This window comes from Lynx canadensis, chromosome D2 (genome assembly GCF_007474595.2).
Source record: "Lynx canadensis isolate LIC74 chromosome D2, mLynCan4.pri.v2, whole genome shotgun sequence".
Classification (NCBI taxonomy): Eukaryota; Metazoa; Chordata; class Mammalia; order Carnivora; family Felidae; genus Lynx; species Lynx canadensis.
In genome coordinates, this window is record NC_044313.2 from 18111515 (window position 1) to 18242902 (window position 131388).

The window sequence follows — 131388 nt, forward strand, 5'->3', positions numbered from 1 at the left end:
AAGTGGCCTGTGTCCCAGATGCCTGTGCCACACGCTCCCCACCGTGAATGAATATTCCTATTAAGTATTAATGGAAAACTGATGGATTGAAATTTTCCGTGTCTCTGATTTTATTAAGTTTTAGAATTGTTCCTTTTTATTTTTTTTAATGTTTTTTATTTATTTTTGAGACAGCGTAAGCAGGGGAGGGGCAGCGTGAGGGGGACAGAGGATCTGAAGCAAGCTCTGTGCTGACAGCAGCAAGCCTGATGCGGGGCTCGAGCTCACGAACCATAAGATCACGCGTGACCTGAGCCAAAGTCAGACACTCAACCGACTGAGCCACCCAGGTGCCCCTAGAATTTTCTTTTTAAGTAAAGATTAATCCTGGATGCTTTCTTAAAAACACTGGGTTGTTAATTAACCCCATATGACTGCTTGGGCAGCCTTGATATAAAAATTTACGTGTTAGGAAAAAACCTAGAAAGGAATTCACAGAAGCTATGGGGAGATAGTTCCCTGAAACAGATAAAGTATGACAGTGTGCCAAAAACCCCACAATCACACATGTGTAAATGAATGCCCAAACTGGGACATTCCGCCCTGACTCCCCGTAGGGGTTGTCCTAAACCACATTAGCACCTCTCCCAGGTAACAGAATTTGAGAAATAGTGATTTTCTAGCTTGTTAGAAGCATTTAAAAACCATTTTTTCCCTCCAATTATGCTTATAAAGATGGTAAAGGGCGAAAAAGTAACGCATAACTAAAGCTTATTGATTTGGAGTAATAGGACTTATGGGGCTCAGCAATATCATTGCCGTAGATCTATTTCACCTCAATTTTATTTTCTTCCTCAGGTGTTTCAAGGATACGAGGCTGGTTCCCTAGAAACTGTGTGGAGAAGTGTCCCTGTGATGCTGAAACAGATCAAGCCCCAGAGGGAGAGAAGAAAAATAGATAGCTACGGTTACACTAAAATTATTCTTTAAGTCCTCTCCATTACTTGAAAACTGTACAGATTACTAAAGAATTATGCAATGAGCCTACTCTGGTTAAGGTGTTCTTTTCCTCAAAGGTGCCCTAGTGCCATAATCTAAATATTTTTATTACATTTGAAATGGAGAAGCCATTCTGCATATGCCTTTGAATTCTTACCCCTTTTGCCACCTCTTCCTCTCCCCAAAAGGAAAAACACTTCACCCAAGTAAGTCAGTTGCATTTTCTCTAGGACTTTTTTTATGCGCTGCACACTACGGACCTCACCTGCAGATACAGTTCCCCCTTTGCCAGGAGCATCTGCATGTGATGCTTTTATCCTGTTTCCCCCCTCAGTTGACATTTCTTAGTGATATTTCTAGATACTATAGAACATAATATGTAAGATTCAATATAAGCTTAAATTTTATTACCTGTCTTTTAATAATGCAGATTTTGGTCAAATCAAATAAAGATCAATGGATGTTCTGTATAAATCTAGTTTTACTAGTTTCTTTTGGCTGACTAAAAAGGTTTGTCTTAGCTCTTTATGGAAAAACTTCTTTACAACCGTGTGAAAAATTTGCATCTTTGAGCTGTTCGTTCATTAGTGAACCCTATTAATGGCATATTGAGATCACAGCATTCTAGGAAACTTGCAACCTAGTGAGCTCCAGCTGCTCATGTGTGCTTGAATCTATCGAAGCCTGAAGCTTATGTGACTGGTAGGACCTAAGCTGGTGGATTTGGATGCTTAAAGTTGGGCTTGTCTAACACAAGTAGAATTATAGAAGTCACCTACTCTGATACTAATTATTTCTAAGGCAGGGAATTTGAGCTCTGGGGTGGGGATCAGGCATGTAACAGCACTTGGGAAAGGGCACTTGGGGCCTTGGCAGTGAATAAAACATGACTCTGTCCCATTCTAGTGATAGGTGGGGAGGGTGGACAGAGAAGCAAAACGTGCATCACATGGAGCCATTGATTATGAAGAAAGCGGGTAGACGGTCTGATGGAAGGGACCTGAAGCAGTTGAGGGGACATCATGTGCCTCTGGGAGCAGCTTGCATTTCAAGCAGAGGGAATAGCCAGAACAACAGGCGGGGATGTGCCTGGCATGTTTGAGAATGGGAAGGCAGCCAGTGTGGTTTAGTTGGAATCAGTGAGTTGGGAGGAGAAGAGGTCAAGGAGGTAATAGGAGCCAGGCCATGGAGGGACCTGTGAGTTAATTCTTGCCTTCCTTTGTTTCAGATACTCAAGAACAGACATTCAGCTTTTCTGGGCTCAGGGTCTAGAAAGACCATCCAGGAACATTCTTCTTACCTCCAGTTAGAGGACAGAAAGGAACACTGTTCAAGTCTACTTAGAACACACCAAAGATGGTAAAAGATGAAATGATGAATTATGTGCTTGGTTGGAGTTGGGACTCGGCTGGTATTTATTTTATCATTCATAGCTGTGGGATGAGAAGGCCTGGTTCTCTAGACATTGCCTTCAGTAGCCACCAATCCTGGTTGCATACAAGAATCACCTAGGGACCTTTTGAAAATCCCACTGCCCAGGCTGTACCCCAGACCATTTCAGTCAGAATCCTTAGGGAGGCACCCAGCCATTGTTAGTATCTCTTTAAACCCCTCAGGGAATTCTAGTGTGCAGCCCAGTTTGGGAGCCACTAGCTTACTTGACTGTTAAGCGGTCCTTGTCTAAGGCTGATTCTGATTCTCATCACGGTCCGTGAGGAAGCACACCCCACAATGTAAGTGTTTGCAGTGGTTTATTTTAAAGACTTTACAAGTGGAAGCAACATGTGTTGTCTGAGGGTGAGGTACAGCAGGAACTGGAGTCCAGTAAAGATCAGTCAGTTCCTTCCCAGAAGATAAGCCTGTTGTGAAGGCCTCATGCTTGTCCATAGGCCTTTGTTCCCAGTTCAGGAGGCTTTTCCTCAGTGCTAGCTTCATTTACTGGAAAAGTGCACTTGGCATAAGTTTAAACTCCTTCCCCTGTAGCTTCCGGCTCAGCAGCAAACTGTAAAGACAGATTTAGTCACCAGATACTACTGGAGAGAACACTTCATGAACATTCTTTTTGGACAGGTTACAGGCCCACTTTTTTTTAATTCTCCCCAGTCAGAGAAACCGGTAAGTTTACGAAATGTTCAGTATGATCACACTTCCCTTCTGTTGACAGATGTTCGTGTACACAGAAGTACATAGAAGTTTGTCTCTTAATATTAGTTATAAGAAAAGGTTGATTAAAAATTTCAGTGGTTTTGTGGAATCGTTAGAAAACATGAATTACAAACCACTTTTGAGGAGCTTACAGGTCTCTTCATTTGAACCATCGGAAGGCCTAAGTGTTGGGACTGTCAACAGTTAGGCTTACTGTAAAACTATAAGGAAGAAGTCATTTTGGCTCTTGAACTAGTGGTCACTTAGGCTAGAGATCGTGGGGGAGGGACAAAGAATGACAAATGGGCCTTGAATAAGGTATGCTGATAAAAGTAGACCCAAAACTAAATGTCAGCAATATTTAAGATGGAAAGGACAAATTTGTTTAGTTCAGGGCTGAGCTTTACATGATAAGTCTCTCAGTATTTTTTAAAAGCCCAAAACTATGGTGTTTTATTAATTTAGTAGGTAAAATAATAGGGAGGAAAGACAAAAATGAACATAAGATTAGTATTTATCCATAGTCCATACTCCTACAAGGCAGGCTACCACTGAGCCCCGTCCAGCTGCCAAGTACCTTACCCTACTCCTGGATATTTTCATACAGGCTATTGATTTGGGTTTGAAAGTACTTGGCAAGATCTCCGCGCTTTGCTTTCAATGTTGGGGTCAAGAGCCCATTTTCAATGGAAAATGGTTCTGGATGAAGAAAGATGCTTTTGACCTGGAAGAGAGGATACACACACACACGTTTATTAGTAATTCAGACTTTTCTGCAGAGACTTCTGCGTGCTATGTGAAGAACTTTATAAAAGTGGGGTTGATGAAGTAAGGATAAAGACAACAGTAACGCAATGCCCATTCCCAAACTGATAATTTGGGAAACGAGAGGGGAGAACGGATAATTGACAGCAAAAGGACTCTACAAGCAACTATAAAAAGTCACTGCCATTTGTATTAATGCATTAATGGTACAAAATCTCAAATTAATTCCTTGGGAACTACATTAAAACCCGTTATAAATGCAAACTTTAGAACTTTCTAGTATGACTTGAGATAACTAGACAACCTCAGTAGTACATACCTGTTCAAAGGATTTTAGACCACTTTCCTCTCACCCAATTTTCTGCAAGTCTTCTAAATGGCTTTATTTATAACCTAAGAAGAGAAAACAAGCTTAAAGCATGGCTATTTGAAAAAGAGGACCACAAGAAAAGCTAAGCGTGAACCACTCAAAATGCCTACAAAAGGTCATCAGGGTAAAGCAGGATATAGGTGTATGTATGTACAAGCACATTTTATGCTTAATAATGCTCAAAAGACTAATGAGAAGGAAAGGCAATCTAAATGTTAGCAAATTTTCTCTGGATGGTATTTTTTGATTCTCTATTCTCCACATTCATACTTTAAAAAGAATAGAGGGTTTTGCTGTCGTTTGTTTTTAATTCCCCCATCCCATCCTATCCTCCTATCTAATAAAACAGTCAATTTCAGCTACAGCCACCTATCCTAAGTTCAAGAACAGCCAGTCCTTCCAGAGAGGATGGCATCATTGGTGCCTAGTTGGTGGGGCCTTTACTCTCCACGGTGGGCCCTGTGGGTATGCATAGAACTTTCTTAAGCAAGACTTACTTGGTTTTTGCACAGTTCTTCAAGGGAGCCTTTAACCCAAGTTTGGCTACAAAGGAGGGCAGCACTTCTGGGTCAGGAACCACCACTCCCACTAAGGAGGACTGTGAAGGCAACCAGGCACAAGAACACATGAGAGCTAGGATAGCGGTGGTCCCACAGTGGATAGACAACAGCAGGATTATATCTTTGTAATAGATACTTCCCAAGACCTCAGCTCAATATAGTGTCCAACTCTTTTCTCACCATACATTTAAAACCTTCATGGAACTCTGATCCCATTTTCCTACTCAATATCTTTTTACAAAAATGTTCTATTCGATACCGATTACTCAAAAAGAAACAGTGTTGAGCCTGAAGCCTAAAGCATCTCTGGCTTCTTTGCCAACCCTTGCCCACTCCCCAGAAGCTAAGTTTACACACAGTATATATAGTTTGTAGCTCCAGAGGAACTCCCACTGTAGTGGGAACTAAGTGTGACATGGGGCTGTTTCTTATCAAATGACTACCCATTGGTGTAACCATGACAACAGATGCCATCATAGTTAAACCATTTTTGTTTTTTACATTGTATTGCCTTATTTGAGGGTTGAACTGTGGCTTCATTTCTTCGGTTTTATAAACTCAAATCTTTTCATCCTAAACCCATTTATACAGATTTCCTGTAGCTACAAGAACCGGCATGGCCTGTGCCTGAAAATGGCTAATGTTAAAACAGTATATTACCCGTAAGCTATCCCCGTGCACAAAAACTTGCGACACCGGATTACTCCTGATGTAGATATTTTCTATCTTCTCTGGAGCAATGTATTCTCCTTGGGCCAGCTTGAAAATGTTCTTTTTACGGTCAATGATCTTCAGAGTTCCATTCTATACGAAACAGAAAACAGCATCAGTGTTTTTGAGCCCTAGAAACGATGTCAGTGTAGAGGGGGAAGAAGTCACAGGTATTTTCCTTCTACATCTTGACTTCGCTACAGACTTTTGAGCAAGCTTTCATTTCTCTTTTTTGGCTTTGGGGAAAGGGGAGGGGAGCAGCTTCCAGCAATAACCTATAGTGTTATGTCCTTGTGGAGGGTCCACGTGCAACCTCGGAAAACATCCCCAGGACCTGCTGAAGTTGTGTAAATGGTTGCCTCATCTAATGAAGAAGCTTTGCAGCTGTGAGTTTCCAAATAACGTAATTTCCAATTATTCCATTTCCAGAACTCTCAGGAATAGGGAAGGACTTATCTTTTTAAAACGAAATTTTTTTTAATGTTTATTCATTTTCGTGAGAGAGACAGAGCATGAGCAGGGAAGGGGCAGAGAGAGGGAGATACAGAATTTGAAGCAGGCTCCAGGCTCTGAGCTGTCAGTACAGAGCCCAACTCAGGGCTTGAATCCACAAACTGGGAGATCGTGACCTGAGCCAAAGTTGGATGCTTAACCAACTGAGCCACCCAGGCACCCTGTGGGAAGGAGTTATCTTTCTTAAGACTTTTGAATTAGTTAGATCTCCCCCTCCTTGACTCCCTTCCATGTATCCCTCCTGTTAGATCCTGGAGCAGGCTAAGATAGCTTCATGGTGCTAATCAAGTGAATTATTGTGCTTCGTGAGACTGAAGCAGGGCTGGCGAAGGCTCTCTGACCAGCCACCAGAGGTCATGTGCAGCTTCATTTCTCTGAGCTTATTGGCCTGAGGAGCTTAGGGTTTTAGGGATTTAAATTGTAGAACTGGGCAAGTGGCAAATACAATCCACATGATCACACTCTAAGTAGGACAATAGACTGAACCAACCATGGAACCATCAAGGAGGTTGACTCCAGAAATTAGCCATCAAGTCAGCCTAACAGACATCATCTGGAAGTGACTAATAAGGCTCAGCCTTTGGTAGTGTGGGGACTTTCTCAGAATTATATTTTTGGTCCATGGGAGAGCTGGGTCTAGAACAACAGATCTCCCACCTGCCAGCCTAGGTTCTCCAACTGTATTTTCTTCTCTTTATAGTATGAGGATGCCACAAGCCGGGTAGGATTCAGACATAACTCCTCTAACCTGCCTCAGCTGATTAATCTACTCATATCTCTGCCTGTCTTGCTTATAAGCGTTTCTCTCTTCAGTCCAACGACAGAGGCTCCTGGCAATTTTGAAGAAGCACCCACCGGGAGCCAACGACCAATGTCTCCTGTGTGAAGCCAACCGTCCTCATCCAGAACCTCCTTGGTCTTCTCAGGGTCCTTCAGGTATCCTTGGAATACATTGATGCCCTTGATGCAGATCTGCACATAAGACAGCACAAGCTGGTAACAGTGGGAAAGGCTGCAACTCCCAGCAGAGGCACTTCACAAAACGCCTGCTCCCACCTCCAATCATTTGATGGTTTCCACTACAGCGTGAAGACCACCAAATTTTACTCCCTGTTGTAGGGGATAGGAAAGTGAGACTCAGAGATGTCCATTTCCTTGGTCAAGATCTAAGTCAACCCAAGTCTCCTCCTCCTCACAGTTGTGTGCTCTTTTTGACATAAACAGATTTACTATGGATGTCTGGGCATGACTACAGAGCACAACCTACCCACCTCTCCTTCACTGTTCACTGAAAAGTAGTTCATGTCAGGCACATCTTCTAGCTTCACATGATTGCAAGCCAGGGGGACTCCGACGTGGCCTAGAAAACACCACCTTGAATCAGCTGGGAAACCATGAAACAGTGATAATGTCCAGGAATGTTTCTGACTATTTATGGATTGACTCTAAAACAAGAAAACTGAAAAGTCATCCAGTGCCAATGCTGGATAGCCAAGATAGAAAGGTCTGGACTGAAACTTGAGTTTGGCATTTGCCACATTTGTCCAAAGCACTGAGGTTATCTAACTCAAGCCCTAGTTCCTTTAGAACCCTCCTGCCAACAACTGCATATCCCACCCAGTAGATGGAGAACCTACCTGATGTCCAGTCTCCAGTAATAAATGTACAGCCAGGAACATTCTGTTTGGCCATAAGCTTCAAACACCTGGGGAAACCAAAGAAGGGTTTGAGACTTACTCAAGAGAAAGCATGAGGTGGCAATACCCTGTGGAAAGATGAGGAAGGCAAGGTCTCTGAGGCTTGGAAGATACTTGGTGTCCTACACCTTCAATCTGCTGGTCGGGGGCAAACAAGCACATAAGCTACTGCACTGGGGTGGGGTGGGAGGGGGCAGTGAGGGGGCCTGTGATAGGCAGACTTTGTAGAGATGGAGAAGAGGGCATTTCCAGGAAGGTGTGACAATAGGACCTACGTATCTGTTGGTTTTAGGGGCTGAGGGAAATGAAGTCATTAAGAATGGCCAAGAGGGTGCTAATTTGAAAGAGTAGATGACCTCTAGCCTTGGCCATCAATTAGAATCATTTTTGATGGTGGTTATATACAGAAGGGGACACTATGAGGACACAATGTTTCATTCGTGCCATGAATGTTGGTCAGATGGATGAACTAATTAGCTATTTGGGGGAAAAGAGAGAGAGAGAATGTCTACACCCAAGCACTTGTACTAAGTTCCAGATGGAACACAGGCTTAATTAGGAAAAAGTAAAACGATGAGATTATCAGAAAATAGGAATGAAAGCAGTCTTATGAAATACTGGAGTTAGGAAGTCCTATCTAAGCAATTCAAAAACCACAAATAGAAAAGATGAATCAGTTTGATTATGTAAACATTTGAAACTTTCATATAGCAATACACAAGGCAAAAAGATGAGACTAGGAAAAACATTCACAAAAAAACAAATACTACTATATGAACTCTTAGAAGCAATGTGAAAGAGAACTTTATTATCCATTGGCCATTTTTCTAAGAGAAATAATAGAGTACTTCCTGAAAGAAATACAAGTGCCATTAAGTGATAGAAAAGATGTTCAGTGTTAATGAAAGAATAGAACTGCAGTGAGACTTTTCACACATCTGCTTGGCTAAGCTTTAAATGACTGGGAAAGCCTGACAATGGCAAGAATGTGGGGGAAATAAGATCTCGTGCATTATTTACAGGACTGTATAAAAAGACAAGATCTTTCTGGAGGGAAGTGTGATAATCTACATTCACATGTGGGGAAAAAAAAAAAACATATATTTTGACCCAGTAGTCCCTACTTCCAGGCATTTAATACCCTAAATTGGTATTTGCATCAATACTAAAGGATACACAAGTATCCTTATCACTTCATTGATTATAACAGTGAAAAATAGCGACTTAACTGCCCATCCATAGGAGACTAGTTACTTAGGTACATCCAATAAACTAATAACCATTAAAATGATGCTGGTCTTTATTTGACCAGGACCATGTTGATGGGGCACTGTTTAACAAGTATTTTAAAACTGATGCCAGTTTATGTAAAGGTACGTATGTATGTATACAGATGCATAAAGAGAAGGCTATTTTCTCTTGACTTTGAGATTTTTGGTGACACTCTCTTTGGTGCTTTTCAGTTGCGTTTTCGTTTTTTAAAAGAGTGAGCTTTTTGTGTGCACAAGTGAAATAGGCTATTTTCAAAGAAGGTGCTTGGCTTACCGGACATCCTATTGCCGCCCGAGGAACATCAAAACTGGGCTGGAGATGGGGGCAGCTCCAGTGACCATGATGCTAACCCTCCCGCCAAGGCTGTCCTGTTCAGGAGAAACAAAAGAGCTGCTGAAACCTATGCCCTTGGCTTCAGTTCTTCCACTGCAAAATGAGTAACAGCCTACCCAGTGTTTTTATAAGAGTTAAACTAGTTAATTTACAAAGCACTTACACTAGGGCATGCCATTGAGGAAAAGCACTTAAATGTTAGCTTTTATTGTCACTTACATCCTAGCTGAGACTAGACTTGCAAGTTTTTAAAAATTTCCTCAGATGATTTATATTCCCAGATGCTTCACATTACTTATATCTCAACAGACCACCCAAGAGAATAAGACTGTGTGCCAAACTTAAGAAAATCCATTTTCTACTTTTTGACCAATTTCCTTTAATGACAAAGTTGTCCCAGAGAGACCTCACCTCAAAAGGGGAGTAAACCCAGTAAGTGTAAAAGGATATCCCATTAAAGAGACACTCAGCCATCAGAGAAAAAGCAAAGTATGATAAGCTAGCAGGAAGCCCAGATATTTGCCTGGCTCTGTCCTATACCCAACCAACCTACCTGGATCTTTCCAAAGATGAGCTTGTCCCAGAAACTGTCACGCCTGATGATACCCTTTTTTACTTCACTGAATTTACAGGAAACAGCCAGGTTCAACAAGAACTTCTTCAAGGGTGTCTTGGCTTCATTGTGTACCTGGAAAATGATAGTTCCTCTTAGTTGGAAACCTACTGGAGATACTCACCAAAGCCATTCACCAGTGAGCAAAAGATAGTGCCTTCTTGCTTCATACAGAAGTGACTTTCATGTCATGAACTGCATTGCTAAATAATGATTCCAGAGAATTAGGGCCACACTAAGAAATAAGTGCACTGAGTGTATAGGTACAGAATTCCAGCTCCTCCAGATTCCTTGTCCTTGGCAAACAACTTTGACAGCTGAAATAAGCGTGTCCTCAAAATGTTGTCAACATCTGCCTACCAAATCACCTGGGGGTACTAGATAAAAAACAGCTCAATGGGCAACACCTTTAGGGCTTTGATTTAATAGATCAAAGAAAGGCCTAGGAATCTCTCCCTCCTATCTCTCCCTCCCCTTGCCCTATAATGCTTATATACATTAAATATGGAAAAATACCACTCTTCTCTGTAACTAAAGTTTGTTTAACCACACCATACAAAACCCAACAGATTTTTCTATTTATTTATTCCCTTTGGACTTAATTATGGCACCATTTTGCCAGCTCATTATTTCCCTAGACTCCCTTACTCTTGCCTCACTGTGACTAATCTATAAACCATGTACCTGCCAAAGGAGAGCTTCAAGTACAACTCAAAGAAATCCCTTACTTCCAAAATGAAATCCTGAACCCCATATTCTGGCTTTCAGGACTCCATCCTACCAGAAGTCAGATTCAAGGAAATCAAAGTTCTTTTCCAGTTCAAAATTGGAAAAGAACTCTCTAGCCATCTTCCATATTTACACTTCCATTTCTAAGCCTTTAGCTAAATTGAGCTATTCATCCTTAGCCCCTAATGCCAACTGTGCTCTAGGTTCTAGGCATCTACTTATGCCTGTACCATCATTTTGTCAATATCTAACCAACTCTCTCCGAGATCTACGCTCAAATGTTGCCAGCATCCTGTCATTCCTGATACCTCTTTCAACCTTAAGAGATTTATCTTCATCATTCACAAGGCAACTTCCTCCTAATATATCACTGACAGAGGCTGGAATTTGTAGTCACAGTAATAAAGCCCTTCATTTTTAAAATAAGTTGTAGAGTAAGCTGTGTGTTTAGTATTAACATATCATTAAAAAAACTATCAAAAGTCAAAATGTCTAATAACATGAACCAAACCATACAGCCGCCAAATCTAATAATTCCGTAGCATGCCGACAGCTGTTAGGGTTGTTAACAATTCTGTTAAAACTAGCACTTTCAATATTCAGGGGTCATCTGTGTGCTAGAATGCTGCCTGCCCTATCACCAAAGCCCCAAGATAGTACTGAGATTCACAAGTGTGAAGGGGAATGCTAGAATCTCAGGGTGGAGTCCAAAGCATGTGCAGAGTGGCCATGTGTATTTCCTCGGGATCCCATGTCTATGGAATTGTGAGATGATCAAATATCTGATTAAGAGCGTGGACTCTATTACTATATTGCCTGGGTTCAAATCCAGTTCCAAGGACTCCCTGGAAAAGCTAGACATCCAAGACTTGGGTGAGAAACACAAAAGATAAGCTTGGGACATGTTATGGGGGAGTTATGTCAAAGGACACATGAAGAACTTGATTGGGCTCCCAACTTCGATGGTGGGACAATTTGAACATCAGAAAGAATGACTGAAATGGATTAAGCATACAACTATGCAAATCACGAGTTCAGAATATTACAAATGAAAAATCTTGGTCATTTCTGAAGATCTCTGGGGGCACCAATTCATTATTCTAAAGACTGATAAATAAAGGGAAAGAACACTTGTCACATCTTTCTAGAAGAATCTCAGCTGATGAATGCAGGAGAAATGATTAAATTGAATTAGAAAAATCACCGTGTTGTAAAGTCTAATGAAAAATAGAGCAGCGATCAATGACAACTAACTACTATGTGACAGTTTGATTCTGGCCCAAACCCTTATTGGTTAGGATTCTGGCAGGTTTTTTTTTTTTTCTTTTCTTTCTTCCTCCTCTCCTCGCCCCAAGGCTCAGTCTCCTCAGCTGGAAGTTGGAAATAGTAAGTGTGGATGGGATTTCCTGTGTTTTTGCAAGGATTAGATAGTGGAATGCATATGAAATTTGCCCATGGCCTGGTACCTCAGCAAGAAACTCAAGAGCCTGTAGGCATTATGAAACCAGAGTAACAACTCCTCATAAGTCAGCTTAATTTTGAGGGGCTTCCCTAAGTCCCTGACTTGAGCTCTTTCTCCGGATCTGGTCCAAACGATCTTATCCACATGAAAGGAGTTTCATTTATTGTGGTTTTTCACAGTTGCATTTGTGAATGTGGCTATTAGGTGGATGCTCATGCGGAGTAGGGGGCGTATGTGGAAAAGCTTTCTTAGCAACGTAAAGTCCCTAAAAACCTTAGTCAGGCCTAAGCCCCAGACCGTTCCTTCATCTCCAGGGCAAGCCCCGCAGAAGCAAGGTTGGCACCTTATCGTAGATTCTGTTGAGTAGTCGAGGCACAGAAGGAAACACTGTGGGCTTCAGAGTTTTCATGTCGTCAGGAAGCAACCGAATATCTCCTTGGAAGAAACCGACTTTGGCACCACAAGAGTACATGACAGTCTAAAAGCAAACCAAAGAGCAGAGCTCAGAGCCAAAGGCCCACTTCATGGTGGCGGGAGGGGGGCTGTCTTGGGCAGAATTGAGGAACTAGGTTGCCATCCACAGGCACTTTTCTCTGTACAGCACCCTCCCCACAAATTTCAGATACCCAGAACTCTGAAAGCCTGTGCCCAAGACAGGTTGGAAACTCATTTCTACTGAGGTGGCAGGACAGGGAAGACAGACCGTGAGATGGAGGGCCCACCCTATTCCACCTGTAGCTCTGAGTGACAGTTCGAGACACTGTCCTTTGTAAGAGACCGTCCATCATGTAGCACTAAGAAAAACCCTGCCACTGAAACCAGAACATGCCTACAGTTGGAAGACTATCTCAATGTCGGAGGTGTTAGAATGTGAAAAAGTATGCTTATTAGAGTTCATATTTTATTAATCAGATGCCAATACTTTAGCCCAAGGAACTGAATTGCTCATTTGGCATTTCATGCATCAACAGATAAACTGGTTGAAGAGGTATTTAAGTGAGTAGCAGGGAGGGGATTTTCCATCCATACTACTGCATGTGTTTTGGGAAGGCCAGCACTATTTTCCATTCTCAAATCAGCCCCAGAATTGCCTGACAAGCCTGGAGTCCACTGACAGAAGGCAGCTCTCTGGCATTCATATGATCCTACCTGGCTCTACCTTGACACAACTGAACATCTACCCGGATCAAATGTTTCTTCTCTGCACCTTTGTGGGAAACTTCCTTTCTCTAACCCTGGTCTTTTTTTTTTTTTTTTAATTTTTAATGTTTATTTATTTTTGAGAGAGAGAGAGAGAGAGAGAGACATAGAGCATGAGTGGGGGAGGGGCAGAGAGAGAGAGACACACACACACAGAATCCAAAGCAGGCTCCAGGTTCTGAGCTGTCAGCACAGAGCCCGATGCGGGGTTCACCCCCACAAACCGTGAGATCACGACCTGAGCCGAAGTCGAACACTCAACTGACTGAGCCACCCAGGTGCCCCTAACCCTAGATCTTTTAAAAAAATTCTAACCAAAATAAATGTAAAGGAAGAAACAATATTCCTATCTCAAAATAGAATTGAGAGCAGATAGTAAGCTCCTGGCTATGACGTCACTGGACTCACAGGCCCCTGGGTAAAGGCAGGAGCAACCATTAATTCTGCTGGACATACATAGACACAACTAGAAAGGCTTGCAGCAAGTGAAGTGTAAATGCCAGGGTTAGGACTCAACTGCACCAGCTCCCTGTGTGCTTCTTTCCGATTAGAGAAAGGACCACAAATGTTGTGTAGCTGCCTTTGAAATAAACATGGAACTACTAATCAAGACTGCCTTTTCACATACGTGGTAGGAACATAGGTCACTCACCTGTACAATCCTCTCAAACATATGAGCCAAGGGGAGGTAGGAAATGGACACATCCTCAGTGGTGGCTTGAAAATACACTATAGATCAGAACAAGAAAGAGACACCATTGGATTAGTGCTAACTTTCTATTCTAAAGGAGATTTAAAAGCAGCTCCTATTAACTACAGTTATAATACTGTGTTGCAGATTTGAAGTTGTTAAGTGAGTAGATCTGAAAAGTTCTCATCACAAGAAAAAAATATTTGTAGCTATGTGTGTTGATGGACTTGGAATTTATCACAGGGACCATTTTGCAGTACATACATATATGGAATCACGTTGTACACCTGAAATTAATACGTCAATATATATCAACAAAATTTTTTCTTTAATTTTAAAGAAATGCCAGGATTGCCACACATAGTTGCACAGGTTTTGCACTGTATGACTGAAGTTAAGGTGCTCCTTAACTTCACTGAGTGTAGATACATGCAGTGATTCTAAGAGACCAAGGCTGGAAAATGCACAGTCCTCAGGACAAAGATGCACCAGTATTTGTCCACACTGATTCATTGTCAGGCCTTTAACGTGGCTTTTGGTTTTGTTTTGTTTCTTGTCTCTGCCTCCTCTAACATCAAGATTAAAATCTTATGACGGATTTACATTTTAATGACTACCTCTTTTTAAATTGACCACTGACCTCCACACATTTGAGAAAAGCAGAACTGTTTGCAACAATATTTTCATGGGTCAACATAGCTCCTTTAGGGTCACCTGTAGGAAATAGGACATGGAAAAAAAGACTCTTTAAATAACTAATAGGTAGCCTTTGGTTGTGAAATAAGAAGCTGCATTCAAATGGTTCTGTTCCAGAGAGTCAAGGGCTTCTCTGGTCACTCTGTCTTTTTATGAATGGTATAGGACTCCGTTTATGAATGATTAATGCACCCAGAGACACTACTGCTGACAACATTGCTAGACTTCTACTACCACAGAGGGTACAGCCACAATCTCACATTGCAACAGTCGAAAATAAAACTCCAAGTGACCCCCCACCCCCCAACCTTGCACTCTTTTCATGTTTAAGACTTCAGACCTAACTATATTTCCTAGCTATCACATTATAAACTGGCACATGGGGCCATATCTAAATCTATTCAGAGTTATAACAGATAAGTAGCTTCAGGGGTAGGGATGGGCACACACTGATCTGTGTAGAACTGTCCCTGAGTCACCTTGATTGAAACCATTCTGGTGGTGTCAAGTTGAGAGAGTGGTGGTTGGGGAAGAAAATTGACTGTGATGTCATCTGTATGGCTCCTGAAGTCCATAGCATGGAAAAACCTCCCCGTGTGTTCCATGAAGTTTACTTGCTTATACTTACATTTTTCCATGTGGGCATCCATACTCAAAACTTAGGTTGTATGACCCTAAGGATAGGGTATATTTACCAGACCAGTGGTGACTCACACTATGTTTTTGGCTGAGCAGAGGCCTCTGGGACAGCTTCATGGGCACTGACCTGTGGTCCCACTGGTGAAGCAGATGATACTCAGGTCTTTTGGTCTAGGGGGCTAGAGGAGGAAGCACAAAGGATTAATCTACCAAGAGCTTTGGGAGTTGAATATGGCAAGACTCAATTTTGGGCAGAAGAAAACTTACCATAGGTTTTCTGAAGTTCTCTTTGCCTAGATTCTACGTGAACAGAAAGCCAAGAAAGGAAGTCATTGGTTAAGATGGACAGACTTATGACAAACACAGCCCTCTCTTTCCTTTTCCATGTAAACACCTCCCTTTTCTGTGGGAATCAAAGCAATGCTCTAACCCAGGTCAGGCCTAGAAGCCAATATTCAGGCAGGGAAGAACATAAGCTTTCCCTAGAATACCAGCCTCAAGTGGGCAGATTTCAGATGTCCAAACTTCCCATTGTATTCTTGAGGTCCAGTCATCTAGGACCATTACTAAATCTTTCTGAATAATAGGAATAGTGACATTTCAGGGCTCACTATATACCAGTCGCTGTCCTGAACACTTTATATAGATTGACTCATTTAACACTTTACAACTCCTCTGTGAATTAGGGACTATTTCATCCTTATTTTACAGAGGGGAAAAGGGAGATGTGGAGAAACTTGCCTAAGGTCACCTGACTAATAGATGTGGAGCTGGAATATGAACCCTGTAACCTGACTCCAGGACCCTCATCCTTAGCTACCACTGACCTCAGTATTCATAAATCCTCCACTTAGAAGACTGTGCCCATTGACCACAGACCTTTCTTCTCCTCTGGCATGGCTTCTGAATTGTTTTAGAGAAATAATCCTCAAACTTCACGGCATGAGTCTCATTTACTCCTCTTAAAGCTATTATTTGAATTTAAAGCCCATACCTCAGCATCAAACAGCAATAAGATCTCAACTCCATTTTTCTCTCCTCTTTCCTTTAGGTCATCCTCAAAGGGATCCATGAGGATGATCAATTTCAGGCCTGGGGTGAGGCCCTTCTTCACATTCTCTATCAGGAGAGATGCCTTTTGGGGAGTGTCACAGATCACCGCAGAGATATTAGCTGGAAGCAGAAACAGAGCCAGAGGTCACCTTCATGCCCTGCTAGGTACCTGATTGCCTTGCAACAGGAAGAGATTTTTGAAAATTTCAAAGCTAGTGGGTACCCAAAGGAGATTATGTCTGCAAATCAGATTTATAATGCAGAAAACCTGAAGCATTCCATCGATAATAAATGAGTTTAATTGAAACAGAAGCACATAGTTTTCATGCATGCTACCAACACAGTTTGCAGTTTCTAGAGTCATGTAATTCTTCTGCTTAAGAATACAGACAACAAACATGATCACTTAGGTGTGGTCCTGTCACTGTGTTTTATTTTGGGGAGGGAAGTAGGGAGTAGAAGAGAAAAGGGACAAATGGGATTTTAGCAGACAAACATTTTATGATTCTAAATGTTAGCATTTGCTGTGATAGTTGTTTGTAAAAATAAAAAAAAAAAACAACAACTGCTGATTATGTTTATAGTTTAAATGGTTCTACTCACTCAACCTACTAGTTCTGGGACAGAAGGTAAGATCTTGGATATGTGAAAGAGCTGTTACTTGACCTTTGAGCTTGTACTTATTTCTCTAACCATGGTAATTTTTTTCTACAAATTCACCATGGACATTGGTGCATGCTGGCTAACTGTACTGACTTGGATTTACAATGATAGGAAATGAAATCAGAAGTTCCATAGTGATTTAGTCAATTAAATGACTCAGTCACTCACTCGATGACCTTTTATCCAGTGTGGCCAAAGTAAGGCATCTTATCTCTAAACTATACTGTCACACCGTGCCACCTTGAACATTTTATTGAACTTTCTATCTGTATGTATCCCTGCTTGTGCTTTTGGTAACTTCCTTGTAAATTATATCCTCGGTACTACAGGACAGGAAAGACTTGAGCAAATTCTGGCCATAGCATTCCAAGTCTGTTAACCAAAGCAGATATTGAGGAATCACTCAGCATGAACACAGAATCAAGTTATAATTTAATAGCAAAGCTTTACCCTTGTTGACAATGTATATGATGGCGTCTGCTCCCAAGGTATCATACAGGGGGACGGCTACCATGGAGTATGTGTAACAAGCCAACTCAGAGATGATCCACTGTATGGAGAAAAGCTCCAGTAAGAACTAGAGAATGCTTTGAAAGGGAAGAGTATTACTTCAGTCATTCAGCCCACAAATGCTTGTTTGAGGCCTTCGTGTTAAAAGAAATCACGTGGGGCCCTAGAGACTTCCATTGCTAATGCTGTAGAGTACAGCTAAATAAAGGAGATAAGCTAGGCATAGAGACGACTACTACACAAAGGACCAAAATCCAAAGGTGGAAGTGCAGTAAGTTCTATCCATAAGAGGTACAGAAAGCATTCGTTTTAAGGAATTTAAAGGAAGGAGGGATCACTTTTGGGGTGGGGTAAAGGCCATCTGGGACTACTTTGGGGAAAGTGATGGAAATGGGGCAGGGCTTTGAAGGACTGGTAAGATTTGACTATGGAGGTGGAGGCAGAGCAGGCATTCAGGGAAGAAGGAAGTGGATGAACAAAGGATAGCACAACATCACTGTATATACATCAAGAAGCGTGAAGGTTAATACAAAATGAATTGGAAAGGTGGGTCAGCATCTGCGAGTGGTGGGCCTTAAATGTCAGTCTAGGTGTTACGGACTGAGTTGTGTCCACCCCCAACCCCCCTGAAAATCATGCTGAAACCCTAACACCCAATGTGACTGCTTTGGAAGATAGGGCCTTTCAAGAGGTAATAAATAAGGTCCTAAGGGTGGAACTCTGATCCAATATGACTGGTGTCCTTATAAGAAGAGGAAGAGGCACCAAGGATAACAGAAGAGGCCACGTGAGGACTCATTTTGAAGGCAGCCATCTGCAAGCCAAGAAGAGAAGCCTCAGTAGAAACCAAACATGCTGACACCTTGATCTTGGACTTTCAGCCTCCAGAACCATGAGAAAATAAAGTTCTATTGTTAAGCCACCCAGTCTGTGATATTTTGTTGTGGTTGCACAAGCGGACTAATATACCAGGTTTGGCATTAAGTTCCTAAATTAGAGTCAAGGATATCCCTTCCTATTGAGGCTGGGTGTAACAAAGTGGAGTGTGTAGATTCGCCCAAAAGTACAGCCAGTGCCCTCTCAGCTTTTAGGTTAAGCAACTGGCTCTAGTAAGCATAGGACTTCCAACTATTCTGAAGCATACAAAGGCTTTCTCTGAGGATACTGGCCTAATGACTTAACTAAAGCTTGAGTCCAATCATCTTAATGTCTACATCTTCTTTCAACTCACTATATAAAGATGGTTATAGCCACTCTCAGTAGCAATGGGTACCTTGTTTGACAAGTTCAAGTACAACATGAATGTTCCAATTCTAATACAAACACCTCCCCTCCTTTCTACAATGTCCACAAGCTCTTATTTGCCAGCTCCCCACAGCGTCCTTACTTTCTCCTCATTTGGCAGAGACTGACTTAAAGTGAATCATAATGGGCTAGGAAATAAGAGAAATCCAGTTACCAACTTAGATCATTAGACATTCAACCAGGGATTAAGGAGGCTCTGAGGTGTAACTCTTTACACTGGAACAATATTTAAAGAGTAGGAGGTCTTTAAATAGTTTTGGTAAGTCATCAGCAAGTATAACAGTATTGGTTTCAGGGTGGGGTTTAAGTCTTTAGACCTAGCCCTGACTCATTTCTGGAGTTAACTTCAACATGGTTACCTCTGGCCTATTCTGAGCAAAGATGCCAATGAAATGGTCTGTTGATGACCCATATCCTTTATGCAAGAGACAGGAGCCCAGGTATTCTGCTCGATCAGACACCTACAAGACGGGGGTGGGGGTGGGGGCAAAAAAAAAAAAAAAAAAAGAAAAGCAGTCAAGAGACCAAAGTAGCTCAGAATACCACAGTAAGAATCTATCCAATACCATGGGCATGACTTACCTGCTTGTAAGACAGCCATCTGTAGGGCTGGTTTGGTTTTCTATATCCCAAGCAAGGCCCATTATCTAAAAACATAACATTAAAAGAAAATCAGCTCCATCTGCAAATCCTTTGGACCATAGAAGATAGCAGGAGATTCGGAAGAGACAAGACACAAAGGAGGAGAAATCCAGTAAGAATGTGAGCTACTCTTATGAACAAAATTCGAAGGCAGTAAGTACTCAGTTCTCAAAGGCAGAAAGAGTTTTTACAAACTACATTAGAAATATTTAGGAAGTACATTTGGAACTACATTTGAAACATTTAGGAAATGTTTTCAAACATTCAGGGTGTTTCGGTGTTGGAATATGTGACCCTTATTGGAACAGACATTTGAAGAAAACCGGCAGGATGGACAACCCATATGATGTGAATAAGTAAAATCCCACAAGAAACACAAAGAACCTATATTGGATAATCTTGGATTGAGCTTCCTTATAATAAGAGAAATGTATGCTCATAAAAAATATGTAAAAAATCAAAATATGAGCTGTCAATGATTCCATCACCTAAACACCATTATCATTATCAAATATCAAATTATCAAACACAAATATCATTAACACTGATCTTTATTTTCATAGTTCCTTTGTATAATTTTACAGGGTTATGTTCATTCCACATATACACTTTGGATCCTGCTTCCTTCTCCCATCTGATTTAAAAATTCCCATGTTGTCAGGTCTTCTCTACAGAGATTTCAGTGGCCTTTTATGACCATCCGATGAAGGGTTCTACTGCAGTTGAATTTATCTCAGTATGAGTATTTAGGTTGTTTCCAAATTTGACACCTTAAATAATGCTATAATAAATACTCTCAAATCCTAATTTCAAGTTTAGGACATTTTCTTGGAGTCTCTGAAATGAAACAACTTGGCTGGGGAGGGCTTGGGGGTTGTGGCGGTCAGTGGAGCTCTGCTGCACGAAGCAGTTGTGACAATTGGCTTTTCTCCCACCAGCGACATTTCAAGTAGTAGACACTAAATAGTATCTTTTTATCATACCTTCTGGTTTGATACACTTAAAAAGTACTTCCGTCTAAGTTTCTTTAACAGCTATTCAGGTGGGACCCTTTCCCCTCGTTTCATTTACTCTCTTGAATCACCTGTTGATGTACTTAGCCTGTTTATAGAATGTCTTCTGAGATACTGAGGCTCATAAGGAACCAGAGTGACATATGTGCACTCGTGCACACACAGTTGCACACCTGTACACACGCACACATACGTTCACCTTCGATATTTTTACAACTGTGGCGTACATTTGGCAAGAGAAGAATGAAGCTTCCTAATTGCTGAAGGTTGGGAGCTCCACTTGCTAGAAACAAACAGTAAACGCGGCTTTGAAAGTCACGGAAGTGGTGTTGTCCAGCTAGGGAGCAACGCTAACTAACGGAGAAGCCCCCTCATCCAAGCCAGAAATAGACAGAGTTATAAATAGAAAAGTGGAAGTGAAGGAAATTTTACCCAGAGGATCTAGCCAAATTGCTGGAGGAATTAGGATCTTGCCAAAAGGAAGCATTCTGAGACAGAATTACTAAGAATTCAGAGGTAAATAAGTGAACTTCCAGCCTAAGTGACAGAAGGAAAGAGAAAGAAAGCCAGGAAGAGAGAGCCACTCTGATTAAAGACATAATAAAAAAATGAATGAGGAGACTGTCCACGGGAAACGTTGCTACTTTTTCCTTCTGCTGAAACAGCTGCACGAATGTGCAAGAAGTCAAGACTGACACTAACTTTCCCGGAAGCCCGGCACGTGCTGGTCTGCAAGCTGCTCCCAGCCACTTCTCCATCCCGGAGAACGCACCTCCCGTGGCCTACTGCTGGGATCCCTTGTATTAAAATCCTCACTAGTGATAGCTAGCACCAATGGCATGTGACTCCGGGCACATGGGTAACTATTGTTACCCCTAAGGCACGAAGCATCATGAAGGACTGGGGCAGTTTCTTCAAGCCCACTCAGTAAGAGAATGGTGATAAATGTGGAAATACCATTCTGCATCCCATCACTTCCCTAATGATGAACATTCTAGCAGAGGCCAACGGCCAAGGAACAAGTCAAATAATTGGCCCAAAGGGGCACCAACTGAAGCCTCATTAAACTCGGTGCCCTAATCGGCTTCAGCCTGATTAGCCAAAGTCCTGACCGGGCAACAGCCTCGCCTTTGATTAGCTTCGTCCCTCTGTTCTAAGGTGAGGCCATCTACAAAGAGCCCACCGGTGAACAATTTCTTGGCCAAATTGCTGCCCTCAGCTAAATAGGGTGGAAACTCTGGCTCCCAGAGCCCCTGGGAAGCTTTGTCAAAGATTCAGATTCTTGGGTCTCACTGTGTGGAATTCTGATCTGCTGCAACAGGGCAGAACTAGAGGAGAGTTCTAGAGGGAAGAACTGGTTTTAAATTCAAGTCTGTCTGACACTGGTTCTCGCCCCCCGTTCTGATGCTATGTCCCCTGCATTTTGTATGTCAGCATTCTACTCAGACTACCATTGGGTTTAAGAAGGGAGACAGGGGAGAAGAGGTATATAACAAGACCACACGTTGGTCTTCTTGCAGTCAAGATTAGACTTCCAGGCCTACCAGACACCGCAAGTCCTCTTTGGAAAACTTCATACAGCGTCCTGGCATCTGAGAAGTAGTAATGTGAGTCATTGTCCTTCTGGCCAGCACCCTTCCGTGCTCCTCCCTAAAATACAAGACCAAGTTTAGGCCAAGCCTGAGTGTCTCCTACCCTTTCCAAACCACTAGGGATTGAATTCTTCAATTCAACCATACATTATATATTCAACCATGTATACTGAACATTGAGGTCGCAGGAATGGCCCCTTTATTATTGAATGAAGTTTTAAATCTCAAAATTGTAGTATCTCCATACTATAGAAACCCAGTGAATGTCACAGTTACATTTTTGGCACTCTCCTCCAACCCATCTAGACACACACACACACACACACACACACACACACACACACACAGGAGACATAATACTATAATTTTATATTTAAAAAAAATCACACCAAGTTTAAACATCTGTCAAATGCATACTATGTTCCAGCCCTGTGCAAATACTGCAGATGCAAAGTGAGTTAAGACAAAGTCACTATCCATCAGCATCTCATAAATGAGAGTCTACGGAGTGGAGGTGAAAAGGGAAAACATGCGACTACAATACTGTGATGTGCACACTGTAATACCAATGTACATTCTGGGAGATGAATAATGCTACCCACTCTGGGTTAAGTAGAAAGGTTGCAAAGAAATAATACTTAATAGAGACTTTGAAGATAAGTAAGCATTTACCAAAAAGTTTTTTTAATGTAATTTTATTCTTAGGGATTAGGTGTTTCTGAAAATTTTTTGTAATGTCTATTTATTTTTGAGAGAGAGAGAGACAGAGTGTGAGCAGGGGAGGGGCAGAGAGAGAGGGAGACACAGAATCCGAAGCAGGCTCCAGGCTCTGAGCTGTCAGCACAGAGACCAGTGCGGGGCTCAGATTCATGAGCCGTGAGATCATGATCTGAGCTGAAGTTGGAGGCCCAGCAAACTAAGCCACCCAGATGCCCCTACCAAAAAGTTATAGTTTGGTAACTTTGGTAGAGGGGAGGAAAAGGAGAACAATTCAGAGTGAAGAAACGGTCTGGATAAAGACGCAGAGGTGAGAAGACACATTGCCAAGCCTGGTGGATAGCTAGAGAGCAAGGTGTTAAAGAGGGATGGTATTGTGGCTGGGGATATGCCTAAAAATGTAAGTTACTGCCGAGAAAAGGGCCAAAAAGTACAGGGGATAACACATGAGGTTATAACAAGAGATCTAACTTAGTCTAGAGCATCAGGGAAGATTTCCAGGAGATGTCACATTAACTCAAGACGTCAACGACAAAGTTCCCTGTCTAGCAAAGGAAGATAGGGTCTTAACTCTTTGTTTATAAGGAAGAAGGAAGAAGGAAAGATGATTCAGACTCAACTTTTGGTAACTGGATGAGAAGAGATGCACTTAACTGAGAGCAGAAGGGGAAACAGGAAAATGTGTGTGTGTGTGCATAAGGGAGAAGCTATGAAATATAGAGATTTGCTGAATTTGAGTGTCACTGAGATGGACTGGAACTGGGGAGATTTCAGAACTAGAAAGTTAGATTCAGGTGTCAAAACCTTTTAGGTACAGGGGCGCCTGGGTGGCTCAGTCGGTTAAGCGCCTGACTTTGGCTCAGGTCACGATCTCACAGTCTGTGAGTTTGAGCCCCGCGTCGGGCTCTGTGCTGACAGCTGGGAGCCTGGAGCCTGCTTCGGATTCTGTGTCTCCCTCTCTCTCTCTCTCTGCCCCTCCCCTGCTCATGCTCTGTCTCTGTCTCAAAAATAAATAAAAACATTTTTAAAAAATTTTAAAAAGTAACCTTTTATGTACAAGTTCAAGTCGTGAACGAGGGATTTCCTCAGCTGGGATTGGCAGACTATAATCTGGGGCCGTATCTGGCTTGTCATCTGGTTTTACAAAAAAGGCTTATTGGAACACAACATGCTCATTCATTTACATGCTGTCTGGTGATTTCATGTTACAGCAGCAGAGCTGAGTAGTTGTAACAGAGTCCGTGTGGCCTGCAGAGCCTAAACTACTCACCGTCCGTCCTTATAGAGCGTGTTCACCAACCCTTGTGTTAGAGAAATCAAGAGATGGTGAGATGGAAACTCTAGACGAGGGGGAGGAAAGAAGCTAAGTAAAAAACACTGTCTTGCAATTAGGAAGAGATCTCACTGAAGGATATTATGAAAGACAAAAAGAGAAGTTTTAAGAAAGATGAATTCTCAAGTCAAGTGAGAGGAAGGCTGAAGGAGAAATCATTGAATGTTGAAGTTAGGTTATACGTGAGCCAGAGGAGTTTGGGGAAATGGTAGTAACACAGGTGAGATCTCAGCGGGTCAATGGTCAGAAAAGGACATCGACAGGCTATTCTTAAAGAACTCTGGTGGAAAATGGGAGGATTGAAAGGAGGTGGTGATCTGAAGCCGCAGGATGAGCAGCATAGGAAGATGTTAACGAAGAATGTGCAAACATCCCAGGATGAAAGTGGGGGTGGTGGAGAGTGGAGGCAGCTTGGAGGAGATTCTCGAGTAGAGGAAAGAAGTTCCTGAAACGATCAGAAGAGGTTAGCCTTATAAAGGAACAAAAATGCTTTCTTCTCTGAAAAGGAATGGATGTGAAAAATGAGGAAGAGAACATTCTGGGAGCTCTGCCTTTGCTCAGAGAGGTAGGAAGCTGTGTGACTTGCTGAAAGTTGGGGAATTGAGGTGAAAAGCCCTCTTCAGCTTCTGCCAGTTTCAAGAATGAATATGGACCCAAAGCCAGAATTTAACTTCAGGAAATAACCTCTTTACCATTCTCAGGTATTGGGTATCTCAATGACGGCTTTCTCCTGCCACCAACACTGGCTCTATCACCTAGATAACAGGTCAGCAAAATTTTCCCATAGAGGGCTACATAGTAAAAACTTGGGGCTTCGTGGTGCACATCTCTTTTTATTTGGTTAACATCTCTTAAAAGATGTAAAAACCATTCTTAGCTGGCTAGTTGCTCACATAAAGGTGGATTCTGCCCACGGGCTGTAGTTGACCAACCCTGATCCAGATTATTAGCATCCTAAAACCTAGCTGTGGTTTTATGGCTGTTAAAAAGAAAGTACGCCAGTAATAGAAGTTGAAATTTGTAGATTTTTCTGGCGATGATGGTTAACCTAAAATGCTTCCTTTCCAATGCTATACCTGATTCTCCTCCTGAGTTATGCCAAGGACTTGGATTACATTTTGCGCTTGATCAAACTACAAAGAGGATTGGTCAGTTACCTTGATTCCCACCGACTGGTTGTTCAAATCCACAGGAGGGAGGACTGGCTGCGGTCTGTTGATCAGCCACAGGAAGATGGCAGTTCCTAAGGTCAGGATGCAGATGAGTGCCGGAGTTGGAAGTGGAGAAAACAAGAAGTTAAAGATAAAAAGCATCTTTGTGAATAGCAGCAGGAAATTCAGGCCTTAAAAAAAAAAGAAAAGAAAGAAGAAAGAAAAAGTTAGAGGAAACGGCCATATATGTATTTTTTTACTCGACAGTCGTGTTTACAAAAGGACGCACACACATACACGCATGCACTCGCGCATATCTAATCCTCCAACAAACCAGGGTTGGACCTCTCTCGGGACAGAATTTCTCTGTTTACTTTAGCAAAGTTGAAAATAATACAATGCATTCTCTACCCGCCCCCCACCCCGCCTGGCCACAACTTGACTGTCCTCCCACAAGGCAGAAATGATTAAAGGAAACAGGTTAGTCATTTCCTAGACAATTTTGCAAAATGATTGCCTTTTTGTTTTTTGGCCCAACAGGGCCTAGAAGAAGCCTTTCTGGATCCAAACTAAGCTGGTTGTCAGAGGAGGGCACTCTGGAGAGCTTCTCCTGCCCAGCCAGACCGAGGGTCAGGAAGGACTCTTCTGGCTGGATTTTTCTAGTATAAAACAAACAGAACAGGGAACCTCTGTAGAGGTGACAGAGCAGATTTTAAAAATCAAGCTTTCTGCATGAATGACATTTCCTGCTGACCAGTTACACCTTGCTCGTTGCTTTCTTTCTTGAAGCATCGGGAGAGTCTCAGGGATCAACAGCATCTCAGCTTGCTGTGTCCAATGTCCTTTCCTCCAGGGAGCCTTGGAGAAACCATTTTTACTGGAGGCAATGTCAGCCAGGTACATGGAAAGGGTGCTGGAAAATGCACCTGATGCATGGTAGCAAGTGAGCACTGAAGATTGAGGCCAGGAGGAGATCTCAGGGAACTGAAAGCAGCAAAGCTTTTTCTCCAACCCAGCTTTTCTTGTAGCTTCTAGCGATGTCTGGCTTCAAACTGCTCTAGTAAAAGGAACTAGTGTTTGGGCAAGTCCTAGGAATTTACTCTGGCTAAGGCCATCTCTTCCATCTCTTGCCTCACAGTTTTCAGACTGGATTGTTTGCGAAAATCATGGAATTTAATCCAACCAATGTCATGACATAGTATTTTACAGATAAGCAAATCAGAGCTCCCAAGGGTCAAGTGACTTGTCCAAGTTCACTCAGCATTTCCTGCTGCCGCTTCCCCATAAAAATCTGCAAAACCCCTCTTTCATCCCGAGTCTAGCTTTGGGGTTCAAAGAGACTGAATCTGGCTGGAACCGTAGAGGTGACGGCAAAGGAACATCTGAGTGTTCTCAAGAACACAAATTCTGAATTGCCTTTACTGTCACCTCTAAGATTCAACAGATAAAGAAGATGTGGTTTATATATACAATGGAATACTACTTGGCAATGAGAAAGAATGAAATCATGCCATTGCAGCAACGTGGATGGAACTAGAAGGTATCATGCTGAGTGAAATAAGTCCGTCAGAGAAGGACAGATTTCATATGTTTTCACTCATATGTGGATCTTGAGAAACTTAACAGAAGACCACGGGGGAAGGGAAAGGGAAAAAATAGTTACAAACAGAGAGGGAGGCAAACCATGAAAGACTCTTAAATACAGAGAACAAACTGAGGGTTGACAGTGGGGGGTGTGGAAGAGAGGGGAAAGTGGGTGATGGGCATTGAGGAGGGTACTTGTTGGGATGAGCACTGGGTGTTGTATGTAAGCCAATTTGACAATAAATTCTATTAAAAAAAAAAAGTTTACTGCAGGGCCCTATGGAATAGTATCTCAGAGATGAGACCAAACATTCCCACTTTAAAATTGAGAGAACAAAGCAAGCCTGAGAGAACAAGTTTCATCAGATAAAGATCATAGTTGCCCTGAGAACTCTGAGAACTTTGGGGCTGTTGCCATTAGCTGGCGTCTGGAACTTTCTCCCTCCACCCCAGCAAAGGCTAACCGAGCTCAGGAATTGTGTGTGGGAGCAGGCATGGTCACAAGAATGCTTCAGCCATCTTAGCATTTTTCTGCTCCCTGATTGGCTATTACCTGAATTTGGAGCCATTTTATGGAGGAAAACTGACCTTCCAGAGACTGGGATGACTGTCCCCAACTCCTTGGTGTCTTCCACATTGTGTTTAGGGGAAGAAAAAGACGACAAAATAAAAACAAAGGCAAGGCCCCACAGGTGCTAGGTCACATAAGGACTGGTGGTGCTACCTACTGTGACCGCCTGCCAGGATTGTGAGAGCTGGGATTTTTAGAATCCAGCCTGTCCTGGACTTGTGAAGTGGCACTCGGGGCGACAGAATGTGTTCAAGAGCCAGCCACCCCAGGCGGGGAGGCGGGGCCGCCCCAGGGAAAATTATGAAATTGACAAAGCAGGTAGCAGAGCTGAAGCGAGGAGAGACCTGCTCTGTGCTCACCCATCCTGCCACCGCCAGCCTGGTTCCTGAGCTTGGGGACACTGCCACAAGCTAATAGCTTCTGATCTGGGATTCTCTCTGTCCTAATCTCACCTTCAAATTAAGATATTCTTACCTTCACTCTCCTTCTCACCTATGAGAACAGCCTGTCACACTGAGGACTTTTGCTCCCTTCTTGCAGACGGCAGATTTACATTTTAACAAGAGATTTTGCAAATGTTGTCTTCAAAAGAAGGGCTAGAGGTGAAATTTCTGTGGCAGGTGGCAGCCAGGGATGCGGGGAGGAGAGTGGTCGAAGAGTTGGGCAGACAGCACAGAGAGAGGCAAGGAGAGAGACAGAACCCATGACCAGAGCAAAGTCAGCACCTGCTGTCGACCCGGGCTGGTTGTTACCACACGGTAATGTGAACCCACGATCACGAGATCATCAGATTTTGTTCTCCCTAGATAACCTAGCACACTGGATTTTTATGAATCCTCAGTTTTAACTACAGGCCCAAGCAGTAAGAGTCTGGTATGGGATGAACAAAAAGACATCTGGATTAATCTGGACCATGGTCTGTCAATTCTGAAGCCTTCCTTTCAGACATACTGAAGTTATACAGCCCACAGATGTGATGAGACTGGCCACTTGGATACAAACAAGGGAGATACTTATGAAAGCCAAGCCCACAGCTTCAGGAGAGTGAAGTACCTTGCTTGCATTGGCAAAGGATTTTATTTGCAGAAGACACTGAGAGATATATCTATTTGTCAAGTGAAATAGCTTACTCACTTTGTTTGCTATTGTAAATCAGATATTGAACTCAAATAGGACATGTGCAGAATATCAGACAGCTCCTCTCTGCCTCTCCACATTGTTAAAAGTTTATTTATTTTGAGAGCAGTTGGTGGGGGGGGAGGAGCAGAAAGAGAGGGAGGCAGAGAATCCCAAGCAGGCTTCATGCTGTCAGCCCCTCACAAACTGAACTGTGAGATCATGACCTGAGCTGAAACCAAGAGTCGGACGCTTAACCGACTAAACACCCAGGCACCCAGTCGTTTTAAAATGTACAATTCAGGGGCGCCTGGGTGGCTTGGTCGGTTAAGCGTCCGACTTCGGCTCAGGTCATGATCTCACGGTCCGTGAGTTCGAGCCCCGCATTGGGCTCTGGGCTGACAGCTCAGATCCTGGAGCCTGTTTCAGATTCTGTGTCTCCCTCTCTCTCTGCCCCTCCCCTGTTCATGCTCTGTCTCTCTCTGTCTCAAAACTAAATGAATGTTAAAAAAAAAAAACTTTTTTTTTAAATAAAATGTACAATTCAGCAGCATTTAGTACATTCATGATGTTGTACAACTATCACGTCTAGTTAGGTCCAAAACATTTTTTTTTTTTTTTTTTTTTTTTTTAATTTTTTTTTTCAACGTTTATTTATTTTTGGGACAGAGAGAGACAGAGCATGAATGGGGGAGGGGCAGAGAGAGAGGGAGACACAGAACCGGAAACAGGCTCCAGGCTCTGAGCCATCAGCCCAGAGCCCGACGCGGGGCTCGAACTCACGGACCGCAAGATCGTGACCTGGCTGAAGTCGGACGCTTAACCGACTGCGCCACCCAGGCGCCCCAGGTCCAAAACATTTTCATCACGCAAAAAAAAAAACCCAAGTGCCTCTTAAGCAGTTAGTCCCCCTCTCCCCTTCCTCCTCAGCCCCTGGCAACCACTGATGTACTTTGTTTCTATGGACTTACAAATTCTTAATATTTCACATAAATGAATCGTCTATATGGGACTCTCTGTGTCTGACATTTCTCAGCATATTTACAAGGTTTATCCACGTTATAGCATATAGTAATACTTCATTTCTTATGGCTGAATAACATTCCATTGTGTAGACAGACATTTTACGGATTCATTCATCAGCTGGTAGATATCGGGGTTGTTCCTACATCTTGGCAATGGTGACCAGTGCTATGAACATTTGTATGCAGATTTTGCTTGAATACCTATTTTCAGTTCTTTACGGTAAATTTCTAGAAATGGAATTACTGGGTCACATGGTAATTTTACATTTAAACCTTTTGAAGAATCACCAAAATGTCTTCCACAATGGCTGTGCCATTTTACATTCCAAACAGCAAAAGACAGTTCTGATTTCTTTATATCCTCACCAACACTTACTATTTTCTGGGGGGTTTTGATAATAGCCATCCCACTAGTTATGAAATACCATTTCCCTAATGACTAATGATGTTGAACATCTTTTCATATGCTTGTTGACTATTTGTATTTCTTCTGTGAAGGAAGATCTATTACAGTCCTTCGCTCATTTTTAAATTGGGTGGTTTGTCTTTTTGTTGTTGAGTTGTAAGAGTGCTTTACATATTCTGGATACTAGACCCTTATCAGATATATGATTTGCCAATATTTTCTCCCATTCTTTCTTTCTTTTTTTTTTTTTTAAGTAGGCTCTAAGCCCAGTGTGGGCCTTAACTCGTGACCCTGAGATCGAGTCAGATGCTCTATCAACTGAGCGACCCAGGTTCCCCTGCTCCCATTCAGTAGTCTGGATAGCCTTCTTAAGACATATACATATTTTTAACCTTATGATGCTAGTGCCAGAGAGGATTTGCAACTATATCACGTAACTCTCTCATTGTTCAGTTGGGAGAAGCTGAGAGCCCAAGAGATGGTAAAACCTTTGGGCTACACCACTACTGAACTGGGAAGCTCTGGTTATCATCCCAACCTTTAGAATGAATCCATTACAATTTCCAGATGCGTTCAAGTAAATGAGGAGAAAATCTACTGTCTCTTTTGTCACGTGTCCTTTGTCACTCAAATTACAATTCTGGTTCAGTCATTCCGTGGAACCCTCCACAAGGAGTTGATGTGGCGGCATTTCCTTCTCTCTTTATATCACTATTTGGGAAGGAATGGAGGAGGGGAAAGTGTGACGGTGGCAAAGAGGAAAGAGAGCTGTGTTACACCGTACGTTAGGAGTGCCTGTTCCAGGTCATCTACAGATTGTTGAGCAAGCCATACTACACATTAAAATGGTTAGGATGGCCCCAGGTGGAAAGCTTCCTTCACTTTTTGACGTGGTGATAGTGACATGCTGTAGTCCCTTACACCAGCATGTCCATTTGTCCCCAGTCCTCCCCTTGGCTCCCTCCAGGGTCTTCCCTCCTCTGTGGTATGAAGTCACTCGTCTCCTGGCTCCTGACACATTTAGTTCCCAAGCTAGCTGAAGGATACCTTCCACCTTTATACCTGCTTGCAAGCTCCCAGGACCAGCCCCCGTGTCTGGGTTATAACTACCCCATATTCAGCTCAGAGTTTTGCTCCTTTGAGGATTTAGGCCACCATTTCTTCATGAAGTCTCATTTTCTGTGAATGAAGTCCCCAAATGGACCCTTCTACTATTCTAGTTTTTGGTCAATTATGTTTATTGCCATGAAGCTTTCAGGGTATCTTTGACTTACAAATATTGTTTTGTAGTCCCTTTTCTTTGATTTTTTTTTTCAACATTTATTTATTTTTTGGGACAGAGAGAGACAGAGCATGAACGGGGGAGGGGCAGAGAGAGAGGGAGACACAGAATCGGAAACAGGCTCCAGGCTCTGAGCCATCAGCCCAGAGCCCGATGCGGGGCTCAAACTCACGGACCGCGAGATCGTGACCTGGCTGAAGTCGGACGCCTAACCGACTGCGCCACCCAGGCGCCCCCTTTTTTTTTTAAAATTTTTTTTTTCAACGTTTATTTATTTTTTGGGACAGAGAGAGAGCATGAACGGGGGAGGGGCAGAGAGAGAGGGAGACACAGAATCGGAAACAAATAGTCCCTTTTCTTTGAAAGATCTTATTTTTCCTACATGAATTCAGGTTTCCACCCATATGTCAATTCCCTTCAAGCTTCTGTATTTGCTCTTCCCTTTGCCTGAAACACTATTCCCCGGATCTGAAACAGTGTGTAATACTTATAGGCTGGGCCTCAACTCAAATGTCACCTCCTCAGAGACTGACTGTCTCTGATCACCCTACTTAATATTGCCTTTTCCACTCCAGTCACTACCACAGAACCTTGCTTTCTCTTCTCCATGATACTGTTCACTATCTGAAATAGTCCTAGTCCCTTATCATCCGTTGTCCCTACTGAACTGATGTTCTAACTAGAACAGAGATTTTTGTTTTGTGCACTATTGTATCTCCAATGCCTCCACCATTTCTGGCACATAGTTAGCTTTTGATGAGTGGTTCTTGAATAAATGGCCAGTTTTCTGGTTTAGAACCGTCTGCTTTAAATCCTCTGTTAGACCACGTTTCCCTTCCTAAAACTCAAACTCCCAAATCTTAGATCATCAAAAGTCACTCTGGCCAATATTGAGATAGGTACTCCCATATCAGTATTTGGCACAGTATTGGGTTAGGAATGGTAGGGGGTGAAAAGGAGGCATTTCTAACACATACCCAGGACTACTCAGGATGAGTATATACCTCTGAGCTTGAAAGACTCTACAAGATGAATCTTATCAAATGATGTCATCTACAGTAGTAAGTGAGCAGGAAATCCAGCCTAGAAAAAATAATTGTGTCAAAGAACAATAAGGCAAATTATCTTTGCTTCTAGGCCTGAAGAACTAACTATTTTCTGTGTGGTAACGAAATATAAATTGCAATCATAAGCTTTTGGGGAAAAAAAAATCTACCTTCTAGAATAGTATACTAATTTGGATTTAATTGGTTTCTCTGTTCCCCTACATGTATGGACTCATTTTGTGGTGACAGAGAGCTCATTAAAAGGGAGACCAGAGTCCCCAGGTTCTTATTCCCAATTAGTTAACACATTCTTCTGTACTGAATCACTTAGTTTCTTCTAGGGACTAGGTCACAAGCCTTTACGACTCATAATGACTCCAGAGGGGCCTGTGTGTTATTTAGGAGGCTGTATATGAAAGTTATGCTTTCTTAGTTGGGCTTTAAATCACCTGCCCAGGCTCCATTGTTAGTTTCCCCAAATCCCTGCCTCCCCCTCCAATGTAGGAAGCTTCCACCTCAGTTCTTAACCACATAGTTAATATTTCTAGACAAATTCCAAAGTAATGGCAAAAGGTCAACAGAGCATTACAAACATACAAATAGCTTCATGAAAATAACTTTTCCTTAATATGCAGTGAACATGAAGCAGATGTGCATTCTATTTCAAGACCCTTCACCCAGTATCTTCAGAGGTCTGGAGCTAAGGGTTTTCCACCTTTTCTTACATCAGTTTACTCTTCTGCATCAAATATAGTTTTCTGCTTTTGAGAAATGAAAGATATGATACTGTTTCTTAAAACTTAAACAGTCAGAAAACCCTGATATTGGAAAAGCATTGACTTCAAAAGAGGTCAATCTCAGCTACTCATACTATTTAAAATGATGTAAAGGTCAGAAGGGCCAACATTCGGTTATATCTGAGATAAAATTTGTTGTCATATTTCCCAATTAAAAAAAAAACAGCTGGGAGGGGAGTCCTAAAAACTCTCTAAGGAAATAAGAGGCAATTAGAAGCCATGAAATAATTCAATAACGTGGCTAGTTACCAAATTGGTAGCTAGAAACTCAATAGCTTTCCTTCATTTCATGCAAATAGCTGATTCAAAAGTAATGGGGTAAAAGTCATTCACAATAGCATATATAAGAGTAAATGTGTAGGGGCGCCTGGGTGGCTCAGTCGGTTAAGCGTCTGACTTCGGCTGAGGTCATGATCTTGTGGTCCACGGGTTTGAGCCCTGCATTGGGCTCCTTGCTAACAGCTTGGACCCTGGAGCCTGCTTCAGATTCTATGTCTCCCTCTCTCTCTGCCCCTTCTCCACTCACCATCTCTCTCTTTCTCTCTCTTAAAAATAAACATTTTTTTTAAAAAAGAATAAATGTGTAAAGCCTCTATTTAAAAAGTTTAGATCTGAGGGACATAAGAAAGGCTTGAAAACTGGAAACGCATGCTTGAGATAGTCAAGAGGACCCCATATTCCTAAATGTATCTATACATTTAATGTAACTTTAATAAGAACCAACAGAATTACTTGGGAAATAAAAAGTTGATTCTAAAGTTCAGCCAGAGGGGTGCCTGGGTGGCTCAGTCTGTTAAGCCTCCCATTTTGGCTCAGGTCATGATCTCATGGTTCATGAGTTCAAGTCCCATAGCAGGCTCTGTGCTGACAGTTCAGAGCCTGGAGCCTGCTTTGGATTCTGTGCCTCCCTCTCTCTCTGCTCCTCCCCAACTCATACTCTGTCTCTCGCTCTCAAAAATAAACATTTAAAAAATTAAAAAAAATAAAGTCCACCCAGAAAAATAAAGCTTATTAATAAAAGTCAGAATTTTTTTTTAGAGTTTATTTATTTAATTTGAGAACAGACAAGCACTAGCAGAGGTAGGGCAGAGAGAGGGTGACGGAGATCCCAAGCAGGCTCCACACTGTCAGCACGGAGCTTGATGCCTGGCTCAAACCCACCAACTGTGGGATCATGACCTGACCCAAAAGCAAGAGTCAGAGGCTCAACCGACTGAATCACCCAGGTGCCCCAAGAATCAGAAAAGTTTTGAAAACCAACAGGAATTGGGGCTAGGGGGGGACCAGAGAGTTCAACATTACCACATTTGCTTCTGATAGAGCTAGAGAAGTTTTCTATTGATCGTGAATACACGAAACTCTGTAACAAAATGATCCTGAAACTCCCAGGGGATATATTCACATATACTAAATTGCATTTCAAATAAAGATAGATTTTTTTTCACTTAAAAGTATCAAGACAACTGGCTAGCCATTCAGAGAAAAGACATCAAGCTGATCACTGTCTTACCCTCCCAACAAAAATTAGCTCAAGATGGATCAAAGACTTAAATATGAAACAATGACAACCGTAAGAGTATTTGGGGATAAAAAGTATGAGAGAATGTTTTCTTTTTATAATTCTGGTAGGAGGAAGACGTGAGATAGACACAAAGCCTAGAAGCTGTAAATGAAAATGTTGGCAAGCTTACATAAAATTTTTAAAAATATTTGCCTTGCAGGAAAGATACCAGAGACAAAGATAAACTGGGAAAAGTATCAAATACTTTGCCTATCTAAAGAGCTCATTTCCTCAATAAGGAATGCTTAGAAGTCAACAAAAAACAAAACACAACAAACACAATAAAACACAAAGCAAAGGTCACAACCAGAATGTTCACAGCAAAACATTATTTATGAGAAAGACATTCATCTTCGCTTATCATTTAATAAATGCAAATTTAAATGAAATGTCTTTTTCCCCACCCATAAGAGTAGCAAAGATGAAATAGTGTAAAATGCACTATTAGGGAAACGTAAATTAGGTGCAGTCTCCTTAAAGACGTGCTCATTGCCTTCTAACACAATTTAAAACGTGTGCCCTTTGCACTAATGACCCTACTAGTGACTCATCCTGTAGAAAGACATCAGTTCTATAAAATATATTACAAATGGCTGTTCAAGGTACTGGTTAGGAATGTGGTCTCCTACCCTAGATAACCTCTGTGTGGTTTCTTTAAAAAAAAAAAAATTTTTTTTTAATCTTTATTTTTGACAGAGAGACAGACAGAGACAGAGTGCAAACTGGGGAGGGGCAGAGAGAGACAGAGAGGGAGACACAGAATCTGAAGCAGACTCTGGGCTCTGAGCTGTCAGCACAGAGTCTGACACGGGGCTCGAACTCACAAACAGCAAGATCATGACCCCCAGCTGAAGTTGGATGCTCAACCGACTGAGCCACCCAGGTGGCCCTGTGTGGTTTCTCATCTGTAAAATGGCAATGAAAATATCTTCTTCGTGATTAAAGGAGTTAATGTACCTGTAAAGTACTTAGAACAGTGCCTGGTGTATAGAATCAAGTGTCAGCTATTCTGTTCACTATTGTTACATCTACAGGATTTTTTTTTTTTTTTATAATGCGGGAGACCAGGAAAGCCTACCTTGATAGGAGAGCAACCAAATAAATCAGAGCACTGTCACACAGTGTGCTCTGGGCAGGTATTATAAAGAATAAAGCAGATCTGTATGTACTGATGTGGAAAGGGCTCTATGATACATTACTGAGTAGAAAGAAAAAAAAATCCACACTTGGACAAATGCCTATGTGTTTGTGTTTCTGAAAGTATATTCCTCATATGAAAAGATGTATGGAAGAAGAGGAATCATGAGTGGATTTTCCCTGAAAATTTCAAGTATTCAATCCTTCAGCCAAGAGATATTTAAGGGCTTGACTGTATATTGGTGTCATTCCAGGTGCTGGGGACATGGCAGTGAAAACCCTGCCCTTGTGGGGTTGTATTTTCTCGGGGAGTTTGACAAGTCTGACCAATGACTAGATTGCATAGTATATGGAATTAAAAAAAAATAGAATCAGGGAAGAGGATTGTGGACAGCAGGGGTTAAGTTTTCAAGCAAGTCTCATCAAGAAGGTAACTTGAGAGCAGGCGCTGTTTAACGTGAAATACGCGTGCTTTACTGCTTTAAAAAAAGACGAGCAAAAACCCAAGAACAAACAAGAGCTCCAAATGACCCCACCTCGGCCTGAGGCAGCTGATCGAGAAAGTTCCACCACCTCGGTTGTTGACATTTCATGTGCATGTGCCTGAGAACGTGGCCTCAGCTTCATTTCTGCAAGTGCAGCCTTCCCACCACCAAAGCCACACTGAACGCGGCCGTTCTGAGCGCTCGCGTTGTGTGCAATCCTCTTAGCCACAGAGTGAGCCGGTTCGGACAGCAGCGCTGGGGGTGGAAACGTTTTTCATCCATTTCTTTAGCAGATAAAGAGAGCAAAGGTGAAGTTTGAGTCACAGGGCCAAAAGGGGCCCTGAAAGGGCACCTTTCAACATTCACTGCAAGGAGCCGAGAAGAGGCTGGCGTAAGATCCTGACCTAGGAGTTGGCAGTTGACTTTCCAGCCAGTCACCGCTGCCCAGGTGCTCAGGCCACCACTCGCGCCAGCCTTCTCCAGCAAGCAGTTCCAGGTCGCCGGACACAGACCGCTCTCTCCATCTGGGGCCTGGCACCCAGTGTGCTCGGAGGCACACACACCAGGCAATGTCCCCAGGCAGACGGCAGAGGGCCGCCTCCTCTCCACGGGGTCAGGCAGGACAGAGCAGGGAGACTGTATTCCCAAAGGGGACCCCTATGAAGTCCCGGGGGGTGACTGAGCGGTCATTTCCACAGCATGGAAATATTCTGTGAGTGTTTAATTAAAACAGGAAAGCGATATCAAGGTCACACGCCTTGCCCTTCCCCGCCCAAATGCTAGGCCATAGCCAACAACTCCAATTTGTAAGGCAGCTGGCAGGGAGACGGGGAGGGTTAGGCTTGAAATGGTTTTCCTGGCCTGCGAGCAAGCACGCTATAAATAAATCAGGATGTTTTTAATGCATATCCATGGGTAATATCTTTGCTGCTGAATCACACAGGGAAAGCTCCAGGAACCAGAGCTCAGGAGGCTTGTACGAATCGGAGGCGGCTCCGTTCTATCCTGAGGTTTGGGCCTCGGGAAAGCTTCCTGTGACTCAGTGGACGCCTTGGCTGTGAGTGTTCCCAGGCAGTAGCTGTCTGAGCCTTCAGGGTCTACTACACCCTGCACAGAGCCTGAGGTCCAGCAGGAACCCTCTAGGTCCCAGCGAGTCACTTGTTCCTTTTGCTTACCAATGGCACAAGTTCAGAGGAGAGAACGAGGGAGGAACATCTGTTGAAGGAAACAGGTTGCAGTATTCAGTCCTACAAGGACCCAATGTGCTCCTACACACACAGATGGGGCAGGGGTGGCTGAGCCCTCTTCCGAAACGCCACAGCCAGGGGCCACATGCCATGACATTGACCACACCAAGCAGCTTGACCCGAAGGAGCTCAAGGGTCACTCATTCTACAAGCGTTTGAATATTTGAGCACCTACTATGTGCCAGGCAGTGTGTTCGGCGTGCGGAAAGCATGCTGGGACTTCACGGTCAAGGAGGAGATAAAACCAATTCCCCAGGCAGTAAACAAATGCTTAATGGCATATACACCAGTCTTGGCAGAATCTGGTGGACTGGAGAGGTCCATGTGGCAAGAGAGAGATTTACTCTCTATATCTTATGTATAAAATTACATATTTCATTTTAAAAAGGAAAACAAAAGGTCTTGGACCAACTGTGTGCCCAGCACTTTGCCATGTGCAGAGAAACACTTACAGAAGGATTCTACACATGTGCAGAGAGCCTATTGAACACACTTACAGAAGGATTCAGTGTGGGAGACGCAAGTGTAGACAGGACTAGCTGTGTGGAGACTAGTCTCTCAAGGATGTGTGGCTCTCGATCTCCTAGGTTTATGGCCAATGGTGTCATTTCCAGGGTCAATCAAGGAGGATGACCCCACCAATTAGGCCAATGGCTAATAAGTCCCCAACTAGGATTCTAACCATGATTCTGTCACCAAACCATCTTTCTCAACTGTCATCTCTGTCTCTCTGGTTTTTTTTCCACAGAGAAGGGAGGGGAGGGGAACACCCATATGTGGGGGCAGAGGTAGAGTACAACTAAAGGCGCTGATGTGGGATAAGCATGATACCTGGGGAAGGGAAATAGTGAAGGGGTGTTTCTGATGCAGTAGAGGATCCATCTTGAGTTGAAAGGAAGGTGGGGGAGAAAAAGCCTCCAAGAAGACTGAAGGTGACAATATCTGGTGCCTGGTGGAGACACTACAACTCAACTAGAGCCATTTCAGTTCATAAATACCAGAGAGCCCTAGGGTGCCAGGCCTTGCCCTGTTGAGTAGGATTTAACAAAAAAGCCCTCATTACATTAAACACCACAAGCCTCTTAACTCGGTCCATGAAGACACCATAGGATGGTTGAGCCACCCATAGGCTGACCCCCAATCTGGGTCTCAGATTGACACAGTCAACCTTAATCTACCAACAAACCACAGCCCGGCAGCCCTACCCTGAGGAAACCTTGTCTCAACAAACACCCCTCAAGGCTTCCCAAGTGTGTTGCTCATTATGAGAACGGGGGTCAGGAGGATCAGCACCAGAACTTCACGGGACTGGATAAGAGAGCCTGTAAAAAGATAGTCTGGACAAAGTGCTAGGCCCCCATCACCCATGCAGGAGAAAAACAGTGAGTTGAAACTTTGTGAAAGGGGCCTTCCTGCCAGAGCTCCTGCAGAGTCAGCCCTCAAATCACCTGGTTGGCCGCCGGTCATAGGTCACCGGATTCAAAGTGCAAACAACAAGCTTTATGGCCAACAGTCTCATTTACAGCAACAAACTTTCAAGGCCATTGCCCTTCCAGGTGCCAGAGCAACAGCCCTGCCCCTCGCGTGGCTCTGGGGATAGCTACATAAAGTCAATGGCGTCAGTGTCCCTCAGCTGCACGCAAAAGGGGACAGGTAACCGTTCCTACTTAAAAGGGGTACTGTATACGGAGCCCTCTAGGCACTGCTGGTCATGAGAGGTCCTCAGGAAGCCGGGATCTCTTTCCCACTTCCGCTTCCCTCCGTTCCGGACTCCTGGCCAAGTACCAGGTGTCCTACCCGGAGGCTTCCTGAAGGAGAAGAAACCAAGACCTTCATATTGTCACTGCCCTCCACCTTGTGAGCCAAGGTCTTAGCAACTCCTCGTTTCTATTTAAACGAAGGATTTCTCGTTGCAGAGGGCATGATGCACCTCTGAATTCTGACCCAGCTATCTCCTCCGAGCCTACCCCACCCCTGCATCCTCTTCCACAGCTACCCACCACTTCACACATCCTAGAGGAGACTGACCCACGGAGACCCAGAGTTTGGCTACCAGCTCCCCCAAAGAGGGTCAATACTATGGCCTGACCACAGAAGTACAGGGGCTGCTTTGCCTTCCAAACTCCAGATCTCATGTGTTTATTGAGACATCATGGATTAAGAGCCTAGGAACTATCAGGCCCTGTGTCCTGGGGAAGAGTGAGTGAGAGAGCCCTTTTTCGATGCAGAGGCATGGTTGCTTAAAAGAGATAAAGACCTGGACGTATTTACAGCAGGTGTGCTGAGAACAATGACGGCTGACTCAGGGCTGCTGGGGACAGGTCCCCCTTGCAGGGTGCTGCCACGCACGAGAACCACCTCAGACTGCACCCCAGCCGAGGGTCCATGCATCTACTGGCCAAAAATAGGAAACAGACAGGAACAGAAACTTCATTCCTGGTTAGTAAACAATTGCCAAATCCTGGTTTGGTAAGTCACCTTCCCAGAGGCAAGAGGATTGTTTTTTCTTTTCCCAGGTGCAGTTCACATACCATCAACCATTTAAAGTGAGTAATTTCGGGGAGAGGGGACGCCTGGGTGGCTCGGTCAGTTAAACGTCCGACTTCGGCTCAGGTCCTGATCTCACGGTTCGTGGGTTCGAGCCTCGAGTTGGGCTCTGTGCTGACAGCTCAGAGCCTGGAGCCTGCTTCGGATTCTGGCTCTCCCCCTCTCTCTGCCCCTCCACCTCACCTACTTGCATTCTGTCTCTCTCTCTCCAAAATAAAAATACATCAAAAAACAATTTCTTTTAAATAAAGTGAATTATTCCGTGGCATTTAGTACATTCACAGTTTTGTGGAATCAACCACTTCTATCTAGTTCCAAAATACTTTCATCACCCCTAAAGGAAACCCTGGGCCCATTAAGCAGGTACTCCCGATTCCTTTCCCGGTCCCTGGCACCACCCACCAATCTGCTTTCTTTGTCTACGGATTTGAATGGGAAGGATTTTCAAAAGAGAGATTTCTCCCAGTTTCTAGTTCTTTCATCACTAAACTCGACCAGGCTCACTGGAACAGAGGAACAGACTCACTGGAACAAACTGGAACAGTTTGCCCTTCGGTACTACACGAGCCAGGATTCAAATCCCAGTTTCTACCTTCCCTTAAGTGTGTCCAGTTTCTGTACTTGTAAGCCTCAGTTTCCCCATCTGCGAAATAATCCACCTGCCTCCCAGGACCGTTTCGAAGATTAAAAGATAACCCCGCCAGGACTAAGCCCAGCCCTGCCCCATAGGAAACAGTCAACGAACGGTAGCTGTAACATTGGCAGTTCTAGAAAAATGTCAACCTGAGAAGCATTAATAAGTATGTCAAGTCAAGATCTGCCCAGGTCACCACACAGGAAAACCTTTTCACGAATGCAATTTTCTAAGAGATCTGAACAAAGGCTAACTCTGCACCTGACTGGTTGGACCATGGTTTTTCATGTCACACAGACAGCTTTGATCTCTGATGTTGGAAAAGCTACTTATTTCCCTGAGCCAATTCTCTCAGATGGTGAAACCATCCAGGTCATAAGGTTGCCTTAATGAAATGTTAAGAGCAGCTATTATGAGCTGGTGCTTAACTCTAACTGGCCTCATCTTCCTCTTCTCCATTCATTCTCGGACCCCGAGCCTCTCTATAGAATCTGTGGCCCTCACTGCATGTTTAGCATGGAGGCATTCGATCATATACTAATATTATAGTAGGTGTTTTTGCCCTGAAGTGTTAGAATATAGCCTGAGAGAGAAGACTATGTTAAGTAAGGACCTAGCCAAATACCTGGCTGAAATATTCTGTTTGGCCTTAGCTGTGTGTTGTTGTTTTATTTTTTTTTATTTTTTTTTCAACGTTTTTATTTATTTTTGGGACAGAGAGAGACAGAGCATGAACGGGGGAGGGGCAGAGAGAGAGGGAGACACAGAATCGGAAACAGGCTCCAGGCTCTGAGCCATCAGCCCAGAGCCCGACGTGGGGCTCGAACTCACGGACCGCGAGATCGTGACCTGACTGAAGTCGGACGCTTAACTGACTGCGCCACCCAGGTGCCCCTGTTGTTGTTTTAAATTAAGTTGGAATGTGTTTCTATCTGGGGGCACATCTACCTTGCATTTTGCTAGAGACCCCACCATCTGCATTTTCTTACCTACCATCTATTTAACTCTATGATCCGCCTGTTCTATAAATATCTGTGGCCCTTGTTCTAATTTTTTGTTCCTTTTATTGTGTCAAGCCCACAAGTGACGCCCACAAGAATTTAGACCATGCCTCTTCTAAGAGGATTCTGTGTTCATCTCAAATACTCATCAATTGGAGGGGACCACTACAGAGTAACGCCCATGCTGCAGTAGAAAGGGAGCGTTCAAGTGAAACCAATTATTCTGTTTTTAGTTTTTACTAAATAAACCTTTTTTTTTTAAGTTTATTTATTTTGGAGAGAGAGAGAGGGAACACACAAGCAGGGGAGGGACCGAGAGAGAAAGAGAGGGAGACACAGAATCCAAAGCAGGCTCCAGGCTCTGAGCTGTCAGCACGGAGCCTGACGTGGAGCTTGAACCCACAAACCGTGAAATCATCGTCTGAGCCGAAGAAAGATGCTTAGCTGACTGAGCCACCCAGGTGTCCCTAAATCAATCTTTTTAAAATCAAATGACATTTTATTATTATTTTAAGTTTATATATTTTAAGAGAGAGCATTCATGCAAGTGGAGGAGGGGCAGAGAGAGGAGGAGAGACAGAGTCTTGAGCAGGCCCGACACGGGGCTCGACACCACAGTTGTGAGATCATGTTGTGAGCCAACATCAAGACTCGGATGCTCAACTGACTGAGCCACCCAGGTGCCCCTAAATTGTCTTATTTTTTAGGACTCTGCTGCTGTTAGAGAATACCAATCATCTACAAATTGGAGCGATAGATCGACAGATTCAATCTTACCTGTCAAACCACCAAAGAAGATTAATACCCACAGAAGGTAGCAATCCCCAACCATGGAGTCCCTTCCCAAAGCTCACTCTTTTTTTTTTTTTTTTAAAGTTGACTTATTTTGAGAGAGAGAGAGTTATCAGAGAGGGAGATAGAGAATCCACACCGTCAGCACGGAGCCTGACACGGGGCTCAAACTGGTGAATCGTGAGATCATGACCTGAGCAGAAACCGAGAGTCAGATGCTTAACTGACTGACCCACACAGGCCCCCCCCCCCCCGCCAAGTCCTTGAAGTTCACCTTAGATTCAACATGTGGCCCTACCCCTTAAAACTGATCTAAGTCCGTTCAGAAACCATCCATCCCTCCCTCACCCATTAGCTCTCACCATAGGAAGGAGTCAAATTTCACAATGAAAACTGAAGAGGTCTCGGTTCTGGTCCATCTCCTCCAAGAGAGACAGGTGAAAGAAAATCCAGTCCACATGCCCCACATTCCCCCTTCCCTTCACCCCTCCTGATAAGGACAGTTTAAAAGTGTCCATTAGAGAGCTGGGAGAGAGAGAGAGAGTGCTGACACGTGCCAGGCACACAGCAGGCTCTAGACTGGCTGAAGCTGGGGGTTGGGGCGGCCCCTCGCCTCTGCCCAATGCTCACAAGACCCCTTGCTAAATACTCCCTCAGGAAGGTCCCCTTACCCTGTGAAGGGGTCGCATCTGTTGGCGCTTCCTGCAAATGGGGTCTCCTGGCTCCGGGTTCCTCCTGGCACAGAATCCTTGTCCCTCTTCCCTCACCCCCAGTTCCTCCAAGGATGGGTTGGCTCCAGATCATCCATGCAGAGGGATGGCTCGGCTCCCAGCGTCCCCAGTTGTGCCCTGTGTGAGCTGTCCCGAGTCAGGCCATGGCCAGGCTTTCTAACGTGCTCCGGGACTTCACTTCCTGGTTTTTCTTTCACAACTGAAAGTGGAAGCGTTCTGAGCAGGAGGAGAAAAGCCGCCAAGCTGCCTGGCTCCTTTTCAAAGCCCTTAACCCCAGCTCCTAAAGGCTGAAACAAAAGCCAGCCCGAATCGCACCATTCACCCTTCGCTCCTGTGACTGACTACCTTGAAATGAAGATCAAAACAAAACTGGACTGACTTGAGGTGCCCGGAGCAGAGCACCAATGCCAGAAAGGGGACACCGCTCCCCGCCTCGACTCCCAGGACAGGAAGGTCCAGCCCGCTGTTGCATCCCTCCCGATGGTGGGGCACCTGGCACAGTGTCACCCTCCTCCAACCTCCGTCCTCCCTCCACCTGCCTCAGTCCCCCAGCGCTTCTGATAAAGCCAGTGGAACCAGCAATGACGACAGTGACCCAGACGGAGAGCTTTTGTTCTTTTCCTCTGACACAATCAGCTGCCCATCCTTTTCACACCTTGAAATCTAAATTAAAAAATCGATTGTGCTGCCCCCTTCACCTCCAATTAAAGCTGGGAACTTTTGAAACCACAGGAAGGCAACGAGTACGTATGTCCTTAGCTGTCCAGTTGATCTCGTATCTTGCAGCTTCTGGAAAACCCACTGTACGTGCATGAGCCAGTTGACAGGAAAAGGCAAGTCACTTCTCAGTGTTACTGGAAAAATTGTTCCGAATGTGCGGACCCCTAAAAGGGTCCTGGAGATTGGTCTGCAGGATGTCAGAACCTATAGTAGCTTCAGAGGATTCACCTCGGGCTGTGGCCACAAAAGGGCGCAGGAGCTCCCATTCTCGGATTCAGAGGCAGAAATCGTGAGTTCTCCGGCTTCTTCCTCCTCACCCCCCACCTTACCTCCCAGATGCCCAGTGGTCCCTTCAGGAAGGCTCATGGTAAGTGTGACACAAGCCTGACCCTTTACCAGAGCTAGATGAGGGTTCATTTTGCTCTACAGAGAAGAGATCCTAAAAGCCTCCAAGCTAAAAAGCAGCCAGGGCGAGCCAGGTCAATCTCAGAGAATGGCACCTGATCCCTGGGCCTCACAGGAGCCCCACTTTAGACGTAGAAGAAAGACCAAGTACAGGAAGAGGAGGTTAGCCACCCTGTCAGTCTAGCTTATTGGTCATTTCGTGGCTGGAGGGACACTTGGCATTGCTTAGTTTCAGGAGCTCATTCCTTTGAGAAGTAGCTCCGTCCAGCAGAGGTCAGAGAATGGCAGAATGGATGTTAAGTCTCAGCTATTCTTTTTTTTTTTTTAATTTTTTTTAACATTTATTCATTTTTGAGAGTGAAAGAGACAGAGCATGAGTGGGGGAGGGGCAGAGAGAGAGGGAGACACAGAACCCAAAGCAGGCTCCAGGCTCTGAGCTGTCAGCACAGAGCCCGATGCGGGGCTTGAACCCACAAACCGTGAGATCATGACCTGAGCTGAAGTCGGACGCTTTACCGACCGAGCCACCCAGACGCCCCCTCAGCTATTCTAATACCCTGAGTGCTGGCTTCTTTTACCAGCTGAATGGAGAGCGCTCAGGGCCAAATGAGCTTTTCCTTTTATTATTATTATTAATTAATTAATTTACTTTTTACTATTTTCCTCCAGGTGCGGGCACTCAAGTTGAGAAGTGCCTCGATCATTTACAAATTCTAGCAGAGTGGCATTCCCATTCGATCGTATGCACACGTCAATAACACTCCCAAGATTTCAGGAAATAACCAGAGGTTTTGACAACACAAGAATTCTGTATTCTATAGCAGCAGCCTAGAGCGACAGGACTGGTCAGAAGTCTAGTCTTAGCCACACAACCTTCGAACTAGGTAGCCCAGGCCAAGTTGTTGAACAGCCCAGAGACACTTTATTCATCTATGAAATGGGAACAATACCACTTACCTTCTAGAAGGTGGTGAGCAGATGAGGTAACACAGGTCACACACCTAGTACAGACCTCAGCACCCAAGGGAACGTCTGTTGAGGACTCTCTCCCCCCAGTCCCTTCCAAATGGGAATCCCTGCCATCAGCAGCTGGCAAATAGCCCTTGTAACCATCCTGACACAGAAATTTTTGAATGGAAGTTGAAGGAGACATACATCTTGGTTTTGTAACTCTTAAAATGTTTGTCTATTTTAGTTGGATTCAGTGAAATTAACAACTTTCTCTCCCAAATCCACCTCCTGCCAGCATTCACATAGCCTTGATGTCTCCACGCCTTTCCACTTGGTTTCTGCTTTGCCTCCCCACAAGTCAGCTGAGATTACTACTAAACCAAATATAATTTTATATAGTAAAAGATCTCCAAGGCTGAGGAGAGACATGTGTCTTCCCTCCCCACCCCTGCCCTTGCCATCCTGTCGGTGTAGAAACCAGAGAGTAGATAGTGTTATTGCAGCTTACCTTGTAGGAATAGGCTCACTTCCCGGGGCCAGGAAATGAACCCCTGACAGCCGGCTGCACTGGTTCAGCACCACATTCAGACACCTCTGTCCTTTCCTCAGCTCCTGCGATGAGGCCACATCTAAAGCCAATGCGTGCTGCCCTGAGAGTGACCAAAGACTCTCCTGGAACCTTTGTACCTGTTGCAACAGAGGTTCAAAGGTAGAAGTTACCTGTTCCAACACTTGAACTAACATCCAACAGCGAGAAGCATAGAATTTGGCAAAAGGTTAAAACAGAGATGGTTATGCAAGGGCTTAAGAGGAAGGAGAAGAAAAAAGACAGCCCTCTGCTCAGAAAGCTAACATGCAACAAGAAAAACCTTTATAAAGCCCATACCTCAGGGGAAAGAAAGTGGACAGACAGGGCTTGGCATCTGCCTTTGGGACAGAGTCCCTGAGACCGTGATAGCAAGAGGGAGGTCTAGAGCACAAGAGGGAAAACTCGTTCCTTGAGTTGTGGTTGAGCAAAACATGAGAAGCCACGTTAATTGGCTCAAGCTAGGACTTTACGGATCAGATAAGAGAGGTCTGCATTTCGAGATCGGCCTTTTTCTAGAAGAGGCCAGCGACCCCTCCAGAATTAGAACATCTCCAAGACAATGCGATAAGGCAAGTGACTCTAGACCGAGGGACAAACCTACCTGGGTCATATTTAGAACGCAGAATCATGGATACAGGCTGCACCTCCCATGGATTTCTTGTGTGCCGGGCCAGCAGAAACTCGTGGAAATGCTGCACTAGGTTTCTTCTCATTGGATTCAGTCAAGCAGCCAGTAATATCAAAATCAGAAGCCAGTACCGCTTCCTGTTGACTACTGTGTGAAGCAGTGGCCGCCACATTACCAGTGAGGTCTTATTAGGTCACATTCTCATCCAGGTCCTAGGTGCATTAATTCTTGAAAGTCACTTCTTTGCACACAGCCCTAGTCCTGCCTTAGTACCTGAAAGAAAGGGGCTTTCTCAGAAGTGACTAAAGGAGATACAATTCAACTAGAACTGAGGCCATAAGTCCCACCTGATTGGATTCATGCCAAGTTGTGTTAACTAGCAGCCTACTGACGGCATACCTGCTGGAGAGCGAGATACTCCAAGCCGGTGGTTCTCAGACGGCAGCGAACATCACGACCCCCTGGAGAGCCTGTTACAACACAGCTGGTGTTGGAGCTTCTGATTCAGTAGGCCTGGGTTAGGGCCTGCGAATCTGCATTTCTAATAATTCCAGGTGATGTGGATGTTGCTGGTCTGGGAACGACGCTAGGAACACACTCGGAGCCACTCTGCCTTCAATGAGATGTTGAGATGTCAAGAGGGACTGTGTTTGGGGTAGTCTTGGTTATGGTGACCCTGCAGTTGGGGGGTGGGGCGGGCCATTTGGCACAGAGTAGAACTCACCGTGTGCTCCAGAAGAGAGGTGTTACTCAAGGTCAGTAGGCAGACCAGTCCCAGAGTAGCTCTTTGGCAATAACAGGACGTATTGCCATTCCCTGCCCCACTCCTCATGTAAATATATATCAAAGCCACACAGCATGACAACTAGACAGGCCATGTGGGTATGAGCACAGGCATATAGGGGGCATCACTTGATCCAACAAACTTAGCTTTATTCTTAGGGTACCTGAGACAGTAAAAATGAGAAACAGCTGAGGCATGGACTTTAGTAGGACAGGGGAGTCCAGAAGCCAGTTCTCCAGTGCCCCATCTCTTGATAAATCATTATTTCCCATAGCATCTCACTTCACAAAAACACGTGTGAGCTAAGGCTTCTATACCACATCCTCTATTTCTCCCCCCACTTCCCACAGCCATATGCATTTAGAATTCAATACAAGCAAACTCCTTCTGGGTTTGAGCTCCCGTAACCCTGACAAAGTGCAAACCTTAGTTATTGTTTTAGGTCATTTATAGGCAATGTGCTCAAGATGTGAAGAGTCTGACCCAACAGCTACAGTTCGGACACACTCACACATGGTGCTCTGGTCAGTGTGTTTACATGCCCTCCCCTTTGGTAGGGACAAAGAAATGACAAATCGCCTACACAACAGTTCTAGAAGACCAGGAGCCAATACTCTAGGGTTTTGTAATACAGCCTTGAAAAATCCAAGATACATCTCAGGATAGGGGCTGACAGCTCCTTAGAAGCAGAACCCAGGTTTTCCCCATTTTTGAAAGCAGGGAAAGACAGACCTTATAAGCAGGTCAACTTCTTAAGTAGCCCCACAGTGCATTGATGAAGCTCCTCCCAGTTTGTAAAACTTTCCCAATCTATCTTTTAACAAACCTGTGAGGTATAAACGGAGACGCTGCCCTCAGCATCCAAACCTTCGGTGGCTATTGGGGCCCGTGACAAGGGCAGTTACGATTCGTGGCTTAAAGAACACTTATTTAGGAAGGACTTTTGCCTGTTCTAACAGCTAATGCAAGTCTTTAGAAGTAGGGCAACATGACCCAAGAAGAAAGAGAAGAGTTCTAGACCTATCAACTGAATCTACTCATGTTAACTTAATACTGATGGCTCAGAAAGAAAGGTGAGATGTTCCTCTCTAGAAGTGGCGGAATAGGAAAGACATTGTGGTGGCACAGAGTGGGGGACTGTGAGGGACTGACCTTTAGCTTCCCACATGGCAGAGCTGACTTTGAAGTTTACCCTTCTACTGAGATGTGAAAAGGAAGGGGCAAAGTTCCTTAAACTCCTACCAAGGGTGCCTTAATCAGCCATTCCAGTTATCAGAACTCCATACCCACCCTTTCCCTGGTTATCTGATGTTTCAAAAGGCTTATGGCATTCAAAGTACACCTTGCCAGGTAGCAACCTAAGGTTTTCATGCCAGTTCCTTTCTGAAGGCATTCGAGATGTTCATGAACATTACTGCGCACCTCCCGTGGGATAGCGCTGTTCTAAGAACTTCATCTGCATTATCGTATTTAATCTCACTGCATCTCCACGAAGAAGTTGTTATTTTGCAGAAGAAAAGCTGAGAGGCCAATTAACTTCCCCAAGGCATGTGGCTAATAGCGGACAGAGTCTCAGAGTCAGATATTGAATTGAAGTAGCCTGGAGTCCAGAGTTCAAGGGTGTATCTATGAGTATGATCCATTCGATGAACCCTATGCAATCTTGTGTATATATAACTACACACACACACACACACACACACACACACACACACACACTTATCTTGGGAACTTTCATTGGTCTCCCAAAGAAAATTAAGAACCATGGTCCTAGAGGAAGCAGGACACAATGCCAGCCATATGGTTCTGATGCCAAGGATGAAACAACAGCTACCTTTTCCCTCCTCAGAAGGGCTTTTTATCTGCCTGGATATCCTTCCTGCCACTGAGCTCATTTCCCACACACGGCCTCACTTCACACAACTAGAGGGGCCAATACACTATACATCCAGCTGCACAAACCTCAGGTTGTTCTGCTCAGTTGTCACAGCTCCATGCTGGGCCCTGCTATCAATCCTGTACCATGGGGCATCACTGTACACATGGGAGAAGCTGGCCCCCAGCTCGTTTTCATCAACCTGGGTCATGGACAGCTTGGGCACCCAGGCTCTTGAGGCCCACTTGCTCATTCTTTGTGGGAAGGAAGTGTTACTCAAGCACAAGCACTTGGTTGACGAGAATGATGTTTGCACAGATTGCAATAAGAAGTTTTCCCTAACCCCAGATAGGCCACCCCCCCCCCCCCAAAGAACACACACAGCAAATTGCCTCATAGACTTATTCTCAGGTTCATGATGTCAACAAGGTTGGAACACAGTGACACAGGCAACTTTCTCTTTTGTTAGCAAGAGCTTTCCAAGAGCGTTTCAGAATCAGACAGAAAGTGGAGAGATCCCCGGGAGAGGGGTCAGCTCTAAATTCCCAGAGCCCGCAACAACCCCATAAAAATCATCGCTGTTTCCTGGCAGGTTAGAAAGGTAGCTCAGAGGGAAAATGGAGATCTGTGTGGTCCAATACGGTAACCAGGGGCTGCATATGGCTGCTGAGCACTTGAAATGAGTCAAGTCTACGTTTAGAGGTGTACAAAACACACACCGCATTTTGCAGACTTAGTTTGAAGAAAGTAGCATAACATCCCCGATTTTAAAATGCTGATTACATGTTGAAGTGGTAATATTTAGGATGCACTAGACAAGTAATTCTACCTGTTCCTTTACCTCTTGTAATTATGCCTGCTGAAAAATTTAAAATTAGGTATGTGGCTCGCACTGTATTTTCCTTCAACAACACCGATTAGGCCCATAAGTCCTCGGCCTGATGCCTACGGAATATAAACAAAAGGTGGCATCACCCAGCGGCAGCAGCAAATGTGTTATAACTGCTCTGGATGAACTTAAAGGCAGCAGGATCTTCTACCTGTACCCCTGGTTTACACATCCAACAGAGTTTATGACCTTGACTGAATCAACAGTCCCTTATTATAAAACTGCTAGCATTCCTATCATTCCCTAAGTGTTGTTCCATGCCAGACACCGTGCTGTGTGTCCTACACCTAGGACTCCATCTAATCCTCATGTGAGCTCATCAGGATAACTACAAATAAGGAAACCAAGGTTTAGACACTGCATAACTTGTCCAAATGAGCTCAAGTCTCCTTCCAAACCTGTGCTCCCAACCAACTCACTACACTGCGTCCTCCAGGAGAGTGGGTGACAAACAGTAGATGGGGGACATCAATACTCAGGGGGGTATGCCAACACCTCCTTCACCATGCCTTCAAGGACATGGTCCTCTGCTCTGCAGTCTTGGTTCACTGGGCTCTCTGCATGAGAGAACAATCCTGAGTGTGCGGCTAGAGAGCCATTTGGGAACTTTTCACATGAGTGGTTCAGGAATATCAGGAAGTGGGAGGGGTTCTGGTCTCTCCAGACAAGAAGCCAAAGAGGGTGGAGGAGTCAGAAGGGACATCCTGCCTTGCTTCACATGATTACATACCAGAGAGAGGCTGCCCAGATGACCAGCCGGCCCCTTATTGGATGGAGAAGCATATCGTGCTTAGGAGTTAAGTGTATGCTCACCAGAGAAAGATGTATTAAGGCAGGGGCAGGCTCTTTATTTGCTCAGTGTTTGGGACACTGTGGCACAAAGGTGTTCTCGGAAAACTTACAATTTGATTGAAACTGGCTTGGGAAGTAATTGTATCACTGTTAATCATTTAGGATCTTTGATTACTGAGCAGACAGCTGCCCTCCCCCCCTCCCCCACCCCGTCTGAATGTTTTGGCTCTTCATGCTAAGGCTTTACTGGGGGGGTCAGGAGCCGTCATCTGGGAGATAGGATTGAAGACCACAAAATAAATATTCAGATCAGAAATATGGCATTTAGGCTGGACCCACCTGCTAAACTTCAGGTTATCCCTGTAGCCAGAAGAAAATTTGAAAGTATTGATCAGAATCCCTAGAAGGTGGGGGCACCTGGGTGGCGCAGTCGGTTAAGCGTCCGACTTCAGCCAGGTCACGATCTCGCGGTCCGTGAGTTCGAGCCCCGCGTCAGGCTCTGGGCTGATGGCTCGGAGCCTGGAGCCTGTTTCCGAGTCTGTGTCTCCCTCTCTCTCTGCCCCTCCCCTGTTCATGCTCTGTCTCTCTCTGTCCCAAAAATAAATAAACGTTGGGAAAAAAAAATTAAAAAAAAAAAAAAAAAGAATCCCTAGAAGGTGAAAAGCACTGGCCAGGTGTCAAAGACACGTTCCTGGTGGAAACAGGTGTGAGAAAGAACACCACATCACAGGTCAGAAGAAGTCTTTTAGCAGCACAGAATAAATATCAGGTGGTTGAGGTATGTAAGAGGTCACGTCCCTGTGAAAGAGGAATCTTTGCCCCTCGGGTAAACATTTTCAGACACACGACTGGCATGTCTCCCTCAGAAAGCCAAGGTCAGTGGCCCATCCTTGGCCTGGTAGGAGAAGCGTGCTCATGGTTAACTAAAGGAATGGCTTTGGAACCAAGGAATCTGCCTTGTTTCAGTTTTGAGAAACACAAGTTTAACCTTTTCTCCCCTTTCCTATGCCTCGTCGAACACTTACTTACTAGAAGCTTCGTATTAACTGCATCACAACTATTTACAAGAGCTGAGAACACAACGAGGAAGTTGAAAGTTCACACTGAAGAGGTTAATAGCTACCTTTTCCTCGCTCTTACTTCCAGGATGGCTAGTATAAGGTGTGCTAGATCTCCAGGAATGCTTCATTTAGGAACCTGTAAGCAGGACCTGGAACGAAACTTGCTGCCATCATCAAGCACGGAGCACTTGGTTCGCTAGAAATCTACCAGAGTCCTAGGGTTTTAGGACAAGAAGCTCGTAAGGTCAAAGGGCTCTGGCCCCTGTCATTTTCCTACTTCACCAATAAGAAAACGGAGGCTCAGATCCAGTCTTATTTACTTGGCAAAACCTGAGGTCGATGCCTTTGCTGAGAACACACAACGAGATGCGAGAGAGTGTGGGAGAACGGGGGTGACGGTTGCCTCTCCTTCGGTCTTTCCCTCAAGGTGATTACAGGCTCATCTTGTTGTATTCCAACACCTTCTTCTGCTTCTGGACAAATTCAGATGCGCACATTCCAAACCTTTACTTCTTCTCTACACGCGATTAGGCCACATATTTATAAATTGAAAGGAGACGGTGGGGGCTGGGGGGAGCAGGCGGGGAGGGAGGGCCGCTAGAAAAAAAGCCAGAGGTCTTACTAAAACTCTACCACCCTGGACGCAGCTAATCTCACCTGATCATGGATATTGAACAGCTGGCTCTGAATCTGGCTCATGGCCCAGGCTGGTCAGCATTGAGGAACCCATAAGTCAGGCTAAAAGAACCCTCCCTCTGCAATAATCTCTTTAGGAAACAGAGATGGGATAAAGTAATTAGGAATCAAAGCACTACCCCACTGACATAGAGAACCAAACTCTGTACCTCTGCTGGCCATGCACAGTCTACCTTTGTTTTAAACCATCATCAGGTGGAACAATGTAGCTGCCCCAATCCACCACCGTGGCACTGGTAACTTGCCGGCATGAGAATCTCCTAGAGTGGAGGAGGGCTGGAGAAGCAAAGTGGAGAACCGCGTGCCCCCTCCCTGACACCACAGTGCCTATCCGGCCCCTTAATCTGCTTTTAACCTCAGGCCTTCCCACTCCAGCCAGTCAAATGCTTCACACAAAGTGGGTGGGCCCGTAACCATGGCCACCTTTCCACATGCCGATTGCCATACCTGGGCCGTTGCGTCTGTTTCTCTCCCACTCTGAGGGCAACGGGGAAATGGAAGGGACTGAGCTCAGCAGAGAATGATTAGAGCCTACGGAGGTAAGCCAGGTGCCTAGAGGTGTGTAGACTAAGGCCTCTGTGAGGTTCTTCTGGCCTGAGAATACAGATACCGTGAGTTAGAGCCCATGCTTTTCCTCCCCAAATCCAAGTCTGTAGGGTTTAGTTTTTATTTGTCCCCCCCCCCCCCCATCTCCCAGGGAGAGAAAGAGCATGCATGAATGGTAGAGGGAGAGAGAGAATCTCAGGCAGGCTCTACTCCCAGCGCAGAGCCTGACAAAGGGCTCGATCCTACAACACTGAGATCGTGACCGGAGCTGAAGTCGAGTCTGGATGCTTCATTGACTCAAGCCACCCAGAGGCCCCTGGAGGGTTTATTACTCATCAAAACTTTCACTTTTCTTTCTCATTGCAGACATGAAGACAAAAAACATGAGAAGGAAAGTAAAGAGGAGAAAAAAACACCCATATAATTTCCCTCATCCAGAGAGAGCAACTTACAGTGATTTGGTGTATGCAATCTTTGCTATACAACCTTGTGTGCCTGCTTTAAGAAAATAAAAATGGGGGCACCTGGGTGGCGCAGTCGGTTAAGCGTCCGACTTCAGCCAGGTCACGATCTCCCGGTCCGGGAGTTCGAGCCCCGCGTCAGGCTCTGGGCTGATGGCTCGGAGCCTGGAGCCTGTTTCCGATTCTGTGTCTCCCTCTCTCTCTGCCCCTCCCCCATTCATGCTCTGTCTCTCTCTGTCCCAAAAATAAATAAACATTAAAAAAAAAAAAAAAAAGAAAAAGAAAATAAAAATGGAATACGGTACATCCCACTTTTCTAGTGTGCTTCCTCACTTAATACGATCTAAGTCAATAAATGTACATTTAAAATATCATTTTCAATGGCTGCATGATCCTCGATCACATGGGTTTGCTCCATGTTACTGATCCAGGCCCCTACTGTTAGACATAAAACTTGTGTCTAATTTAAAACAAGTTTTTTTGTTAACGTTTATTTATTTTTGAGAGAAGAAGAGAGCGCGAGTGGGGCAGGGGCAGAGAGAGGGAGACACAGAATCCAAAACAGCCTCCAGGTTGTGGGCTGTCGGCACAGAGCCTGACTCGGGGCTCGAACCCACAAACCGCGAGATCATGATCTGAGCCGAAGTCGGACGCTTAACCGACTGAGCCATCCGGGCGCCCCGTCTCTAATTTTTTAGATTAAAATTTTACTTTTAATTCCAGTTTAGTTACCATACAGTGTTATATTAGTTTCAGGTATACAATGCCATTGTTACGTTTTATCGTATGATCTTATTCTTTAGGACGGATCCCCAAAAGTGGAATTTCTGAGTCAAAAATGCATATATCCTAAGGCTTTTGGATGCATGTTGAAAAACTGCTACCAACTAACATTTCTATAAGCAGCGTATGTCTGTTCATCAGACCCTCACCAACACTGAACCTCACTGGTATCTTCTGGTTTTGACCATACCCACTTGTGAGCACTTACAAATACAAAACGTATTTATACTTATTATGATTAATATTAATTTGCATGTTTAAAGGCCCAACACTGTGTTGGATCTGAGGATCCAAAAGGGGACACATACAGTCATCTTGGCTTCACAGTTTCTCAGAAAAAGACACTCTGTAAATGTGAAGAATCTAAAATTATCTAGAGTGGGATTATGAGCTTTAACACGTTTGTATATGGGAGGGGGAGACGGGATGCAGTGTATGTAATAAGACATATCCAGACTCCTAGCTTTGACATTATGACTGGTGCAATGATACATCCATCAGGGATGTTCCTTTTTTGAGTTCCTACTAAATGCAGAGCACTGTGCTGAGGAATTAGGTAATCTCACAATATCTTTACAACATCCTTCTGTAAGGGGTGTTATCGTGTTCTTCTGAAATTGAAGAAACTAAGGCACAGATGTAACTGACTTTCCCAGGACCACATACATCTGGTAAGCATAGGAGTAAAAAAGGTTCGTGGAATTCTAACTATGGTCAGAGCACGGGAGTCCACACTTGATTTTTTGGCCAATTGACACAGAGCTGTCCTAGCAGAAGAGAGAGAGAATCTGTAACTTGGTGAAGAACCAGTTATGATGAGTTTGGTTTGGAGAAAAGCAACCCCTCTAATGCACAGGTTTGAAAATGGACCTCTGAGGTAGGCTAGACCTAAGGCTCAGTAGTCCCATCCTGGGTGCTTGATACTGAAGGAAGGTAAATAGATAATGAATAGTGATTGGCTATCCTTTCCTTCCCCTCACCTCAGACTGTCTCAAAGTCTCTCAAACCTTAGCGTACCTGGGGATATGTGAGGATCTGTTAAATGCAGATTCCAAGGATAAACCCAAGACATTATGGTTCAGAGGGTCTGCACTGGGAGCCTGGAATCTATACATCTGACCATCAGGAGAGACTGAGGTAGGTGGTCCTTAGATCAAGCTTTAAGAATCACAACAAGGGGCGCCCGGGTGGCTCAGTCAGTTAAGCGTCCGACTTCGGCTCAGGTCATGATCTCACGGTCTGTGGGTTCGAGCCCCGCGTCGGGCTCTGTGCTGACAGCTCAGAGCCTGGAGCCTGTTTCAGATTCTATGTCTCCCTCTTCCTCTGACCCTCCCCTGTTCATGCTCTCTCTCTCTGTGTCTCAAAAATAAATAAATGTTAAAAAAAAATTAAAAAAAAAAAAGAATCACAACAAGCCTACAGTGCCAAAATACATAATCCCGAGGTGAGTTGGAGATGCCAGCCTCTTCTCTGCCAGTGGGATCTAGAAGAAAGCTGATGGTAGATGGGGACTGAACCATTTATACTTATGAGCATTTGCCCAGCTGGTGGCTGGGTCATCGTACCTGGGGATAGCGATGGCTCCCCAAGGGGCCTGCCATCCCTGCAATGTAAAGCAAAATTTCTCTGTAAAATATTATACATGTAATATATCACATGTAATTCATCAACAAAGAGCTGTCCTCAGCTCTGCCCTGAGCTGCGCAGTGGGAGAGTTCGTGTTCATCCATCAGTAATATCTCCCTGGTGCCCTAGGCCTGGGTGAGGGATACAGACTATACCAGCTGTTGGTAATCCCACTCACAGCCATCACTTCACTTAATCTAGAAGAATTTCCTGGAAGATAGGTTCAGCAGGTGATAATAATCATTGTGATAATGATATCAACATCATCAATCAGCACCATCATCTAACATTGACGAAATGGCTCTTTGCCCAGATATTATGTTGGGCACTCGATCACTTTTAATCCTTACCATGTCACTTTGGTGAGGATCCCTTTGCAATCTTACCCCCATTTTATGGATCAGGAAATGAAGGCATAGAGACGGGAAGTAACATGTCCTAGGTCACACAATATATGGTGAAATCAGAATTCCAGCCCGGGGCATCTGTCCACACTTGAGTGGTTCTCGTGATTTTTATTTTACTAGCAAAAGGCTAGTGGAGATGGAGTGGGAGTTACGTGACCTTCCCAGGACCATGAATTTTGTCAGAGGTGTCACTGGACCCATTACCAGGGTTTTGATGACTCCTTGCCCCAGTTTCTTTTTTCAACACTGCTGCTTCTAGAGGTGTTAGGACAGACTCTGAAAAGGGAAGGTTTTGGTTAATTAATGCCACTGACTGGAAAGCAAGCTGCGGTCCTCAGGGAACTCTGCACAATCATTTAAACTCCTGGCTTGGGGCGCCTGGGTGGTGCAGTAGGTTAAGCGTCCGACTTCAGCCAGGTCACGATCTCGCGGTCCGTGAGTTCGAGCCCCGTGTCAGGCTCTGGGCTGATGGCTCGGAGCCTGGAGCCTGTTTCCGATTCTGTGTCTCCCTCTCTCTCTGCCCCTCCCCCATTCATGCTCTGTCTCTCTCTGTCCCAAAAATAAATAAACGTTGAAAAAAAAAAAATTAAAAAAAAAAAAATAAACTCCTGGCTTGAGTGCTCAGGAGGCTCCTGCTGTGATACAGGTGTTAGCTGTCATCCATGGCTCCCAGGGTAGGTGCGGAGGCCTCACTCGGATCTGAGCTCCGTTGGGGGATTGAATGTCATGTTGCCCACCCAACACTAGTTCTGACACTCTTGGTCAGCATGCTGGTGACTTGGCTTGAGGCTGCTAAACTCACCGTGGGCTTCCAGGCCCCCTGGAACATCTCTCACCCATTGAGCGTGCAAAAGCTGGGTGCGGGCCTCCAGATTGCCATGGACAAGATCAACTCAGAGACAGCGGACCTTGGAAACTTCAGCTGGGAGTTCACTTATACCAACTCAACCTGTAGCACCACATAGTCTCTTGTTGTTTTCACCAACCAGGGCCAGAGAGAACGGATTCCTGCCCTGTTCGGACCAGCATGCCCAGAAGCAGCAGAGGTAGAGTATAGCCCTTCAGAAACTTTGGCTGAGTGTCCGTTGGAAGGGATGGTTTTTAAAATGATGGCACAGGGGCACCTGGGCGGCTCAGTTGGTTAAGCAGCCGACTTTGGCTCAGGTCACAATCTCACAGTTCGTGAGTTCGAGTCCTGCGTCGGGCCCTGTGCTGATGGTTCAGAGCCCAGAGCCTGCTTCAGATTCTGTGTCTCCCCCTCTCTCTGCCCCCTCTCCAGCTCACACTCTGTCTCTTTTCTCTCAAAAAGAAAGAAACGTTAAAAAAATTAAAATGATAGTACCGACTGGAATAATCTCTTGGCAAGGGTGACATTATACATACTAACTATGTAGGTCTTGAGTACCATTTCTTTGAGATGTAATGAGACCATGTAATCATAACAGTTAACATTCTCTTTAAGGAAAGCCTTTCAAATCACTAATTATTAGTTCACTCCCTAACTTGTTGATTGTTTAGACTTGGTGCTATTGTACGAAGACCCTTCTTATTCACTCTAATGCTGTCAGCCACATGGCTCACAAAGAGTAAGTGGAAAGTGGATGCTTCGTTTCAAACAGAAAAATATCATTTGCTTGTGTAGATTTCCCTTTGGTGTGTGTAATAAATTATTCAGCGATGGTAAAAGTAAACGGCAAAGAGTGAAGTATGACAGATTGCAGTAAGCCAGAGCAAGCAAAGTAGACACATGACTTGTAGCTGTTTAGTTGATGAGATTAGCTTTGTGGAAGTCCTTGGCATCCCGTCTCTGACAGGTGTTAATGCAAAGCTGACTAGGAAGGAACATCACAGTCCTCACTCTCAAACATACCGGGGAGCTATCAGTACTGGGTGCTAACAAATGAAGTTCACATTTGAACTTGGATCTTGATCTCTTCCGGAATTTTTCCTTTGACATATTTCTAGCTTTCCAGAGCCATCCAATTTCCAAAGGCAAATTCAAAGGCTGTGGAGTGTGTCTTCATTCCTCCACCCTGACCCTTCACATCCCCAATTCCCAAATCAGAAGTAATTTCTTACTTAACTCCTATAAATCTATAGCCGATAAGTATTGAATGGTATACTTAACTCTAAACTGTTTTTATATGCCTTAGCTCCTGAAAGAGTTGATCATAAGCTCCTTTAAGAGCAAGATCTCCACAGTTCCTTGTAAATAGTAGGACCCTAATGAAAAGTATTGAGAAATAAATAAGGAACAAATCGATCAATAAATGCTCGCTATCGTTATTCTTGTCCTTTGAGGTTTTGCATCCTGAAGATGGATCCAAGACATTATCATCAATATTCCAAAAGAGAGGATTCAGTCTGACCCATAGACTCACTGAATCCAAAGTTTACGCAGACACCTTCCAACGGGGTTTGAGTGTAGCCTAAACCGAGTTATGGAAAGGCATCCTTTTGGTTTCTTTCAAGGTTATTGGCTTGTTGGCCTCAGAGTGGAACATCCCTGTGTTGGACTTTGTTGGACAAACTGCAAAACTGGAGGACAACTTATATGACATGTATGTGAAACTTGTGCCGCCCATGCACAAAATTGGTGATGTGCTCCAGAAAAGTCTCCGGTACTTGGGCTGGAAACACATTGGGATGTTTGGAGTTCACTCTGGGACTTCCTCCTGGGACAGAGTGGATGAATTATGGAAGGTTGTAGAGAACAGACTCAAATCCCATTTCACCATCACTGCCAGTGTGAAATACATCAACAGCCATCCAGCCTTCCTTCGAGAGAATCTTAGAAGCGTGCCATTGATTGTCAGAAGTAAGTAGGAAAGAGTCTTCCATTGTTTATGTTTGTAGAGACAAATAGGAAAGCAGATGGTTTGGAAAAAACTAAGAACTCTTCATTTTTCTATGGATGTAAAAAGCAGAAGGAAATGGTGCAAAATTAATGATACATAAAAGCACCACCAAGAACAAAGTTATTTTTTTCTTTAATGTAAAGTGAAATCCCTGATGCTATAGTGTTATGATGCACAGAGCCAGTTCTGGAAGCATCTTCCAGATGGGCTGGGTCTTTGCATTTGGGTTATCATTTAGAGCATGGGCTGTGGAGATAGAAAGCTCTAGGTTTGAAACCAGCCTCTGACACTTTCTAGCTGTGTGCTCTTGAGGGAGTACATTAATCTCTCTGTGCCTCTGGTAAGACGGAGACAATTATCTTAGCTACCTCACAGAATGGTGAGGATTAAATGAAGTCATGCCTGTGAAGTGCTGAACACAATAACTGGTCAGCATGCGATAGCAATTATTTTTGTCATGGTACTTATGAGGCTCTGCTTTCTAGCATGAATTAGTAACTGACTCCTTTCTGTTCTTCCAATAAACTAAGCCCTTATGGCCTTTACGGTCTTGGGACTTGGGGACGTGCTGATCCCTTGGCCTGGAGTGCTACCTGCAATCCCACCCCACCCCACCCGGCCCTCTTTCTGTGGATACATAGCTTCCTCTTCTTCCAGACTCAGCCCAGAGCCCACTTGCTCCAAGGAGCCTTTTCGGACTACCTGACCTGGAGCAGTCCCCCCTCCCACCACCACCTCACCCACATCAGTAGGAGAGCACCCTTCCTCCCTCACGAATTAGAATCTTAAATGCTCTCCGTAATCTCTTCACTTGCATGCCTTGTGGCTGTCAGCTCCCTGAAGGCAGGGGCCTTCTCTCTTGCTCACTGCTGTATCCTTTCTGTAGTACAGTGCCTGACGCACAACTGGGACTCAAATAAGCAGATTATCATTTGCCTCCTTTGAAAAAATAAGTCACTACTTCATTTGGGTGTTAAAATGCATGCTGATGTGTTTGGACGGAATAAAAGCACCGTGACCTCTGCTTCCTGTCTCCCCCCTCCCCCCCGCCCCCCGCCCATCCAAAGTCAGAAGGTCTGAATGCTCCTGGTTCTGGGTCTTCTGTGAACTCCTCCTAATTGCTGTGTGGCTGATGAGTCACAAGCCAGATCTGTTGCTGAGTGAATTACGTGAAGAAACGAGAGCCCAGAAAGTGGTCACAACTTTCTTTTGGCTTGTACTTTGGGAGAGAGCGCAGTGAGGACTTTTGTGACACCAGCTTATGTACTGCTGGTGTGGTTCCAGAAGTGTACATGCTGGGAATAGTCTGGGCTTTCCTATTTCCTAAAGCATGCTCAAGGAAAGAAAAAGTCCACGTCTCATTGGCTCATTTGGAGTGGCTTCAAGCTGGACTTTACAAAGTGTGTGTGTGTGTGTGTGTGTGTGTGCGTGTGTGTGTGTAGTGTGGGCACATGTGCATGTGAACATGTACAACTGGCCGACTTTGTTTTCTCTTCTTAGTCATCATCTTAATCGGCAGCTCAGAGGATGCAAAAATTATGCTGCTGGCTGCAGAGAACCTGGGACTCAACACAGGAGAATTTGTCTTCATTGCTTTGCAGCAGTTGGAAGTGGTTCTCATGAGCCCTCTATGGTTCCCACAGTAAGAAGTAGCAAGCAAGGAGCACTTGCTATGCACCAGATGCATCAGCTCACTGAGTACTCACTGCTATCCCATGAGGCGGGTGCCCTCGTGTTCTCATTGTAGGATCAGGACCCTGAAACTGAGCTGAAAGAATTTACCCAGAGTTCTGCACAGTAGGTGAGAGGTCTCTGGTGGAGCCCTAGGAAAAGCCTCAAAAGGCCAACATACTGGTCCCATTAGACAATTCTTAGGTGGTTTGGTTCATTCGGTAATGGTCAGGATGGCTAAAACGTATCATGTACCTCCTCTAAGTACCAAGGTACACATATCACTTGCCTCATGGCTCTCAATACTCCCAAGGGTCCCGTGAGACAGCTATTCCATGCATAATTTACACGCATCATGGCTCTCTTATTTCCAACAGTCTCGTAAGGTGGATGTCACTAGCATTCCAGACCAAAAAAAACAGAGGCTGAGCTAACTAAGATACCCTACCCAAGAGCTCAGAGCTCTTGAGGGGAATAGCTGGTCTTCCAAATTGGGTCTTGTGGACATTGGGACTGAGCTCTTTGCCCCGATAGCTCTGCCTTATGGAGTGTTTACTGGATGCCAGACCCCACCATGAGTACTTGACATACTAAAACCCATTTCAGCTCACACCACCCCATGGAGGGCTACTTTTTATGGGTCCTCTGTGGACTCATAGATGAGGACTCATAGAACTTGTAGACGAGGAAACTGAGATCCTGAAAGCTGAAATAACTTACCAGAGGCCACATGACTGGTAGGAGAGAGACCTAGTATTTAAATATTTTTTAACGTTTATTTATTTTTGAGACAGACAGAGACAGAGCATGAACAGGGGAGGGGCAGAGAGAGAGGGAGATACAGAATCTGAAATGGGCTCCATGCTCTGAGCTGTCAGCACAGAGCCCGACGCAGGGCTCGAGCTCACAGACCGTGAGATCATGACCTGAGCCGAAGTCAGTCGCTTAACCGACTGAGCCACCCAGGCGCCCTGAGAGCTAGTATTTAAAGCCAGTGGGCTGTACATTTAATCACCACACCACACTAGCAGGCCACTTGCACTTAGCTATGGACACACTGTATAATTTTTATAGCAGTTTTATCTTTCTAAAATGAGCTTGTTTTATACAATCATGAGCTGAAATAGGGCAAAAGGGAGTAAAGAAAAACGTAAAATAATGTTCCAGATTTCTTTTATCTTTTTATCAAGAGTATTTTCGATTGCCCAAAGTGTCTCAGATCTCTCTGGGCAGCCAGTTGGAATTCTACACATATGCCAGACTTCTCAGAACATCCTCCCACCTTCCCTTGTCACTGCTGGCCACCCCTTTCTCTTCATTTCTGTCCCCTCTGCCTTCAGACAGATGAGGAGATGCTGGGCCAGGTCTCGGTATGGACAGAGAAGCCCTTCAACACCCTTGCTGCTTTTTCCCCAAACCTTGATGATCACATTCCAGCTGGCTTGTAGTGGCAGAAATCATATAGAAGTAAAAACATACCACACAACGTCCATGCAGTTGAATTCATGCTGCTCTAAAAAAAAACAGAAGAGCATAAATCCATTCTAGAAAAAGATTCCCAATGTAGGCTTAGTGGGGGACAAATCAAGGTGCAGAACAGCATTATAGTGTGATACTACTTAATTAAAATACACACGCATGTGGAACTGACAGGAGGGAGCCATAGGGGAATCGGGGAAGATTTTGTGGTCTTTCATGTATATACAGGCAATGGGTGGGCATTCATTTCATAATAGTAATAATATAGATAATAATGATCATAACAAACCACCTAAACCATAAGAAGAAAATTGAGAATCAATAGTCCTGATGAATGGATAACGAAGAGGTGATATATATATATCACCTCTTCATATATATATATATATATGCACACAATGGAATGCTTCTCGGCGATGAAAAAGAATGAAATCTTGCCATTTGCAACAACGTGGATGGAGCTGGAGGGCATTACGCTAAGTGAAATGAGTCAGACAGAGAAAGACAGATATCATATGTTTTCACTCATATGTGGAATTTGAGAAACTTAACAGAAGATGGGGGAAGGGAAGGAAAAAAAAAGTTACAAACAGAGAGAGAAGCAAACCATAAGAGACTCTTAAATACAGAGAATAAACTGAGGGTTGATGGGGGTGGGGGGCCAGGGGTTGGGGAAAATGAGTGATGGGCATTCAGGAGGGCACTTGTTGGGACGAGCGCTGGGTGTTGTATGTAAGCAATGAATCATGGGAATCTACCCCCGAAGCCAAGAGCACACTATATACACTATATGTTAGCTAACTTGACAACAAATTATATACCTATCTGTATCTATATCTATATCTATATCATCTATATCTATCTATCTAAAGAAGTAAAAATCATATTACAAAAAAAAATCAGCAGTCCTAAATTTTTCAAGTTTTTTGCTACCCATTGCTAGAAGGTAAGGTTTCTGCATCTTAAGGTCTTGACACCCCAGGTAAGTTATTATTATTTATTTATTATTTTTTTGGCTTACTTCCCACTCTTTCAATGCTAGCTTGAAAATGGGCTCCCAGGCCCCCTGGAATATCTCCCATCCATTTAGTGTGCAAAGGCTGGGTGCAGGCCACATACAGTAATAACAGCCAGCATTGACTGAGGGCTTAACTTACACCAAGCTGGGCGCCAGGAGCTTCCGTGGACTATCTCGTTTAATCCTCACGCAACCCACAAGGCAGTGCTATCGCTGTCTATATTATATTAGATAGGTGAGTAAAACCAGGGCAGGAAGGCTGTATACCTGTCCAAGGTGGCAGTCATTAGCTGGTGGAGCCAGAAGTCATAGTAAGGCCTGCCTTTCTCCAGGCCTCAGGTTCTTATTGCTGTGTAACACTGAGATGTAATTAAGCAAAAGTTAAGAGCTTTGCACGTAGTGTGTGCTCATTAAATGCTAGCTGTTTATGTTTTCTTTGGCTTATCCCTCGCTTAATAAATTAGAGCCTAAACTTTGTCCTGAAAGTTGTGTTTCTAAGGATCACAGTGAAGAGATTCAAATTTGACGTTGACTTTTTGCGGTTCCGTTGAACAGGAGTATTTCGTACAGAATGACTATGTTTATTTCATTGTGTTTCAGGACAGTTTTTGGAAGGAGGTATTGACAAATCAGAAGGCGATGCACTCCTCCACGGTCTATGAGTCAGTGTTTCTCATAGCCTTTGGCTCCTATGGAGAAGGCCCTGGAGGTGAAGACTTCCAAAAACAAGTCTACCAAAGGCTGAGAGGGCCACCCTTCCACAGCTCCATATTCACAGACGAGCAGCTCTGATGTGGGGCCTTCCTGCACAGGCCCCTGCCCCCTTCTTGAAGGATGTTTGTGTTTGGCTCTGAGAGTCTCCCTCTTATCTCCCCTCTGCTTGCCTCACTCCCCTAACACACACACACAGACACACGCACGCAAACGCGTCTGTGCACACACACAGCCACACACTTTCTCATCTTCAACAGTCCAAAATATACAGTAGCCTGATGCTGTCTTGTGAAATCTGCACCCCAGGACCATAAAGGAGGACAGAGGTTACGAGATGAGAGGTCAGTGGCCTTTGGAATCAGAGACCTAGGCTCCTATCCCAATTCTGTTATTTACTAACTGTGGGCCTTGAGGTGAATTGCTTAATCTTCTACACATCTGTGTCTCCCCCCGAAAAATGGGACTCATAACGACATCTGCCTCTGGGGTGTGGTTTTGAGTATCTAATAATACAGAACATGGAATTAGCAGAACTGATACCAGTGGGACCTCAAACCTCAACAATTTCCTTTCCCGGCAGGATGCCAGGAGCAGGAACCAGAATGGAGGGATCAGAGATGTGGAGCTAGGACAGGTCAAGGCAAGTAGGTGGTCTGGAACAGGGAGAAGAAGGTCGGGAGAGAGATTAGCAGCCAGTGGTGGTCTCTGTATGTGTGGGATGATGGGGGAAAGTGTCTCATTCCCACAGAGAATTCTTTACAGAGACACCATTGGCCAGAGCTGGAACCACTTCCAGGGTGGGGCTGAGCTGACCTTGAAGGTGGTGATGGGTCACTGATGACAGGCGTTCCATTAGGAACAAGGTGGCCTGTTGTGGATCCTCACACAAAAGAAAAGATGATCAACTCACAAATATTGGGGGAGTCGTTTACTAAGTGTCAGCTCTGTACCAGGTTCTCCAGGGAGAACCTGCCTGGCCTCTAGTCAGCACTTAAATTTTTGTTGACCAAATGGATAGAAGAGAACATGTATTGAAGACCTACTATGTTCCAGGTAGTGAGAATGGGAGTATACCTATTCTACCTCATTTAACTATCCTTATCATTACCGTGACAGCAGCCTTCTCATTTTGTAAATTGGTGAGGTGAGATTCAGAGAGATTCAGAGAGGTTATGGAACTTACCCCAAGACTCACAGCCAGTAAAGCAGCAGGGCCAGCCTGGCTCTGAAATCTGCCCTCTTTCCATTAAACCATACTCCCTCCCACCCGTGGCCTAAAGAGCCGTGCCTGACCTGCAGGATCACGTGATCTCCCGGGGCCCAGGAGGCCCCAGGAGGCCAAGTGTGGTCCGTGCTATGGGATTTGATGGCACAGGCCTGGGCACGTGGAGGGCCCTCCTCTCCCTGGGGGACAGCGGGGACCACGGGTGTGTTCCAAGGTGAAGAGGACAGAGAGAGAGAGAGTCCTCCCTGCGTTTGCCTCCCTCCCTGAAGGTGAGCCCTTACACTGCCCACCTTTGCGACGCAGTGCTACTCTATGCCCAGACGGTGAGGGAGCTGGTGGTGGCCGGGCGAGATTTCCGAGACGGGGGGCAGCTGGTGGGCACCCTGAGTGACTCCCATCGCGCTGCTGGGTTTCCTCGACTGGGGCCTGCTGCTGCTTCCATGGGCAGGGCCCGGAGAAGCCGGGCTGTGGCTGGAGGCTTGCCTCCCTGAGTCACAGGGTCCCTCTTTCTTAGGGAGATTCTTCTTCAAGGGCTGGTTGAGGTTCAACCTCCCGGCTTCCACGGGCCACTCTTCCAGGTCTATCCAGAAGGCTGCCCGGACCAGGGGAGGGGGCCTCGGGGTCACATCAGCCCCCCCCCGCCCCCGGTCCCCGGCTGCCACCACCGCGCAAAGTCTCTCCCGCCAGCTCCTTTTGAGCCGAATCTGTCTAGAATGAAACTCAAAGTCTGTGAGGACTGCCTCATGGGCTTGCTTCCACAATGCTTCCCATCCTGTGCCCTCTCTGACCGGGGTGCTGGGCCTGATTCCCGAGAATGACCTCTAATGATGGGACTGCCCGGTCTGGCTCTGCTCTCAGGGGTGAGGATAGGCTGGGAAGCAAATCACCCTGGGTACTCAACAATGGCTACCTCCTTTCAGTGCACTCCAGTTTCTCATTCCTAAGACAGGGATAATACCCCCTGATCGGACTGGCCCTGGACAGAATCAGGATATTTGTCTCTGCTTCTTGTATTCGTTTCTGCCACACAGTGGCGGGACCACAGCCACAGAACTAGTGAGTGCCAGGGGCCTTCACACCAATCGAAAAGAGGCTCTTGGCCAAGGAGGTCAAATTAGGAGATGAATCCCCGTCGCCTTGTTGCGCCATAAACAAAGTACATGCTGAAGGCAGCAATTCGGGTTGTTGCATTTGTGCCAGCTCTCTGTGCAAACCTCAGCAGGGAGCTGGGCTTGGCCCTCACACTCGGGATGCCAGCACGTGTTCGCACGGCCCGGCAGCGCGGGGTCCTGGGGAGAACACGGCACTTGGAGCCTAACAGGCCTGCCTCTTCCTGGCCCTGGAAACTCAGGGGAGTCTGCCTCCAGCCTCTGCTTGTTAAGGAGTGGTGCCTCCCCGGAAGGGTCCGCTGGGGCTAGTCGTGTGAAATCACCATGACCTGCGGTGCTGGGCACACAGCAGGTGCTCAATAAATGGTCATTTTGTGTCCTCTCCCCGGTGGGAACGAAGCTGCGATAAGTCCTATGTCAGACCATACGTCCTAGTCGCTGGTATGGAAGAGCCGTATTTTGCTGCCCTGGGATCTCTAACATGTCCTTTGTGCGTCGGGTTGAGCATATCCTGGGCCAGGACGGGGCACCATGTCGACACCAAGCACAAACCAAAACTAAGAGGGAAGAGGCTCGCTAAGAACAAACTTTGCAAACTCATGCCCTGGGGCCTGGCAGGCCATCTGCCCCCTTTTGTCACATCTGATTGTGGGTTGTTTGGTTTTTTTTAATGCTGGATGGGCTCCCCAGCATAGGCCTAACAACACACATCTGCCTGCCCAAATGCCCTGCCCCACCAGGGGACCACTCTGAACCACCTTTCCTTTTTCACGCTCCTCCTTGACCCTGTCTCAGATTTCCTGAAAGGACAAGAACCTCACTGCTGGCTTTTGGTGGCTGCTGGGCGGGGCTTCTGCTCATCTGAGCTGACAGACTGGCATTTCCAGCCACATGCTCCCCTCTGTCCCCCTCATCGTAAGCATCTTCTCTCTTCCCAGGAATCACTGGCCCCGTGTTTGTGGACTCCCAGGGAGAAAGGCACATGGATTACTCAATCTATGCTCTACAGAAATCTAGAAACGGGTCCCGCTTTCTTCCTTTTCTTCAATATGACAGCGATCAGAAAGTAATCAGGTACTGGCGGGATCTTTATGTTTAGATCGTGCTACAGGAAGGGACCTGGGAGGGGGCGGGGGCTGGGGGTCCTGCCGGGAGGCCGGTTTGGGATCCAGCTCCTAGAATGCACCACACAGGTTGTCTGTTGCTCCTGAACTCAGGCGAAGGTCTCCTCTGGGCCTTTAAAATAATCTTGCCCTTGCTTGTGGGTGTGGCTCAGCCACTTCAGATCCTAGTTTAGAACACAGCACCCCCCAAGTGCACCTCCACGGGGACCTAGGCCTCCTCTTGCAGCCAGGCAGGTCCCACAGCCCACGGTCTCAGGGACAGGCCCTGCCCTAGGGGTGGGGGAACACAGCACCCCCTGCAGGGTCGAGTCCCCAGCCAGCCAAACCTACTCAACCCAGGCGGCCTGATTCCCAAACAGACAGCTTTGTGGACACCAGGACCTGGGTGCCATCCCGGCTTCCTGTACCCAGGAATCCCTGGGGGGGTAAAATCTGTTTTTGTTCTCTCGGCTATAAATCAATGAGAAAACTAAAAGGAAACCTAAAGCTTAATTGAATTGCTACTTGTCCCCACCATCACCACCCCCAATCCAGATTTGACTTGACACTTTTCTCCCTCCCTACCCTTATGGAATTTTCATGTGCCAAAGCAAACTGGCCCAGGAAATGAAATAATCATAATCCTCAGTAACAAACAGATCCTCGGTATCGTAGGAACAGGCATTCTCCACGAAGGGGGCGGTGTTTTGGTGTGTGCAATGTCAAGGTGCTGTGTAACAAGATTTGTCTGCATCACACACGGGAGAAAATCCCAGCAACACCGGAGCATTGACACATCACTTTTAAATCAAAAGTGACAGGGTTCCAATCAAAAGATTAAGTCAGCTCTTCTCCGCAACAGAATGATAGTGCCCATCCATGAATTAGATGATCTGCAGGTGAGTTTGAAGAGTCTAGGTGAGGTGTGAAAACTGGATGGGTCACCAAATGTTTGAATTAAGAGACCAAGGCCTGCTTCTTGCAAATGACGCGCATGTTTCAGTTGCTTCTGCTCTGCCTAAGGTAGTGACAAAGTAGAATAAATGCAGTGGGCACTGACTTACAATTGTCTTTTTTTTTTTTTTTTTTTTTATAAGACGCGAGAAATCTCTCCACTCTTCCTTGGCCCCAGGGCTCACTTCCTGAAGACAGACCCAGCTGTGGATTTGACAATGAGCTCTATGGAAAGGCGCCTGCTTCTACAGGTCAGTGCGGGCGCTCAGAGAAGGCGGTAGGTAGGGATTCTCCCCAGGAGGGTATCTCAACAGCGGTGGCACTGTTGGTGTTTGGGGCAGGCTACTCTTTGTGTGCGGACGTGTCCTGTGCACTGAATAGCTGCATCCCAGGCCTCTACCTGCTACAGGCTAGCCACGCTCTCTAGTTGCAGCCACCCAAAAAATCTCCAACATCACCTGCCTCCCCTGTAGAGAACCTCAGCTCCAGGGAAACCTGGCCCCCGGGATGTGAGTCTCAGGGACTTCATTTCTAAGGAGTTAGAGTCCGAACAAGGGAGTATTGCCTGGTGCTCCTGGAATTAGATGGATCATAACAGAGAACAACTCTAAGAACTCATAGTGAGCGTTCAGTAACAGTGGTGGTGGTACTAGAAGTCATCCCCATTGTCTACAGTGGAAGTTTCTATCCACAGCGGGAGGTGGGTGCAGTTGCCATGGGAACCAGAGGGGAGGTCAGAAAAGAATTCTTGGGAGAGACAAGTCTGAGTGGACCCAGGACATCCTAGCTTGGACCCATGCCTGGATAGCCTTTGAGGCATCTGTGTGGCATGACCAGGCTGGGGCCAGGACGTGCTCTCTTCTGTTCTTCAGCAGGCTGTAGTGATGACATGTCCCTGTCCTCCAGGCGTGACTGCTGTGATCCTCGCTATGACCCCCTTGATTACTGTCTTGGGAGCTGTCATCATAGGTCTTTGGTTAAGGATTCAGAGGGGAAAATTGCAAAGGCGAAAGGAAGACATTTGGTGGCAAATCAATTATGATGACATCACCATTCTGCCCCCAAACAAGGTGAGGCCACAGCCGGCCCAGATAGCCACTTCCTGCTCACGGCTAGTGATTTGTGGAAGGGACCTCATCTAGGAGTTTCTGAAAGCCAAGGCTGACTCATTTATAAAGTGGGTGCTTAACGGAGCCTTTAGCCCCACATTCTGGCTCTGGGCCTCCCACTTCCTTGATGAATATCCCTGGGAATGTCATTTCTGGGCCTTAGCTTCTGAATCCTTATAAATGATCAGATGGTCTCGAAGATTCCCTTCAGCTCTATTACCCTGTGGGTGTAAGGACTCATATATCCTGCTCAAATATCAAAGCTGTCTCCCCGGCAGCATTTCGTTATTTTTAAAACCACATGAACTCCTTTAACCGGCTGATGACGAATATAGTAAGAATCATTTGCTCAACGACCTCTTCTGAGGGAGGCGAGCCCCACGGAGGTGTCTATAAGGTGAGACAGAAGCCCCATAAATGGAGTGAGTAAATGTCTCAGCCGCATCTTCAGAAAGCAGGTGACATTTGGGAAGAGGGATTTGCTAGAGATGACCAGGAGAGAAGTAACGCAGGGTGAGCCAGGATTTATATATTTATAAATATATTAAATATTGATTTAATATACATTAAATAAATAAATGTATATTTATTACATTTAATAAACATAACATTGTTTGATAAGGGTGTAACATTTACATAATTTCAAAAACTACTACCATGACTGTATCTTATGACTCAGTGTATTTTAGCTTGAAATTTTGAAGTGTCTTTTCTTTCTTTTTTCTTTTTTTTGTTATTGATATTAAACAGGGCAATCTTTGCAAGCATACGTTGATTATTTGGGAGGATTTATTGCCCTACCGGAAATGTTAGTAAGAAATGTTCTTTAGATTAGAAAGACGGATTCAAGTTTCTATAGGTTTTTTTAAACAATTTTTTAAGTTTATTTATTTTGAGACAGAGAGAGAGAGAGAGAGATCACAGGGGAAGGACAGAGAGAGACAGGGAGAGAGAGTGAATCCCAATCAGGCTCCACACTGTTAGCGCAGAGCCTGAGGCAGGGCCCGAACCTACGAACTGGGAGACGATGACTGAGCTGAAATCAAGAGTTGGGACGCCCTGCCGACTGAGCCACCCGGGCACCCGAGTTCCTGCAGTTTAAGAAGAGCTCTCTGTTCCTGGGAAGAGGGAGAGGGAGGGAGTAAATTTTGCTTTCATCTCAATTTATTAAAAACCTACAACTGAAATGAATTTTAAAGATCAGTAATTTTAGAATTTCAGAAAGTACTTGCTCAGGAGTACATGCTACTCAAGATATCAAGAGAATAACAAGAATCTACGTATTTGACCAGATTTATGAGTCTTAAATATCTCAAAGCAAAAGAAAAGTGTTCTAGAATGTTGGTGCTTGTTAAAAAAAAAGCACTAAAGTGAGACCAAAGTATATAGGTTTGTTCTCACGGACATTTAGATTAACTGTGAAGATAAGGAATGCATTATGGGTCAAAATCAAACATTTCTCTCATGTTATGTATGCGTTGTTCCTGTTATATTGGCTTTCTTTTCAAAATTGTAGTTTGTATTATTCATTTCTTTTTAGTGGTATTCTTGAATGTACTATTCATTCACTAAATGAGTTGTGACTTTCAAAAAATAAAGGTGACTTAGAGGAGCTCCAGGAAGCTCCAACACGTTAGGACCAGATCAGACTTCACTAGCAAATCGTTTCCAAAGTCCCTGGGGGTTCTGGGGCTCACTGGTCTGGTCCTGGGGTGAATGACAGATTGGGGGTGGAGAGTGTGATGGAGAAGAATACTCAGCCTTCTTCCCTCTTCAACCAAATCAGCTCTGCTCTGTCCTGCCCGGTTTCTACATTAGGGTTCCAGGTAAGACTCTGCTTGAAAAACAGCATTCCTCTGTCTTAAATACATTCTCTAGGTGTTAGGGAGGCACTGGGGTTATTAAACAGAGAGGTAATGTGGTTAGGTGCTCATTTCAGAAGAGGATTCTGGCATCGGGAGACACATCGAATTAAGCGCCAGAGCCAGAACTTGAATTTGGGCCGTCTGACCCCAGAGCCTTATCCATGACAACTGTCTGTGGTGGTATAGACACAAGAGTGACTCATGCAGTAGCCAAGCATTTACACTTTGGGTCAGAGGGATCAGGACTCAAGGCCTGACTTTCCCCACTTATTAACCGCGTGACCTTGGTGCCCATTTTCCTGAACTATAAAAGGCACACTCTCTTCGGTACTTGGTCGTGCTACGGAGAGCAATCGGGTTGCGTTGTGTTTTACAGCCATCCCAGAGATGCACGCCCGTGTCGAGAGGAAGCAACAGTAACTCATCTAGTGTGATGATTTCTGGGGATGCCAGTTCCCTTGTTAAGAGCCAGCAGGTGGAAGAGGCCTTTTATGCCCCTGTAGGGCCTTACCAGGTACTATTGAGGGCAAAGTGACTGCATGCACGTTGTAGTGTGTGTCTCTGTCCACTGTCCTTTCTGCCAGGCATGGCATTGTGAATAGGGGAACACACTCCAAGTAAAAGCCAGGGTGTTCTTGTGGCTCCAGAGTGGTGCGTCTCAACCCTAGACCGTTATGGCTGCCTGTGCTTAGCACTCCTCTAGAAGTTCAAGTCCTCTGGGTGAAAAATATGTGATAAAAAAAATCTCATATATAGTGTTTGAAATATACAAAAAAAAATATTATCTGGGAGGTCCCGGAGAGCAGGGGCCAAAAGCTCCAAGCAAGGAAAATTTTGTTCCTTGCTCTAAATTGGGTTTCATGAAGATTGGAACCAAAGCATTCCTCATGCAACTGAACTTATTTTTCTAAATGTTTACTTGGGTTTTCGAACTACAAAAAAAACTGTCTTGAATATTATCGTCCATAAAACCCTGAGCACCTTTATTCATACAAAACTGTGTATAATGGTCCAGTAGCCATTTAGAGATGGCAACCAGGAAGCCACAGAATATCTCTATTGATTAATCTTCCTGAAATATTTGCTCTCTTCTCCCTCAAATACCATCACTGGGGTCCCCAGGTCTTTATAGTAGTGTCCAAACTCTTTAACAAGGGTTCAAGGCTGTCTACTGCCTAGTCCCAGCCTACTTTCAGAAAAATTGTTTTTCGTGGCTGAAATCCTATACTATCCAGTCGGTCTTACTGCTTAAGCCATGTGTGTTTTTCACCTTCGACGATGCCATGACTACTGCCCCTACCCCACCCCCTCTGGAACCTTCTTGCCCTTCAGAGTTCGGCCTTAGCATTACCTCTTCCAAGAACCCTCTCCTCTATCCCATGGGGTGCCTTCCTCCTTGGGAACCCCCATCATAGACCAGAGTCTTTTGCAATTAACCCCATACTAAAAGTGGGAGATCTTGGGTTGGCATTTAAATTGTGCTGAGGCTTGTGTGTCCCGATTCTATCTTTTTTTCTGTGCAGATTTCCCCAGGTTGTCAGATGATTTGTGGCAATTTATTGACTCTCTTAAAGCAAACTTAATAGATAATGGCAATGAGATATGCCACTTCCTGAAAGCCTGATATGTGCCAAGCTTTGAGTTAACAGTGTTACGTATTTTAACTGATTTAACCGTTGTAAGAACTCTATGAGATAAGTTTCCTTTTTAATCTCCATGGTACAGATGAGGAAATGGAAGCTTGGAGAAGTTAAATCCCTTGTTCAAAGTTAGTAAGCTGTAAGCAGTAAGAGGTAAGCAGAAGTAAGGTAAGAGCAGTAAGGTCGTAAGCAGTAGAAATGGCCTTGACCCAGGTATCTGACTCCAGGCTTACTCTTAAGACCTCAGCTCACCATCCCTTTGAATGAAAATGGGACATTACTGTGTAATAGAGTGTAATCTTGGAGTCAGATATTCAAATTCTGGCTGTATTACCTACAAATGTGTGACCTTGGACAAGTTACTGAACCTTAGTGATCCCACCCGGAAACATGCCCATCTTGCAGGGCTATGATACGTGGGAAAATGAGATCTTATGTGTTAAGAAGCTAGCTGAGCACCTACACATAGCACAGTGCCACCCTGGCCTGATCTGGACTCTGATGTCCCTTTTGTAGGTGGATTTCTTGCTGGTTTTCCTGCTTCCCTTCCTAGACTTTTCTGAGTAGAGCTTTTCTGGATCATCCTGGATTAAGAGCATTCCACTTTGTCTCTGGTTCCAGGGAAACCATGTGGCCATCTGCTACGTGGGTGACCAAGCAAAAGCCTCAGTCAGGAAGCCGTCTGTGCTGCAGGAAATCCAACTGGTGAGGCTCCTCCCCCCTCTCCCTGGGAGAGAGAAAGTGGCGCTGATCTCTGGCTCTCTGCTGCCAGCTCCCTCTTCCCATCTGGGAACACCCCAGTCCAAAGGATCAATGATGGGAAGCTTCTTCCCTTACCTTGGCCCACTACCCCCATCCCCTGACAGCCCAGACGTTAGGCTTAAGACCCTTTAGGCACCTGAAATCTGGGACCCCTTCCAGCCTTGCCCTTTTCCCTTAAATTCCCCCTGGCCTTCATTCCACCTCTCCATCCTCTGTGTCTGTGAGGATTGTTCACCTCTCTTGAAACTTTTCCTTGGATGGAGTCAGATTCATGCGGTTTGACTTCTTGCTCGAAATCTATGACCTGTCATGGCCCAGACACCATGGCATTGACAGCCATGAACACCAGGAAGCAGGGCCAGGTCTGTTACTGTGATGTGGTTTTAGTTAATCCCCATGGCTAAGGTTAGACTTGGATCATTCCTCTGGTTTATTTGCTAGAGGCAGACTGCCTGGATTTACCTCCCAGCTCTGCCACTAATAAGTTGTACGATCTTCAACACATTATTTTACTGTTGAGCATCAGTTTCCTCATCTGTAAATGGGAACAGTCAGAGTTCCTTTCTCACAGGGTCTTTGTGAGAATTAAGTGTATGTAAAGCACACAGCAGAGTTCCCAGCACAGAAGACGTACTACGATCATAAGCTATTATTATTATTTTCAGGTATATGAATTAGGGCATGAAAACATTGTCCCCTTCTTTGGCATTTGCACAGAACCACCCAATGTCTGCATTGTCACCCAGTATTGCAAAAAAGGGAGTCTTACGGTAAGCGAACTAGTAAACCTTACTTCAGGTTAGATTAATAGCAGCTAATAAAGAACCCGTCAATGTTTTGCCCTTTATCCAAGAACAGTCCCTCTCTGGTTTAATTGCAAGACCTGCATTATCTTGTTGGGCCGCCTACAGGGGATACAATTAGCAGTGGAATTGCCAACAGTCAATTTTTCTTTGCTCTGGGTGGAGATTGCCTGAGCCTGTTTTTGTTGCCTAAGACACTATTGCTACTTCTGAATTGTGTTTCTGGACCCCCTCCTACCCATAGTATGTGACCATCAGCTTTATGTCTGGAAAAAGGAAGCATTTATAAGACTCCAGACTTAACAATGAGTCAGGTTACAATATCTCCTGGGAAATTTCGAGTATTGGCTGTAGATTACTCTGCCTCAGGTGGCTATATTGGTTCTGGTCAAAATGATCCAACATATTAGAATCAAAACCATTCAGCACACAAAACTCCCTGTGCTTCAGGTTGAGTCAATGGTGATAATCTGAGTAACTGTCTTTCAGGATGTTTTGAGAAACTCAGATAATGAGATGGATTGGATATTCAAACTCTTGTTTGCATATGACATTGTCAAGGTGAGTATGGCATAAAACTTAAGGAACAAATACCATAGCGTTTTTGAGTTGTTCCGTGTTTTTGGTGAAGTTGAACTGTAATCTTTCCTGAAAACTCTGATCTTGCTCAGATCTCCTCAAAGTGATTGCACTTAAAACTCACCACTTCAGTCAGGTTTTCCATTCTTTTCACCCTCCTTAATTTCAAGTAGGCACACTAAAGTTGAAAGGGATGCTAGGTTTATCCAGTACCCAAAGAGCAGAGTATTTACATTTCAGGGTAGAACTTTTTACCCCGAAGAAAATCTAATTACTAGGCCATGAAGCAAGCTGGGGAGGAAGATTCCCAATACCCCTTCTTTCTGCCTAGTTTTTGATTCCTTTCCCCAGAAAATGGGAATTGGTGCCACAATTGCCTCAAAGCTCTTGACCTGAGAGGTGGGCTATGGATGCAGATCTGGAAGCTGTAAAAGCGGGCAACAGAGTCTTTCCTTTGGGCAAAGAGGGCTGTGGTGTTTGGGAAAAAAAAAAAAAGTAATAATAGTAGCAATCGCAGTACTTGTGGCCTTGTAGCTAAAGTATATTTAGTGATTATTTTTGCCCGCTTTCTACCACTTTGTGTATTAACTTATTTAATTCTCACAACAAAATATGAGGTAGATCTATCATAGCTCCATTTCACAGATGGAAGGGGAGTATGGGGAGCAGCACGTCAGTGTGGACCAGCTAAGTCTATCCTCCTCACCCCGGGCTAAAATCCAGCCTCATTTTGTAAACTTGCCCTGCCTGCTTTCACCATCAGAGGGGACTATGCCCACAACCTGGGAGTGGGTCTTGGTGAGGAAGTCCCTCAGTCTGACACATGGGCAGCAGGACAGGGCTGGCCATCATCTGTCAATCAACAGTCCATTCATCAACCAACAGACTCCTTTAGGTTGAGACTTGGCCTGGGTGTTGTGAGGAACACAGGGTGAAATATAAGCTCTGCCCTCCTGCAGTAGTGACTGGTGAGTGACTTTGGAAAGTCATTTCCCCTCTCTGGACCTCAGCTTCCATGTGCGTTCAATAGATGAGGTTGGCCCGACTAATATCAAAGAGGTTTTTTCTTTTTTCTCTAGGATTTGATTGCTCCTTATTTCGGAGAAGCTGAATCTTACTGGCCTTGTGAAACTTCGGTTTCCTGGGCTTTAGTGGAAACCGGAAGATTGTAATTACCAAGAAAGGTAGACAAACTGAAATCGCCTATGACTGGGTCCTCCCGGACAACCTTGGGCCACCACTGTCATTATTTTAGTAAAACTGTATGGAACATCTGTTAAGGGTTGGCCTTACTCTGGGAACTGTCATAAGAAGACAAGGACTTGTTTTCATCACTAGATGGAATAAAATCTAGGTACAGAAAAAAAAAGTTAGGAAATATACATATAAAATTAAATGGTGGGATAGTTATAAATAGGATCTGATGTGGCATCCTTTTCTACCCTGGACTCCTCTCTCCTTCCCTTCACCCACATTCTCTTCCCTTCCTACCAAGCCCAGAGAAGTATTCTAGACTCCAGGGATCTGTCTCCTGCCCCAGCCAAAACAGATGACATCATGTATATTTGTTATGAAGAGAAAACGAGTAAGTTAGCTGTCCCCAGGTAAGATACGAATAACTAATAGATTTAGCTTTTTCCATCGGCATTTGGTTTTTGAGAGGAGTTAACCCAAAAGTTTGTCTGGAGAAATGCTAGGGTAGGTGATAATGGCACTCTGAAAGGAAAGTCTCCCTGGTATTAATCAGTCCTTTCAGGTCACTGAGTCTCTATCCCCTGCTCCATGCCAGGGGAACCAAAGACAGCTGGACACCTTGTTTTAGAAGGATTGCTGTCTTCTGAAATGGAGCGTGCGCATTATGGGACAGTGTAAGGAAGTCATAATGAGTTCAGTCAAGGTACATTTAGGCGCTTCAAGGTCAATTACTCTGCCAGAATTCCTTCGAAAGGGACTAGTAGTAACATAAAATTCACGAAAGCTTCTCAGAGATTTCCCATTGGTGACCCAGGCACTGGGCCAAGCTCTGTGCGTCAGATTGAGCTTCTGGCCATCACATATCAACCATAAAAACAATTCCTCTCCTGATGTTTATTTGACCAGAACACTCTCGATGCCAGGTACCAGAGAAATTCCGAGATGCCACAGACTTTTCAAGTCAACCGACATATATTGACTGAGCACCTAATTTGACTGAGACCCAATTCTGGGCATGGAGGGCACAGAAGAATTGGCTCATTGTCTTGTTCCTGAAGAGTTCAACCCAGTGGAGCCAGCCTGGGAAGGAGCTTTGGAGATTATAATAATCTTCTCGAGTGAGGGATGGGACTTCAATTTCTAAGTAAGAGAAGTCTTAATGGATTAAGAGGATGAGAGCAGTTGGCATTGAAGTTGTCTTGGGTGTTTGAACCCTGGCTTTCCACTACTGACCAGGTGACCTTACCTACCTTGAGCCTCGGTGTCCCTGTGTATAAAATAAAGATAACAACAGTCCCCATCTCGTAGAGTTGTTGAGAGAACTAAGATATGCTCAGCACTGTGCTTACCCGTTAATAGGTATATACCAAATATCATTTGTTAGGTGAAGCAATAGTGTTGCTATTATCACAGATAACTCCATCACTAGTACTAAAAAAATGTACAGTCAAAAAATTTATTCCCCCAACAGTCCTATGGGATGAATTAGCACTGTCCAAAAAATACCAGCGGCATGGGACTACTAACCACTGGTAACGTAGGTAGCTCCAACTGAAGTGTGCGGTAAGTGTAAAATTCACACCAGGTTCAAAGAATTAGTAAAAATATCTCACTATTTCTACATTGATTACATGTTGAAATAAGTTTTTTAAATACATTGGGCTAAATAAAATATATCATTAAAAGTAATTTTACCTATTTAACTGAACAAGTGAAAATTATACACGTAGCTTGCACTGTGTTTCTATTGGACAGTGTTCTTAATAATCAGCAATTCATGCCACTATTCGTTCACTTTTAACTCCAATATTAATAAAATTAATAGTTACTCCATTTTTAAGAGGAAATAAAATGAGGCTTAGTGAAGGTGAAGTAACCACCCAATTGGTAAGAGGGAGGTTGGGATTTGCAACCAGTCTGTCTCCAAAGGCTGAGTTTTTCCTTCCATGTTCTGCTTCTTGCCTGTATAAAGTACAAGAGACCCCAAATGTGGGATGCAACAATGAGAGCACTGGGGGTACCCCCCACTCAACTTTCCAGGAGGGGAGTAAATGTAACTAGCAGACAGGTCGGTAATAGAATTGCAAAAAGTGCATGAGATCTGGCACGTAAATCATAAACCTCTCAGTTCTACTTGGCCTGTGACAATACACATAAAATCATACTTTTCCACCACAACAGGAAAAGAAAAAGAACTGAAGAGATGTGTGGTGTCTCTTAAAGAGGACTCCATTTCTAGGATTTCCACTGTATCCCAAACATCTCCTAATGGAATGTGCTCTGTTAATAAACCTGGACCTCAGAAGTGATCAGTGGTGACCAGATGTAAAATGTCTCCTGCCTAGGGTGGGCCTGGCTCTAGCAAGGCCAGGGACAGTTGTGAGTGTCAGGGACAGTCCTGCTGCATGGGGAGGTCTCCATGAGGTGAGAGAGAATTCTTGATTGGACAGAGGTCTCCCCAGATTGCATGCCCAGACCTTGGCTTGTTGAGCCTCACTGGAGAATTCCAGAGATGGCCCCAGACAGCCCCCTCCAGGTTCAAGTGAGGGAGTTGCAGTCCCAAAATGTGATTGAACTCTATCATCTCAAAAAACAAACAAGCCTCCTGAATTTGGGGGTGGGAGTAGGAGTGGTGTATCCACTGCCCTGGGGGTTTCCTCACTGCTTTCTGCACTAGCCTGTATTTCTTTTTTTTTTTTTAAGTTTATTTATTTATTTTGAGAGAGAGAGAGAATGAGTAGGGGCGGGCAGAGAGAGAGAGGGAGAGAGAATCCGAAGCAGGCTCATACTGTGAGCACGGAGCCTGATGTGGGGCTCGAACTCACGAACTGTGAGGTCACGATCTGAGCTGAAACCAAGAGTCAGACACTTATCTGACTGAGCCACCCAGGCACCCCAGACTGTATTTCTAATGCATTATTGGCTCAGGAGTTTTACTAAAGCAGGATGGTGACTCAGACTATGATCACTGCTGGAGGGAGAGTGAGTCCCTGAGCTGGTGACCAAGAGGCCCAAGGACCCCATCTCTGGGTGCAATAGTCCACTCAGGGCCTCCTCACATTCATCTTTTCTGGAACATTGAGTGCTATGTACCACACCCATGGGTGACATCACCCCCCTTCTCAGCTGGGCTTGAGAGTCATTTGAACCTCCTATCGTGGTGTTAGGAGAATAGGTGTGCTTTGACCACCCTGCCGCCCCGGCCTCCTGGACAATCACCAGGACACCGGAAACAATAAAAGCTAATGATTTAGAAGTGGCTGTACTTCGAAGGCAACCCAACCTGGGTTTATATTCCAGCTTTGCCCTCACTCTTCAGGAGCAGTTTAAAACTGTGAGTTTCCTCACTGGGAAACAGAGAATGGGAATATTAATCTATCTCCAGAAAGACCAAATGTGATAACATGCATAAAGCACCCTGCACAATGCATAGTACAAAGTGCTCAAAGAAAGGTTTATTGATATTTATTTGTTCATCACAGGTCCACATCACAGTGAGAATCTCCATGGACCCTGGTGGCTTCAATGCAATGCTCAGTCACTCCTCACTCTCTGCCCTTCAGAGCTTTCTTTCTTCAGTCGAGGACATTTGTGCAGTTGGTCAAGGGCAGGGACTTGGGACTCGGACTGTACTTATTCCCAGTCCTGCTCCACTGCGGGCCAACGATGTGACCTGGGGCAGGTTAACTTCTTCATTTCTCCCTTTCCCTATTTGTAAAATGAGGTCAATGACAATACCACCTGACTCTACAAGGTCACTACGGGAATTACACGAGCTAGTTTAAATAAGGGACTTAGAATGGATGTCACATAAGGTTAGCATGATAACCTTAAAAAAAAGTATCCAGTAAGACCCTTGAGAAAGACATTGTCATTTTCACTCTTGCTCTGAAACCTCTTGGGTGAGGCAGGTGTGAGGAGATCCGTGCTACTCAGGCTAATGCAATTAAAATGGCTCTGTGACAGCCCCATACCTGTGACATACTCAGGTTGCTGGCTCTCTACTAGCTCCCACGCTAAGTATTTTGAAAATGAATGGTTCAGAGATTCAGATCAAAGATCTAAAGAAACTTTATGTCGGTATTTCAACTCCAAGAGACAGGAAATGTTGAATAAATATTACAGAAATGTCTTATTGTGAAGCCATCAAGGAAGGTAAGGAAACAAAGACCCCAGGATCATAAACAGTGGGTCCCCCTATCCCCCTGCACTGTTACAGTTACTTCCAAAACATAGTCAGCCCGTCCCCTTAGCCTTCGTTTCATTGCTTCTAGGTCTGCCCTTGGAAATTTCAGAGAAATACAAACATCCATCAATCAGATCCTGCTTCAAATGTGACCGTTCTCATTTTCAAATTCATCTCTTCTCTATCTAGCCTCCCCAGATACCTGTTTCCCTCCTCAATCCCAGGTCTTTCTTTAAAGCCCTTCCCTGCCTATGGAAAGATCTGTGCACTCTGCCCTCGTCTCCTTGCCAAATGAGTGTGCCCTTTGCCTTCATGACTCACCTCCTTTAGCAAACTCTTCCTGTTGGCACACTTTCCCCATTCTGATTAGTCTCTTTGGGTTCTTTCGCATCCAGCTTGGCTTGTGCCACACACAATCCATAGTTAATGTAGGCTCTTCTGTTCAGGTCCAACCATTGGTCTTTTCTTTTTAAGCTCCCCAGGTGATTTTAATGGGCGGCCAAGATGTGAAACAGTAGAGGAGGCCAGCTGTTCTCAGACTGTGTGCACATGAATCTCCTGGGGATTGGGTTACAATGCACAGTCTGATTCGGTACATCTGGGCAGGGCCTGAGACTCTGCATTTCTGCCAAGCTCCCAGGTGCTGTTGGTGCTGCTGGTCCCAAGGCCATGTTTCAAGTGGTGGGGATCTAGACAGTCCTATCTTGTAGATGGTGAAATTGAGGCCCAGCGAGGTGAAGTGTCTTGCTTGAAGAGACTGAGCGGTGAAGTGGAGATGTGATGTATGCCTTCTGACTCTGGTGTTCTTTCTGGGCCTTTCATAAATAATGGTACTTTATTATTGCATAATAATAATAAATATAAACGTTTAATAACATGGCAGATGACATGAGAATTTTCCAACATTCCTCATTTTATTGCTTTTCCCCGCAAAGTGTTCAAACAGGACCCTAAAGTGCATATAATATAATATAATATTATTATAGAATCATTACATGTAGGTAGGAGTAGAATATAACTTGCAACATGTAGGTAATAAAAGAATATTCTTAATTACATAGTGTTGTTTCCAAGTTGATTTTTTTTTATCATTTTTATACACGTTTTTCATGATAATTTTTGGTGGGTGTTTACTTTGGGTCATGCACCATGTCTGGTGTCTCATACGCATTATTGCATTTAATCTCCACAGCCTCCCTCTGAGGTAGAGATCGTCACGTCCATTTTGATGAGAAAAATGAGGCTTATGGGGTCAAGTAACTTGCTCTCTGCTAAGTGTTAGAGCTGGGATTTCAAGTCAGGAGTCTGACCACTTAGTCAGACTCTATTTTGTTTAGCTTATTGGAGCTTATTTATTTGAGGCTGGCCTTGCCTTCATGGCTGCACACTGGGGAGCCAGAAATAGTTTCCCCTACTTGGGTGACACTATCCAGGTTGACTCAAGGGCAAGGGGCTGTTAGTGGTTCTTGAACAGATGAACATAGAGATGGGTGGTTCACCTCCTCCGGGTCGTGTTTCTTCCCATCTGTTTCTGTCTGTGTCTTCCAGCAGGTTCCATTGGCCCCTACGCTAATTCATTTGCTTTTTTTCACTCTTCCAGGGCATGCTGTTCCTCCACAGGAGCCCCCTGGGGTCCCACGGCAACCTGAAGCCTTCCAACTACCTGGTGGACGGTCGGATGCAGGTGAAACTGACAGGCTTTGGGCTGTGGGAGTTCAAGTACGGCCGGATGTACAGAGCATACAACGAGGAACCGACAGACCACTCGGGTAACCACTGACAGATCGTGCACCCACTAGCCCACATGGTAACGGGGCACCTGACCCCACCCTATTTCCTGAAGCTCACTCACAGGTGCCAGCAGGGGGCCTTCCTCTGGAGCTGACAGTGCATGGTTGTTCTATTCACCCAAGGGAGCAGGAAAAAATAGCCTCCAGGGTGGTGAGTCCGTGGTGTGACATCTGAGTTAGAAGGTTAGGGCTCATCCTGGCCAGGCCGGGTGGCCCGAAGCAAGTCACCGGTCTTCTCCTTAGCCCCCCTATACCCCACTACACTTCACCTGTGTTCTCAGCACACCATCTGCAGGCCCTTCAAAGACCATGGGTTCAGCGGTCCTACATCCTCTCGCTGCTCTGGTATCACTTGAGAAGCTTTACAAAATATGTGGGTGGCTGGGTCTCACCCCAGATATCTGAAGATGAAATCTGGGCATCAGCACTGTTTTTTAAAAACTCTCGGGGCACCTGGGTGGCTCAGTCGGTTAAACATCCGTCTTTGATTTCGGCTCAGGTCGCGATCTCACAGTTCCTGAGTTCACGCCCCACGTTGAGCTCTGTGCTGATGGCACGGAGCCTGTTTGGGATTCTCTCTCTCAAAAATAAATAAATAAACCTTTCAAGTAAAATAAAATTAAATAGAAACAAAAACTCTCAAGTGATTCTGATGCGCATCTCAGGGCAAGACCTTCTGCCTGGAGTCAAACCCTCCTTTGCATATGAACAAACTGAAGCTCGGACTCTTCCTTGTCCAAAGCTAGTGAGCAGTCTTGAGTCTTACCTCGCATGTATCCCAGCCGTCTGAACTCCTCTCCCTGGGGCAGCACATTGCCAACAGCTTTGCTGCGCGCATGCGAGGAGGTTCTGTAACACGGGATGAGGCCTTACAGAAAGACAAAGGGGGAAATTCTGAAAACCTGCTTGTAGTCACCCTACTTCCCCATCCCCCAGTATATTTCCTTTTAATGATTGTAACCTACAATGAAATAAACCCATCAACCTCACACCAACAAATAAATGTAGGTATATAAAATATCAGGAACATAGAAATCTGTAAAGACAGAATGTGGACTGGTGCTTGCTGGGGGCCAGGGGTACAGGAAACAGGGAGAAACTGCTTAATGGCTGCAGGATTTTACTTTGAGGCCCTGGAAACGTTTTGGAAGTAGATAGGGTGGTTTGTTGTACAATCTTGCAAAGGGGCTAAATAACTAACACTGAATTGTTTGCTTTAAAAGGGTTCATTTTATGTTCTATGAATCGTACCTCTATATAAGTTAGTTTTTTAAATGTAGACAATACAGGGGCGCCTGGGTAGCTCAGTTGGGTAAGGGTCTGACTTCGGCTCAGGTCATGATCTCGTGGTTCATGAGTTCAAGCCCTGCATCGGGCTCCGTGCTGATAGCTCAGAGCCTGGCGCCTGCTTCAGATTCTCCTGCTCTCTCTGTCCCTCCTCCACTCACGCTCTCTCTCTGTCTCTCAAAAATGAATAAATGTTAAAAAAAAAAAACAACATTTTAATGTAGACAATCACAGAAAGGGGAAGGAAAATGAAAACTTCTTGTAACTGCACAATCAGGTGTTAACCACAGTTAAGAAGTTAGTGCTTGTTCTTCTTGATTGTTCTGTCTGCATTCACGTACCCACAGACCCCTTTTTGCTCTACAAGTCAGGCACCATTAGGGCAGAATTTTCGGGGGCTGGGTACTTTCAGTTCTGTGTTTTCCTGAGAAAGAGGGGTGACTTTTCCGGTTCTGCCTGTCCCTCTCCCACTCCATGCTTCCCTCATGACACCCGTTGCTTTGCAGAGCTCTACTGGACGGCCCCAGAGCTGCTGCGGCTTCCAGAGGCACCCCGGTCAGGCACCCCAAAGGGAGATGTTTACAGCTTTGCCATCCTGATGACGGAGCTGATCCACCACCAGAACCACGGACATTTGCTGACCTCAACGAGATGCCAGACGGTAAAGCTGAAAGTCTCTTTGGCAGGCTTTGGTCACGTGGGCTAGCTTTTATTTCTTATATTTGCAGGGGGCGGGGGGGGGGGAGCAGTGGCACGCTAGCTTTTAAATGATTGTTTTTTATGAAGTGTTCATCAACTTATTATTTATTCCATTGTTTTTCTGTCTTAAAGTTTCTTTTTTTTTTTTTCTTTTTTTATTTTTGGGACAGAGAGAGACAGGGCATGAACGGGGGAGGGGCAGAGAGAGAGGGAGACACAGAATCGGAAACAGGCCCCAGGCTCCGAGCCGTCAGCCCAGAGCCCGACGCGGGGCTCGAACTCCCGGACCGCGAGACCGTGACCTGGCTGAAGTCGGACGCTTAACCGACTGCGCCACCCAGGCGCCCCTCTTTTTTTTTAATTAAAAAAAGTAGTTGCCGTTTGCTTACAAAAACAATCAAAGAGCTCAGAACTACATACTTTATTATAGCAGAGTGATCCTGTTGGAAAATGAGTCAGGTCATGTCACTTCTGGTCACAACATCCTCCCCTGGCTTCCCATTTGGGGAATGAAGACTAAGCCCTTACAGTGGCCGACAGGACCACCAAAGGCCTCTGACCTGGCCTCTGACATTCTTTATTAGGGTCTTATGGCTGTCATTCTAAGTTAACCACATACCTGCTGGGTGTAGTGGACAGAAATGTATTTTCTTACAGTTGTATAAGGCAGAAGTTCAAAATCAAGGTTTGGCAGGGCTGTGCTCCCTCTAGAAGCTTTAGGGAAGATCGGTTCTCTGCTTTGTCCAGCTTTTGGGGGTTGGTCCAGATTTCATGGGCTTGTGGTCACATTTCTCCAATCTCTGCCTTCACTTTGACGTTGCCTCCTCCTCTGTATATGTCCCTTTTGTCTGTGTCTTATAAGGACATTTGTCATTGGATTAGGGTCCACTTGGAAATCTGAAATGACCTCCTCAACCCAAGATAATTAACTATACCTGCAAAGACCTTTTTTTTTCCAAATAAGGTCACGTTCGCAGGTTCTGGACGTTAGGACATGGACATATTCTTTGAGAAACAAAGTTCACCTCAATACACCTTTCTAATTCCATCTCCTATGGTTTGCTCATTTCAGTCATGCCGGCCACCTTCATGTGCCTCCAACATGCCAGACACATTCCTACCCCAGAACCTTTGCACACACTGTTCCCTCTGCCTGGATATCTTTCATCTCACATGTGTATACACAAATTTACCTCAATCTTTCTTAAGGACTACAGAATTTTCATTGTAAGGATAGGCTGTGTATTATTGATTGATGCACAGTTTGGTTGTTTTCCATTTTTCTTGCTATTACAGTTGATGCAGTGAGCAGCCTTGTATCTTTGTGGGCTTGAGATTGAAGAGATAAATGTATTTTAAGTATATTTAATTTTTTAAATAAATGCTGCCCAGTTGTCTTTATAGGATATATTTAGGCTCATGTTTTTGCTGAGTTGTCTGTTAACACACATCCCGTCATGGAATTAAGGGCAGAAGCTGGGGAGATAAAGCAAAATTTGATCAAGAATGATAAACAAACAAAAAAAAAAGTATAGTAGGTGTAACCCCCCAGCACTGTTATCTTCCACCTTGGCTGTGCCCTGGAATTACCTGGGGAACTTTAAAAACTACTGATGCCTGGATCTCGGCCTAGGAGGTGCTGATGCTATCGATCTGGGTGGCTGCCTGGGCATCAGCATTTGCAGGTGATTCCAACATGCAGCTCATGTTGAGAACCACTGTCTGAGAACAAGCATAGGGAGGTGTGCGTGTATCAGTAGCTAAATCAACTCAGCCCACCTTTCCCTCCTGGTTTTTCTTCTTTATCACCATGCCTACTTTTTCTAGTCCATTCCCAATGGCCACCCTCAAGTTTCATTGTTAGATCATGCATTCCCTGGAGCATTTCAAGTCAGGATCCTTTCTCAATGTATATAGTTACTTTAAAAATGGATTCCACTTTCTAATTTATGGCCAAGTGAAAAAGAGGGGAGACTAATCCAAAAAGGGTCATTCAAATCCAAGGGCAACTGACTTTAGAACCAAGAAGCCACTCAGATATTCCGAGAGTGAGCCCAGGAAGGATCCCAGCCACACTCACTAAGCTCAGCTGCCATCCGGTTGCACCAGGTGGGGTGGGGGCGGGGGTGGGAAGACTGTACCCAATTGGTATATTTGCCCCTCATTGTAGTCTTATGCCCACAAAGTTCAATGAAAGCTGGCCATATGGGACTATGTATACACAGGACTGCAATCAGGGAAAGTACAAGGTGCAACTAATTTGTGGCCAAACACGCTTCTCCCATTAACATCTCATACTTCCCTACAAACAGTCCTGGTGCTGGGGACTGAATAGATATTGATGTCCTGTGCACACTAGACCAGTGGTTTTCAAATGTTAGTTGGTGTCAGAATTACCTGTAGGACTTGTTAAAAAAAAAAAAGAATTGCTGGGTCCCACCCTCAGGGTCTCAGACTCAGTAAGTCTGGGGCAAGGCCTGAGAATTTGCATTTTTCTCAAGTTCCCAGATGATGTTGAAGATCCACAGTTTTGAGAAGCCTAGTGCAACCCTAGACTAGCAGCTTCAGCATCGCCTGGGCACTTATTAGAAAAGCAAATTTTCAGGCCCGGCTCCAGGCCTTTGGAATTGGAAACTTTGGGGATAGGCCCAGAAGCTGTGCTTTAAGAAGCCCCCCACCCCTGATTCTGATGCACACCGAAGAAGAAGAACAATGACAATAGAGTGACTGGTGACTGGTGGATTATGGGATGGCTGCATGTTACTAGCTCATAAACACATGTTCTGAGGTGCAGGCCCATGATGTGAATTTGAACCCATGGTTCAAAGTTTTTTTATCATTTTATTGATTCTCTCATGATATTTCTTAGAGCTGAGGATAAGAAAGCAGAAGATGCAACAATAGTAATTCTTCAGTGACTTCTTTTAAAACCATTGTTGTCCCATGTCTCAAATTACACTTAATTTGGGATGTAAAACACAATTACCCATAGAACTTTCTTATGTATAGTCCTTCAGATTATTTTTAGGCATTGAAAGTGTGCATTTAAACACAAGCATGTAGGGGTGCCTGGGTGGCTCAGTCGGTTGAGCATCTGACTTAGCTCACGCCATGATCTCGCGGTCCATGAGTTTGAGCCCCGCGTCGGGCTCTGTGCTGACAGCTCAGAGCCTGGAGCCTGTTTTGGTTTCTGTGTCTCCCTCTCTCATTGACCCTCCCCCATTCATGCTCTGTCTCTCTGTCTCAAAAATAAATAAACGTTAACAAAAAAAGAATTTAAACACAAGCATGTACATTTACAAAAAAACAAGATCATATTTTACACAGTGTTATAACTTGCATTTATTCTTATTCTTTTTTTCTTTTTTTTTTAATCTTTATTTATTTTTGAGAGAGAGAGACAGAGTGTGAGCGGGGGAGGAACAGAGACAGAGGGAGACACAGAATCTGATGCAGGCTCCAGGCTCTGAGCTGTCAGCACAGAGCCTGACATTATTTCTCCTCCTCCTCCTCCTCCTTCTCCTCCTCCTTCTTCTTCTTAAGCAAAGGCCATACTCTTTTAGATTCCCTTAGTTTTCAACCCAATGTCCTCTTCTGCCCCAGCATCCCATCCAGGACGTCATGCTGCATTTAGCCATCATGTCTGTCTAAGCTCTTCAAGAATGTTCCTTAAACTATAATTCTAATGACATTGTACTTTCGAGGAGTACTGGCCAGGTATTTTGTAGAATATTTCTCACTTGGGATTTGTCTCATTATTTTTCTTCCTTATGATGAGACTGGACTTATATGTCTTGAGAGGAAGGCTACAGGGGTAAATTGTCATGTTCGTCACATCATGTCAAGGGTACATACGACCAACATGACTATCTGTTGACTATCATGTTGACCAACATGACTGTTGATATTGACCTGGCTGAGGCTTGTCAGGTTTCTCCACCGTAGAGTTCCCATTGGTTCCCCTCTTCCTATACTGTCCCCCGAAGAAAGAAGTCACTATGTGAAGTCCACACTTAAGGAGTGGGGTGTTGCACTCTACTACCCTGCGTGCAGACTATCTATGTAAACTATTTTGGATTTTTCTCCACAGGAGGTTTGTCTCTTCTCTCCCACTTATGTATTTATTCAATTATTGGTATTATATTGTATTGTATTATATTATTATTCATATCTATATTATAACATATGTGTACATTTTATATTATATATTATACTATATCTTTATTTTATCCTCTGAATTGTAATCTAATTATACTATATCTTTATTTTATCCTCTGAATTGTAATCTACTTTATTTTACTGCTCCAGTTGTTTCATCTTCGGCCATTCCATTTCAATTGACTTCTGTGTACCTTTGATATAAACCCATTGCTGTGTTTTGATTTGGTTTGTTTAGTACCGCCTTGCTTCCTGGTGGCATGAGAGGCTTCAGCCTCCTCTTGTATTTCCCTGCCTCAGTCCTAGAATCAGCCATTTCTTCAAGGACACTGGTTCTTTTTTATTGGAGGATGATATTAGAAACCAAGACCTGGATGCTGACTGTGCTCATTGCAACCGGGGTGTTGTTGCTTCTAGCCCCTCTCAGTGGACAGAGTAAGGAAAAGCATGTGCACACTAGCCTCAGTGTATACACATTCTCATATCTGCGTCTACCCATCTGTATCTATACTAAGCTAAGCATGAGTTCATATTAACATCTCCAACACCATTACCACCACATAGTTCATTTATTCCAGTGTCCCCCCTGCCTCTATCCATAGCCTCCCTTTCCAACAGTGAGATCCTGGCTCCCACCATCTGCCATCCAGTATATGTGACTAGTACTTGCAAAGTTTTTCTTCTGTCCTGGCTCCCACCATCTGCCAATCCCAGTATATGTGTCTAGTACTTGCAAAGTTTTTCTTCTGTCCCCAATCTTGCCGTCTACAATACAGCGATTGTGAATGGGTCCTTTGTTTAGTCTTAATGGTCTTGAGTCATTTCAGAAGTGCCTAAGTCAGCCAGTGATGTCATATAGTTATAATACATCCCCTTCAGCAAGGCAATGTCATACAGTTATAATACAGTTAGATTCTTTTTCACAGTTTGCCTCTATCTTGGAGTTGTCCAACCTCCCAACTGATATTGTTAAAAATTTGTGTTCTTTGGGGTTTACTCTCTGTGCAGTAAAGTTCTACGGGTTTTGGCAAATACACAGTGTCATGTACCTTATAGACAGTCTCATCACCTTAAATAAATCCCTGGTGACTTACATGTTCAGCACCTTCTCCTCCCCAAGCTCCTAACAGTATCTCACCTGTTTTCTGTCTCTATAATTTTGCCTTTTCTAGAATGTCATATAAACAGAATCACACAGCGTGTAGCCTTTTCAGACTACCCTTTTATACTTAGTAAAATGCCCTTAAGATTCATCCATGTTGTTACACCCACAGTATTTTTACACAAAAACATGTATACGTTGTTCTCAAATTATTATTTCCTCTGAAAAACCTGGTATAGCAGAATGTTTAATAAATGTCAGTAGAAGCCAATGCAGAAGTGAAAGAAAACAGGTTTACAAAGTTGGACACCGAGGCAGCACATGATGGTGACATTTATTATTTGTTAAAATAACTTTTATGTGACATTTTATATGGAATGCAAATTGCAAAAGGTGTGCTTTGGGGGTTTCCCATCCCAGATGCTTATACACTCCTGAAGTCACATAGAGATATGCTTTACTTCAAGAAAAGTTCCATTGGAAGAAAAACAACTTAATCTAAAAACAGATTCATTAGAAGGTGCTGATGTGTTTTACAGTAGGATTCTTCATTTTCCACGAGGATCTCAAATATTTCTCGTAAAATGTTCAGGTTTCTCTGAAATTCCAATCTATTCAATATACTTATACATTCAATTCACAAATTTAAGAGCACATATGTTTAAAGTGAAGTGTACTACATGGCCCAAAGCTCAGACATTTTCCTATTTAAACCCCAAATGAATTTCAGAAATCATCAGCCGTATCAAAGACCCCACGGCCTCAGTTCCACTCCGACCTTCCCTGTCAGAGGAGAAGGGCAATGAAAAGATTGTGGCCATGGCGAGAGCATGTTGGGATGAATCTCCAGAGAAAAGGCCCACTTTCTCTTCCATCAAGAAAATTTTACGAGAATCCAGTTCCAAAGGGTGAGTTAGATGTGTGACGTTTTCTCCCAATCATTTAACCATTAGAATTTTATTTTTTTATAAAATATCTTTAATGTTTATTTTATTTATTTTGAGAGAGAGAGCACAAGCAGGGGAGGAGCAGAGAGCGAGGGAGAGAGAGATAATTCCACACAGGCTCTGCACCGTCAGTGCAGAGCCGGACGTGGGGCTCAGTCTCCCGAACAGCAAGATGGTGACCTGAGCAGAAATCAAGAGTCGGATTCTTAACAGACTGAGCCACCCAGGTGCCCCTAACTATTAGAATTTTAAAACTACATGGCTGTGACTGGTTCTGTGTGGCCCACCCCATTCATTCATTCCTCCACTCATTCAGTTATTTATCCATTCATTCATTTATTCATCATATACCCACTCAATGCCTGTCACATGCAAAGCACCGTGTTACATGCTGGCTAGAGTTGGGTGATAAATTCTCCCTTTATTTCATTAATGACACAAAAATGTATCAGACACCAGCACATCCATTGTCCTCCTTTGTCCATTCCAGATATCTCTAATCAATCAAGGCTCTCTTTCCCAGGGAATTTTGACATGACCTCAGAATGTTTTCCAAACCAGCATTCCAAAGGTCATGGCTCATCAGTTGGGGCTGGACTATAGTATAAGAAACTATTCACCAACCTTAGAGTAAGTCATCAGCTTGAATTATTCATGCCTCTCAAACAACCTCCTCAACAGTAGCTTGTTTCACATTAGGATAGTTGTATCATCTTTTGGCGCATTGAACATAGGCAGACATAGCCATGATAGAAGTAGCCTGAGTTTATAGAAGGACCCTGGGCCAGGATTCTGGCATCTACTCCTAACTTGGCCAGTCTGCTATGCATTCTTAACACAACAGCCCTGTATTCTGTATTTTCCACATCAAAATTGTTTTGAATGGTATGTCTTGGGTCAATCATGACTTTTACTTAAAAAAATCTGGTCCCCGATGTTAAAGCAAGTCTATTTCCTATGTGAGCCTCAGTTTCCTCATCTGAAAAATGGGGTATTTAAATGATTTTTCTGAAGACCCTTCTAAAACAAGAGCCTACAGGGTCTAGAAGTGCCCCCTTACATATGTCATCCAAAAGGAAAATAGTTGGTATTATTCAGGGGGAAAAAAGACCCATCCTGAAATGTGCATTGCTGACTGACCATGATGATAATATGGAGCATATTGGGAAATGGGGGAGTGCCAGTGAAGGCCACCATTTGCTGAGTACCTGCTGAGTGCCAGAAACAGCTGTAGGCACTGTGTACCCATCATCTCCCTGGATCCTCAGAAAAGCCCTATGAGGTATGCATTATTATCCTCATTTTCCAGATGAAGAAACTGAGGCTTGGAGAAATGAAGGGTGTAGAACAAGATCACAGAGCTGGTAAAGGGCAGTCTCTGTCCCACCCCATGGCTTCACTGCCATTGTCATTCCACTGCTGTCCATTGGCAGCCCTTAGGTAGGAAACCTTCAGGGTGATACATGTTTTCTTGGAACGTATAGCTGGATGTTGTGCTCTACTGTGACCCTAATGTTCTTGGAAAAAAAGATGTTCATTTTGGGTTCTTTTAAAGCCGTGTGAACATCCTAGACAGTATGGTGAGCAAGCTGGAGGTGTATGCCAATCACCTGGAGGACGTGGTGGAAGAGAGGACCAACCAGCTGATGGTGGAGAAGAGGAAGGTGGATAGGCTTCTGTCCACAATGCTGCCAAGGTACTCCAAAGCACTGGGGGCCTTGACAAAGGACCCAGAAAGCAATAGTATCACTATCTAAGGGGCCCCATGTACAGAGTACTTTTTTGTTCTTTTCCTAAGAGGAACTCAGGTTCTTCTAAATGAGTCAAGCATTCTGCAGGCAATTTGGTACACCCTGTAAACGGAGATAGAGGCAAAGGCCCTGCCTGAAATCTTGAATTCACAGGAGTAGAGAATGTCTCTTAACAGGGAAGATGGCGGATGCAGCTATGGGAGACACACCACTAGATGGCGCTTTAGTTTCATGAGTCTGATTAATAGCTAGTTTCTCAGTACTTCAGATCGTGCTCCAAAGACTTTGCACAGTACAATATGCACCCATGACTCCAGATTCAAAACTTGCTTCATTTTTGGCTCTGCTTGCACCTTTACACTGTCTAAAAACTTGGCAGAAGCGTCGGCTACTAAAACTTCTGCACCCTTCTTGCGTGTCTTGACAGAGATGGAGTTAGGGATTTGAAGGTGTTAATGTGAGATTGGTTGATTGAAGCAAACGCATTGGCTTGTGGATTGATGGATGCTTCCTTTTGCTTCACATCTGCAAATTGCATTTTTACACTCAAACTCTATAGCCAATAGAGAAAAATGGGATGCCTTCCGGGAGAAAAATCCTTACTGCAAAGGCATTTCTGTGATGTGCCCCCCGCCTCCAGTTTATACCCACCAATCAAAATATCTCTTTAGAGAAAATGCAAGTAGAAAAATGGGTGTCAAAAGAATCCCTTTAGATGATGGATTTTGTTGACCGAAAATCTAATCCACTGAAGCAAAAGGACCTATCGGAAAGATTTTGCAGGGGTTTGTAGGAGGCAAGATGAATAAGAGTCCGTTCAAAACCAATCTCTATTCTTTGGTTTCGGCTTCACCGGAGAACAGCTCATAGCTGGAAGGTCCGTGGCACCAGAACATTTTGAGTCTGTGATAATCTTTTTCTCCGACATTGTTGGATTCACAAAACTGTGTTCTCTCAGCTCCCCCTTGCAAGTGGTAAAGCTGCTTAATGACCTGTACAGCTTATTTGATCACATCATTAAAACATATGATGTGTATAAGGTGAGACATACCCCGGGGCTGTGAGGGAACACGCTCCTTGTCCACCGACTCTAGGGCGTAAGGATGGACCCGGCCCTAGATGTGAGCCAGGAGGAAGGCTCTATTTCAGGCTAGCAGTCCATCTCAACTCATGGCAGAAACTCAATATTTTATTCCTGTTTGTTTTCTTGGAAAAGGGCTTGATTAATCACAGATGAATGTGCTTGTCAATAATCCCCAGTTGCTTCTTGTTTCTTTCCATTATTTTATCTGGCTGTTAACACATTTCTAAAGAGGCACTGCCCTTCTACTGGCTAATTCCTCCAGTTCCCTCCAGAATATATTTCCTTCAGATTCAGAGAGGCTCACCTTTAAAGTGGACCTTGTGTGAGTCTCACTGCTGTTACCGTGATCCTTAGCAATGCAGGTGAAGACAGACTCCTGAGTTTAGATGATCAGAATTGTGGCTGAAATGAGAACGTCTGACTAGTGCTACTTGGGGGTATGTATGAATATGGTCACCCGGAGTAAAAACTGATTTTTCAGGGAAGGATAGCAACAACGAATAATTTCGCTTCATTTAAGTGGTGAGGATGATGGTTGCTTCAGGTGTTTTCTGAGTTTTCTGATGGGGCCACATCATGACTGCGGGGTTCCCAAGCTCACATGTGCCTGGGGCAAGTCACAGGTGCACCAGCTCCCATCCGTGATTGCAGGGCTTTACCTGTGGCCTGGGGGCTGGGGAGATTTGGGGGATAGTGTGGTCATGTCCCCCAGTGACATGCCTTTAATAGTGATCCATAATGTTCCCCCCACAGATATTGCCTCTGTTTAAGGGTGAAAGAAAAGGTGTGTGGATAATCTCCAAGAGCAGATCACACATACCTCAAAACAAAAGCTACTCTGCTTAGGAGGACTTCCTCTGGGATTTCTTCTTGGCATTGTTTTCTGGGTTATGTTTTGCATGAGTTAATACTAAATCAGTTTCAATGTCCAAAGGATGTACCCATGGTGGGGAGAGGTAGCCTAGAAGCAATCTGACTTGTATATGGGTTGATTTTGTGTAATTCTGGGGTGACCAGTAGACAGAGGTATTTTCACTGCCTGGCTAATGCCTGAAATTCCACCTTTACCACATCATCTTTGGATTCTGCTAAAATGCAAATGTATCTGGAAAGGGCTGTATCTTTAATTTTTTTTAACGTTTATTTATTTTTGAGAGACAGAGAGAGACAAAGCAGGAGCGGGGGAGGGGCAGAGAGGGAGACACAGAATTCAAAGCACGCTCCAGGCTCTGAGCTGTCAGCACTGAGCCCAACGCGGGACTCAAACCCATGAACTGTGAGATCATGACCTGAGCTGAAGTCGGAGGCTTAACTGACTAAGCCACCCAGGCGCCCCAGGGCTGTATCTTTAAAGTTGACACTGGTCATTGGTTCTCTAATGAGAATAAGGAATCTGAAAGCTAATTTTATTAGGATTTATTAGGGGAGAGAAGAGGACAGATCAGGTAGATACATGCATTTATACATAAGTGTATATATTGTGTATAATGTATAGATATGTATAAATGTATTGAAGAGCCATTGTATGGGGTGAAGACATTTCTGGTTGGGTAAGATGAATTCCACTTGATGGATGCATGTGATCCCTCAAGATTTACCCTATTCCCACACTACTGTCTAACTGGTTTTAAACTTGAGTTGAGGAAATATGGTCACCACCACTATCAAATTTCAGAGGACAAAACAGTGACTGTGCATAGGAGGGCTCAGGGAAGAAAGGCTTTGTGGAAGAACCAGGACAAGAGCAGAAACGTGAGGAAATGCTGGGGCATGGATGGAGTGGAGGTCGGGGAGTGTGACTCTCCAAAGTGCAGGGAATGCAGGGCTCAGTAACGAAGGGCCTTGGTCTCTGACCCCACCACTACTCCAGCCTTTTTCTTGGAGAACACAAGGCCACTCTGTTGCTTTATTTTCAGGTTGAAACCATTGGAGATGCATACATGGGTGCTAGCGGACTTCCTATCCGCAATGGAATCCAGCATGTGGATGAGATTGCCACGATGTCCTTACGTTTCCTCAGTGCCACTGTCCACTTCCAGATTGGGCACATGCCTGAGGAGAAGCTCAGGATCAGGAATGGCATCCACACAGGTAGCCAGCCCTGATGGCAGGTGGCCTTGTGGTCCAGGTACAGCAGCAGGTGGTTCTGGATTCAAGTCTTAAGTCTGACGTTTTTAGGACCTGGAAATTGAATGGTAGCATCTTTTGAGGGAAACAAAAGTTCACATTGTCTTTGCACACGTATTTCCAGTTAGCCGGATTACTTGGTAACAGCAAAGATACCCAGAGACTCCAAGGTGTTAAACCAAAAGTTAGGAGGAGACCAAAAAGTAGGACAGATATACCAGGCTACTTTCCCCCCATGCCTCTGCATCAAATGCCCTTTGATCTGGTCTGGTTTTTGTCAAACTCATGGGCAGGTGACCTGTGCAAAAGTGACCAGCACTTGGCTTAATGCTCTTCTGTCTCAATTTCTTAGTTATTAATATAATAATATTATAATATTAATTTTCTCAATTTCTTAATAATTTTTGAATGGGGCGTCCCTTATTTTTATTTTAGACTGGGCCCTGCAAACTATGTAGCTAGCCCTGCTCCTACCTGTCCTCCAGCGCTTGACTAAAATAAAACCTGACCCCTAATCAGCATTAGTGCCCCAGTTGTTTTGTTTCCATCTCTAGTGCGTGAATAACACTGTCATTAATTTCTGCCTTAGCTTGGTTGTCATAACAAAATACCACAGACTAAGTGACTTAAACAACAGATATTTATTTTCTCACAGTTCTAGAGGCTGGGAAGTCCAAGATCAGGGTTCCAGCATGGTCAGGGTCTGGTCAGAATCCTCTTCCTATCTTGCCAAAGCCTGCCGTCTGATTATGTCTTCATATAGCGGAGAGAGAGAGCCTTGCGGTCTCCTTCTCTTCTCGTAAGGGCACTAATCCCACCATGAGGGCCCTACCCTCATAACCTCATCTAAACCTAATTATCTCCCAAAGGCCCTACTTTCTAATACCATCATATTGAGGGTTAGGGCTTTAATATGTGAATGAGGGAGGGGGTTACAAACATTCAGTTAATTATAATGGGGCACCTGAGTGGTTCAGTCGGTTGAGCGTCCGACTTTGGCTTGGATCTTGATCTCATGGTTCATGGGTTCGAGCCCCACATCGGGCTCTGTGCTGATGGCTCAGAGCCTGGAGCCTGCTTCGCATTCTGTCTCTCTCTCTCTGCTCCTCCCCTGCTCACACGTTCTCTCTCTCTCTGACTCTCAAAAATAAGTAAGGATTAAAAAAAATTTATAATTGATTATGTCGTTTTCCACCAAGAGTCTGTGGGTTCTGTAGGTTGCCTCTATGCAGACCCTAAGATCTATTGCCAACCTCTGCCTAGGCACTTGAGTATTTGTTGAATTGCCTTTGTTGACTTAATGTGTATCACAAGTCCAGCCCTCGGGAAATGCAGGTTGGCTATGCCCTTCTGTTCTTCTCTTCGTAGGTCCTGTAGTGGCTGGTGTGGTGGGAATCACCATGCCCAGGTACTGTCTGTTCGGAGACACTGTGAACATGGCATCTAGAATGGAAAGCAGCAGTTTGCGTGGGTACTGTTTGCAGAACTTTGCAAATACAAGATCACTGTCCCTCTAGTCTCCTATCTTTAACCAGAGGGTGTTTTTAGAAGACCCATTTTCATTTTGTCTACTATTTTCTGTTTGGAGGATAAGATCATCACCTCAGACAACATTGATCACAAACTTTGTAGGCAGGGTTTTGCATAGTGCTTGCTATGAGAACACATATGACTTCCTTCCAAGATTTTCAATTCTAAACAGTCAAGGACACATATAATAAGATCATTTAAAGGAAGAGCAGAAGTTGGCAAGCTTTTCCCATACAGGGCCAGACAGTAACTATTTTAGGTTTTATGGGCCATAGTCTCTGTTACTTAACTACTGTTGTAGTGTGAAAGCAGCCATTCATAACATACGAATGATGGGTAAGGCCATATTCCAATAAAACTTTATTTGTAAACACAAGTGGTGGGCTGGATTTGGCTGGAGGGTGGTGATTTTCCCATCCCTGATGTAGAATATGGTTTTGGTGGTGCAGAATTATCTATGGTCAGGAACTCCAGGGGATATCATATTATTTTGCTATTGCTAGACAATATATGGTATTTATGAGCTGTTTATCAGCTAGAAAAAATAATTACTTAGGGATTTAAGTTTCACAATGTTTAGGTTAACATTGTTTTGAATTTGTAAATTTTCCACAATATGTAAAAACATACAAAAATATTTTCTCTTCTGATTACTTCATTGTTTAAGCTAATCAGCCAAGTCTCAAACACTGGTTTAAACCTCTCCTTGAACTTGTAAGTCAAGATTTTAAGAGTAAATGTTGAAAGTGGGAGCCCCAAATGTAGGCTCCAAGCCTGATTCTGGTTGCAGGGCTGGTTGTGAACAATGTTTTCAGTGATGTGTCCCAGCTCTGGTACCACCAACTCTGGTATCCTCAGGAACCTGAGGAGCCCAGTGGACCTCCATCCATGGGGAGTACCAGCTTGCATATGGAGTCAGTTCTGCCTACTGTTTCTAAACTGAACCTGTTAAAGCTTGAGCAACACTAACAATGTCTGAACAATGTCTGCAATGTTTGGGGGTGTCCCACCGCAAGACTCCCAGACTTCAGAGAGGTTGTCTGTGACTTGCTTTCCTAAGAGGTACTAGCAGCCTAAGAGCATGAGCAATGCAGCATTCCCTCTCCAAAGCAGCCCTGCCCCCTGACCCCCAGATGGAAGCCACAACCAAGGTAATAACTAGGCAATAACTGGTTTATGGCAGCTCTCCGGATTCATGTCTCTCAGAGCACTGCATCCAGCCTGCTGGCATTGGGAGGGTACGATTTGCAAAAGAGAGGCACCATCCCAGTCAAGGTAAGACCAACCTAGTGCACCCTGCCTGCCCCATTTGTGTCGGTGATGGAAATGTTGAGAAAGTTGATGGGATGAGTGTGTCTTTTCATTGTGGTGTGTGGAGACTGCCAAGGTCTATGTGGAGGCTCTTGTGACTGCCAGGTCTTAGTCCCTCAGATAAGACTGGATGCTTCTCTCAAATGGTCAAACATGGAATCTAAGACAGAAAACACCTTAGCTCCTACCTAGACCAATCCCCTAGGGGATGCCTCCTTTCTCTTGGCCACAAATGGTCTCCTGGCTTCTGCTTGAATACACCAATCTATTCTTTCACAAAGCAACAGCAAGGATGAGCTCAGAAATTATCATGCCCACATTGCCTCCTATGTCCCTTCTGATTCAAAAGGGCCCAGATAGAGGAGACAGAGGCCCATTGGTTTGGGGGCACCAGGACCTCCTCTCAATCCATTTAAATACCTTTTCCCTTCCCCTCTGCCTTCTCCTCTGTCCGGTCTGTCTGAAATACACCATGATGCATCTCAACTTTCCCTATAACACCGGCCTTTGGTGGGGTGGGAAACGGATGCTCCTCTTGAGATGTTCTGAAGAACATCTTGGAGATGTTCCTGGTGGAAGTGGTGGGTGGTTACTATGATGTTAGGTGTTTGGGTGGGTATGGGGGTTCCTGGGAAGAAGTGAAAGGGAAGAGGATGGCAGCAATTCCCCAGTTTGCTGAGCCTGAACCTCACACGCTGTACTTGATCAATAGACTTCAGGTAAGAGGCAGATTTTTCTAGAAGGCGGCAGTATAGACCTCCCTTTGAGTTGTGTCCTACTATTCACTGGTTGTCTGATTTGTGGGCTTGATTTTATTGCCAGTCAAATGCAAATGGTGACAAAGTTGTCCTCAAAGGGGAGAGGCGGGGGTTAAATGTGGACACGTATATGATATGCTTCACCTGGTGCTCTGCTGATCATCAGAGCTCAATAGATTTTATTGTTATTTTATTATTTTTTTATTTTTTATTTTTTTAATTTTATTATTGTTTTTAAAAGATTTTCAGGGAAATTCAGCCTTGACTGGCCCTCACCTCCTAGAGCATTGCTGACTATCCCTTTAGGCTTATCGGCAAAGCCCAAGGAAATCAAGGTTTCATCTATAAAGAGGCCTTTCCTTCACTGAGGCAGCTCCTGTCTACATGCAGTTTTGGCTAAGAACAACATTTTCAGTAAATAAGCAAGGGACACCAAGTTGTCTGCCCAGAGCCCACACTTCACAGGCAGCCTTTCCACCTGAGTGACTCACCAGCACTCTCTTCTGCCTCCCACAGGGAAAAGGAGAACAAACAACTTTCTGGTTGAAAGGCAAGGAAGGCTTTACTATTCCACTCCCTCGATTTATGGAAGAGGAAGCTAAAGTCCCAGAGATCTTCTGAGCTATTTTCTTTAAAGATGTTTATGGGGTCCCATGAAAGTCTGAGGACCATTCTGTGAGATGCATTGAATATCCCATTCAGGAGGTGTAGATCTGGGGGAGCCGGTAGGGGGAGCCATCTAGCTGGCCTCCCCTTCCTGCCCTAGAGTTCTGTGACCTAGACCAAATGAGGAGTTCGAAGAGCTGGATATAGTGAACTCATTTTCTGGGCGACCAGGGCTGGGCTGTTGCTCCCAGACCTGCCAGTGAACTTGTCCTGGCTGCCAGATATTTCTGGCCTATTAGCTTGTGAATTTGCAGTGAACCCAATTTCATTCGGAGAGAGAGGAAAGCTAGAACAAAACCTGGGGCTGTTGGCCCCACCCTGTGCTGCCTTCCTATGCAAGGGGTTGATCTCTAACCCTTGGTTATCAGAAGGCATCTCAGGAATGTTTTGGGGGGGATAAAGCTCTAGCTAAGGTGCAAACAACCACTGAAATCCAACAGGATCAGGCCATTCCAGGTACGCCAGATCTTGGCGGTCAGTCCCTGGAAAGCCTGGTCCTGAGCTCTGATTTTCTGTGAGCACAGCAGCTTTCAAATGGAAATGTCCCATTCTCAATTTATTGCTTAATTTCTTTCCTATCCAAAGCGAAGGAGTAAAGATAGGCTTTTCTTCCAATCAAGGCTTGAATTTTAAGTGGAATTTTTCATTCACTTATGAATTGCTATTTTTTTTTCAATCTCTGATAGACGAAGATGAACCCATCCATTCTGCAATACACATTTTCCCCTTTACATAAAGAACAGGATTTCATCATGCCTGTCAAGTGGTTTCTTGTAGTAGACTTACTGAACCACTAATGAACTTACAGTTCTTTTTTTTTTTTATCCCTTGCAACTCCTCACATCCAGTTTTTCTTCCTTGTGGCTGCTCTTAAATATGGGAGAGTGCTTCAGATGATATATTGTGTTTGAGACCTTTTCCTGGTGAATTTCTCATGACTGGAAAAGTGAGAATCAATGAGACTGGGAATGTTTTCTTTTGTACGTGACCTGTAAGCTGCCTTTGTAGGGATATTTTTGACCTCTGTATAGGAAAATAAGCTACTTTTTGGTGAGTTTAGAGCCGTTAATAACACATTTTACAAAAAGTTTGGTGGAATTCTTGCCTTTTTTAGGAAGAGAGACACTAAATAGGGGCCAAGGGAAATGCTTTACAAACAGTCCCATCTTCATGGAACTACTCTGTGCTTCCATTGGCAGGACTTTGCTTCTGCCCAGAGAGAGGCGACTGAGCTCTAGGACTTTCACAGATTCCATTCTCTCTAACATGATCCCATTTTTTATTGTGGTGAGATCTGCTCCTCTCTCTAGGCCTTTCATCCAAGATTAAAAGTATTAGTCAAAAGAAGGCATTTATCTGAAAGTGACAGGAGAGCTTCCCTTGCTACCTCAGCATAGCGACAATGGACCAATATTTGTCTTCTCATCCTTCAGGACTTCTTCCCTTATTTGGGAGCAGGGCTTCTGGATTCCAAACGCTTTGTTCTACCATGGAAGGGAATAGAACAACCTCTGCTATGAGGTCTTTCAGAGAAATAGCCCATTCCCCATCCATCCATCCATCTATCCATCTATCCATCAATATGACATTTCATTTATTCAAAGAGCATTTTTATAGCACTTACTTTTTGCCAGGTACCATATGGTGGCTGGAGTGGGGTGAGGGGGTGGAGGGGAGATGAGGATATGACACTTTCCTTGATCTTTAGCTCTCAGTTTAGTTGAAGAGAGGTGACACAAGTTTTAGTACTGTTATATTAAGGACTAATACAGGTATATACCAAAGTATAGGGAACTAAGAAGTCCAATGTTGTTGCATTTAAAAAGCATTAGAAAATGATGGGGCGCCTGGGTGGCGCAGTCGGTTAAGCGTCCGACTTCAGCCAGGTCACGATCTCGCGGTCCGTGAGTTCGAGCCCCGCGTCAGGCTCTGGGCTGATGGCTCGGAGCCTGGAGCCTGTTTCCGATTCTGTGTCTCCCTCTCTCTCTGCCCCTCCCCCGTTCATGCTCTGTCTCTCTCTGTCCCAAAAATAAATAAACGTTAAAAAAAAAAAAAATAAAAAAAAAAAAAAAAAAAGAAAATGATACACAGATGTAGGGGTAGGGTGGGACATAAGGATTGTCTAATATTATCCCAGCTTTATATTTGTATGTAGTGTGTGTGTTTGTTCCCTTCCAGCTCTAGCCCACGTGCTGACCCAAGTAATGTTTATACAATAAAGACTTTGCTACTTCTGTCTTTTCATGGAACATTATAAACATTTGGCATCTACGCTCATACAAACACATAATACATATATCTACACATGTGCATCCACATACATTCACATGTGCACACACATGTACATGTATACACACATGAATGTCTGTCTAAATCTGTCTCTTTTGGTTGATCAATAGGTAAAGATTCATGTGTGTATATTCAGTATATATGTGTATATGTATATATGCATGTCTGTCTATTTTTTCTTTATATTACTCAAGCTTTGAGAGAGAAGGAGAGTCTTTAAGGATCATAAGCAGGAATTTGATAAGATTAATTTCCTAAAATCTACATCCAATGTTTTTTCTATGTCAACCAAGGATACCTAAGGGAAAATATACTCTTTATTTGTTCTATAAATATATCTTATGTTTGACACTCACAAGAATTTATAACAGATTGAGTGTTTTCTCTTAATTCCTTGATAGAGAAGTTAGAAGACATGAAGGACTTTAGTTAACCTGAGATTGAAACATTTTTGGTTGTTGGTGATTGACGTTAGGGCATTAGAGACGTGGAGAGCATACAGATGGCTTTGCCTCCTTGCATCAGAAACTGAATGCTGGAAGTTTTGGAAAGTAAATATAGGGTAGAATGATGGAAAGTCAGTGGTATGTATGTGAATCTAATAAGTTCTAGTTGTAGGAACCTCTGGGAGGGTCGAGGAGTTGGCTATCAATATGACATATTAACACTGTAAGCTGTAGCCATAGTTTAATTATTTTAAGGCATTTTATTTATTCCATAGCACCAGGTGGAGATACAAGATCATTAAACAATATGATAAAATAAAGCAAAACTAATACAGCATTGTTTTACTCTGACGGCCAAAGATATATGATAATGTCTCTATGCTATTTAAGAGTTTTTGAGTAGAACCAAAAAAATATGTCTTTTGTCCTTGCTGACTATAAAAATTCTGAGTTTACAAGAAGAAGAGATCCCAAACTAGTTGGAACTCCAGCTTTGAGACCAGTTCAAGCTTCCTTGAGTCACTTGAATCTAGTCTGTTGCTAAATAAACACATACTCCCTGTGATCAGAAATTTGGGAACTAGCTGAATTTCTCAGTTTCTTAACACAGTTGTAAAAGCCCCAACAAACTACAGATCTCAAAACTTCTCAAATACATTAAACATGGAGATACAAACTGATGTGTTTTCAAATTATAAGGCCACTAATTAAGTCTGTACAAGATGAAGGAAGAAAAAGTAGAGCTCTGGCTTTTTCTAGCACATTCTAGCTTCTAAGGATTTGCCAGTTCTCTATGAGGATTGGTTCATTTACTTTTCTTATCGTGTTGACCATGTGCATCATTAAAATCAACGTCTTCTGGATCACTGGGGTGGCAGTATTATCAGGGTGCAGCACCACATGATTCCACGGGCTGTTTTTGCATGTGTGTTTCTGACTTTTGTGTGTGTGTGTGTGTGTGTGTTCCATTCTAATGATCAGAAGTTAATGAGACAAAGACAGATACCTGCTTCACTGTTAAAGTAAAGGCTAAATGAAGTCAGTCCATTTGGTACTGATGATTTCTTAAATCAAGTAGAAAACAAATAGTGAGAGCATCAAGCATCACAAGGTATACGGTAGGATTGGGAACTCCAGAGACCTTGTCACCGATGTCACTCCAGAGTCATGTTGCCAGCAGCAGGTTTCATTTAGGCAGTGCCACAGTAGGAGGTTAATTTATGTTGATGTGAGTTTTATTCTTTTTGTAGCTTTATTCCTTTTTCATCTGTAATTTCTTTGATTTTAGAAATCAACCAAATATAAAAAGAGTCAGTTAATACCTCTATAATGTTTATACATATTGAAGAAACACTATAATAAAAACGAATTAGGTTAGCACTGGGGGCCTCTCAGGAATTATTTTCTTTTATAATACTCAGGTTTAAGCAAAATTATTATATTCCACTCTGATTCCCACATATCATCATTTGAAAGATTGGAACCCCCTGCCTGGTGGCTCAGCCCTGGTTCTTAAATAAGCATTGCACAACATCAGGGACAAAGGCCCCCTCTTGGCAAAATTGGCTATTCCTGTGCATTCTGTACTTAGCACTGACTTGGTGGTTATGCCCTACATTCTCGTCAAAATGTTCAGCTGCACTTGGTTGGGTGTGCTAGTGTTTTAAAATTAGAATGGCTTTCAAAGGAGTCCACTGCAGCCCTGACTTGAGCCTGGGGAAAGGAGACTTCTCGGCCAGCTGCCGGAGAGGGACTGTAGGATCTCAGAGCCACAGGAAGTCACAAAGAGGAAGTAGGGCACCAAAGACAATCACCGAAAGGCGCAAAAATCATTGGAACACGTAATTGGCAAAGCGCTATTCTCCGCTCCTCAACGGTATGTTCTTCTGTTTGTTCTTGTTGGCAGCACAATAAATGGGAGTTTGTCATCGACACAGGAGATGATGTTGGGTGGAGGAGATGCCACTGCCTGCCTGGCGATCCCCTACAACACGGCACAAATCCCCAGCATCACGATGAGGTGATAGAGGACGTCTGGGAACCAGATAGGAAAGCAGACACAAACAGTTTACATGGAGCAAGGACAGTGGCAACAAAGAGTTAACTCAACAGAAGAGGCAACTCGGGGGCATTAAGTAGGTTTACATAGACCGCTGCACATTTTATACAAAATCAGTTTTGTTTATCTTTTGGGGTTTCCGGAGCTTGGTTTTGTCAGTGCAAGGAGCCCGGCAGATTGACCTGGGTAACGGACCTCTGACAGATGGGACTCTGAACATGGATAACAACACAGTGACAGCACATTTCACCATAGGGCTTCACTGTAGAACTTCCTCAAAAATGAGGATCTGGAATTAGAGTCTCAAAAAGTTGGTTTACATGATTTCCGGTAATCGTGAGAGCAAAGTCTACATCTGTGAGTTTGTTAATAATAGAACCGTCTTACCCCATCTCCTCACATAGTTGTTCTCCTTCTCATCATTCGGGTGAGATCTTGGATCTTAGCTGAAACGTTTCTTCTTCTGAGATGCTTCCCTGGCTGCTATCTAAATCACTCCTCTACCCCCACCCCGACGCTTCCCACTAGTGGGAAGGGCAGGGGCTTTGCCCATCTCTCTCTGCAGGAGCACCACTGCCTGGAGGAGTAATCACGGCTGATCTTTACTGGATGTTTGCCGTATGCTGGGCACTGTTTGGTGCCCGTAGCTGTAACATTTAATCCACACAGCAGCTATGTATGATAGGAGCAATTGTTAGCCCAACTTCAAAGAGGAAAATGGGGAGGGGAAGGGTGACTTCATTGCCCACGGTCATTCAGTTAATGAGGGGCAGAGTCATAGCAGGGACTCAGAAATATTTGTGCAAAAAACAGATCATTGAAAACCACCTTCTCTAAATGCAGGAACCCAAGCAAAGCCCCTGGTGATGTTGTGCTGAGAAGCGGGGTCCAATTCTGCCTCGTCCGGTTTAGCCCCAGCCCCACCCTGCCTGCAGAGCTCTGGGGCCGGCTGGAGAGACATCTACCTCCATCCCCCTCTGTCCCATTCAGGTGTGTTTTAAACAGCAAGTTTCAAGTCCTGAAGGTTTTGTTGGGGCCAAAGGTGAGCCTCTTTTAAAACACACGTCTACGTTGTAAAGGCATTACCCATGACGTTTCCCAGAAGTGCCTCTTTTCCTTACCTGAGAAGCTATAGAGACTGGGGAATCCCCTGCCTGTAATGAGTAAAGAGAGAGATACTGAAGGTTTAAGGAAAGGTCATAGAAGGAGCCTCAGAGCGATGCTTCTTAAGTACAAACCTGACCACATCTCCCCCTGATTAAACCAGCAGACTCCCATTGCCTTTAGGACAAAGTTTATAGTGGGTTTCATAAAAGCTTCTTTGAAAGAAGAAGAAAATCATTTTCTCCTTGGCTTTCTCAGGCAGGAGTTGATGAACTTTCTGGAAGGGACCAGAGAGTAAATATTCCAGCTATGCGCCGTATGAACCCTATTGCAACCACCTGATGCTGCCGTTAGAGCATGAAAGCACCTGGAGACAATACCGATATGAACCCACGTGGCTGTGTTCCCATAAAACTTGATAGAAAACTGAAATTTGATTTTTTTGTCATGTATACATGACACGAAACGTCATTCTTTTGATTTGTTTCCAACCCTATAAGAAGGCCATGCCTCGTAGGCCCTAAAACATCAGGCAGCAGCCTGGATTGGGTCCCCGGCCGTAGTTTAGCAACTGTCCTCCAAGGTATGCAGCTACTAGAGGCCCCAGCCTTCCCACAGGCCCTGCTCACCATTCACGTCATACCACTCTTCAGGTTGTCCTGAAGGATTACTGACGGAGGTCTTCCCCCAGCCCTGGATGGGGGTGAATCCCCTTGCTGTGAACTCCCATGGCACCCTGCCTCATCCAGCCCCATTGACAGTCATCTGCCTTTCCCTTGGCATTTAGCAACTCTCTCCTTGCTAGATGTAAGTCCTTGAAGACAAGGGCCATGTGGGTCTCCTTTAATTCTGAAACCCCGGCGCCCAGCCCTGCCCAGGGTCAGCACTGACTGCTCTATGAAGTTTTGTCGACTTGAGCTAGATGTCCCCGGTACATTTCATCGTGTATTATCATTGTCGACCACATGCTCTGCCCGGAAGCTCAGAATTTCCTGATTCCTTGCGGGCATTGGAATTTAGGCTGCAGATAGAGCGTTTCTGGGTCGTTCACAAGCCTCAACTTCTTGGTTTGGCATGAGCTACAGCTTCCCGGCCCCCCAGCTGGGAAGCCTTGAGTTGCAGGTGCAGGTAGTGTCTACAGGCACAACTGGTTTGGCAATTCAGTGAAAATGCTCAAACCGGCTGTGCCTGTGGACGCAGCCCAGAGTGAACTCAACCATTCGGAAAACAGAGAAGCTTACTACGGAGGGAGAGCTCCACTACGAGGACGCCCCCTGTCTGGTCCCGAAGGAGTCGCTTCCGTTTGTCACAAGTCTGGAGACCCAGGAGCAGCAGAGGGGAGGGGTGTGGAGAAGGGGGCCGAGAAATGAACACAGGAGAGAAAAGAGAGAAAGACAAGAGATTAAAAACAGAAGTCACAAACCTGATAGTCAAAATTCCCCAGCCAACAGGTGTTAGTTACCTTATTTGTCCGCTAATATATTTACTTACAACCCAGAGCCATAGAGTCCCTTCTCTAACTTGAGAAGAGGGCAAAGCTTTTCTTTATTAACTCTTCAGGCTGGAAGAAATCCCTCTGGGAGAGGTTGTTGGGTGTGGGAGGAATTGGCAGTTTGTTTTGGTAAGCAAGGCTTTTACCCGCGGTTACTGTCATTGGACACTTGCAAATGTGTTCTGATTCATTTTCTTCTCTTTTTAAATATAGTAGCAATAATTACCCTTTCCTTAACTGTAAAGCATCTCTCTGCTCCCTCCCTTTTATTTGTATTCCTACCTGACCATTTTCCAGCCAAGCAAATCAGTAGAAATAGAGATTACAATCTTATTTTGGTTGGTTACTACAGGCTACATGAGCAGGTGTCCTCTTTAGAAACTCTGTGTTCCTCCTGACTGGGGTCTCTTATCCAAATAGACCAGAGCAGGCAACACTCGGTGATTTAGCACTTTTAGGTCTAAGACAGTGGTTCTCAAACCTGAGCATGCCTCAGAATGGTCTGTTAAAGCACAGGTTTCTAGGCCCACCCAGTGTTTCTGAATCAGGCGGTCTGAGGGACGTGAGGATTTGCCTCCCTAACAAGCTCCCAGGTGACGCCGAGGCTGCCTCGGACCACACTGTGGACAACTGATCTAAGGACCAGTTCACACCTGGCGGCAGCGGTAGAGTGTCTCCCAGCTGAACTTGCTATGCGTGTTGATGGATTCTGCAGCAGCTCCTTGGTGGGTGATGCAGAGGGGAAAGCTGACCCCGGCATGGGCTGCACTGAACGTGGCTGTGAAGCAGGGCGCCACCACCAGGCCCTTCCTCTCCCAAGGTCAGTTCAGCTGTGATGCGTGTCGGGAATTTCCGCGGTATCTCTCTAGTTCAAGTCCCAGAGATGGACCGTTAGGCTGGCCAGGCAAGAGCTAAAAATACCCACCTTTTGACTTCCATCCAGTGCCTACTGCTACCGCCTAGGTTTTGAATTTTCCTTGTGCTTTTAACCGTCTCAAGGTATTTCCATGTCTGTCGTTGTACTCATTTTCCCTAACACAGCTCTCTGAAGAGGGAAGGGCCACCATGACTTATCACCACTGTCTTTAAAGATGAGAAAACCAGGCTCCAGAGATTGACATGTGCTAGACCATGTAGCTTGTTGGTGGCAAGGCAGACAGAGCCGGAACGTCTGCCCCCATACCCAGTGCCCTTTCTTCCAGAATGCCCTCAGCACATGCGTACATTGGTCTGGTTATGATTCCCAGCTAAAAATACAACTTCTCAAATTCCGCCCCACCCCCACCTCTGGTCACATCTCTTTCTGGAGAGAGGTGGCTCACCACTGGGCAGGAGAGCTTCTCACTGTCACAGATGAATGTCTCACAGTGTAACCAAACCTTGGAGAGTTTGGGGATGTTCTGGAACCGGAAAGCGTTGAATTGGAAGGTGGCTCTGTGATCTTTCCCATTCTCATGTACAAGGACTGTTTCATCTGTGGGGCAGCTGGAGCAGATGGGACAGGGGGAGAGAAAAAATTTACCTCATGAACTCCAGCAAAGTCTTCTGAGGTAAATTCACAGACAACAGCAACACTCCCTTGAGCTTCTATACAGTACGTTATCCTCACAAAGCTCTTTGACTGGCAGCACCTTCCTTACCCTCATAATATGAGGTCAAGTTGAGGAGCTATGGGATGGGTGTGCTGGTCCTCATTCCATAGGGTGGAGAGGAGTGAGAAGCTGCATACCTGGTAAGTCACCATACCTCTGTCCCCAAGAAGGGAAATCCTTGAGAGATGAAGTTGACTGAAGGACTGGGACATGTACAGACTCCCAGTATATGTACAAGATAAAGACACTGGTGCTGAGAAAAGTATTCCCAAAGTACTACCATAGCCACCTAAGCCAGTCTACCCAACATACTTCTCTGTGTACATTGTGAGGGTTTGCCACTGGGAATTTGAATTTATGTTATATTATTTAAATTCTGCATTATATCGTTACCTTTGTAAGAATTTGGTCATGTTTCTGATATTGGCATAGGAAAAAAATGACTGGAAGGATACCATCTAAATATTAACACTGGCTATAATGGAGTGGTAGAATTATGGACAGGTTTTGCTTTCTTCTTATATCTTTATATATTTTCCAAATTCTCTGCATGAAAATGTAATATTTGGGAAATTCCAAAGTCCCAAAGATAATCATTGCAATAGAAGAAAGAATAATGACACAGATGGGCATTTTTCAAATTGCCCAAAAGTCAATGACTCTCACTTGGGGGCCATTTTGCGCTCTGAAGACATTTAACATTGTGGTTGTCATGATAGGGAGACGGTGGGTACACAGGTAGTAAGTAGAGGCCAGGGACGCTGCACATCACTGTACAATGCACAGGACAGCACCCCGCCCAACAAAGAATGATCCAGCCCAAAATGTCAATGGTATTGAGACTGTACTTGGTTTAAGCAAAATGCTTTTTCACTTACCGAACACATGCTGCTTCCCCATTTAAGTGCCGGATGTTCAACAATGTGTTGGGAACAGACACATTCTTGGGAATGTACAGTGAGGCCCGCATGAGCTTTGGGAATTGTTGTCTTTAGGTGACAAGGAACACCAGAGTCTGTCCTCTGTGGAAAATGGTCTATGGGCCCAAAAGCTTAAGACCAGTGGATAAACACCACAGTGGACCCCAAAGTTAATGCCTCTCCCAGAACATCTCTCTGACTCCATTGTCAATCCAACTCAGTGTACATATACCAGAGATCCACCCAGCTACCTCAGAGCCTTCGAGATATGCCCTCCTCCATCCATTCCATCCAAACCAGACATCAGGGGGCAAATTAGAGGTAGGACTGAAGGAATGTCAACTCCGTGAGTTAGTGATTGAGATGAGAAGTGACAGTGTGCCTCATATCTGGACCAGGGGTCAGAAGCCGGGCCGTGTTTGTGGTGACCTCTGAGTCATGACAGAGCTGGAGGCATTTTCCGAGTTGTGAAACAAGACCTTGAAGGATCATTTGTTCAATAAACCTGAGATCCTTGTACGAACTCAAGACGTGAGTCCTTAAAATAGCTCTTTGCAGCTGGAGTGACACCATGCCAGTGGAAAACAATGTAAGCAGAGCTTTGTTGGGGGTGGGGAGGAGGCAAGTCCTGGGCAGGCTTAGATGTCTTGGCTCTGCCGCCTCTTGGCATTGGCTGTGGCACCTGCCCCTCTGTGACAGACATCTTGGGAAGACAGGACGCCCAAGGGAAGCTGTGACAACATCACCACAGGAGCCCCCTTCCCCACATAGGATCAAAATTCCCAATAATATATCTCTTCTAATCTCTCCGGGCACTCTTGAAAACTGGGTTTTCCTCGAAAAGGGCCCAGTGGAAACCTAAAGCATCTGGGAGATTATGGGAGTGGACTTTCTCATTCCTCCCCTTGGCACTGTTTTTTTGTGCCAGTATCTCCAACCTCAAGGGGCCATTTCAGCCAAGCGAATATGGAACTAGATTAGGGCTTCTTCAGTGGACTCTGCTTACATGCAGGTTCCCAGGGTTTGCCAGGAACCCTCTGACGGGGTAGGTTAACTATGTGCCTGCATGTGTAACAGGCACCCAGGGTGTGTAATTCCCGTGCACACACAGTCTGAGCACTGCCGGTATAGACTTCCACAAGGGCACAAGCCTTCCCTTTTTCCTGCTATTTTACCCATCGTTAGCTGGGAGTCGCAGTACCAGAATGATCTGCAGGGAGATGTTTCCATGGTACGCCAGAAACCTTTACCCCCGTGTGGCCATTTCCTGAGAGAGGTTTCAGTGCCTGATCATAATTTCAGGTCCCTGTAGGCCAAGAATTTATTTCACAATCTCCCTGAAATCATTTGATTACACCATTGTCCACAGAACCTAAATGAATCATTCAGTGACAGGTGTGACATCCAAATTAAGCTCCCATCTCTGCAGAAAGATTTCTGGGTTGTGTAGATGTGATTCTGCTGGCCTGTCCTACCTACACTGCTCAGGAAATAATGCTGCGTGAGTTTGAAACCCAGATCATCCGTTCCCTTAGTGACTCTGGACTTAGGCAAGTTTCTGAAGCCTTCTCTATCGCTGATACTTCTCATCTGTAATATAGTGCTTATTATACTACCTACTATATACTACCTACTATATTATACTCCCCCTACTATATGGGGGGGGTGCTGATGAGATTAATTATATACTTTTAGAGAGAGGGAGAAAGAGAGAGAGTTGGGGGAGGGAAAAAAGAGAGGGAGAAAGAGAATTTCAAGCAGGCTCCACGCCCAATGCAGAGCCCGACACAGGGCTGGATCTCAGAACTGTGATACCATGACCTGAGCTGAGATCAAGAGTCGCTTCACTGACTGAGCCACCCGGGCGCCACTGATGAAATTTAACTAAATTAATATTTATAGAGCACCTATCTAGAACATGTTGGTCTGTTGTAAGTGCTGTATAATTTTAGGTGAGTAAAAATGAATAAAGGCCCAAGGTAAGGTGGCTCCACCCTTGTTGTCTAATTATTTTTGTCCGGAGCCCCAATATGGACTTAGCTCAGATGGGTTCCAGCAACAACATGGACGTGCCTGCCTGCTTGGGTTTGGGGAACGGTCTCTTCTGTATTTACTGTTCTTTGTGTGGCTGTTGCCCACATCTCTAGTCTAGCTCAATCTGTCCTCTGTTTTTCAAAGCTACAATTTAAGTGTTTCTAGACAATTACCATCTCAAGCTCAACATGACATCCCTGAAGTCAAGGAGAATCAAACACCCTTAGCCAGAAATCTTCTTCCCTAGCAACAAACAGCAACATTCCTCACATTCACAACCCAGAGGTTTGATGTCCCATATTTCTCAGGCTTTTTGCCCCATCCTTCTCTCCACCCCATATCCAATGGTTGCTAAATTTTGATCACTTCTCCCTCCTTTGGATGACCTTCTATTCACTTGGCTATGCCTCAGTTTGGGCCACGGCCTCTAATATGGTCTTTCTACCTCCCATGTCCTGCTTCTAAACCATCCTGTGGATGACTTCCAGAATCATCTTTCTATTGTACAATTCCCATACTTTTGTCCTCTACTCAAAAATGTTAAGAACTCTTCATTATCTACTGAATTAATAATAAAAATCGACAATATTATTTAAATTGATTGGATACTGACTAGGTATTACATGCTAAATTTTTTACATGGATATCTAATTGAGTCCTCACCAGGGTTCTGGTGTCAGACTAATTGGATTTGAACCCACTTTGCAATAAACACACACACACACACACACACACCACACACCACACACACTATGTTATATAACTTATATTACTTAACACCTCCTGTGACTCAGTTTTCTTTCTTTTTTTTTTTTCCAACGTTTTTTTTTTTTATTTATTTTTGGGACAGAGAGAGACAGAGCATGAACGGGGGAGGGCAGAGAGAGAGGGGGACACAGAATCGGAAACAGGCTCCAGGCTCTGAGCCATCAGCCCAGAGCCCGACGCGGGGCTCGAACCCACGGACCGTGAGATCGTGACCTGGCTGAAGTCGGACGCTTAACCGACTGCGCCACCCAGGCGCCCCATCAGTTTTCTCACCAGAACAATGGGAATGGTAGGTAATAACCACTACCTCTTGCAAGACAAATGAGTTAATACATAATAAAGCTCTCAGAACAGTACCTGGTACCCAGAAAGCACTATATAAAAGTTTGCTAGCATCAATACTCAGTGCAGAAACACAAGGTGTCACTAATGTGACCCTAAGAAGCTCTCCCTTTTCCTCCCCAGCTATTCCAAGCCAAAGTAGCCTTGGTCTACCTGGTGCCCTTCTCGGCACTGTTCTCAAGGGAGTGGTACTCACCCCTTATTGATCAGCTGCCATTGCAAAGGATACATGAAATCAGCCGATGGTGTGGCCCAGCAGCTATTCAAAACCACTTTAAACCTGGAAATGAAAAAAAAGGTATCCCTCTGAACCAGAGAGTTGTATGCCTAGAACATCTTGGCTGATCTTTTTTCTTTTCTTTGTATTTAAAAATATAAACATGGAGGAAATATACTTACCTAATGCTCAACCCCTTGGCTTCTACTCCCGCAAACAGATCTGAACCGATTTCAGATGTCTCCAGGACAAAAAGGGGCTTCCTTCTTAGTGGAGAACTTGGCATTCTTTAGAAGGAAATTGACACGGGGCATTAGAACCTCTCAGACTGAGCAATTGAGCATGACAGGAACAGATGAATTGGGGCGGAGTGGGGGTGGGAGTTCCCCAAAAGGCACAGGCACATGAGACCACAGGGAGACCCTCCAGGACTAGAGAAGGTGTACCTCCTAGGATGCTGGTACCATCTTAGAAAGGATGAGGCTATCACATCTCTGGCTTTGCTGGTCACAATGAGACACACATACTGTATGTCTCATCTATGCCGATGAGGAACAAGATTGGCTGATGGAAAAAAGGTAGAATCCAAGAATGCTGAAGCACTGAGCTTTACTTAATCACCCACGCGAATAGGGATGAAACACATGCAACCCCACTTTGCTCTCGCTCACCTTGACTATCTACCGAGCAGATTCTAGCGTGGGTCAGAAAGCATATGATCTGATTCCAGTACAGTTAACAACAGTGGCGATAACAACAACCTACTGATTACCTACTAAGTGTCAGCGCTGCTCTCCATATTGGGATAGTCTTTCATAGAGATGTATCTGAGAACAAAGCAAAGATCTCTGTCTCTAACCACCTGACTTTCTAGCAAGGGATGCAGACAATAGACAGCAGGTAAGTAAATTACATAATATGCTAGAATAGAATATAATACCTTATATAGAAAAACTATATGTGTGTGTGTGTGGTTATCACTTCCTCAGGAAGTTCTGGGTGAGTTAAGAAAAATAGTAGGGTGTCCAAATGACTTACCCAAAGGAGACTGACTTCTCCATTCATTGCCCTGGTTTCATTCAACTTTAGTAGCAACCTTTAACTACTCTCTGAGTTTAGCCTCCAGAGACAAAAGCCTTCTGACAGAAGCACAAGGATCCTGGGATAATTCTAGTGCCCACTACTACCTTACAGGCAAATCAGGCTTTTGGGCCTCAGTTTCCCCATCTGCAAAATGGGAACGTCCTGTGCCTTCATCAGCCTTGCAGAAATATTTTTATGATGGTGATTTTATGTAATAGAAGTATAAAGCCTAAGCCAGGATACTAGTTAAAAGATTGACTTTCAAGGACTTGGAGGTAAATAGTGGCAGCAAGGATATAGTTAAAATGGACTCTAACCCCTAAGGGTCAAATTCAGGCATTTGCTGAGAGGTCTTAGATTCATCTTCCAGGGGTCCTTCATTTTTAACTGATTTCAGGTCCAGCTAGGGCTCCCTGACTCAGTCACCTAGAAATCAGTTCTTTTCTTTCAGTCAACCCCCTGCACCACTCAGATGGTTGCAATAATTAAACAATAACATTCTTAATCATAAGTGATTTACCAGCATAATATGTAGGTAAAGTGGCAGATTGACAATGGCCGTTCCCATTTATTGTTAGTTTCTGGGGTCTGTCATGTTTCAAGAGACTGCTTACAAATGTTGGACCTAACCTGGGGACCACAGTGAAGTCCCCAATGTAGCCACTGGTGCTTCTCCCACCCCATCTCCCAGCGATCATCCCACAGGGTATCAGGGTATTGGAATATGCCTCTACTTGCAGAGGAGCTAGTGTGTTTCTGTTACAAAGTGGAGAAAAGAATCTGCACCATTAATTCCATTTCTGAAACAAAGCACTTTTAATGGTCAGTTTCTCCACTTCTCACCCTACAGCTGAGGCAATTATCACTGTGATCTCCTCCTACTTTCTTTAGAACATGAGTTAGGGACCTATTCCAGATAGCTTCATCCTATAATACTCAGACTGTATGTTCTGGGCATTCCTGGAAGCACAGAACACCACATAAATTACCCATTCGCTGAACAGGATGGAAGAACACCTTGAAAAATCATGCCCTCCAGTCCTTTCACTTGGCAGAAAGATTGAGTCACAACTGGCTATTGACACGGTTAGGATGGGTACATCTGGCTTAATGGCAGTCTCGTGGGCAAGATCTGAGAGTTGCTGTTGCTTACAAGCTCAGTGTGAGATAGAAATGAAAGAAACTGTGCAAAGCTAATATCCCAGAACATGTTCCTAGAATCTTTCAGAACTGAGAAGGTCACCTCTGACCTGCTGTGCCCTGCATAGGTCGGAAAAGGTCTAGAATATAAGATTTCAATTCCGGGCTCCACTTTTTAATAAGGGCACTGGCCAAGTGGATCGTTCTTAGAGAAGAAGGAGGAAGAGGATGGTAGAGCACCAATGGTGGAGAGATATTGGGGTAGGCAAGTCTAAGAGAGTTGAAGGGCCGTCGGCAACATCACGACTGAGATTATTTCAGAAGACAGAACCACAAGCAATGGCTATAGTTTCAGGATGTCATATCTAAAATGCTGATCTAAATGGGAAGGGTCAACTTGCCCCTGTCCCTGAAAGAGGTGGGAGCCCACCCCTTAGCAATCTTGCAGAAGGGCTTTGGACTTTGGGTGCAAAGTCAAGGTTGATCATCTCTTAGATTGTTCTGACTTTGGGAAGTCTATGAATTTGACCTCTATGGCTTGCACTTGTTCCATCCCATGCCTTTTTACTGGTCTCTGTCTAACTAGGAAGAAAGGTCAATACTATTTCGATCAAATAAGTCAACCTAGCCCCATACTGACATTGACGGCATAAAGGCAGCAACACTCTAATGGTGACTGCCGGTGCTAGGAGCTCTCAGAGTTTCCACTTTAAATGGGGTCCCAGGGGCGCCTGGGTGGCGCAGTCGGTAGCGTCCGACTTCAGCCAGGTCACGATCTCACGGTCCGTGGGTTCGAGCCCCGCGTCGGGCTCTGGGCTGATGGCTCAGAGCCTGGAGCCTGTTTCCGATTCTGTGTCTCCCTCTCTCTCTGCCCCTCCCCCGTTCATGCTCTGTCTCTCTCTGTCCCAAAAATAAATAAACGTTGAAAAAAAAATTTTTTTAAATGGGGTCCCAGGCCCCAATCATGAAAGTAGCCCTAATTGGCTACTTTCACAGGCACCTACCTTGTGTCAGGTACTATGGTAAGTGCTTCATAAGAATAATTTTATTTAATCCTCATAATAGACATATGGGGTAAGTGCTATTATTAGTTTTATTTAGCAAAGGCATAGATGAAGGCCTAAAGAGGTTCACTAACTTACCCAAGGTCACACAAATAATAAATGGTAGAACTAGACTTTAAACCAGTGGGTCAATGACAGACTATTTTCTTAAGCACAGTGGTAGTCTACTTCTGCAAGCTGACTACCTTCCTTTATTTTGAATTGGGGGCCAAAATAACTTCTCATTGAGAACACCAACTATGGCCTGTTGGCAGGAGTGAGTGGGAGGGGGTAGAGAGAAGAGAGAAGCATGTTGAGTAGAACTGGTGGTTTTGGAGCCCAGCATTTAGAGCCCTTGGAATCCTAAGCAATTGGCGGTGCATTGATCCTTTGTGCAATCTAGGGCACAGCTCAGTCTCTGGTAATTTGATGGAAATGTATGCAGGGAGCAGCTGTTGCTTCAGAAACACACAAGAATGCTCTCAAAGCGGAAGAAGGGAGGAGAAGAAAAATACCAGCCGCATGGGTCAGGCATAGGAAACCCAGACTATGGTAGGAATACTAATCAGTACAAAAGTTTCTGTTGCAACATCTGACTCCCTCTTTGCTGAAGTCCGTTTGTCCTATAAAGGTCTTAATGGGCCCCAGGAGATGCCTTAGCTTCACTTTTAGAACAGCTCAAGGAAATGTCCTGTTATGTCTGTCTATCCAGCCCAGAGTATGGTCTGGGTGATGAAGAGGATATGACATTTAATTTTTTTTTTCTTAAAAAAGAATAGGTTCCTTCCAGTTCTAAAATTGGATTTTTATGTCTGAAACAGCCTAACATGGTTGATGGTGAGAGATGATTTTTGATAATCCTAGTGCCTTTCTATTGCTAATTTCATAAAATCTTTATAGGATCATATCCATAATTTTATCTGGTTAAAGTAATAATCATGCACATCAGGACAGGGACTCAGTAGGAAAGACAGACTGTCACCATGATACCCCCTGAGACTGTTGTTGATGAGTAAGCCTGTTTTTCTCTCTGGACAACCTTCATCAGTTACTCAATGTTGTTGCTACCTTTTCATGCCCCTGCCAGTCCACACTGCATTAACTCTCCTGATTATAGGTACAGGAGCTAATGGGATTTCTTTTTTTGGGACTTAACCACTAGTGGTTTGTGGTCAGGGGCAGATCTAGGTTCTTTGGGACCTCAAAGCTTATATAATTTAGAGAGTCCTTTCTAATAAAAGGAATCAAAATTTTGCATATGAAATGAGGCCCGGGGCCTTAAAGGAAGCCAGTGCAAGAGAGAGGTCATGAAACTTAAGTTCTATCCCCTTCATAGGAAGTAAGCCTCAGAAAGCAGTGCTAAGAGAGATCCATATGCTAGACTGGGCACTGCTCTGAAGTACCTGCGGGATTGTGGGCACATCATTTCTTCCTTCTGGGCTTCAGATCTCTATCTGTAAAATGGGCCAAGTGACTCTAGGATCCCTCCTAGAGGATCTCTCACCTTCTGAGTTCAGCTGGATTGGTGGCTTCCAGGCAGGCGGTAAAACAAGTTCAAAGAGTTCAAGGTCAGTGGAGTTCCAGGTAATAGAGTCATTTCTTTTGTGAAATGAATAGATTGGGCGTGATGGCTTCTAAAGATATCTCTCAGTTCTAATGTTGTATGTAAAAGTTTCTATTTCTGCCTGCATCTTCCTCCAGCCAGCTGGAGTGTCACTATAAGTATGCTTCCTCATTGGAAGCTACAGGTTTAAAAAACAAAACACCCCTTCTAAACAGGAGGGCAGCTGGGCTAATGGCCACTGCATATTTAGTTTTATTTTGAGAGACCAAATTATGCCTTGAACTTCAATGTCAACATAGGCAGTGTGCCCAAATTAGACCAAGAGGAAGCCCACTATCCGAAGGGCTTTGGATACCAAAGAACTAGGCAGCAGAGGGCAACCCCATCCTCTCTCCTTATCCCTGTCCCGGGTAGGAAGGTCACTACTCTGTGCCAAAAGCTTTAACAAGAGCTGGATACTAATATAAATCTCTGGAGTGGATTGCGGTGGAAACTAATCTTGCCTAAGGGTTAGATGTTGGCTGACTTACTGCCTATTGACCTTTGGCCACTCACGGGATTTCTCTTGCCTCAGTTTTCTCAAAATCTGGGAAGGGTAACTTTATAGCTCTATAGCACCTCTCTCAGCTCCTCTATCCAGGCTATGAATCTACCTTTCTGTGGCATCTAGTCTTTGAAGAGATTTAGAACTAGACCAAAGCTTGTCTCTTCATTTCAATTCAAGAATGGGGTTCTGCATAGAGCTTAAGGAAAAGCAAACTTGGAGGAATTATCCTGTCATCTCCTGGAAAGGCCACAGGGCACTAATGAGAACCTGGAGACCACTTACAGTGTAGAAGTTGAGAGACAATTGGCTTTCAAATGTGCCCATGCTCCCGTTCTTCACGTGAACAGTGGCCACTCTGAAAAGGGGAGAGAATTTTGCATAAGGACTGAAACATGCCTGATTGACAGGGACTGCAGAACACACACAAGGCAGCCAGCCCTCCACTCTCAGAGTGACTTACCTCTGGTCAAAGGCAGCCTGGTTCACCAAGTAGGTGGAGTGGTAGGTGCAGGAGAAGGAGTAGTTCACGGGCTGGTTCTTTACGATTACTGTGCTGTCATTGGAAACGATGTGGCTGTAGAAGTGATAGATGGGGGGCTTGTACTGGAGAAAGGAAGAAGGCAGTTAGGGTGGCCCTGGACCCCATGATGAGAATGAGGGTTCTGGAAAAAGTGATAGAAGATGGTCAGACCAATAGGAAGACATCAGTGTCTGCCAGTCATTGACGTCCGTGCCTACTCTTTTGGATGTGGGTTGACTGATAATGTTTGTAAAGAGTTCTTGAATACGTTCAGCTAAAATTGTTTAAAATAATCTGGGTTGAATGTTGTACACTTACAAGAAACCCATATAGCCATTGGGCTTCTGACCAAGAAGAACTGGCCAAAGAATCTGTTTCCCAGCATCACCTTTTTATCCATTTCCCCCATCCAAGTAATCTTGCATGAATGCCTTCACTCATCTCCCACTTCTAGAACGTTATTATCTCGTGCGTTGCTTTTTCCTTCTGCCAATAATAAGTACTATTTCTGCGACTTTTTCCTCTGACTTGTTGAACTCCAAGATCACAGAATATTGAAGCTGGGATAGATCTCGAACATCCATGTGAGAGGTGACCTGCCTAAGACCACACAGATGATTTCTAGCTCATTCTTTCAGGATACTCAAAGACATGATGTTTCTGTTAATCATGCCCATGACTCTCTGAATTCCTGAACCCTTGCGGGGCCTTTAGGAAGAGGAAGTGGCCCTGGGTGCTCTTTGCTCTCATTTGCTGAGACCTTATTTATGTACAATCTTGTGCAGTCAAGGCAGTAGGAATGCTAGGGGTCAGCAGTGGCGCAGTCTCCCTTCGTGACTACACCCCAACTGGTTCTGTGGCCCTCAACTAGTGACTTTATTGGGAGGTTTCCAATGTCTCCTCTATCATCTAAGGATATTTGGCAAGAGGGGGTCTGTGGTTCCTTTTAACTCTGATTACCTGCTCCGGGTGCTTCATGAGACCCAACTATGAACTATGTTACACTTTGGTTACTTCTTTAAAATGCGCTTCTATTAGTCTCTTTCATCACCACTTCAAAGTCTCAGGCAGAGGATGCCTCACCATCCGGCCGGGGAGGATGGCGCCTCGTGAGCACATGCTCAGAACTCAAAGCAGGGTGGACATAGGAAATGTACACTGTTCTACTCACAGAAGGTTGCCTACATTGCTCAGACAACAAATTAGGAGAATAAACTTTATCTTATTTTGGGGGCCTAGTTTTCTTAGCAACGGTTCATTGTGTGGCCTGGACTTACCTCGGACTGGGTCCCACAATAGGACTTGTTTTTAGGCGACAAATCTGGGATCACAAATTGATAGTAACCTCCTTCATGGACCCCATTGTAACACAGCCCGCCAAGCGCCAGCTGATGCACTTCCCAGCCGTAAGGACACTCGGGGATTTTGGTGATGATGGTTTTGGGATAACAAAACACAAGAATGACATCTAGAAAGAGGATACACATGGTTTGAAATCAGATACGGTGATCATATCAATCTACATAAAGAACAGCAGGTTCTAGCCACACCTGAACATGCAAAAGAGTTGGTTAGAAACATTTTCCTCATTATCCTTCATGAGCTGTGATGAACGCTTTCCCAAAACCTCGGGACTCAAAATTAGTCCCCTTTTAAGCTTTGATCTATTTTAAAGAATATATCTGTGAAACCAGACTGAATGGATTAGAAATATATATAAATTTAGAAATATATACAAATTTCCATGGCCATGAAAGTGAGCATGTAACTTAAAATTTTTTAAAATGTCCATTTCATGCATAACATCATGAAACACTATTTTATAGCACAGAAGTTCAATAGTCAAATAGAAAGCAGAAAAACAGTGGTGATTTTATATCTATCCATCTATCTACCTATCTATCTATCTATCTATCTATCTACCTATCTACTCATCCATCCATCTATCCATTCATCCATCTATCCATCCATCTAGGATTCTCTAATTTTAAAAAAGTCTATGTTTATCCAATACATTTTCACTTCCTATGGGAAAAATCTCATTGGCACTGGAGTGCTTAACAGCTTCTACTTGACCATGATATTGAATTTTGATAACAAGATAAACACAGAGCTCTGAACTTTGCAAAGAAAAGCTTCAGGAAACTTTCCAGAAAGATGGACGGGCACCGGGGCATACCTGCTTTATTGGAGTGCAAGATCTTGCAGAGGCTTCTGCAAAGACAGCCAACAGGACAAAGGCCCTCATCACCATTGCTTCTCAGAACACACTCTCTGCCAGGCGGCCAAACCAAGCTGGCCAAATGTTCACAGTCCTGCCAGAGCCCGAGCCTCGATCACTCTAGGTCAGAAACATGAGCGAGAAGTTAAAATCAAGGGTGAAAATCAAGCAGCACGCACCGTTGGGGGAAATTTCCAAGAGAGATCAATAATTCTGTCCCTCTTTCTTAATGGTTCCTTGTCTGTGCTGAGAGGCAGAAAGTGGGGCTCATACCACCGGGGACGTCAATGACACATGCGGTTGCTTATGTTTCTGACTGTTTCATTCTCTCTGGACTGTAGAGGCTGTCTCCCAGATGCTCCCCAAATCTCCGGCTTCAGTCCTAGCTCGACTTTATATCAGCTGAGGGTGTAAAAGAAACCGGCTCCAGATAAATCACAATGAACACTCATTATCCACTGTGGAGGGAAATAAAAGGGAACCTTGCACAATAATCCGATAGGAAGCTCAGTTACAGCTGCTTGAATCTAATTTATTTTACTTCACAGAGTTGTGAAATTTTTTTTTTTAAACTGCTTCAACCAGGATTGGAATAAAAAGTTGAATTTTTCCCCCTCATACAAAAAATAACTGTGATTGGAGGCAAATTGATTTCTGTACAGTTCCAGGTGACAATTTTCTTTCTTTACGTCTTGCTTTCTTACATTCTTGTTTTTATGTGTAGGCTGTCTCAACTTTAAAGAGGACCCAAGTTCAGCTGTGTTAGACCCGCTACTCAAACAAAAATACGTTGTTTGTGTTAACGCAAACATGTGAAGGGTTTTTTTCCCCCCTCTGATATTTTTTTAATATTTACTTATTTATTTTGAGAGAGTGGCAGAGAGAGGAGAGAGAAAATCCCAATCAGGCTCCATGCTGTCAGTGCAGAGCCCGATGCGGGGCTCAACCTCACGAACTGTGAGATCATGACCTGAGCTGAAATCGAGTCGGACGCTCAACTGAGACACCCAGGCGTCCCTCCCCTCTAATATTTTTTAATAAACGCTGAACCAGAATATCATTCTGGCATTTCTCTAGAACTTCATCCTGAAATATAACTTTTTATTTTACATCTGCAGGCTTTTAAAGTTCTGTTAGTCTCCCAGAGCAATATTAGAAAGGCAATCTTATGGCTCAATCCTTTATCACCAAGCAAGGTCCCACTGAAAACAACAGATAAAATGCTGCTCCTGGGAAGTTGCTGAATATGTTACCTGAGATTTTTGGGCACCCAGAAATTTAAGAATGAAAAATCAGGGTTTGTTTTAATCTATGTTTTTAGAAGAAACAGACTCTTTTATCAATCAAGTGAGGGTATATTGTGTGGAAACCCCTACATAAAGCCCTTCAAGAGACGGATGTAAAAAGTGCAGAAAAATGCCCTGCTTGGCAGGGCTTTATAATGTAGCTGAGAATCTAAGTCACCAAAACACACTGACTCAGAATTAGAATGCTGGGCTAACTTGTTTTTGCTACTTACCACACATTTCCTTAGTTTTCAGATACACATCCCTTCCTCCAAGTGTATGTAATTGAATGTTGCAGAAACACTGGGATGTGTTTTACAAGCAATACGCATACATAACATGGTAAAGTTTCCTCACTTCTTAAAAACCTGTTGTTAGTTGTGTTATGTTATACAACAACAATGTCTAAGAACCAGGAAGTAGCCATGTGGCAAGTCATTAAAAATGTCTGTGACTCAGTTTCCCTCTCTCTAAATGGAAGCCATAGGCCTGGGCTTATGTCACAGGGAGGAAGAGGAATGAAATGAAGGTTTTTTTAAGCTGTAAGTGGTGGATAAATGGTAGATTACATGAAAAGACAACGAACAATTTCGTGCGAATGTCTATGTCCCGGAGTTGTTTTGTTTTCTCCTCAAAGAAAAGTACCACAATGTGTTGTATCCTAGATTCATTAACAGGAGACATATCTACATTGTATAGCCGACATGCATGTATTTTTGGATAAAGACCGAGTGGGCTGAAGAGGGAAGGGGGATGGAACATAATTTTTTAATCTATACACTTGGATCAAGTTTCATGTGGCCTGGAGAGACCAGCATGTTTATAGCGATCTCCACAGTTCATTACAGGCGTTACTTCCTGAGCACAAAAAAGGGCACGTGACTTTGACAAATATGTGTGAATCTCTGAGTTTCTCTTTTGTAGGGTTTAGCACTAACTCTGTGCTTCTTCCTCCGTCCTTTTCCTTAAACATTTGAGCCCCAACAGTATACCATGCCCTGGGAAGACACAGGCAAGTCAACTGGGTGGGAGGTGAGGGATGGCAGAGTGATGGGATATGGGATGTAAGATGGAGAGGAGGGAAAAGGGGGAAAATCAAGATGCTTGGCAGAGGAATTACCAAGTAAGCCAAGTCACAGAGGCCCAAAGCAGCCTAGCCCATGGAGCATGGCCCCTCTGATTCAACATAATGATTGCTCATCACTGATAACTCAGTATTGCTCTTCCAGGTATGCTGGGATATTTGTTTCTATTTCAAAAAGGTTCTTCTCACACATCTTCAAATACATCCTTCCTTTCAGCCAACTTTGGCCCAGGTAGGTCAACAGGATCATCTTGTCTCTGACCTGGAAGGGCAGCGTTCACTCAAGGAAAGTGTTGCAGCGGAAATCAGAACCTTTCTTGTCTCCCAGTGGGAATGTCTGATAAATGCCTATAAGATGCTGTGAGGCAGAATAGGATAGGTTGGGCAGACAGACTCTGCTGTTGGCCTGAGATCAGAAGTCCATCGATACCATTTACTAGCTGTGGGTTCTTGGGGAAGTTACTTAGCTTCCACGAACCTTAATCTCCTCCTGTCCCAAAAGGATATGAATAATATCTATGACATCGTTTTAGAGTATTAAATGAGGTATAAATCATTTTACAGAGACCTGGTTTATTTTCCTCTATAAGGGGCAGGGCATCAGGAGAACTTGTTTTATGCTTTGTTCTGCTTGGGAAATCCAAAGAGGGAAGCCCATTAGGAGTGGGTCATCACTGGGTAGTATATACATTATGGTCATCAATGCTGAATGGTTCATATGTAACTAAGCACAGGTTGTGATTGAGAGATTATGATTCGTCACATTTCCAGTTGTATGATTTTACACAAGTAACTTGACCTTTCTAAGCCTTCAGTTTCCAAATCTGTAAAATCAGGCTTCCTGTCTCCTATGGCCGTTGCAAGGACCTAATGAAATGATACATGTAAATTGCTTAGCACAAGTCTTGGCACACAGTAAATGGTCAGTAAAGGTTTACTGACATTGAGTTTTTCATCTGAGATTGGTATCCTCAGGCTAGGAAGACCTATCACTAGTGTTCCCGTATGAACTCTGGGCATTTTCTAATGGGAATATTTCTCTCTTTAGAAGCCCACCTTATCAAAGAGCAGGTGCTTTTGATTTCTAGAAAAGCCTGATAATGATAAGATCTTGCCTACAATTTCTTAGAGGTGGGGGCCCAGCTAACAATCAGGTATATGATACTCCTTTCAAGGGCAAATTGAATGAAGTTGGGGAAGCGGAGTCAACTTTTGTGGCAGGCAGCTCACTAGATGTTGAATTTGCATAAGAAACAGAACAGGACAAAATGTACTTGGGCTGAACAGTATTTGATGCTTGCTCTGATAAAAGGTAGGAGGCTCCTATTTTTTCCTGGTAATTACCCACTGTCTCACTCCTCCACCCCATCCCTTCTTCTCTGCTTTCCAACACCCCTCTCCCTTCCAGAGATGATGATGGAGTCAGAGGGAGGCCACTGGGGGATGGACCCCGGGGCAATGTCTCCCACAGAGACTTAAATTGCTATTTCTCCATAAAACACAGAAATGAAACTGATGGCAAGATTTGAACAATCCAGGATCCTGAAAGATCCAGTAAAGGGGATTTTATGGCAGACTCATCTGAAAGGTGAGCTCATCTTTCCTGTGCTTTTCTTTTGCGAATTGCCAGGCAGTAGGAGTTGTCTGTTCTATTTGAAGGTCTTGCATGATCTGTGAAAGCTGACCCAGACACCAAAGGGTTGCCATTTGCAAAGTTCCAATCAACATTTTCATTCATAGCTCAGAATCATATAGGTGATGAATCATGATGAAAAACAAACCAGGAAGCACTTACTATAGTAACAGATGGTACTTTAGAATAAAGCTAATAAACATGCATTAAAGTTTAAAAGGCTTCTTTATTAACTTATTTTTTAAAGCACACTGTTTTGAGTTCATTAAGTGTTGGCTTTGTTAAATGGACTCCATTGTTTCCTTTAAGCCCTGAATCAAGCCTTCTTCTACTTAGTGGGAGACTCTTTTGCCAATTTGCAAATGAGTGGGCGTCCCATACAGGCTTCAATGGCTTACTCCTTGGGAATTAATAGTTCTCCAGAGAAAGTGGTGTTCCCCTCAAGAAAATACACTTCATAAAGGAACTGAGAAGTGAGAAAGAGCCTGTGCTGATAGGGCATCAGAAATTCAGAGCAAGAAGCTCCACCTCCCCCATCCCTCCCCAGATCCAGCAGCCACCATTTTCTGGGAACCAGACTGACCCTGGCAGATAAACTGGTCTTTCCAGGAGAACCTCCAGTCTTAACTGGCTAATCTCTAAGCAGGGGGATAAAACCTTACCATTTTCTCAGGAGAGTAGAACCCATCAGCCCCTCCCTTGCCTGTCGCCCCACCACCCTCCTCACCTCTAATTGTAAGACTAGAGAATGAAAAATAGCTCCTTTTCAGTTCAAGATTAGGGATCTTATTGCTGGTCTAAAACATTCAAGGTGAATAATTTGTTAAAACTTCCTAAGGTATCATCCTTTTATTCTCTCATTCATTCATTCATTCATTCACCAGACACATAATGAGTGTCTCTTATGTACCAGGTAGTAATCAAATAACGTATATGAATATGTAGACAGATGGTCCTCGACTTAATGATGATTCAACTTAAGATTTTTGACTTTACAATGGTGTGAAAGTGATGTGTTCAGGAGACACCATACTTCAAATTTGAATTTGGATCTTTTCCTGGTCTAGCGATACATGGTACAACACTCCTCGTAAAGCTGGGTAGCCCCATCCTAAGTTGAGGAAGATCTGTGGATCCTCTACTTGGGGTAAATATAAGGATATTGAGGAAGGACACATATGGGTTATAAAGATAAAGAATAACAGGAAAGAGAAGAAGCATCTAATTTAGACAACCTGGTCAAGGAAATCTCTTTGAAGAGATTTAAGATGGAGCCTGAAGGATGAGAATGAGCTGGGGATTTGTTCATGTGTATACACACGTGTATGTGGGAGTATGTATGTAGAGGAAGAGTATTCTAGGCAAAGGGTATGGCATTTAAGGAGGCTCTGATTTAGAAAATATTTGCCGAAGTTGTTCTTTGGAAGAAGACAAAGAACTTTCAAACTGCCCTCAAACACAGGAGAGTATTATTCTGTATTTCTTTGTGAAGTCAGTTGGGGACATTTTGGCCAGTTAGCCAAAAGAGCCCTAGTTAGACTCCTTCTGAAGTCCTACAGATGTTCATCTCTGATGTGCCGTGACGAATTCTCTCACTAGTTCTCATTACTGCAGCCCCTTCAGGCAGGCACCCTTGTGTAAGTGTGTTTCTGAGGAGAAGGCCATTTCCATATTGCACCAAAGGGTTTCTGTGTAACTGCAGGGCACATACCTGCCAGGGTTTCCCTTTGCTCTGAGAACCAAATTGCATCCTGGGGTTGGGGAAGGAGTGTTTTCCAAATCTTGCAGCTCTGTTAGCATTCTCCCTGCAAAATGTATGTTCCACAGAGTGCTGAATCATCTCCTGTGCCAAATTCTGAGTAGTTCTATTCTTCTGCTTTTCTGACCCTGCACATGGGGGTCTCGTTTGTTTAATAAACTGGCAGAGTGACCTGTGACACTTTTAAGTCTGCTTTGCATTAACGCAAACATTGTGCTTTTCTGAACCTGGAGAATTACAATGCCTGTGTTAAACATTTTGGAAAAGTTGAAAATTTGGGAAGGTGGAACTGATTTTAAAGGCTAAAGGGCGATAGTTTTGATTAAAGCAAATTGTAAAGCATGGCAGAACTGTCATCATAGCATCTATAATTCATTGTTTGATTGAAGGAATTTAGAGGAGTAATTTTTTGTTGCATACTTTCTTTACAAGGTAATGGTTAAAGTACAAAGTCCTTTCATTGGATCCATCAGGGTTTGTTTGTTTGTTTGTTTGTTGTTTGTTTGTTTCTGTAATGAAGATTTTTTTGCCTGTGTGGCCAGAGGGAAATCGTCATTAAAATGGATTAATTGATCAGTAGCTGCAAGGAGCAAAGCAAAATGCTGGAGCAGTATGTGTGCATAATTATCTCTCATTTACCAGCCATTCTTTTAGAGCCATAAGCCCAGGGCTGTGATGGATCCATGGGAAAGGGTACCAGCAATTCTGAAGCTGGAGGTCCTTCCTTTCTTGAGCCGGGGCTTCTGGGGGATGGAAAGTAGGTGTTAGGTGATTTCAGAAGGTTGCAGATGGGTGAAGGTCAGGGTGGAAACTAGGACCAGACCACATTGGACATCACTGACAGAAGACATGAGCAGTAAAGAAATATTGGTACAACCTGAAGGGCCATGGGAACGGATACTGGATGATGGGAGATTTCTTGTTGATGTTTTTAAATGTAAGTGAATGAGTGGAATCTCCATGATACAGACAATCCAGTATTCATTCTTCAAAGACAAGCTCAAAGCAACCTGTTATGTGAAGATATCTCAGATCCCCCTATCTCTGAGGACTTTGAACTTTTGAACTTCTGTTGTCTGCCTCATGTATATGGCATCTAGTATGTGCTGCTATGTGCATGCTTTGTCTTCGTAAATTGAGAACTTGTAGGTCTCTGTATTGCCTATAATACCGAGATGTCATAATGATTGTTTACTGAAGGATGATATTGTCAAGTCCTGTACAAGAATAAAATAGAAATAGAAGATCATTTCTCACTCGTGTGAAGTTTCAAATGGGTTTGCTCAGTTGAAAGACGGTCTTCCTGTGGTTACCCATGGAAATGAGCTTCTCGATTCTCACTGCTTGCTCTGCTCTCCTCCAAATCCTCAGAGATCTCTGTATTGAGCAAGCAAATAGAGAAGAGTATGGAGGGCCTCCAATGGGGAATGGGAAAAAGCCAAGCCTGGAAGAGGCACATCATTTCTACTCATAATCCATTGGCTAAAACTCAATCATGTGGCAACATATAGCTTCCGTGGCATGCCCAGAGATTAAAAATGAGTTTTGGTGAGTAGATAGTAGTCAAATATAGATAGCTAACTTTGGGAAGATTATGTGGCTATCTATCTATTGTCTATCAAGAATTAGTTTTATTTATTTAAAAAATTTTTTTAAATCTTTATTTATTTTTGGGAGAGAGAGACAGCATGTGAAAAGGGGAGGAGCAGAGAGAGAGGGAGACACAGAATCAGAAGCAGGCTCCAGGCTCTGAGCTGTCAGCACAGAACCTGATGCCAGGCTCAAACTCATGAACTGTGAGATCATGACCTGAGCCGAAGTCGGACACTCAACTGACTGAGCCACCCGGGCGCCCCAAGAATTCGTTTTATTATTCCCATTTTACAGATAAGAAAACTGAAATGGGAAGATCAAGTCACTTGCTGGAGTAAGGACTGGTGCTTGAATGTAATCCATGATTATCTGGCTCTAAAGCTACCACACTGTATTTGCTTATTAACCTGATTTCTTGCACTATTCCATCATCTTCTATTTCCCCTGTCACTGTTTCTATTCAGGCCTCAAACATCCTAATTTAACTGCTATGATAGCCTGAGGCTGTGTTCCTTAATGTCAGTCGACCAGGCAAATTATTGACAGATCAATCTTCTTAAAGGACAGCTCCAACCTTATCTATTCACAGCCTGAAAATCTTTAATAAATGCTCAGTAAACGTATGTTAATTCCTAGTGAATGAAAAGCAAAGGCCCTGACCAGGGCTCAAGGCCCCAGATTAGAGAATTATCCGGAAAAAATCTGAGAGCATACCCTGGGTCACAGAATGTCCTAACATTCTGTGGGTAAGCCTGTTTCAGAAGCGTTAGTTCTGGGTTGGTAAAGAACGACTTCTTTCCTGATCTCATTCTAGGAAGGGTTCGGTATCTTACTCCCTGAAAATCTTTAGGTTTAACCACATAGACCCCTGTTTTTGGCACAGAGAGAGAAGAAACTGCCATTGGATATGGCACACAGCTCTTAAATCCACACCCCTGCACATGCTCAGTGAATATCAGCCTCTACACTGACTGTGGGCACGGAAAGGGTCACGGAATGCTCCTGAGACTGTGCAGGGGCTCTGTTTAATTAATCCAGTGATTCATCTGGAAAAACTTGTTTATTTTGGCACAATGGCAGTAGCAGATTTTCTATAAGGAAGGGATTTAAAGTAACATTCCAGTTGAAAAGATGGGATGTCTCAGTGATTAAGGGTAACTTACATAAGACTGAAAAACCCCAATTGCTCATAGTGAGGATTGAAATGGTTGATATGGATTATAGGAAAACGGAGGTTCCCAAACCCTCTTTACTGCTACAACTGCACTACTGTCCAAGTGATGCTTTTCGCACTGTTGAGATTCTCTGCCCCTTCTTCATCGCCCGGTGCTTCCCCTTCTGCTTCCTTTGGCAACATGGCAAGGCTGTGCCTGTCAACCCCAGCTCCATTAGAAGTGCCCACTATCGGCCATCTCCTGGGCCCCGGCCCAGCAGAACTGCAGACAGTGTGATGGTTACTTTGATGGCAGCTGACTGTGTGGGGAAAACAACATCAAACAAACAAACAAACAGAAAGGGGCTCATTCTCTCTTTTGTGTCCTCCACTGCTGAAATCGGAAGAGCAGACCCTGCAGTGATAATGGGAACAGGGTTCAGTACAAAGACTTTACACATTTCAGAGTAGCCAGGCCTTGTGACCCAACGCAGACAAGCCTCAGGTCTCAGAGCACAGGGTGGTGGTCTCCCTCCTTGGTGGGGGCTGGAGGGACAGAAGAAATTAGGGTCCGGAACTGGATATGTCGGTGGCTGTCAGAGCTGGCAGGGCTTTTGGTGGTTATCTGGCCGGAAGAATAAATCTTGGCACAATGCTGCTGCACCCCCTTCCCAGGCCCGGGGCAGACAGTCCACTGCATGTTGAACTCCTCTGTAGATTAGTGCTCAGCCCCAAGAGAGGATCTTATTGGTCAGCTGGTACCTTATTGAAGAGCTCTTTTGCCAGGCCAGCTATCTCAATGATTACTGACCAGCCTATAGAAGGACCGACCCCTGGTCCAATCAGCTGAGATCCAAGTCAAGCTCATGCTGGTTGAAGTACAGCAATCAGGTGTAAGAAAAATTTGGATTCTCTTTCTTTCAGAGGACGGTTGTAAGTGGGTGGCCCTTAAAGTGTGATGAGCTATGTGTATGATGAGTAAATTACTTAACCTCTCTTTCTCCCACTTTCTCATTTGGAAAAAGGTGGTAATGCCAATACCTGCCTCCAAGGGTTGCTGTGGAGACTGAGATAAGACAGATAAAGTACTTGACACCCAGTAAGTGCTCATAACTAGTAGCTATTTCTATCACCTGAACACCATTTCTCAAAGTCCCCGGAGGGCAGTTTTTTCTGGGTCCTTCTATGGGGTTCAGTTCCCTTCATGTAAAAGACATCTTTCATCTGAGCCATTAGGGCTCCCGAATAGACTCAAGAACTCACATGTTTCAGGAGCTGGGGGGGTCCCACCTCTTCAATTGCCAGCAAGTGGCCTTCAAGGGTCTGGGAGCTTCAAGGGTCAAGGTGCTTCTGGCCCCCAGCGCTGCCTTTGTGACACTAACTCTTCTTTTAAATCATATCCTACGGAACCATTTATCTACCCGTATCTGCCCCTGTGCTGAGAAATCAGGTCACAGCACAAAAACATGCAGGGTTAGAGCTTGTAGGAGA

At 44.4% G+C, this 131388-nt stretch overlaps 4 protein-coding genes across 4 annotated transcripts in view; 2 read left to right on the forward strand and 2 right to left on the reverse strand.

Moving 5' to 3' along the window:
• The window catches only part of ZDHHC6 (zinc finger DHHC-type palmitoyltransferase 6), a 17768-nt gene extending 16316 nt beyond the window's left edge, over positions 1 to 1452 (forward strand). Inside the window, 1 exon segment of the mRNA XM_030334880.1 lies at positions 838 to 1452. Coding sequence (XP_030190740.1) covers positions 838 to 941 — 104 coding nt within the window. The 3' untranslated portion in view covers positions 942 to 1452.
• Positions 1453 to 2712: 1260 nt separating this feature from the next.
• On the reverse strand, positions 2713 to 43482 carry ACSL5 (acyl-CoA synthetase long chain family member 5). The gene is given in 25 exon segments (XM_030334892.1): positions 2713 to 2980; positions 3706 to 3847; positions 4208 to 4281; positions 4752 to 4790; positions 4793 to 4856; positions 5479 to 5622; positions 6898 to 7014; positions 7314 to 7402; positions 7680 to 7714; positions 7716 to 7747; positions 9285 to 9307; positions 9310 to 9379; positions 9898 to 10032; positions 12492 to 12626; positions 14001 to 14077; positions 14676 to 14753; positions 15502 to 15553; positions 15642 to 15674; positions 16369 to 16547; positions 17541 to 17640; positions 19265 to 19366; positions 19488 to 19552; positions 22105 to 22210; positions 25360 to 25544; positions 43256 to 43482. Coding segments are annotated over 24 exon segments (2208 nt in total). The 5' UTR covers positions 43389 to 43482; the 3' UTR covers positions 2713 to 2980; position 3706.
• A 13709-nt stretch (positions 43483 to 57191) lies between these two features.
• Positions 57192 to 99963, forward strand: LOC115526880 (guanylate cyclase 2G-like). The gene is given in 22 exon segments (XM_030334212.1): positions 57192 to 57575; positions 59002 to 59347; positions 60888 to 60997; positions 64156 to 64353; positions 65764 to 65881; positions 67524 to 67696; positions 68839 to 68937; positions 69536 to 69730; positions 72011 to 72148; positions 73896 to 73979; positions 74702 to 74806; positions 75329 to 75400; positions 82399 to 82567; positions 84382 to 84504; positions 84507 to 84536; positions 90565 to 90742; positions 92337 to 92476; positions 93379 to 93572; positions 95533 to 95707; positions 97112 to 97210; positions 98457 to 98548; positions 99859 to 99963. Coding segments are annotated over 22 exon segments (3327 nt in total).
• A 4173-nt stretch (positions 99964 to 104136) lies between these two features.
• Positions 104137 to 121422, reverse strand: TECTB (tectorin beta). Its single transcript, XM_030335230.1, is given in 11 exon segments — positions 104137 to 104777; positions 105924 to 105956; positions 107148 to 107220; positions 108721 to 108883; positions 113251 to 113334; positions 113454 to 113524; positions 113526 to 113558; positions 118931 to 119003; positions 119109 to 119251; positions 120446 to 120636; positions 121338 to 121422. Coding segments are annotated over 11 exon segments (999 nt in total). The 3' UTR covers positions 104137 to 104727.
• Positions 121423 to 131388: the final 9966 nt, after the last annotated feature.